General features: G+C 41.6%; 7 protein-coding genes across 9 annotated transcripts in view; 1 reads left to right on the top strand and 6 right to left on the bottom strand.

Annotated features, from left to right (window-relative positions):
• Window positions 1–9166: 9166 nt before the first annotated feature.
• On the bottom strand, window positions 9167–22086 carry ywhae1 (tyrosine 3-monooxygenase/tryptophan 5-monooxygenase activation protein, epsilon polypeptide 1). Of its 2 annotated transcripts, XM_030067517.1 has the most exons (7): window positions 21830–22086; window positions 18828–19027; window positions 17710–17816; window positions 17185–17391; window positions 13952–14088; window positions 12894–12945; window positions 9167–10564 (listed from the first exon to the last, which is right to left on the bottom strand). In XM_030067517.1, the coding sequence occupies exons 1-6, from the start codon at window positions 21891–21893 to the stop codon at window positions 12938–12940; spliced, it is 723 nt and encodes a 240-aa protein (XP_029923377.1). In that variant the 5' UTR covers window positions 21894–22086; the 3' UTR covers window positions 9167–10564; window positions 12894–12937. The 2 variants fall into 2 exon arrangements, with proteins under 2 accessions (XP_029923377.1, XP_029923376.1); XM_030067516.1 differs by lacking the exon at window positions 12894–12945 and having other exon boundaries at window positions 21830–22083.
• A 4175-nt stretch (window positions 22087–26261) lies between these two features.
• Window positions 26262–35422, bottom strand: crk (v-crk avian sarcoma virus CT10 oncogene homolog). The gene is made up of 3 exons (XM_030067515.1): window positions 34874–35422; window positions 33377–33975; window positions 26262–29693 (listed from the first exon to the last, which is right to left on the bottom strand). Exons 1-3 carry the CDS (start codon window positions 35091–35093, stop codon window positions 29550–29552), a joined length of 963 nt encoding a protein of 320 aa, XP_029923375.1. The 5' UTR covers window positions 35094–35422; the 3' UTR covers window positions 26262–29549.
• A 4793-nt stretch (window positions 35423–40215) lies between these two features.
• lrrc75a (leucine rich repeat containing 75A) lies at window positions 40216–101313 on the bottom strand. The gene is made up of 5 exons (XM_030067514.1): window positions 100142–101313; window positions 87186–87314; window positions 67111–67223; window positions 44267–44540; window positions 40216–43070 (listed from the first exon to the last, which is right to left on the bottom strand). Exons 1-5 carry the CDS (start codon window positions 100388–100390, stop codon window positions 42468–42470), a joined length of 1368 nt encoding a protein of 455 aa, XP_029923374.1. The 5' UTR covers window positions 100391–101313; the 3' UTR covers window positions 40216–42467.
• Window positions 101314–102967: 1654 nt separating this feature from the next.
• Window positions 102968–115781, bottom strand: poldip2 (polymerase (DNA-directed), delta interacting protein 2). Of its 2 annotated transcripts, none has more exons than XM_030066903.1 (11): window positions 115531–115781; window positions 111061–111142; window positions 110140–110237; window positions 109931–110030; window positions 108254–108329; window positions 107660–107767; window positions 106827–106963; window positions 106445–106471; window positions 106158–106283; window positions 105375–105454; window positions 102968–105161 (listed from the first exon to the last, which is right to left on the bottom strand). In XM_030066903.1, the coding sequence occupies exons 1-11, from the start codon at window positions 115722–115724 to the stop codon at window positions 105047–105049; spliced, it is 1143 nt and encodes a 380-aa protein (XP_029922763.1). In that variant the 5' UTR covers window positions 115725–115781; the 3' UTR covers window positions 102968–105046. The 2 variants fall into 2 exon arrangements, with proteins under 2 accessions (XP_029922763.1, XP_029922764.1); XM_030066904.1 differs by having other exon boundaries at window positions 111061–111136.
• Window positions 115782–116418: 637 nt separating this feature from the next.
• Window positions 116419–122189, top strand: vma12 (vacuolar ATPase assembly factor VMA12). The gene is made up of 6 exons (XM_030067603.1): window positions 116419–117142; window positions 117497–117570; window positions 118606–118695; window positions 119424–119466; window positions 120361–120473; window positions 121604–122189. The coding sequence occupies exons 1-6, from the start codon at window positions 116959–116961 to the stop codon at window positions 121697–121699; spliced, it is 600 nt and encodes a 199-aa protein (XP_029923463.1). The 5' UTR covers window positions 116419–116958; the 3' UTR covers window positions 121700–122189.
• A 2169-nt stretch (window positions 122190–124358) lies between these two features.
• On the bottom strand, window positions 124359–126534 carry sebox (SEBOX homeobox). Its single transcript, XM_030067602.1, has 3 exons — window positions 126435–126534; window positions 125665–125834; window positions 124359–125099 (listed from the first exon to the last, which is right to left on the bottom strand). The coding sequence occupies exons 1-3, from the start codon at window positions 126532–126534 to the stop codon at window positions 124359–124361; spliced, it is 1011 nt and encodes a 336-aa protein (XP_029923462.1).
• Window positions 126535–129714: 3180 nt separating this feature from the next.
• Window positions 129715–132500, bottom strand: part of smtnl (smoothelin, like) — a 30761-nt gene continuing 27975 nt past the window's right edge. Inside the window, exon 10 of the mRNA XM_030067601.1 lies at window positions 129715–130661. Coding sequence (XP_029923461.1) covers window positions 130535–130661 — 127 coding nt within the window. The 3' untranslated portion in view covers window positions 129715–130534. The remainder of the gene's footprint in view (window positions 130662–132500) is intronic.

The raw sequence follows: 132500 nt of genomic DNA, 5'->3' as shown, positions 1-132500 counted from the left end.
TATGGTGCTGTAAAGAACCATATGAAGGAAATATATATATTTCCTACATATATATATATATATATATATATATATATATATGTGTGTGTGTGTGTGTGTGTGTGTGTATGTATATATATATATATATATATATATATATATATATATATATATATATATATATTTTTTTTTTTTTTTTTTTTTTTTTTTCCTTTAATGACAACCAGCATCTCTCTGAAGATGACATTTGACCTCAAGTGTTTTTGGGGAATAGCTGATGTCAAAGATGTCAAAACAGCTCATATGAGCATATTAATGTGTAATTGCACTCTGACACACAAATTAAAAGGTGAGTGAGAAGCCTCAAAACACCGAGACCCCGAGCACCGTTCACAAGCAGTGTGCAGCATCAACACTGTCCTGCAAAGGCAAAAAGCAGAAACTTCAAAATGATTTATTGTCATTTATGGGAACAATAAATACCTGCTTTACGTTGTGGGCAAACATCCTGTGTCTAATTCTTTTTGGTTGTTTTCTTTGGAGTAAAATAGGTGCATGTATCTGCAGTAACTGTTAAAACTAAAAAGAGAAACTGAGGGAAAATGCAGTATAACTTCAGTCACAAATCAATATGACTGTGGAGCTAATGTAGTCTGCCTTTGATTTTCAGCTTCGATTGCGCCAAAATAAAGTTACGGTTTGCCAGCACCACTCCACTCCGTTTGAAATTTGAGTAATGTAAAAAAAAAAAAAAAAAGATCAATCAAATTATATAAATTTATATCAGTGTCCCCTTTTTATTTTCATAGTACAGTACGCACATTTGATTATAACACACTAAAACTCAGATACATCATCAACAACAGCATGTTTGATTGGAAAACATTAATTGCTGTTGTTATCTCTTTTTGGCCTCAAATTTACAATGCAGCAATGTTTTATCTTTATTAAATAACTTCTGTATTAAGATGAACAGGCAAGAGAGAAATCTTTTCCTTGTTATTTTGCAGACTGTGCAAAGGCAGCATGCAGTAACTTCCAAAAAAGTGTCAAATGTGAAAAGTCTGAGCCCAGGCTTAATATGTTGACAAAATTACTTCATAAAAAGACAAAAAAAAAAAAAAAAAAAAAAAAAAAAAAAAGCCATATTTCCAATGGCCTACCTAAATCACTCCTTAAAAATCTTTGAAGTAATATTTCTCATCTCTGCTCTCAGGAAAATTGCTTCCTTTTGCTTTGAAGGGCAGAATAAATCATTTCCAAATTCAATTAGGAAATTGGTATAATTCCTATAAATGCACCAGACCATCATCAGATATGCTTGGTTGCTTTACAGCACAGAGGGAAACTGTTTTATGGCACAAAACAGGAGGTGGGTACTGTTCTGGCACAAACAGAGCTAAGCTTTCAGAAATGCAAATGATGGAAAAAACTCAAAAGTAGACAGAAAAATCACTTCATATTTATCATATTTATCCTCACAGAGAGAACATTTCAGTGAGGGGATTGGGGAAGAAACAGATTTTTTTGTGACAGGAAGCAAAAGAAATGATCAGAAATATGATCTTAATTTGGGGAAACACAAACAATAACGCTGGAATGAGATGGAGCCTTGCAATCGTCTTCATCTCAGTTGTTTACAGTATAAAAAATATAATCTCTTGCATCCTACCTACCCTTCTCCTACTAAAGATAATCTGTGATGTACAGTTGATATATGAATAAAAACACATGGTTTGTAAGTGATATATGACCCACAGGTGGAACCTCCTGAATTTTCATTTTAAAACACCCAAAAACACACACTACACACACTACACCCGCACAACTCATAAACTGTGGAATGCCTGTCAACCCTGACATGGAAACCTCCCCCTGTTGCATGTGTCTGCTTTGACCTGCAGAGGGCGCTAGAGGAGCTGCTGCAGAGCCAGCCAGTCAGGCCAGAGGAGAGGGTGGAGAGTGTCGGCTCACAGCTGTACGTGAGGCAAAACGCTGCAGGCTTTTATTTACATGACTTCAAATGCCCTGTTTGGTAATGTCACTTGTCTCATTGCCTCAGAGCTTCAGCCTGCAGAGAGAACGTATCAGAGACTCCACTGAATAATCTGTTATTCAACTCCACATGAAGTCATGTCCCGTTCAGCTCATGATTATAAGGCATCAAAATCATCAATATGAGCAGTATAATATATTTGTGGGACTCAGTCAGAAAGGTAATATTTGAAATTTAAGGTCTGCAAGACTCCTAACTTGGACGGGAAAACTAAAAGAGGAAGCCATAGCAACTATAACCACTTTCACCATGATGATTCAGGCCCCTCCCAGTGAATGAATCACACCTGGGCTTGGTCCTCATTGGCTCCTGCACTAAAAAACACGACCGAAATCCATCCAATCACGTCACTTTGCAGCATTTAAACTGGAAAACCTCCAGTTTTCCGTCTCACAGTTACAGGAGCTGGTCAGGGTCCAGGACTGTGACGACTTCACATTCACCATTTATAATCTAAACATCAGGAAAAGCATCACTCCTATAGGTGCACTATGCAAAATTTCCCAATATTGTGTGAAGTGAAGATGTTTAAAGTCGACTGACAAAATGTGGAATGCTTTGTTTATATTTACAGTTCTCTCTGTCTCTTCCTCAAGGAAAACTTTAGGTTGGGGGTGGCAGGGGGTTGGATGGGGGAGAGGATTTGGATTAAAGTGGGTCAGGTATGTAGGATGTTTCATGTGTAAAGACGCAGAGATGTGGAATTTAGATAGTTTCATGGATTTCAGTGCACCAAAGCATTTATTTGTATAGGTGTGTGTATATTAATACGTAAGAAAGGATGTACAGATATGCCCTGGTCTGTATGTACAGATGTCTGGGTTTGTGTTTGTTAATTTGATTTCCTACTGAAAGCAGTTATGTGCCCACCAATAACTTATTGAAAATGAAAAAAAAAAAAAAAAAAAACAGGTCGGCAAAAGAAAAGAAGACAGAACAAAATGGAACAGACATGTAATTTGATTCTTGAGTCAACATGGTTCTCATCATTGTCCAGCTCACTGATAAATGTCATGTTTATTATATTTCCCAAATTGCTTGTTATTCAGTCTTTCAAATTCAGGTTTACCGTTTTTGTGGCGCCCCCCGGTGGAGTGACTGTAGTATGTGCACGGCCTTAGTCTACTTCATTTATCTACCAAATTTTATGCTAATCAGATGAATTTTAATTAAGTTGTAACCTTTTTTGTAATTGGCCATGCGCACTAGCAAATTCATTAGTCAGTAATTGCAGTTAGCAAAATTCTGTGAACAACTTGACGAGAGTCTGGTCCATCGATGGTTTGGATGGATCTAAATGACAGAAAACCCATCACAAAAGACTTTTGCTCCTTATCTGCAAATCTACTGAGCAAGATCAAATCAATTTAAGATCTTAATTAACCATAAAACTTTCAATTATATCACCACCATGTGGCCAGACTGAGTTATATCAGTTCTATTCTTAGGTTACAAGAGGCAAACCAGTTCCTATCACCGTGCCAAATGTCTTGGACCATCTGACAAGAAACAGCCCAGACATGTAAGGAGGAGAAGATTATCAGGAATAAAAATCAGCTCAAACACAATATGGGCTGGATTTTTTGTTCCTTTGAAAGGCTCCATCCGTGTGTCATTTCAATACAGATTACTGTGATTTGTACGGAAAACGGACCTCATAGAGATTCATGTCAAAGATTCGGAAGATGTAGAGGAAAATAGATATGGAAAAATCTATTTGTGCTTTGTGTTGTGACCCTCATTATCTCACATGTTCTGATATTTGTTGCTATGAAGAATCATCATCATGTGTGACAGCAGGAGTGTCAGCATAAATCATATTGAGCCATTCAAAATCTTCTCATCAGATCAAAGGAAACTGAAACTGTGTAGTAACCTTATATAATAAAAAAAAAACTCTGTTCCATAAATAAAGAGCGGTTAACTCCCTGATTCTTATCTAACAACAAAATATCCTCTACATTTCTCTGACTGCACCTAACAGCTGAGTGATGCCTCCTTCCCCAGTTTATCTTCTTGGATGTTTATCAGGCCAGTAAATCCTTTTGCCCGCTGTCACTTTCATGCTCAGTGCTTGGTGGTTGTCAAAAAAATACCTTTCCCTCCAGATTTTGACCTCCAGGAGCTGATGGTGGTGCAGATAGAGCTGGGAATGTCCTCTTTATCCCATTCTGTCACAGTGCAGTAAACACCGAGCAGTGGAGCAGAAGGTGTTTCCGTCCAACAACATCTGTCGCGCTGGAGCGGCCCCTGGATCCCAGCCTGCGAGAGAGGGGCTAGTCTCTCCCTGATCTTTATTTTGGAGAGGTAAAGCTCCTTGGTCAAGGGCAAGTGTTCATCGACTTTCCCCATCCAGGATTTTCTAAGATAGTTCACGGATTTAAACCAACAATCTGATTTTACAAGCTCTGTGCAACAACTGTAGAGCAGAGGAAGAGACAAGAAACAAATTCCTCTTTCTTGCATCGTTTTTCTCATCTCTCTATATATTCTCATCCCTGTTTTTATCTTGAAACCCTTCTAGCCCTCTCTCTCCAGTTTTGTGTAGGTTTTCCTTTAACCTGTCCTGTTAGTAGTAGAGGTTGTGGAATTAACCAAAAAAAGGCATCCTGGGTTTTAGTATGTCATAATGCTCTAAATGCTGTTTCAGAGCTTTTTTCCACCCTTAGAAGAGTAAAATTAAGGAGGAAAAAGTGACATTTTGGTGCATAAATGGCCAATTTAAAGGAATCTATCAGTGATCATCTTTCGAATAATATCTACATGTAGGGGAGAGTGGGGTAAATAGTGCCAATTTTTACTTAAAGTGCCTTTAAAGCAAGGGGATTACAGTAATGCCTCCAACTAAAATATGCACATATAGTTTAAGATGATGTGCATCCCTGGGAACAATCACTTTGGATCTTATATAAACTGTTTGAGAAATATAGCTTTTGAAAAAAAAAGTGGTTTTGTGGCACAACTTGCCCCCGGTGCGGGGTAAATTGTGCCATTAGAGAGAATACACTGGGGTAAATTGTGCCATTGATAATTGAAGTAAAACAGATCATTTTAATCTCACAAATGATAATGCTATATAAAAGCAAAACAAATTCAATACAAAATTATTTATTTAACATTTATTTATCATTTTAACAAGATCACAGGCCACTTTTCTATAACAAGGCCTAGCGCCACATGAACACATACCCAGAACAAAATAAAACTTCCAAAATGAGCACCTGAAAATCATCTTCATCTGAATCTGAATAGTTTTAGTGATCAAAGGTAAGAAAATAATGTACAATAACAATAAAATACAATATAATCACAAGTTGTGCCACTGGCACAAATTACCCCAAGGCCCTTTGGCACAAATTACCCCAAGCCCACCATTTTGAAAAAAATGCATCCCCCAGCTGTTTTGAGCTAACATCATGCTAACTGTATAGACTCATGGTGTAGCTTCCTAAAGTACTAAAACCTGTGTGAACTGTTTTCAAAATTTTCTATAATTGTTCAAACACAGCAATCAAAAAACCTTGATCATAGAAATTTTACTTTAGAGGGCAAAAAAATGTTTTTTGAACTTAAATGTGCTTACCTCTCAAGCCATGTGTCTCCCTTCTTTATAAGATGAGTGAAATGGATGCCTCTTCAAAAATATGTGGGCACATGACCAACTTCTTCTATGGTTTTCTAGATAACAGGGGTGGCACTACTTGCCCCTTGGCACAAATTACCCCACTCTCCCCTATAGACTTCAAGTTTCTGCTAATCTTTTCCCAAAGCAAGCAGTCATATTCTTGAACTCTGATATTATTTTTCCTCCCTATTATTCAGCTGTTGGTTTCCATTCATTCCGCTTCGATATGAAAATGACCTTTCAGAGACTTCAAACTTTCTTCAAACCATCACCATGATAAAGTCCTCCACATTAGTTTTCCTAAAGGCAGCAGCACTCCTGTGTTGTGATGATGTGAAATTGGCCAGAGTGAAACGCTCCCTCCGCCAGGGAAAATAGTCCCCACAGAAACTTTTGCTTTACACGCCAGTTGTCAGTTCTGTGGTTTATGAATGGTGACGACTTTGTTAGCTGCAGAAGCAGAACATTATAAGGTGGATGATTCAAACAAAACTTCTAATTTGAAAATGGAGGGATTTTGATTATGTTGTGAAATCTAGTACCCCTGCATGATTTTACATCACAACAGTTTGTTGCGATGTAAAACAATGAAGATCACTGGTATGGTCCTTTAAGATATCAAAAATAGACTCAAAAAAATATTGGCTCAGTTGCTTCAATCCAAAAAAACACGGGGATCTGTATCAGCCCTTATGACCCACATCAATCCGACCCCTACCTTTCCATTCTTGACTGGCATCAGAGGCTGAATTAATGGATTCATAAGCATTCCTCGTTCTTTGAGGCTGTTCCATCCGGCCTGTCTGACCCCCAGCTCCTGATCAGGGTCTGTCCTCAGCAGGAGGTGCAGGCTGCCATCAGTCAGCTGCATGTGGAGGAGGTGGATGCCAGGCAGCTGCAGCAGCGTCTCCTGCTGCTAATGGAGTCTGAGGAGAGGAGCCGGTTTGACTGTCCCTGTCCGAGAGGCTCGTCCACTCTCAACAAGCACGAGCCTACACGTGCATGCAGCTGAGGCTCTCATCCATAAAGACCTACGATAAGTGCAACAGTAAAATACGCTTCACATCCATGATGGCCACAATTTACAAGCAGCTAAAATGATATTGTTGAGACCACATTGTGTAAGAGCAAACACTAGGGAAAGAAATTGAATAAGAGCTAGATGGGATGTCTTGAACACACACACACACACACACACACACACTGGGCATGATCATCCCATTATCATATTAAACTCATCCATGATAAAACATGATGGTATCCAGGCCGAGCCCGCAGAGATGCATGGACCTCTGAAAAGGTCCCTCCCTAAATCTGCTTTATGTCTCGGTGGGGCTGTCGAGGCCAGTTTCCAGGTGCAAATGGCCCAACAAATGGGCCAGACGGGGCTAACCGAGGTCTGAGGCAGAGTGAAGGGCTTACCTGTCTTTGGGCAGGGAGATGAGTACAGTGAGGATGTCAGTGCAGCAGCTTGCTTTTGTAGCAGAAAAAGCAGAACAGACATTAGCTCTCTGCTCACTGTCTGGCCAGAGGACAATGTCCAAAGTCAAACTGACGGTGTTTGCTGAAATGAGGACGCTATGTGATATATAGTGAGCTGACAGTGGGGATCCAACACACAATGGGACAGGTCTGCCAAAAACTGAAAAAAACTGTGGTCTCAGTACAAGGCAGTTAAAACACACAGCACACGAAGTGGCGTCCAAAGGGAGAAAAACCTGCTCTATTCTGCAGTAGAAGGTTGGTGCTGCAGACTCGCTTCCTCCCTCCAACTCACCTGCATTTACACCAAGTCGGCGTGTAATGGTCAGGTTATAGGGCAAGACTGCAGGACTATCAGCACGACAGTGGAAACGAGAATGCTTTTTGTTCTCACGGATTGAGGCCACGGGCCCTGAGCACCGACTGGCTTGAAGATAGCCTGAGCTCGCAGTGGTACGACAGTGGAAAGCCGGTTATTGAGGGGTTAGGGTTAGGGTCAGGGCCGGGTGTCTGGCCTGGAGGTCAGGGAGTACCAGGAGAAACATTAAACATTTTTCATGTGATTTCTGCCCAGTGCTCTGAATGTCAATCAAAGTCAAGAAATTCACCAAAGTGCTTGTAAATGGCAGGAGTAACTGGGCCTCTCTTTTGCCTACTTTCAAACACCATATTTTCCCTTCTCACGATGGGTGGAAGAAAAGGTTTGCCTCCATGGGCCCCCCCTAGCAGCTGGACCCCAGATCAGTGATCATCTTTCGAATAATATCTACATGTATAGACTTCAAGTTTCTGCTAATCTTCTCCCAAAGCAAGCAGTCATATTCTTGAACTCTGATATTATTTTTCCTCCCTATTATTCAGCCGTTGGTTTCCATTCATTCCGCTTCGATATGAAAATGACCTTTGAGACTTCAAACTTTCTTCAAACCATCACCATGATAAAGTCCTCCACATTAGTTTTCCTAAAGGCAGCAGCACTCCTGTGTTGTGATTTCTGCCCAGTGCTCTGAATGTCAATCAAAGTCAAGAAATTCACCAAAGTGCTTGTAAATGGCAGGAGTAACTGGGCCTCTCTTTTGCCTACTTTCAAACACCATATTTTCCCTTCTCACGATGGGTGGAAGAAAAAGTTTGCCTCCATGGGCCCCCCCTAGCAGCTGGACCCCAGAAAGCTTCCCCCCTCATGGGCGGCCCGGGTGGTAACACAAAACAGGCTGAAATTAAGAGTCGTCATTCCCAACCACAGTGTTGGTAACTAACTGTGTGGCAGCACCTTTCACCAAACTGACCACCATCTCCATCAGCTGCCAACTGAGGAAACGCAGCATGCACTTTGCTGTGATAGCCGAGCCATAGCATTAAGGTTGCATTTGTCTCAGATGAAGCCCCCTATAAATAGAGCACATTAATTTATGATCATGTTCACAGTTGCTAACTAGGATTCCAGTAGCAACATCTGCCGTGGCTATGGCAACACCGTCTACTGGTATCGGGTTTTCAAGGCTAGTGCCGACTCTGGTGTTTATGGGATGGGAGCTGTTGATATTTTATGATGTTCTGCACAAGAATTCAGTTTTTGCACGACTTGTGTTGTTACCGCAGTGGAGAAGCCCCTTATGCAGCATTTAGACCATGGGATAATAAAACTTTCCCACAAATAAGCAGACATTTAAACTGCATCACATCCATCACAGTAGAGGTGGACCAGACTGGCTGATGAAACATTTCTAATTAAAAGCCAAAATTGTCAAACCACAGTATTAGTGAAAATTGCACCAATTTTTGGGGACGGGGGTGTTTGTGTGTTGCTGTCAAAATGATATAAATTCAAGCATTAAGCGCCTATAATGGCATAAGTAGTCACAGAAGTGCACTGAAACACTGGGAAAGGTGGGAAAATATAATTCTGGGGCTTGCTGACATTCATTTTTAAATAAACAGAAACCAATAAATTCTGCCAACAATCCGCCTCAGGACTATAAGTAACTACTTTGGTCTTCCCAAGACACAGTAGCAACAGATTGAACAGGACAGAGTTTTATTTTCAGTCATAACCTTGTTTGAACAAACAGTTCCATGGATTATATTCATTCACATTACACTGAACCAAGAAAATAAGCACCAAAATCAGTCTGTTGTGTTCTAAAGGCAGGGTCATTTGCTGAAATTAATAAGAGCAAACAAAGTCAGTCTGTAATGTTTAATTTAGATTGTTTAATGTTAATTCCATGCTGTGTTTCAGTAAGAATACAGATTCCCCGTCTGTGGCTCCAGTCAGATATCCAGTAGTACAAATCAGCTCCAAGTTACACATAATGAAGTGGAAAAAAAGAAAAAGAGAAAAAAACAAAACAAAACAAAACAAAGGAGACAACAAAAGAAACAACACCTCCGAACCCAAAAGCAAACCCTAAAAAACGAGGGGAGAAGCAGCAGAAAAGAATATTTGTCAACTCATGCAAGTGCTGACAATCTTATTTTAAAGAGCTCGTTGTCAAGAAAACGGGGCCTAATTGAGACTCCTCTTTTACACAAGTGACAGTACTCCCAATGTTTTTTTTTATTATTAAAACCACGAGTTAGCTATAAGTCAACCTCCTGAAATCAGCATGTGTGCACAGTTACAGTATTTCAGCACAAAGTACAGTCCAAGGACAACTACAAAAACATGACAACAGAATCACTATGGTGTAAAAGTTAAGCACTTCTTTGCCCCACGTGGATATCGCGAATTTTGCCAACTTCCTCTGAAAAACTAAGTTAACAAAAAGGGCACTTTCGTTTTTCAAATTGCCCGTAAAAAGGTAAAATGATTTGTATCTGACATTTCACTAAAAACAGAGATAAAACAGCTCCCATAACTAATAGTCAACATATCAGTAATAAAAGTTAATTTCTGTAATTACATTAAGAAAAAAATTCTCAATACATCCAGCAACTGATAAAAATATTGAGGAAAAAAAAAAAGCAAAAAACAAACAAAACAAAAAATACAATAGTGAAAACAAAGATAAGATTTCAGAACTGCTTGTACCAGGAACAAAAAGAAAAAAAAAATCCAGGGACTCTCTTTATCTTTGTCTTTCTAACATTATTTACTGTCTCAATTAAGTGGTATTTACTTGAAATGAATTAAAGGGCTAATAAAAGAAAAAAAATTAACCAAAGGGGGGAAAAAAAAAAAAAAAAAAAAAAAAAATTGTGTTAACTCCATGGACCTGGTGGGTCTTGAAGTTCCGGAGGTGAAAGAAAAGGAAAGGGGAGGTGGGAGAGAAGATTTGAGAGTAGAGCGGGGGAGGATGATGACTTTCAGGGAGTGTGAGGAGGTGAGGGGAGGGTCTCAAGTTGTTGGCTGTTGGTGGCATAGTCTCACTGGGCGTCATCTTCAGCGTCTTGCAGCGCCTCTTTGTTCTGTTCTTCACCTAGCGGGACGGCAAACAAAAAACAGTCTCAGTCCTTGCTGCCTTTTCCCTCAAAATAAGAGAGAGATCACCCATTTAAAAAAAATTATGTTTCAGTCAGGTTACCATCTTTTGCAGATGTTGATAACAAGAAACAAGAAAAGCTTATAAACAGTAACTTGAGCATTCTGTAGTCATTTGTGCAGTTGTGCATTAAGGCAGTTATTTCTAGTGTTAGCTGGGGGGAAGTCCATTTCAATGGCAGGAGGCTAACAGTTAGCATATCTGGAGCATCCAGCACTCAATAACACTGAGAGGAAAACAGCACCACTACTGTCCTAATGTAACAGCTGGAAGGAGGGGAGTGAAATAACAACACATTTTTCAAAATGGGTGAAATGTCCCTTTAAATAAAATAACTATAAAAACTGATGTTAAAAATCCTAAAAAGATGCTTTCTAAATCTGACAAAACCTTGCAACATACAGACAATATTTCCATTCAGGAACAGTGAGAGACACGGGGGTTTAGATTTGTGATCAAAGCCCATTTCACTCAAACAAATTTCAAAGACTGGTGGACATCAATTTGGAAATTGGAAATCTCGATTAGGCTGAGAATAATATATTAGTTTGCCAACATATTGTGCTGATACTGGCTTTTTATTAAAAACTGGGCATCAGCCAGTCAATGCCATCCACCTGCAATATGGTGCTGTCTGTTTGATTACATATATATTGTGCTACCACACATGCGCCTACACTGGCTGTCTATGGGAAACTTTCATCCTAAACTGAATGAGCAGAAATACATAAATATAGTTTCAGAGGCTCATCCAAACTTAAAACTACAGTTCTACTTACAAGTTCTACATTCTGGAAGAAACATTGAGCACCCTTAATTTTGTAGCACAATAATCTCCAAAACTGAAATGGCTGAATTTCAGCACAAAACATTGGCTCTGAGCAGGACTGATTGCGAGAGCATCTGTATGGGGGCTCAAAAATCCACATTTGTCCAAACAAGTCTAAGCCACTTTTCATGAAATTACATCCAGTGTTGTTGAGTGAACTGCAACGTCAAAGTGACTGATAACTCAGTTACAGTCAACTTGATCAAACATGGTGTTCAAAAAGTGAAAGTATAACAATACAGAGGTGAACAAGTGAGGGTGAAAACCTCAGTGAGAACCCTGTTTGAAAAGTACCAATCAGTTAACTACAACACAAAACTTTATGACTCATGCAGTCACACCTGAACCACATCAGCTTAGTGCTCTCAACTACGACGGGCTCAAAATCAGCCAGGGGGATTTCCACAAACAGGGATTAGAATGTTAACCTGATAATGGTGGAAAACATTCTGCTATATTCTGGTGATAGTGATTTGACTCTGGAAAACAGAGGCTGAAAGTTAGGTTTAGGATAATGATCCAGTCATCCCTGATGATGGTCACTAATAACAATATAAAAATATAAACAAAAAATAAAAGAAAAAATTAAAACTAAGTTTCAGACGATATTCAGTAACACTTAAAATGTCTGGCTAACTTGCTAATCTTGTTTCGTGGAACACCACCCTGGGTTTTGCCCTTTAGAGCCAAAATGGAGGCCACATTTTACAACACACTTCTGAACACAGTGTCAGTGTAGCATGCCAATATCATGACATAACCTGCTGCTCTTTTGTGTACATGCAGGTTTAACAGGCAACCAGGTGAACATCTAAACCTGACACAAACTAGGGCTGGGCGATATGAACAAAATCAAATATAACAATTTCTTTGACGGAGAAGCTTGAAATCGATATTGCGGCGATATTTAAGTGATGACTGCTGGTGATTTCGCAAGATATTTAAACACGAGATTCAGATTAACAATGAGCACTGATGTGGATCATATCCACGTTGGAATGGAACCAGTCAGATAACTGCATCCTTTTATGTTAATGGAGCCTTTAAAACCAGGAGAAGACATCGCTTGTGTCATATCACAAAATCCAAAATCCAAGACAATATCTAGTCTTACATCCCAATATCAATGTAATATTGATATATCGTCCAGCCCTAACACAGATCTATAACCTCAATTCTCAAGAACTCCTGTTTTCAACTGACTGCTGGTGAACGATCAAAGCTCATAGCCTGGTATCAATTCAAATACAAACTGTAAACAAAACACAACAAGACAAAACAATCCAGCCCAAGGATTGAGTGGTGAGTGATGAAGCAGGGAAAGAGAGGCTCAATTAAACCATGAGTGAATTAGTGTGGACAGGAAAAAGAGAGAAAAGAATGCAGTAACGCACACACACACTCACAGCAAGACTAGGGTGGGTGAGCAACACTTACAAAATACAGTTAACATGGGAAATGAACAGTCGGGTTTGTTTCCTTTAGGACTCTACAGCAGAGGGAATGAGAAAAAAAAGACGAGAGACAATGAATCACTGAGATATGAAGGTGGTGAAGGCAGAGAGGATGCTCTACAGCACAGCTAGTTTTGAAATGCAAACTGCTGGAGTGAATGGAGGGAAAAGAAGTGAGTAAAATGCTGCAAGATGGAAAAGCCAAAGATTTTGGTTAGATAGGACAGTTTTCACTTAAGCAGTGAAGAGCTGATTCCAGCTCGGCAATTTGTACGGCAGTAAACTGATTGAAATGCTTCAAGACACCAGCTGTTCGACCAGCCGTCCACACTGTGAGCAACACCATCAAGCAGAAGTCCTGTAACTTCCTATAAAGTGGGGCTACCGTGGAAACTTGGCCCGTGTGGAGACAGTAAACAAACTTGTCGACTGAGAAAAAAAGTTGGCCATGGCTGAACTTTTCATCATCATTTGCTGTCAACACCCAGACATCCAATTTCTGTGTGTCCTTGTTTTCCCAGCTGATATGATTTCATTCCATAAACATTGCTCCCTGGCAATGAAAAATGAAGTACAACTTTTATTTGAAAGTCTACAAGAATAAACATCTCAGAATCGATGCTTGGAGAATGGCTGCACGCATTGGACTGAGTTATCTCTTAAGTAATTTTCCCGATTTTTCTTGTTATTTTTACTGTATGCTATGTAAACTAAATCAAATTATAATGAAAGATGAAAACATTTGCGCAAATGTACAGCATTTTTTCTGTGTCATCAGTGCCTGTCACTCCGCAGACTCAGAAGAGAATGACATGTTAACAAAGTTACTCACAGTGTAATACACAGTAAGAGTTTTTTTGACAAGTTTTAGGCAGCTATCAGGAGAAGAGTGTTGAGTTAGTAAAACAGTGGCTATTCCTGGAACAAGATCATCTTCAAAGACCGGTAGCCACACTGTAGATATTAGCATGTCAACTGAGTACAATGTCTTACACTGACAGTAAATCATGAGTAATGGGACCTGTGAGAGAAGCATCTTACCGTCTCCCTGCATATCTGAAGTCCATAGTGTCAGGTTGTCACGTAACAACTGCATGATAAGTGTGGAGTCCTTGTAGCTTTCTTCACTGAGTGTGTCCAGTTCTGCAATGGCGTCGTCAAATGCAGCCTTCGCCAACCTGCGCAAACACATCAGCAGCTCTGTTGAAGTTATCATATACTTGATGATTAAGATTTCAATCTATTCTTCATTGCCAGTGCTGATGGTCATGAAAGGATTCAGTGGGGAAGAAAAAAAAATCAATGATGATAAGATGGAATTGTGAGGAACTTATACTTAATAGAAAAAATGCTGGCACAGCCACACTTAGTAAACCCTTGCAGAGATGATTTTTTTTTCTATATTACAGTTTTACTGATTGCCTTTAAAGCTACAATATGCAACATTTTTTCACAGTACAATATGGTAACATGATGTGCAATACATTTCCAATTTGCGTCTGTCTCTGACTGTATGTTTGCATGAGATCTTCAAAAAAGGTAGTAGTTGCAAGCATTTTTTTTAATTTAATGACTAAATAATTACTTTTACAAGATGAACATGAAGTGTCTAACTGACTTTCTCTGCCATCATCCCGAGACTAACTAGCAAAGTGGAGCAGCAATCAGCAGTAACAAACGTGACCCGGTGACCAACTCACACTGCAGCACTTCAACAGCTGAAACAAACTCTGAGGTCTACAAAATAATTTGGCGCTCAGTTTATTTCACCTCAAAAACCTGCACACACTCGGTGTCTTGGACGATGGCTTTCCCTGGAGCTAACGGTGCAGCAGAGAGGCTGCTCTCCCCTGCTGGCGACATAACAACAACACAGAGGAGCACACTGCCTCCCCTTCATTTTGTTAGTCTCATACTGCTTTAAAAATAATGTCTTCATTAATTAATGAAACCAATTTTTTGGCCATATCTCCCAGCTAGTAGGGCTGGCAGATAAAAAAATAATAAAATATTGATCCTTTTCAAAGATTTCACGATTTCAGTATGGACTTTTCTTGTTTTTTGCTGACTACTACTATAAACTGATGGGAATTTGGAGGCATTGTCACAGGACTGGTGGGTCGTTCAGGATTTTCTGGGCCTGCGGGTTCTGTGTACATGAGTGAATTGGGACTTATTTGGCAGAGTGCTCAGTGGCTATTATAATGTTATAACTTACGCTGACAAAATATCGATGTTACGACTGAGTTGTTTTTTGGTTTAATTTATTCATGTTGTATTTCAGTGGAATAAGGTCTATAGTGTATGATTTGGCACACAGTACACTGGAGCAAGAGATTGGAAACAGTGTCCCCTTTTCTCTTCATTCAATTGGGAATCAGTTTTGAATCGAAAATCGATTCTGAATCTAGTGCCCCTTTTCCATTAGTATCTACTCGGCTCGACTCTACTCGCCTCAACACGGTTTTGGTGGTTTTCCATTACAATTGTGTAGCACCTCGCCGTGGGTGGAGTCGTCATAGCAAGGCGGCGCACCGTCCAGCTCCCTCTGGATTCTTTGGGCCGCCACCAAGCTCAGAAAAGTCTCCACGTCTTTATTTGACCGGTAGCGGTTTGCTTGCCATTTTCCGACTTTGACAACTTCACTGATGATCAATGAGCACGGTCGCTGTTGCAGTCTTTTTTTTTTTTTTTTTTTAAATGTCGGGTTTTGTTTTCGTGCAGGAGTCGCGCTCATCACTCCCTGTCCAATCAGTTGCCTGCACGGCGTTTACGTCACATTTTCAGCTCGACTCAGCTCGCTTGGAACCCCAGCTGAGTAGGTGCTAAATGGGACCTGCTAGCAGGTACTACGACCTAATGGAAAAGCTCTTAAACCGAGTAGAGTCGAGCCGAGTCGAGCTGAGTACGTACTAGTGGAAAAGGGGCATAAGTGACACCCAAGAATTGGAATCAAATCGAATCCTGATGTATTCCATTAAGTATTTTACTAATCTATACAATCTGAAATTGGGCACGGCGCTACTCCGCACCAAAGATCTTAAAACATTGTCAAATGGATTTTTCATTGATGTTGGGATTGAGAGGTTTACCTTTTTCTCTGTATCTTGTGTGGGTGTGGCCAGTACAGAGCTGGCAGTGGCCAACAAGGTGAGGCCAGAGGAGGAAGTAATAAAAATAACGATGGAAGAAAGCAGTAACAAATTAAAGTACAGCAAAGCTAACTTAAAAAAAAACCCTGAGTATTAGTATTCATCTTTTTCCTTTTTTTTCTCTTTTAAATAATTTCAGAGAGGCTGTGTTTTTCGCCTGTTTCTTCAACACCTCTTGTTGCTTTACAGATGCTGGTTACCTTAGCCTCAGGCTAATTGTCCTTTCAAGATAGACAACTTGTCAGTGACAAGTGCTGGGGTGGGAACTTGTCCAACAAAGGGCAAGAAGGGCGGCCTCAAGGACAAGATTTAAAGCATGCATAGTGGCGGCTCCAAGGCATATCATTGTCTTTTTAACCTCATATGAGCCAGATCACAGCTTCTACCAAAGTCTTTTGAGGCAAGCGTCGAAACTTTTCTCATTTCAGACAAGAGAAAATGGAAAAAACAAAAAAGTTTCACATCAAAATCAAGCATGAGGCCGCTGAGTGGTGCTGGGAGTTGTAAGTTCAAGTAAGACTGAGCTAGCTATTGTTTTTGTTTACAGCATCAAACGCAGCTGATTACAACTTCTCCCTTTGCTAATAGGCAGACATGCTATCCTACTGCTACTTTTAACTAATTCCTGTCGGCACAACATGTGTCGAAGTTGTACCACAGTAGTTACATGTGTAGCATGTACAGAGTATAAAAACATTTGTCTTACTGAAATTTAAAGCTGCTGCAGTAAACAATGTACTCTATGCATGATGAGATTTCAAAATGCAAATGATTAATAGCCAGTCCAGCCACTCATAATATGGTATCCAGATTACAGTGGAGGAGAAATGAGGGAAAAAAAAAAAAAAAAAGACAGGAAAATTCCTCAGTGCCAAACTTATCTTGGTCTGACCTCCTAAAACAAGATTATAAACTAAGGTCCAAGGGCAGGTTCCGATTGGTTGTTTCAAAGTCTAGAATAAAAACAAGAAGTCCCTACAGGCTCTTTTATGGTCAAGATTAAAAACAAGGGTTATCTTTTTAAAAGTTACTCTTTTAATGTACTTGTAAATATACTTTGTGCTAGAAGGGCTACACAAGCCAGTGCTACAACTGAGAGGCTGTATTGCCAAAAACAGTGACCTGCAGGCGCGGTCGGGCGAGTTGAGGATCTCATAGTAGAAGACGGAGAAGTTGAGAGCGAGGCCGAGGCGGATGGGGTGTGTGGGTGGCAGCTCCGTCATGGCGATGTCACTAGCAGCTTTGTAGGCCACCAGGCTGTTCTCCGCTGCCTCCTTCCTGTCGTTGCCTGTAGCGAACTCAGCCAGGTACCTGTGGTAATCACCCTTCCTGGAATTGGGAAAACAATAGTAAATAAACCTGTTCAAAATCCATGAAAAGTCGGGGAATTCCATGACCCGTGAAGAACCCAGGGTCAGGAAGTGCTCTACAGGACAAAATAGGTCAAATTCTCCACCCTTTTCTTTAAATCATTCTAGGCACCAATGATCTGGCTGAAATCACCAACTGAACAAGGAGTTATCCACAGTATATGTCAAAATATCACAAAACTCAAAAAACTAAAAACCTTACATTCACTCATTATTGTTTGTGTCAGGACTCATTTCATTTATTCATTTATTAGCAATTAAACTTTGAAGCTCTTACATTTTGTAGTAGAAGACCTTGGACTCTCCCGTTTGAGCAGCAGGAATTAGGTGCTTGTCCAGTACATCCAGAATGTCGGTACAGATTGACTTCAACTCATTCTCCACCTGCCACCACACAAAAACAGGGACACAATGTTTCAATCTGTAACCAGATATTCTTGTCCTTTTGGAACAAATATCGCTGGGCAATTCAAAACAGTGGCGGTCAATTTAGAGCCCTTGAAGGTAGATGTGTGGATAATTTGTGAAGAATACTTATTCCATCTGTATGGGTTTTTGGCAATGCCAATATTTGGACTGATTTTGCCAACATTTAAATTGCCAGCATTTAATTTTAAATTTTCCTGTCAAAAAAAAAAAAAAAAAAGCTCCAAAAATATAAAGGAATTGGCGTTTTCTCAAGTAATTGTATCCTCTGCATGGTGAAAAAATATATTTTATTTAAATCATGTGACACTAAAGCACTTCATTAATTAAAACCAATGCTATCAAAACTCTTGTGTTGGTCAGCAGACTGTCAAGGCAGGGTGAGGTAGGTTTCACTGCAGATTTTATAAAATGACACACCCTGAGGCTGCTGAGGAAATTCATATCCATACCTCCATGATATTGGCACAGGACGACAATGACTGGCCAATATTCAATTTTTATTGTAAGGCCACTTTAGACTATGTGGAATGGGCGTCTGGAAAATGCTCGTTAGTTGCTGTAATTTTAGGAGCAATAGGTTCCCCAAGGGAGTCCAACAACGAGTCTAACGAAATGAGGATGCAACTGCGATATTACAAATCTCTGAATCCCATTAGGTCATTGACTGCAGTCCAATTGCCTCTCCCAGCTCTCTGACACACTCTGGCCTCTCCCAGAATGATAGTCAGCTCTTATTTCCCACCATAAAAGCAGGAGCGAGCACAGCAATAGCCAACTATGACTCAGATGCTCTCTGTCCGGTAGCAGTGAATACTGTGTATTATTAATATGAGCTTGCATATTGAGAAAAATATAAGCACAGAGGCTCCTCAAAGCTCACTCTACTTCTGCACCCCTCCTGACAGGTACCATTTAAATGAGTCCTGAGCTGCTATATGGGAATTCTTGCAATTTTGTCATCTTTACCGTTTCCCTGTATTCCCGGATCATCTTCAGTTTTTCATCTCCGCCCTTGCTCTCTTCCCTCTGTTCAATACTGCTTATTATCCTCCAGGACGCTCTCCGGGCTCCGATCACATTCTTGTAGGCCACTGATAGTAGGTTCCTCTCCTCCACTGTGAGCTCCACGTCCTTGCCTGCCACTTTCTTCATTGACTCTACCATCTCTGTTGAGGAGACAGGCAGGATATCAGATGTAAATGTGCACTAACACGTGTTCAACATCCAGAGGGAACCTTTCCTTCATTGTCATCATTAGCTCAAAGTAAATAGCATAGAACAAGAAGTGGTCCCTGCAAAATGCATACCAATAACTTGTCAGCAGACACAATTTTCATATTTGTCCACTTTCCCAAACCCTCTCCTGATTGGCTACAAAATCTGGCCATCCATTTGACAGTTTGTGATGAGAGGGGTCGAACCTCTGCCTTGTTTCTATTTATCTACTTTAAACAAAGAGGTGGTTTTGTTTAAAAGCTCAGCTACTATTCAGATAATTGTTCATCATCACCTAGCAGTTTTGACAAGTGCATACGACATGCAGAACTGCTCTTAATCGCCCCATTCGTTGGCTGACCAAATTACATGAATATTAAACTATGTCAGAATTTTACACATACAGTGGTATTTACTGATCTATGATAGTGTGATACATCCACCAAGTGTGGTTCATCAACTTTTTTCCCTGTCACGAGAACAGGTGCTTCACCGAGAGTGTAGTTCTCATAAATGAATGGAAAAACAGTTTTGAGGCATGCACAGCAATACACATTTACTTTGGTTTCATTTTCAGCACTACTGTAAGACCCCCGGTGTCCAAAATGGTGGAACTATTTTACGGCCCAAAACAGTTCCACGATTTTGGACACAAGGGGGCATTATCATCTTTTGTGATAAAATGACAAAATGAACAAAGATTAAGCTACTTGTTACACATAAAAAAGGTACATCTCAGGCTGGGTGTTGTGTAAATATTTAATTCATCGGGTCATGATTAGTTTTTAAAAGCTGATCTAATTAGCATTTTTAAAATTAACCTTTCGGGTGCACATCCTTTTGTAATACTTTTAGCACCAGGGTTGGGTGTAAACAACAACAACGATATAGCACAGTGTCACACTGTTTTCTGTGGCAATACAGTATTGACACATGGACTCCACAAATCGATTCAAGATTTATGGCATCGATTTGTTGTTCAGTCTGTCAGCCTGACAATCCCATTTTGCTACAATAAAGATGACTGAAGTGAGATGAACAGAATAAAAACTTTACTGTATTAGATGAAACAAGATGTCCACAAAGTTTTTCCCTTGTATGCATAATTTGTGGTTGAAAAAAGGTAATAAATTGCAATATATCGCAATACATGTAATTGCAATGCAAAGCATTTTGCAAAATGTTTAAAACTGTATTATTATTGTATCATGACTTAAGTATTGTGTTGATATCACATCGTGGGGCCTCTAGTGATTCCCACTCCTATTTACCACTGGTACAAAAAGATCTGAAATAAGAAAATGGGGTGGGCAAATGTTCTAATCTTTACTAACAATGTGATCAATTTGATGTAATTTTACTGACGTTAACATACAGTCAGTAAACCATATATTAGGGCTGCATGATATGGACCAAATTTCATACTTCGATATCTATACCAAATATCTCAATAGTGATACGATGTACGATATGACTATGGGTTCACGCTTCAAAATTTTAAGTGTAGCAACAGTGAAAATTAAGAATCCTTCAGAAAACAACACAATACCAAAGGGACATAGAAAACGCAGTTACTTTACAAAATATATTTTTGATGAGAACAGACCAATAAATGTCTTGGGCTAACCATAACCCGATATTTGATATCGTCCATATCGTTTCCTTTTGAGATATTAACATCTGGCGGGTTCGCACCTAGATAAAAACCTGTTATCGTTCAGCCCTACTAGGTAGCATTTTAAAAATTAACCTTTCAGGCAAAGATCCCTTTGTAATACTTTTACTGCTGGTACAAACAGATCTGCAAATAAGAAAATGGAGTAGGCAAAGGTCCCCTAATCTTCACTAACAATGCACTCTCCTTGAATTACTACAGTCTGATCAATTCGATTAGATTCTAGTGACGTTAACATACAGCCAGTAAACCATAAATCACTCCGTAAATACACCCTGTTCAAATCCCACGAATGAGTCATGAGCACAATCGCACAACGTTACTGGGCAACGTCTAACGCCCTGTAACACTAGTAATCACCGGTGGCAAGAACAGCAATCTAAAAACAGCCTCGGCCGGCAGGGCCAGCGATGGCATGACAGTCTGACACAAGTACAACGGAGACAAGAAGAGGGAGTCATTTTCACCGATCGATCCATACAGCCTGGCTGCAAGGGATCACCCCCAGAAAGTGAACAGCTGCCCTCCCACTCCCACACACAGCAGACTTTGCTCCTAATCAGCTAACGTTGAGGCACAATTAATACAGTTGGCACCTTGACACAACGCCTTAATAATTTTGTCGACGTTAATTAGACTAAATGAGAAGATATAATACTTAGGTGTTTTTTGGAGGGGGAGGGGGCAACATTCCTACAATTATTACTACAACTGCTAAGTTAGCTAAGTAGCTAGCTAGCGAGCCTGGTGCAGGGGAGGCAACTCTGACAGCTCACGCTCCAGTAATCCGCCATTTTGTTATAGCCCCTTCGCTAATGTTAGCCACTGTCAGACTTAGCCATAACGTTTCTCTAAGACACAGATACTTTCTAGTATGTTCTACTAATGACACATCGGATTAGTTTCTTGGAGCAAGGGGCGTTGGTAAAAATTAAGGACTTGCTGGGTACAAGACAAGCGGGCGCAAACCGGTTAGCTCTCAAGTTAGCCGACGCTACCGCTGGTTAGCGCACCGTTAGCTCGTTGAAAAAGCCCAGCGGCGAACATGTCCCGCACGGAGCAACCCACTGTGTCTTACCGTCATATCGCTCTGCCTGCTCGGCAAGTTTTGCATTATAAACTAAGTCCTCTCGGTCTCCCATTTTGTAACGGTCTACAGGCGATGTAGCGAGCTACTTCAAGTGGCAAATCTTGAGGAAAAAACACGACGGTGTGTCAGGTCTGTCGGCAGTTCCTAGAAACCAACTGGTTTGTTGAGTGGTGTTCCGCCCCACCGGCAGCACTGCACTGGGACTGAGGAAAGATGGCGACCAGCTCCATCCGGGTAGTGCACACACGCAGAGCACTCCCCAGCCCGCTGTGAGAGAACTGTGCCCCGAACTGCATTCAAAAATACTGGCAATTTAATAATTCCTTGCATGTCGGAAAAAATACACAGCTGGAATAATATGATGCAACATGGCTTCCTAAACAGTAAGCGCCACTCTTCAATTCGGCATACATCCCATACACAAATACTCAACAGTTAATCAAACTTAAAGAGTTACAATTAGTTGAGCTGTTAATTCACACACTGTTGTGCACCGTGTAGGGCGTCACGGATCAGTGTGGACCGGTTATGAAATGTGAAAGGTATGTTTAAAATTAAGTGTTTACATGCCGAATTTCCCTTAGGATCCCGTCGTTTAGTAAACACACCTTTTAAAAAAGTGAAGTGTTTTGCTCTCCAGAGAGAAAAGAGAACGGCACGTGTCGGCCAATAAATCACCACACACCACTCCCATAACATAGATTAAATGGTCAGAGAAATACATTTGGAGATCCTACACAGTACTACAGACACACACATATAAATACAGTAGCTGTGTGTGTGTGTGTGTGTGTGTGTGTGTGTGTGTGTGTGTGTGTGTCATCAAAATATGTATGCTCAATATTTTTGTGGAATTCTAATGTTCATTCATTCATCCATTTTTCAAGGCGCTTATCCTAATAAGGGTCACAGGGCAATTTTAATGTTATTTTAAGTAAAACTATCATATGCGCTTACCTGGTGGATTGACAAACCAGGGCAGCATTACTGACCAAGCACACAGGACTCAGGGCCCCAAATCACCAGAGGCCCCAACTGTTCATTGTGTGTTTATTTTTTGGTTGCATATGAATAATGCAGAGATGACTCACCATCTCTTAAATCTCTATCAATTCACAGGCCATGTCTACAAGTACTGTTGCTATGTAATGGAGGGCTACACACCAAATTGGAAAAATAGAAGTAAACACTAACAACTATAGCCTAACAACTGTGCAACTGTTTTACACTTTTCATGCTTTTTTTTTTTTTTAATCTTATGTTAAGCATCTACAAACAGGCATTATTTCATTTGTAAGGGAATGAAAATAGTGTGCATAGAAACCATAATATTTTTGCATGTATTATAGGAAGGAGGGACACAGAGAAACAGCCTCCTCAATTTCATTTCTTTTAGGGGGTGTTTTTGAGTTATTTATAAATATACAGAACCTGTCTAGTTTTCATTCTGTGTACATATTCATTGTTTCATTCAGTATGAGTGTGATGGAGGGGGGTCCACATGAAATTTGTGCCCCAGGGCCCCATTGTCCTAGGATTTTGTACATTTGTCTGGTATGTTTTTAAAAATCACATCCAAATGCTACATTTTGGCAAAACAGGATGAGAACACTGGCAATGTCACACAATGCTACTCCAAAAAATAGTGATATCCTTCATTGCCATTAATAATAACAATTAGTGCAGTAACAAGAATGTTGAAGTGAGTCTATAGCATCAATAGTGTGCACAGTGAAAATACCTGTTGAAGTGCATACCTACTGTGCAGTAAGCCAATGCAAATGCCATGATGGGGTGAATAGTTAACATACACTATACGGACAAAAGTATTGGGCCACTTCTTCATCACACCTACAGGAGGTTTTCTGACCTCCCATTCTAAAACCATAGGTATTAATATGGAGTTGGTCTCCCTTTGCAGCTACAGCAGCTTCCTCACTTCTGGGAAGGCTTTCTACAAGATTTTGCAGTGTGTCTGTGGGAGTTTTTGCCCGTTCATCCAGAGGAGCATTTACGAGTTCAGACACTGATGTTGGACCAGAGGGCCCAGCTCACAATCTCCGCTCTAGTTCATCCCAAAGGTGCTGGATGGGGTTGAGGTCGGGGTTCTGTGCAGGCCAGTCAAGTTCTTCCACACCAAACTCAGCCAGCCATGCCTTTATGGAGCTGCTTTGTGCACTGGGGCTCAGTCTGGCTGGAACAGAAAAGGACCTTCCCCAAACTGTTCCCACAAAGTTGGAAGCAGAGAATTGTCCAAAATGTTTTGGTGAGCTGAAGCATTAAGATTTCCCTTCACTGGAACTGAGGGGCTGAGGCCGAGCCCAGAAAAACCAGCCTATAGCATTATCCCTCCTCCAGCAAACTTTACAGTCGGCACAGTGCAGTCAGGCAGGGAATGTTCTCCAGGCGTTCACCAAACCCAGACTCGTCCGTCAGACCACCAGATAGAGAGGCGTGATTGGTTCACAGAACACGTTTTCACCGCTCCAGAGTCCAGTGGCGGTGTGCTTTACACCGCTCCATCTGACGCTTGGTGACGTGCTTGGTGATGTAAGGTTTGCATGCGGCTGCTCGGCCATGGAAACCCATGCCATGAAGCTGCCGGGGCTCAGTTTTTGTGCTGATGTTGATGCCAGAGGAGGTTTGGAGCTCTGCAGTTACTGAGTCAGCAGAGCGTTGGCCACTTGTACGCACTATGCACCCAGGGTTGCCAGATTGGGCGGGTTTCTGCCCAATTGGGCTATTTTTAATTGCGTTGGGTGGGGAAAAAAAGTCATGTTGGGTGGGTAGTTAAAAATTGGGCTGCTTTTGTCAACAATTGGCGGGTTATGCACTTTCAACTAGAGAAGAGAAGATGCTGATTCTGCGTCAAGGTAAGAAAAAAATTGTAGCCTATTTGTGTGACTGTGTGATTTAGGCTAGTTAATTGTATATTTTAAGTTATTTACTAATCAATTTGAAAACTACATTTTCGTGGCTCTCTCTTGCCCTCTCTTTTTCTGTGTGTGCGCGCGTCTATGACGAGTTGGTGTCTTATTCATTTAGTGCTGTGTGGACATAACCACCGCATGTCTTTGAGTATCACAGATGTGTTTAGAGCGGTGAGGAGAGAGAGAGAGAGAGACAGTGTTTATTTCGGTAATAATAGTACAGTATATTTCTGATGGAAGATATGTTCAAGGACCATTTTACCAAGGAAGGAGAAGGAAAAATCCTTTTGATTTTTGTGCCTTTTTGTTTGTGTTTTTTAATTGAATTTCAAATCACTATTGCATTTTCATTCCTTTACTTTCTGTTTCTGAAAACAAAAGAACAGTAACAGAGCTGCACTTTAGCAATAAGTTCATGCAAATCTATGGTCTTTACCCATAGTAGGCTAAATTTCACTTTTTTATGTGTGAGGAAGTGGAAGTGAGTGGAGGGGATCTAAAAAGTGTGGTCACCCAAGGGCACCACACTACTAATCTGGGCCTGATGTGTGCATGTGAGAAAGAGAGAGCCTACCAGATTTTTTGTTGCTCACATTTCTTGGCAGTATTTGATTACTTGATTGTGGTTATGCTACGATGCCAGAGGTGCGTTTTGCAGTTTGTGTATTTGGTTGTCTCAATGCACTCTTTATTTGGTTATTTGATGCAGATATGAAGCTTTGCATGCTTATGATGGGTTTTCTGTTGCGTATGTAATGGTTTTACGGTTATGCATGGGTTTCTGGGTTATGGGTTATGATTTGGGCTGGTTTTTATTGAATTGGGCGGGTTTTAAGTTGTGATTGGGCTGGAAACTGTCAGTCAGATCTGGCAACCCTGTATGCGCTTCAGCGCTCAGCGACCCCGCTCTGTAACTTTATGTGGTCTGAGATGCTGTGGTTCCTAAACTCTTCCACTTCACAATAATCCCACTTACTGTTGATCGTGGAACATCTAGGAGGGAAGAAATTTCACCAACTGACTTGGGGCAGCAGAGGCATCCTATTACATTACTATTACAGCAGCATGCTGGAAATCAGTGAGCTCTTTAGAACGAGCCATTCTTTCACAAATGTTTGTAAAGGCAGACTGCATGGCTAGCTGTTGGATTTTATACACCTGTGGCAATGGGACTGAATGAAACACCTGAATTCAGTGATAATGTGTCCCAATACTTTTGTCCATATAGTTTATCTTAAATGACAACAAATTCTGTAGCTAAGCAAATGGCATGTGCAGTGCAGTATGAATGATTAAGGTTACTAGTCATAAATATAGGCCTAAGACTGTAGCAAATGCCAACATTCAAACTAAATGGTTTGCTTCCTTATCCGGATCTTTAGAGTGACAAATAAAAGTGGCAATGAAAAAACAATAATTAGTTTTCTGGAATGAACACATCAGCAATTTATAGTTACAAAAAAAGCAAACAGATAAGGCCAACACATGAGTGGAATCATTTGTCATGATTTTGTCTTTATTTACTATCATGTATATTTTAACACATTACATGCTACAGAAAATAAAAAGGTAATTTCAATCATCTTGAAAGAATATAGTGTTATAATAAAATGGCACATTTTGATATTAACACAATTTCCATTGGTATTTTGCCACCCCTTCCTTTTTATAAAAAGAAATGAATGATTTTATGCATGGTTACTTAAAAAATACCTCATGGTGGTATGACTGGCAACACAAATTATAAGATAACTAATTCTGTAGCTAGGCACCTGCCATGTGCAGAGTGAATTAAGAAGAAACGTGATATTGATCATAACTATACAGGTAAAAACAGGTTGTGGCAAAAGCTGGCGCGGAAACACAAAGATTGATTTCCTGGATAAGATTTTTTTCCAAGATGTCTGCCAGTTGTTTTCAACAGTAAACCTGCATCATGGGTTTGGGTTATGGCCAAAGAATTGTAAAAAGAAATTTGAAAGCAGGGCAAACACACAATGTAAAAAGCACAGCTAAAAGGTCACGGAATATATGTGGGACATATTACAGATCACAGAAACCCCTCTAAAGTAAAACAAATCGTTACGAATACACGTCGGTGTAAGCAGGTTAAGTGCATCTGTTCAAATCTAATTTCATCTCCTTTAATGTCAGAAGGACTGGCATATTATTCTTTCCAGAGGAGCCTTGCTTCACTTGATGCTGTTGTAGTGCCATCTAAAGGTGAAATGGTGACATCCTCACACAATTGAGAGGAACCCCTCTCAGAAAGCACGACGCAAGGCCTCACAGATCAAATTCAAAGCGGGCCAGGTTTGGCCTAGCAGAAGTCTAAGCTGCACTTCGAACATGGCACAGCATAACGCAGGGCTGGGCAATCTGCTAAACCCAAACCAGTTTGCACTATGACAGGAGAGAAGAGATGATTGTCAGGTGTCAACAAGTGGATTGACTCAAACTCAGCAGAACAACCTCTGATCAGAAAAAAAAGAGACAGCCATCTGAACTACAAAAATGATCTGCTACTCTATTTGCCTGGCCTCTTGGCGTTAATTATCCGACTGGAGGGTACAATTATGTCTAGCGTTACATGGCGGGAGGATTTAATACAGAATGGGCAGAGGGGAGAGATAAACTAGTAAGAATCCATATTGGCATGTGTATTGTACATGGATAAGCCTTTAAATATACCAAAATAATAAAGAGGTCAATGTGAGGCTGAGCATGGAGGCACAAAGGAAAAGAAAGCTGATAGTCGAAGGTATGAAAGAACAAACTGGTGCAAGGAGGCAACAAGAATATTCAAGGTTTAAAAATAAAACAGAAAAGAAAAAGGGCAGGTAGCTAACGATACCATTTTCAGTTTTCTTGCACACATTTGACGAGATCTCGACAACGGAGAGCAGTCCATTTTGCTAAGGTATATTCAGTGAACAATGGAGAGCACTAACATGAGAAGACTGGACTAACTAACATGGTGGACAGCCTACATTCACTCTGTTCAACTTCATTCGTGTACATTAGACCCAGAACGAGAACGCACGTGGTCTGGCGAGAGCTGGAGGCGAAGAGATGTGGCTTTAAGTCACTTTATTCATCCTGCACCACGAAGCCTCCCCCTCACCCCCCCCGCCACCCCACAGTGCGGCAGATTAAGTGTACATCATAACGGTTTCCCCAGACAAAATTAGCTGAGTGACAAACCCATAGGAAGAAAACTTACAAAGATAACAGAAACAATATTTTAGCATGTAATGATAATCACATAATACATCATTTCATAACAATATGTTCTTTTTTTTTTTCCTTACAAAAGACTACTTGGTGTTACTTGGTCATAGGCGCTGGGTGGATGGTCGGGGTTGTAGTGGGGTGGCGAGGCTGAACGTAGTGTGTCTGCATCTCCGTCTCAATGACAGTCTCAAAGTCTCAGGTTCAGTACTTGGGTCTTGGTCTATGGGTGTGACGGTGTGACGGCGTGACGCCACTCCTAGCTGCTGGTCTCCACTGGGTTTCGCTTTCTCTGTTTAGGGCTGGTCCTTGGTCTGTTTCCTCAAGAATGGCTGCACGCCTGCGGGTGACTCTGTTGTCTTTCCTCTCTGACGTCACAAGGCTCCTTCCAGAGTCTTCCTGAAGATAAAACACCGCCGCTGCATTTCCAGCCTCGCTGCCTTCGCCCTTCAGTCTGTAGTGAATGTGTGGGTTGTGCTGATATAACGCTGCATTCAGGTCCTATGGGAATGACGGTAGATACAAGCTTTCCACTTAAAAAAAAAAACAAAACTACCAGTCACTTGAGCTTAAGGTGATAAATACTACTAGAAAATACATTCTACACAAGCTTATATGCAGGAACTACTACTCTGAACGCTGAATTCTCACAAATTTTTCAGATTTCTGGAATGCAGACATCACCAACAAGGAAATACGTGTAGTAAAAATGATTTTCATCACATAAGCCACTTCATGATCTCAACTCCTGAACTTCCATGACAAGACCCAAAAACTAGCTGTATATTTAGTGTGCTGGTTTACAGTGCAGTGTATGGTTGGCTGTAAAAGAGGAGCTCAAATCTATCAGAGTGTCCGTGCATATGTGTTAAATGTGAAAAGAGCTGATGACAAGAGCCAAAGTCTGCAGAGCACATCGATTGTGGCATCTTGACGGGTTCAAAGGACATACATCAGCATTTCCGAGTTGTTGCTCTTCATGCTTGTTCCTACGTTTTCTCCCATTTGACTTGAATGCAGCATGGGTATCCACACAGCGCTGTAATAGCAACGATGGATGAAGACGCAGATGAAAAATGACACAGCACAGAATGGTTATCTACTGGGCCCAACACAGGAAGAGGAAGTGGTCAAAGTCTGCAGCGGCAAAGGAGTGAGGGGCGCTGATGTGTCCACGGCAAGGACTCGACAAGGGAAGGTCTCAAGGGTGCGATCCACGGAACAGGAGATTCGGCTCTGCTCGAGTTCGTTCTCCATGTTCCACTACAGAGTACGGGACACACTTTTCGGGAGGTCTGTCAGTTTAGAGGAGGAAGCGAAGGAGGGGAGTCCCAATTATTCAGAGTGGAGGGAAGAGGAGGTAAAAGGTGGAAATGGAGGGTGTGTCCGTTGCAAGGGTTCAACTGGGGCCAATTTTGTTCTCACGGGAGTTCTGAAAATGTAGTAATGAAAAGGCTGGACCAGGTTTTTGGGGCTGGTAGGGCAAGGACAGGAGGGGTGAGGAAGGGTCTAATACTAGTGTCCAGGTTGCGCCCAGCTGTCCGATCTCAGCTGAGCTCATCCTCGGGGTTGGGGTTGTGCTGGTCAAGCAGTTTGACATGTGTGAAGGGGAAGTGACCGCGCTTGCCTTTGCATTCGCCCTCCCACTGGCCGTTGACGTTTATTTTGGTCACCTTAACCATGTCACCCACCTGTGGAGAGAGAGGGAGAGACAGACACAGTGGTGAAATCTGTATTGCACCAGCTAAGACCCAAACACACAAAAAGACAAGATCATGTCACCCCTGTTTAAGCATCTTTACATTTGATACCGTTTTTGTTTTATATTTGAGTTGTAGCTTATCCTGACCACTTGTAAGGCAGGGAGCGGTCTGGTACAAAGCACGATCACAGACCTTATAACTCCATATGAGCCAGATCCCAACCTGACCTCATGAGCAGCTCTGGATTGGCTATTCCTGATTTAAAAACAAGAGGATCTTGCTGGCTATTTTGAAGTCTAGATTGGAATTAAGGTGGTCTTTAGGTTTTCTTTACCAACAGGGCTCCTAGACTTTGAACCTAGACTTGCATCATAACCTCTTATTACCCTTTATGATATTTATTACCTTTTACTCTTTCTTTCTTCTGTTGCTGTTAGTTATTTTATTTACTTTTAGTTATTTAGTTATTTTATTTACTTAGTATTGTTCTGTTACTTGTTAAAGATTTTCTGTTTGCACTTCTGCTTCATTTGATTGTGACAGTAAAGAGAGATAGCAAAGGCAGGGGAGAGAGGGGGGTGACATGCAGCACAGGGCCCTGTCCCAAATCGAACTGTGACCGCTGTGGTCTCAGCTTTGATATGTGGTATGCGCTCTGCCAAATGAGCAACATGGATGCCCCTACTTTTCATTTATGGTTGTATTTTTCTATTCCTTTGTGAAGTATTTTGTATCAGTGTTTTCAAAGTTGTTACATGAACAAAAATGAAAATTATTATTGTTATTATTCAGCAGATATATGCTATCAAAAGTATTACTGTTTAGTGATATTAGCAACACTTATCAATATGTAGCATATGTACCACTGCAGGAACTGTCCAGGAAACACAGGAACTCTTTTAAGGACCCGGGATAACTGGGGGAACAAGTCTGTCCTTTTACCCTGTGGGCTGAGTTCCTGAGCCCTAGCACAGTCCCTGCAACCGAGGTAGTACAATCTGTGTTCCTGGGAACCACCAAGGTTGAGGCTTAGTCCCAAACATCCCTAATGACAAACGTTTGACAAAAACAGCTGTTTTGAAAAACAGGCCACATACAAATTGCCAAAAGATCGCCCTATCAAGAGACTGAGATAAACATGTTACAGCTGATCTCCAGCACTCCATGAAAAAGCAGTTTCCTCTTTTCAGTCTGTTTTGTAGCATCTGTATTTTCAACCTCCGCCCATCTCCAAAACCTAATGCAACATCACAGCAATCTAGTAGTAAATAATAATGAACATAATGAAAGCCTCTACATCAGTTGAATACACTATTATTAAAAATCTCCTCCTTATTTCAAGAGCTTAGGGTGCTCTCACTGCCCCTGGAAGCAGCCTTGATTGAGCTCCCCTATTTCCTTGAGTTTTGGGGTTTCAGTGTCCACTTCCACTCACCTTGTGGAGGATTATATATATATATACACGTTATATATTTCCTCAGGGAAAGCCTGAAGGCATAAAGACAAATGACTGACAAAATCTAGAGCTCTCAGAGAACCATTCAATCATGCTAAGGACAGAAACTTGTACAAATCCTTGGGACAATCTAAAAGCTGCGTTTTCCTGCTCAAATTCAGATGGACGCCTCGAGAGACCAATAACAGGATGGTGGGTGGATCTTAACTGTGCCCTTCCCTTTTCCACACTGACTGGGGACTTCTTCCATGCGTTTTCCTCTGTATGGAGTACAAAATCTGAGAAAGAGGTTACCCAGAACCCTCCTCCAAGAGCAAAACTCAGCAATTTTGGCCCTGGGACTTTTTTGGTGGAAAAAGGCATATAGCTGACCTGGACAGGGGTAGAGGTGTCTCATGTTGTCTCACTGAACTGAGCAAACAGGCAATTCTAAGGTTCAAGCCTTTATGAGTGAAGATTCAATGCCGTCAGTAGTCAAAAGATGTATAGGTTTGGTCAAGGCTTAGGCTTTTACACAAAATTTCATGTGCACAGAAATATATTACCTCATAATTAAATGAGGTTGTGCCAGTTATGATTTGCCTTCATCTTTATGGTAATATTCTACATAGTGAACAACATGCAAGCCCACTGCATAATAACCATCGTGCATCAGGTCACAGCCATTAACATCAAATGCAACCAAATATAATCTATTGATTAATATGTGGCCCAACAGTATGTGCAGCAATTGACATGACATCTGATCACACAGACTGTAACACAGACTTTTTGTGACACCACCATGATAACAGAGACCATAAGTTTGAGGATCACAGAAGTCACTGTCACTGATTCAAGATTAATTTTGTGATTTTCACCATTTTGTGCAATCATTTTATGTCTTTACTGTTGCATCTCAACAAGTTTGAGAAAAAACAACAACAACAGAGTTTTGGCATTATGGATTTGAAACTCCTACTGGGATGCAGTCTGACACCCGAGGGCCTGGATCCCTTAATGAGCCATGCAAAATATCATAAAACAGTAAATTACAGTGGATTAGTCTTATTTACTGAAGCTAAGAAGAGGTCTCACTCAGGTAGTGGGGTTTCTGAAGAGGACAAGAGAAGGAAACTCAAGCTAATTATTAACTGAAAGTGCTGCTTTGCTGAGTCATACTACTGGCCTACTGGTTTATAGTGGGGAAAGCAAACATCCTCACACAGGTCTGTGCCAGAAAATATCAGCACAGGTGGGAGTGGTTGTAACTAACTCATACAAATGATCCACCTCTCAGACACAGTAACTGAGACAACTTTTTTTTTCTTCCTTTTTAAATAAAACGTTGGAGATAGACAAAATAAGCAGCAGCAGGCTTGTTGATAAACTCCACCCAATTAGGAGGAGGATCCCGATTACAGGAAACAAAGAATGGATCTCTACTGTACTGGTATCCTTAGTAATGCTGTCCAAGAGGGCAGGAGAGACAGAGAGCGCACCGATTGGCTTTTCTCTTAGCCCCACTCCCGGCTCAGCTGGACTTCTGGCTTCACAGAGACCAGAGGAAATGGTCCTGTTCCCAAACACAAACTATTTCCTTCCCCCAACGACCTGCTCCGTGGGAGCCCCGCTCCCGCTTCCGGATAGTTTAACGGCCCAGCCACCGCGACCAGGGAGGAGAGCTTAATAGCAGTTCTCACAACTGGGTACCCTCTCTAACCTCACTTTACTCTTAGGTAAAAACTAAGGATGAAGAATAACTGTGCCAATAACAACTACAGAAATAGTTCAGCAAGTTGGAGGTAGTTAAACTGTAAACCTTCCAGTCTCACAATATGCAGGTCAAATCTGCAATGTGACTTTAATGGGCTGATTTTGGACTGCAAGAGAAAGACATCAAATGACCAGATTACCCAGAAAGGCTAGCAGTGGACTAACTGAGCACTCTCTGACCTTGATTCCTCCCCTCTCCGTCCCTGCTTAACAAACAGTGAAGAAGAAATAATCCAGTGCATTTCAAAAGCAGAAAGGGAGAGAAAGCAAAAGGATTTCTAGAAGGATTTCTGAGCCAAGTCTTAATAAACTTAATCATCCTCTTTCTCAAAAGGAATGGCCCTACATTCTTCCTCGCTAACCATCTCCTTGCCTCCAGTGCATGTTTGGAGAGAGAATGACGGAGAGGATGCAATACTTCATCATCGTTTCATTTAACAGCCTACACACTCATAGTTACCTCTAAGGCCAGGGCAGTCTTGTCATAGGCATTGGGCACCCTCTTCTGTATGGCCCTGGCATAGACTGGTCCGTTCTGGAGATTTGGGAGAGGGGTAGGCTGGGCATACTGGCTGGGGTCTCCTAGCAGGGGAGCGCCGGACTGGGCTGCAGTGCCATCAGAGTTCCCTAGCATCCCCATCCCTCCAGGTGGTCCCCCAGGAACACCAGGTCCTGCCACTGAACTGGGAGACGCCGGACGATACTTCTCCACATACGGCACTGGGATCATCCCGGCTCTGCCGTCAGAGTTCTGGGCATTCCACCACTGCTCCTCTGGCTTCTCGAGGACACGAAGAATATCGCCCTTTCTGAACGGCAGGTCCTCCTCGTCATTACCGGGGAAATCAAAAAGCGCTCGGACAAACTCATCTTCCAGGCGCTGCGGGGGCCCTCCGCCAGGGACGATGCTGTTGGTGCTGATAAAGGAGCTGTGTTTGGACTTGTTGATGGGTTCTATCAAAGTGGTAGTGTCCAAGTAGTGGATTTTATAGAACTCCAACAAAGCTGGGAGAGCCTCAAACTCCTGGTCACCAATACGGAACCTCGGAGGGGCCAAACCTGTGGAAAAGAGGGGAGGATGGAGGAGTGAGTGGGCAGCAAGAGAGATAAACCCATGTAATTATTGAGCCAAAAGCCAACCTGTTCTTGTATGTGGAATCTGAACCTGGGCTATTTATGAAACCAAGTGTGAAGAGGTGCTTTCCACAATAACCAGCAAGGTTGCTTCTTTCTCAGTTTTAGCCTAGATGGATCACTTATTTATGAAAGGGCAAGAGGGACTGCTTTGACTAATACTGCACAGTAATCCCCCCAAATAGGAAAATGATAGCCCCGATAGGCGCAAAGACAACATCACCCCAGACGCCATTCGAAAAATCTTGCAATTTAACGGCGCATCTTCATGCCTGCAAAAGTGCACAACTCTTAAAACATGACAGACTCGTTATGATTTATTAAGGTCTGCTGGTACATTCGGCATATGGAGGGTGCAGTAGGCACGTTACGTATCATTAAAATACTGCTTTTTAGAGCTGGTTCACACCGCCCACCACGGTGCATGCCAGTGGAGGGGAACGTAGGGATAATGTGCGCACCGATTCTCTAAGTTGAATTTTTACTGAAACAATAGGCTATAATAGTGCATTAAAGGTATGCCGAGTTGATGAGTGTCTCTTGGGTATTCGCAGAAGCTATGACGCCATTATCTCGTAGGTACGAGCGGCCGCCGATAACCGAGGCAATGTTTAATTGACAATTTTTTGAATGGTGTTTTGGCATTTGTGGCACGAAACGCATCGGGCTAGCTTGGAAAATGCACGTTATTGCGCATCTCCTCTGGTGCAAGTCATGCAAGAATGGTCACAGCAGCAGCACCATCTCCCGCTATTTCGTCTAGCGATGGACACCCAGACATGTCTAGACCCCGGAGAGGAGCCCCCTCCCCCGGATATCTTACCTGGACCGGACTGCCGGTTGTTGCTGATGCTGTTAATTATGTAATGGGAGACTTTGGAGTTCTCTGAAACCGAAAGCACGTAGTCGCCCGGGCTGGTGATGGAGTCCCGGACCAGAAACACCCCGTGTCTCTGCCCTTGCAACAGAGAGACAGCCTCTTGCCTGCTCAACCGGCCCCAGTACCAGCTGCCACGGTCTTCTGCGTCAAAATTTCCGGCCATGATCACCACTCCAAAGCCGAGGCTTCACCGGGCCTTCCCTTCTCTGCCTCCCCGTTATCCGCTAGCAAAGCCTTCAACTCATACAAAAACTTTAGCGCCTAGAACACGTTTAGTAAACAGGCGACATCCGCAGCTGGCCGTCTGCTCATTAATTTAACAACACGGAACCGTACCCGCGAGTAAAAAGGACTCTTATTCGCCTCTCGAGCGGATTCCGACAGCCTTAATCATACACTGTGTTTTTTTGGCGACAGAATTTCAGCTACAACCCAGCGACCGATGACAACTAACTTCAAAAACTGAAATGGCGGATACGGGAAAACAAAAAAGACCCCTCTTACCGGATGTGACGTGTTGAATAATTAGAGCGCATACCGGTTTAAAGTGTCCGCATTATAGAATTATAGTTCCGGTCATAATTTTCAAAATAAATTGCATTTAAATCACTCGTGTCCTTACATCGCGGTATATTTCACAAATATACCTGTTATGTCCACATTTCATCTTAACGAATTTGTGGAGTATTGTGATGCAGTTTTGCTGTTACATTTGCGTCAATTATGTTGATTTCCTAACAGCACAGAGATTTTACGCTTTTATTTTGGAGAGAAAGCCACCAAACTTCCCTTCTTGTTGCGGACAGATGTGCCGGACTTGACGCAGCTGGCGGCCACGACCCTCCATGTTGCCGAGCTGTTGTGAAGCCAATGTCTTCTGTCCTTATCGTGCCAGCACAACTTTTCTTGCATTATACCAACTTTCACCATACATTTTGTTCCGGTGTAGATGGACTGAAACTCGTTCTGGGAAATTAAATCTGGCGAGTTAGGGGTTTGAGTGTAGTTTAAAGTTTCTCCACTAGATGGCGGTAAGAGACTGTAGGAAGCATCTTCAGAGCGTCTCGTATTGCTTTCCTTAATACAGCTTTTCAGTAGCAGCCTACTTCATCTTCTCACCAAAAAAAACAATAAAACATAACTCATTAAAATAAATACATGCAAATAATAATAATAATAATAATAATAAAATAAATGCACCACAAATACAACCCTCCTCTCATCAGCTCCAACACACATGCACAGATCACAGCTGAATGAGCACTTACTAATATTTGCATTATACAGCTATTATTATCGCCTGCAGTGACACACATTATGTTGGTTTTTGTCAGTGTTAAGATCTAGCCTGCAGTATCCATGTATGGAGAAATGTCTAGGTGCTGTCAGAAAGGAAAAAAAAAATGCATTGAAATTTGGATCGGAGCAACATTCCTAAATATTGGAACGCTCGAGATGAAGGAATGAACAAGTCTGGATTTTGTCCATTACTGTCAGAATAGTCATGATTAAAACCCACACACACACAAGGGAAAAAGACCAAGTTTGCTTTCATATTATAGAATTTATTGTTAGCTGTCATGGCAAAACAACACTGTTTTTACAATTCATATGTAACTAATGCAGTGTCTTTTTTTTTTTTTTTTTAAAGGATCACCTTGATAGTGTGGAATGGAAATACAAGACCCATGTGAGAGGAAGGGAACGGAGAGGTGACAGATGAAGGTGTGAAGGAGGGAAGCATTGATGTGTTGAGATATACTGGATTGAGAATAAAAAACAGGCCGAGTCAAGAGAAAGAGGGCGATGGAAAGAGAGGAAACGTCCAGGGCTTACACCTTCAGATTCATATCTCTGTTTCTGTTTACATCTCAGTTGAGGCGCTCCATAACAGTGGACTTTCACAGAGCCCTGCACACTAAATGCATTTCACTCCCCATGACGCACTCGACATTAATTAACGAGGAAAGGAATACACAGCGTTTTAACATCCTCTGGTTGGTTTGTGCTAACGCAGGGGCCAAATGCTTTTCGCTGCTCCTCACAGTCACTAACTCTCACAAGAATTCAGATTCAGGGTGCCAAAGAGTTGCGACGAAGGATCAACTCATATGGGCTCCTGGAGGCTGGAGCCAATATTAAGTTATCTGTAAATTTGAGGATTTTCATATCATATGATTGAAAAATACATAAACAAAACCTGTATTTAGTGTTTGTAGCTTGGGTGGAGAAACCTCTGGAACTGAATTTAGACACTAAAACTCTCCATTAAAAAAAGAAAAAAAGAACAACACACACAAAACAGGATAATAATAAGAAGAAGAGGAAGAAGAATGACAACAACAACAACAACAACAACAATAATGATGCTGATAAACAATAAAAATAAACCATCTTTTCCTGTATGGGATCTGATCAAAATGTCACATTAGAATCATTTCAGGTTATAATGGCTTCCCACAGACAACCATCGTACAATAAATGTGCATTCAGTCAAACCCAAGTTACGGCCCCTATGAAGACTTTAACTCAGTTATAATACTTGATTTCATTATGGGATGCCTGAAATTGCTGTGATTCAATCAGCTCTGAACTTAAAGGCAGACTACACTGTTTCAAAGGAGGGAAGGAGGAGGAGGAGGAGGACGCCTCGCCTTGTCATGATGTGGTGAAGAATGATGACTGACACTCAATTCTCAAGAGAGGAACTTTTTACCCCATCATAACCTGAAATGTAAGAGAATTTTGTTCCTTTTTTATGTTTTTAGTGAACATGAGATTCAAGACAAGCATTTAAAAGTGTTCCATTTATTTTAAGGTTTATTATTATTGGGGTTTTACCCTTGCTCAGCTTTATCTTTAACATTAGTAAACAAAACGGTGTACCTGTCCATTTGAAACTGCATGGTCTGCCTTTAACAGAACTCACAATGTCTTGCAACAGACAAGCGCACTAATTCAGCACATCTACAAAAAGAAAAAAAAAGAAAAAAACATAATACTGAGCTCCACTGGACATTTGTCTCTGGAATATAAAGGAGTCATATTTCAGTACCGACCAGAAACCACAGTGAACCTGAGAACACATGATAGAAGCTTCCGGAGGTGTTCTTGGGGTCGAAGTCCCGTGTGCTAAGTTTATTTTGACCCTGAGACGAGGGTCCAAGCTGACCTGCGCCGGTTGGTCTCCACCCGTTACCATGCCGCAGACCTCATTAAAACCCCGCTCTACATCTGAGCCAACGACACAAGACTGACACCTCTCCACAAAATGGCTTTAACTGCTGAAAATTAATGTGGTTTTCAAGGGCAATCTCCATCTCCCTCTCTCTCTCTCTCTCTCTCTCTCATCATATTGACCGTTCATGGCTGATGATGCTCACAGCGATATAATGTGATGCACTCAAACTGAGCTGCACATTAATGCAGCATCAAAAGCCATCCAATCAGCCGGGCGCTCTGTTTAAAGGGTTTGAACAAAGTTAATCATAATGAGCTAAGTTCATTTTACAATGCAGTGAATGCAGCTTAAAGGGACGCATACCTCTTTAAAAACAGATTCAAGTGGAGAACTGCTGAATCTCATGCAGTCGTCTGGTTTGTGTTGGAGAACAGTAACTAGGGCGCTGTTTGCTAGAAGGCTCTCAGATGATGTAGCACAACCTCTGGCGGCCATGTTGGAGCTCTTGGACAACATCGTCTGGGAAGAGCTGCTTGTGATTCTACATGCATGTTTTGCCTGTTTCAATTCAATTACATAGGCCAGTGCTGTTTGAAAACTGACTGTGGTTTCCTATGGTTTTTATGTAGTTAACACAGTTTTACTAGGGTACTTTATGGTAATTACCATTTATATACTTTTAACCATGGCACTACCACAGTTTAACTAAGGTACTTCATGGTAATTATGGTTTCTATTCCTTAAACCGCTACAACAGTTTTACCATGGTACTTTAGGAAACTTATCATTTAAATACTTTAAACCATTGCACTACAACAGTATTACTATGGTACTTCATGGTAATTATGATTTATATACTTTTAACTGTGCTATTACCACAGTGCTTTGCTATGGTACTTCATAATAATTATGGTTTCTATACCTTTTTACTACCATGGTTTTACTATGGTACTTCATGGTAATTGTCATTTCTGTTCCTCAAACTGTTGTACTAAAACAGTTTTACCATGGCACTTTAGGGCAATTATGATTTATATACTTTAAACTGTGGTACTACCGCAGTTTTACTATGGTACTTTTGGGTAATTATCATCTCTATACTTTTAACCATGGTAATACCAGAATTTTACTTTGGTGCTTTAGGGTAATTATCATTTCAATACTTTAAACTGTGTACTACAGTAGTTTTACCATGCTACCATGGTAGTTAATGGTACTTACGGTTTATAGACTTTTAACCATGGTATTACCATGGTTTTACTATGGTACTTAATGGTAATTATGATTTACCGTATTTCACCAATTAATCACCGGGCCGCAAATAGCCGCCTGGTTCTTTTAAACGCCTGGGGACTTTGCGTATTAAACGCCCACCTGAATAACCGCCGGGGCGATTATTTGCATTATATTGCAGTAAAACCAAAATAAGGCTATTCACCTTATTTTTGCAGAAGTAAACAGTTAGCTGCACAATAACTGTGCGGCACTTCCGTTTTCTGTCAAAATAAGAGAGCTAGCTAACGTTAGAAAAAAAGGGTGTACCGTAATCTTAAATTGACCGACTAACTCTTATTTTGACAGAAAACGGAAATGTCAGAGGGAATGAGTTGCAGCGTGAGCGGTTTGCACTATGTTTGCATGTACAGATATGTTTACCTTATGCCTTACAGTACTTTTGTACTAAAAAATATGTTGGACAGTAACTATCATCACAATAATGGCCTGGTGCAGGTCTGTGTAAAAATAAATAAAGGCCTGCAGCGAATACACGCCTGGTTATTTTAAACGCCTGGGGTCCAAGTTGATTTTGCGTATTAAATGCCCGGGCTATTAATTGGTGAAATACGGTATATACATTTAACTGTGCTATTACTACAATTTTGCTATGGTACTTTGTAGTAATTATGGTTTCTATACCTTTAACTTTGGTACTACCATGGTTTTACTATGGTACTTAATGGTAATTGTCATTTCTATTCCTTAAACTGTTGTACTACAACAGTTTTACTATGGTACTTGAGGGCAATTATCATTTCTATACTTTTAACCATGGTACTACCACAGTTTTACTAGGGTGTTATGGTAACAATCCTAACTATAGTACTGCTGTGGGTTTTTAAGGTGTTTTAAGGTAAGTATGATTAATTGGTGGTAATACTGTAGAAAAGCAGTAGTTAGGCCAGTGTAAAAGCATTATTCAGAAACCGTGGTTTTACTTTCTGCCCCCCAAAAAACATAGTTACCATGAGTTACTTGCCATAAATGGTTAATTTTTGTTCATTGTGTTTGTAAAAGCTTGTTAGCTGGCTGATCTTAGTCCTTGGTCAGCTAACCATCGCTGTTTTGTTGTAGATCTGATTTGAACACTAGCTAATCTCTGTAGATAAAGTTAGTGTTAATCCTGGCCATTTACATTGGTTGTTTTCCTAAATCGCTAGCTTGTTAGCTGATGGTTTCTTCAGGTTAAAACAGACACAGCTAACGTTTGAAAACAAATGAACCCCACCAGACTATTCCTGTGACTCATTATGTTACCAAAAAGAACTTCACTCCACTATAAACTTTTTCTCTCCTGGTTTTTATAAAAGTTTTATTTATGTCTAGCCAGTTATCTGGTGGACCTCCATGCTGTGGTTCAAACGACTGCCAGCCCTTTATATTCCAACAAAAAGCCCTTCAGTTTTAATCCAATAGTGTCTGCTTTCTGCGTTGAGAGCGCCACAGGTCAAAGTAACAGCGCCCGGGGTAATTGTCTGGAGCAAAAGTGTATTTGCTTGTTTAAAACTGCTATAAAATAAGACTCCTTTCTCCACAAGCTAATATTCTGTGAGTCCACAAAGTCCACCAATCTTCTCTTTGTCAACAAAACTATTCCAGGCATTGCATTTCAGTAATATCTTAGAGTATTTGTTCCCTTTTTTCCCAGCTTTAGAGGGTTATTAATATTCACCAGTATTGCTTGGACTATTCTACGTAGACAATATGAATCCTTGACTTGAGTGGTAATCCTGTTTAATAGCAAATATAGAGCGACTGCCCCTTCTCAGACAGATAAAAACAATATGTGCTGTACATCAAAAATACAATTTAATCCTTAAAGCTTTGCATTGTATAATTGTATAATACACATGGGGGGAAAGCACTAGCCGTGTGAAGGAGCTACATATTTTGGTGAAACCCGGACACCGTACACGGGTGCGATGGGCTGCAAACGCCGTAGCAAAGCGATATAATATAGCACTGTAAGCATGTGATGCACACTTAGTGTACAGTACTGTAGAATGAAACATGACCTGGATTATGAGAGAAGGCTACTAAATATTTCAACTTGATACCCAGCACTTTGCTTGGAAAAACACGGCGATGAGACGAGCACATCTATCCACTGTACATGGACACCACGCGGAGCCCTTTTCCTTTCAACAGGGGCACTTTCTTTCCTCCGCCTTCTTCATGCAGCCTCCGTACAATCATTAGGCCTAAAGGGAGTAAATTAATCTTTCGCATTCAGTCGTACAACAACCATGGCTTGCTTCTTTTGGTTTCTGCTGACTGATTCCGTTCAGTGGCACTTAAATTGCTGCAAGTGTGATCCCTTCCCACCAGAGCATGGCGTATTTGTCCATTTGTTATTTGACTTTCTGTCTGTCTTCCTGTCACTCTGGCTTCCCGTCATTCTCTGAGGGAGGCTGACTTTTTATATATGTCTGGCTTTATTTTTGTCCAACACATTTTTAAATAAGTTAGGGCCCTGACAAATCTGTCTGTTCTTCTGTTTTTGTGTTTTTCACATACTCTCTCTGCCAGTAATGGGACATGTTACAGGCACGTGTAGGTATTTGTCCAATAGCAGGATAGGATTACCAGGAGGAAGGACCTGAATAGACACATTTCATACGTGTTAACACCCTTGCTTACACATAAAGCCTCTTTTGTTACTGCCTATAGCTTATCGATCTATTCTATGCATTAGATTCTTTAAGCTATTCATACTGAAAACAAGACCAGACGTTTTGACAGACAAATGTCCTATTCGGGATTGTCATCTCATCTTACAGTCAGTAGCCGATAACACAGAGTCACCTGGGCTCAGCTGACATTCTGCCATTATCCAAATGCTGTGGTGGCTGGTCACAAATCTTTTCAGTGGAGGGAGAGGCAAGTGGGATGTTCATATGTTCGTACATCCTTCCAACATTCAAACCGTTTTTGTTTTCAGCTTTTGAGCATTTCAAGTTATATGCACCCGCACAGCCTCCCCTGCAGGAGACAAATTCTTCTCTCACCTCCATCTAGACAAGACTCGACACAGGAGGGGGAAATACAAGCAGAGCAGAGCAGAGCGGGAGGCTACAATCAGGTCAGCTGGTCTGATTGGTCGGTTACCTCATCCAAGTCATCTTCCTCCACCCTCATCGGCTCGATGGCTCCAGAGGAGTGCTGCGACTGGCTGGAGCAGGACAGGCGCGAGGACTGGCTCTGCGTATCGTCGTCATGCTCCGCCCTCAACGCTTTCTTCCCAGGCTGCCCTTTCCTCTGCGCCTCATCCTCCCCTTCTTCCTCCTCCCTCCTCCTCCTCCCTTTCCTCTGCTCCTCCACGGTCCACATGCTTTCCTCCTCCAGCTCATCCTTTCCCTGCACCTCCCTGTCAAAGTCCAGCAGCTCTTCCATCATCTCCTCAATCTCCATCTCTCCATCCAGCTCTTCTTCTACCTCCGACCGGAGCTCACCCATGCTCTCAGTCCGGTTGGTGTCGTCAGTCTCCTCCTCTTCCCCGTCTCCTCTCAGCCTCTCGGGGGGGTCGCTGGCCTGGCTCTCCCCAAACTCCAGGATAGTGGGCAGGTTTCCCTGCTTGGGGCAGCGCTTCCTCAGGCTGACTAGGAAGGGCTGCGGCAGCGAGAAGATGTCAACGTTGTTGCCCAGGTCGATCCACGTCACGCTGGGAAAGCTGCCTGGGTCCTACGGTAGAACAAACACTTGTAATAACAATCATCATTAGTATTACTATACTGATCATAAACAAATAAGACCATCTTCAAGAGGAAAGGTAGCGTTTACCAGCTTCAACACCGTATTTTACATTGTGAACTACTCCGTCACTTCTGGTAGGGAATGTGACAAATTACTTTACAGCACAAGTTGTAGCCTGTCTCTTAAAAATCACTCATACAGCTAAACTGCATTCTCAATTAGGGGAATGTACTTGGTCATGGATTCCGTTTGTTTCTGATGTATCACAGGAATGTTTGTAATCACTTAGTCTGAAATCTGCACTAGGAGGAGGAGGGGGGTGGCAGATGGGTTAAACAACAGACTTTTTTTTTTTTTTTGGCATTTCTGCTTTATTTGACAGTCACAGTGGAGATAGACAGGAAAGGCAGGGGAGAGGGGATGAGATGCAGCAAAGGACCTGAGGTCGGATTTGAACCCTGGTTGCTGCGATCAGGACTAAGCCCCGGCACATGGTACGTGCTCTTAACTGGTGAGCTACCAGTGCGCCCCAAACAACAGACTTTGACCCAAGTGGTTTTTATACTTAAACCTAACCTTTCCCTAACCTTAACCAAGTACTTTTGGTGCATAAACCTAGCCATGTGACACTGATGTGCTATAAAAGCTAGAAATAAAGAAAACAGAATCAGAAAAAAGCAAATCAATAAATCAGAAACAAACGTAATCTGTGACAAAACATGTTTCCCCCTAAATGTAATTAAGAATGCACTTTACTTGTATGGGAATGCAATTTTTAGGAGACTGTGTTGGCACAAGAGTTCACAGTTTATGGCAATGGCAAGTGGCAGAAGCAGTGAAAGGCTGAAAATTCCCTTTAAACATGTTGACTCTCCTCAGTAAAGGAAAAGGCACCAGGGAGGGGAGAGGATTCAGAAAATAACAAGGTTTCTTGGAGGTGTGGTCTTGACACTGGTGATAACCACTGGCATGAAACAGAAGTCATTCTGAAGAAGGTCCATTGACTGAAATGTCAATTACACAACTTCTTCAAGTGCAGCAGTGTATTCTATGAAATAGATGCTACCAGCTGTCTCCACCGTGGTCTTGTATGGTTACAGTACTTACAGGAAAGTATTATGGCAGTTAATCTGACGATAACAGACTGATGTTTAAAAATGCTGCACCTTTAACAGTGTGATTACCTTGAGGGCGTCGGTCAGCTCCTTCAAAATAGCCCTGGTCAGCCTGTTGCCGTTGAGCGCCAGGGTCTCGAGGTGCGGCAGGGCGGCCAGGGTGGGCAGGAGGAGGAGGAAAGCCTCGTCAGTCAGCTCGGTGAAGCCCAGCTCCAAGCTGACCACGATGGCAGCATGGCGCTGCAGGTGGCCACAAAGACGCTCCATGTCCCGGACCGTTAGAGGGATGCCGGACAGGTCCAACGCCCCGCTGGGCGGAGGGGCCGAAAGCACGGCCTTCAGACTGGAGACAGAGGATGGGATGGAGACAAACACACAGTGAAATAAGACAGAGAGTCAGACTGGTATCAGTTTAGAAGTATACTGGACCTTGTGAATGCATTCAAAAAGCCCAGTTCTCCATAACATAATGCACAACCACAGTATTTAAAAATTAGAATAGAATAGAAGCCTTTATTGTCATTGTATGCCAGACACAATGAAATTGGAGGTGCTGCTCCTAATGGTGCACAACAACAATCTACATAATAAAAACACATCCACACACGTTCCACATTTAAAATCATAAAATAGACATGAGTCCAAAGTGCAATCTGCATCAAGCATAGACATAGAGTCCATAGAGCAATAATTAGTGCCAAAAATGCACAAATGTATATGCACTCTTTTTTTTTTTTATATATATATATCAAAATCCTGTTACTTTTGCTTCCAAGACTGGTTGTTTTCCAAGACTGGTTGTTTACACTGGTTGTTTTGCGGTGTACCAGAAAGTATACATAAAAATTCAGAGCAATAATTCCATCAGAGATTATTTAAATGACTTTCACTCCTTTCATCATATAAATCCTGAATTTTTACACCTTTTAAAGTGACAGAGTGGCAACATGGGATCGTTGTGAAAACCCTGTTTCCTTCTGCAAGGACAGCAGACTTGTCTCCCAGTGACTGAATTCATTCATTCTGAAGCATCCAGCATTAGTGAAGTGTTTCATAGTGGATTACTTCTCTAACGAGGATCCAATGGATGTAAGTGATTTTCTCTTTCCATGTCTGTTATGGTCCAACCTGCTCACTATTGTGCAGTCTCTCCCTGCGTTATGTCCCATCCCAGCATCCCATTGGACCACTAACACCTTGAAATATGGAAACAACAAACCACAAAAATGTGGTTTCCTTGGGACTTTAAAAATTAAATATTGGCACACCAGTGTCATTAATAACCTCACACTGCCTTAAAGAGCTGGTAACCCACCTAAAAGAATTTCATTAGTGCAGCTTTCAGTGGAGAGGTTTGTGTCCCATCATGGTCTAAATGCTATTTCACAGCATTCAGTGTTTCTCGTGAGTCCTTGCCATTCTTTTGAATTTCTGGGCAAATGGTCAAATATAAACATACTGAACTGAGCTGAATAAATTAGAAATAGTGGTTATCATCAGTTGTATTGGCCCTCAAAGCCCGTGTTGGTCTAAGCCTGTAGAGCTGGGATACCCCCTTTTTGGAGAATAAAAGGGGGACAGGGGTAAAACGAGCCATTACTGACTTCTTTCTGTTCAAAATGTATAATAAAAGAACTTTCTAAAAATGAAAAATAAAAAGGACTGAAGTGAATTTTGATCTCTCACAGCAACAGCACTACTATCCACCAGCTTCTGGGATTCACAGGGTTAAAGGGAAACTTTGGGACTGCAGTTATTCTGCACATATACTTTGGGATGTGACTGGCTTTTGGGGGGCATTGGGCGGGCACAATCAATGTCCTGGGGGGCCACATGTGGCCCACGGGCTGGACTTTGCCCATCTATGCTGTAGAGTAAGAAAAGAAAAATGAAAAACAAAGAGGGGATGAAAAAAGGCAGTCCACACACGATGAGGTAATTTGCACAGAAAATATTTACTGTGCTATGGAGGCTAATGGAAACTAAGCAAACAGGCCACTTGAGAATCCCCAAGAGCTCTGGGGACACACAGACAAAGAGAGAGACACCGGAGGGGGGGGATTGAGGACTTTAGCTACCAGAGTTCATGGAATGAAAAATGTCTGTTGAACAGTGAAACACTTTAAGCCATACTCTCCAAACACACAGCCTAAGCTAAAAATAAACGCAGCGGGTTGTCTGGATTTGGCAACAAATCAAGTGAGCCAAGCACAAAGGCCTGAACTGGGGTTCTAGTCCATAAAAAGGAAAACTGAGATCAGGAGTTGAATTTTTTCCAGCTTACAAAATGAAAACAATACTCACAATGCATGTTCGCCAGAGCTGACCCCAATTATCCCCCACACATCATATACACATTCATACAGCTTAGACACACACACACACACACACACACACACACACAGAAAGTACTTATTAAGGATTAACCGTACAGTAGTAAATCTGCTTCCCTATAGGCAGTACATTGGCAGAACATGTGCTGAGGCAGAGACCTACAGCGCCGGCAGGTTGAGGATCAAGCAGGAAACTTTAGGGATGAAAACCATACATCAGCTCGATAACTGATATAAAACCGTGGGATTGAGTCGAAGCTTTGAGAGCTCCAGTCAGTTCACAGTTAAGCGCTTCTTCGTTCACATTCAAGAATGACTCACGGACAGAATCTAGGCCAGAGCCACCCAAAGCAAGGATCACGGGTCAACGTTAGCCCTCCAAAAGTCTGCCTCACTCTCCTGTGGGACTCAATCTGTATTTTATTTTGATGATCATATTTGAGGGGAGATTTTGAGAAAACATCCTTAAAGTCACAGTGAAATGCACAAGGACTTTCTCATTTTCTTGGCTAATTCTTTATATCGTAACACAAATCTTTAAACAAAAGATAGCAAAACTTAATTATTATTTGCTTGCACTACATTAAATTAACACTTTTCCCTTTAGGAAACAGCTTTTTTTAGTCTCTACTTCATGGTGTACCAGTAGGTATTCTTAAAAATTCACACCGTCATGTCATGTTAAAAAAAAAATACTAAGTGGTGTGAAGACAGTGCCCTATTTATTAACAACAGTAAGACTAAGGAGCTGGTTATTGTGAGTCACCACAATGTCTGTCATTATTTTCCATGACAGGCACTTGTTTGTTTGTGCATGGTATGGGTACCTGGGAGCTAAGAAAAAATAAAAAAATAAAATAAAATAAACCGTCCAGAAAATGATTGGGAAAGAGCAGCGACAACTAAAAAGCAGGTGAGACAAAAAGCCGGGCAACTTGTCTCTGATCCTGTCCGTCCCTTAAAGAAGAAGAGAAACTGCACACAGGAAAAAATTTACAAAAGGTCCTTCGTACCAAATGCAATAACTGCATCAGCACCACTCACACTGGAACCATGTCCACTATTGCTGTCTGTGCTGTGCATGTTGCGCTTTTATTTTTGTAAGTATTGTGATTTTCTGTGATGTGTTTTAAGCGACCTGTGAAGCCAAAGGCAGATTTCCACATCTGTGCACAATAACCATGATCTTAGAAAGAAAAACAGTGACGTGTCAGATTTTTTCACAATCCACCCATCTTCCTGTCCCATCCCATATCCTGTTTCTTTGTCGAAAGACACCAGTGACTGATTTTTTTTTTTTTTTTTTTTAAATTTGAACAAACCAGAGTTTGTGAGGCTAAAAATTTTATGTAAAAACTGTGACATTTCATGTTTGTTTGGGTCCAGACTGCTTGTTTTCCAGCACTCCCTCCCCATGTCACGTTGTGTCCCTGCATCCTGTTACAGCTGGAAATATGTAAGCTGTGATTTTTTGTGTCTCTAGCAAACAAAATTATAACAGACACTTGTGCTTATTTGCTCCATGTGTAAGCAATCTGCATCCAGCTGTAGTTTTCAGTCGCTGGCCCAACACACATGAAACATTTCAAAGAATGTTATAAAAAAAAAAAGTTTTGGTGGCTTCAATCTGGTCTGATCATTTTGCATCAGTCTTGTGCTTGTCGGTCTGTTTTGGGGCATTTCTCGCTCTCTGCCATCTGAGATCAGAGCTTTGTGAGCCCCCACCCAATCCCCTCTGCCTCCTCACTGCGCCCCTCCCACCGCCTGAAACACTTGAGCATGTCGCTGCAATTTGTTTGAATGCACTTGGATCTAGACGCTGAATGTGACCAAACCTTGGAGGAAATCCAGGGTTTCCTGCAGAGCTTTCTGGTAACAGCAGGTCGGTTTAACAAAAGAGCATTCCTGCCTTGAGAGATGAATAAAAATCCATTCAAGAAAATATGTCATTTATGAGAGTGAATTTGCAGCGTCCAACCTCTGCACGCAAGTCAAAAGCACTGCTGTGATCGTATTACACGAGTCAGGTAATACAAGTGCACTGGTTTAACTTTAGCCGACATATCCATCGTCAAAAAAAAATGTATGTTTAAATAACCAGTCTGGTTATTTTCAGAATCTCCGGAAGGCAAAATATTAGCTAGGTTATTTTAATGTAGGACCTTACAAGACAGGGCAGACAGTCTACTATGATGCAAAATGATTTAAGCTGCTGTAGTATTAGTGGATAATGCATGCATGATGTAATTAACTCCTTTCAAAATACATGGTTTTGAAAAGTGAGGCCTGGATAGAAGAATATTATTTCGCTGTTAAAGGGAATATCCAGACACAGAAAACGTTTGGGAAGATGAGATACATGTAACATCTCTGATTGCTTCTGCCAAAAAGCCTCTTTGTCCACGCCTGTGTGTCCTGAGGCTACTTCCTGAGGAAACTATTCTGTCTAGCGCTAATATAAAAATGATCAGTCTTTGCTTCCTCAGGCCAAACATAATATTGCCATTCGGTGGAAAAAGATAGATGTACGAACCGTCAGGTCGATGGCTGAAACAAGTATTTCCAGCTGTCTGGCCAGGGAGGAACTGACATTTGCTATCAAAGGAAAGCCAGACAAATTTCTGCAAAAAGTCTGTCTATGGAAGTAAGCCACCAAGAATATTTCTGTGCATCACAATATATGTTTTGTACCACCACTTTCAAACAGCTAAAGACGTTTGCACTGAATGTTGTGATGATCGGGCTGTATTCAGTTCGGTCCAAAGGTCTGAGTGCACTCTCAAGAACTAACAGGTTTTACTCAGCTGATACTTTTTATGCAAAAAGTACATTATTTAGAGGTTTTAGATTGCTGAGTGTAAAACTGCAATATATGTAAACATTTTGAAAATTTTGCAGACTGAACAAGCTGTGATTAAAGAAAAACTGAAGTCTGGTAGAGTTCAGTATTTCTTTTTAGCACATGAATACAAACAAATATAATATAACTCAAATATACTCCCTGCTCCTGTTATCTCTCCACTTGAATTGGAAAGTAGATTCTGCAGGTGGCGTCTGCAGTACGACTGCACAATGAATCAAAATGGTATCGAAATGGCAATTCAGATAAGTGCAGTATCCACATCGCAGCAGCTGCAGTTTCTGGATACAGTTTAAATGTGACAGAGTACCATGACCAATACAAATCACATTCTCCAAACATTAAAAGACATGAAGCTTTAGTGCAGACTCCAGCAAAAAAATGACACCATCCTCACTTTACTAGTTTTTTCCCAGTTAAAATGGAAATTACGATGCAAAAATGACCACTCCCACTAAAATCACAAATACTGTCACAACTGCAATATCTGTCACTATATTTGCAATTTGATTTATTTACAAGATTGCGCAGCCCTAGTCTGTACTTTCACAAATAATTGTATTTAAATGAATAAAAATGGGCACTGGGACTTGTTGTTTGGCATAATCTGCTTTGCACGTTTGTTTATGTGCTGAAAGTGTTAAATTCCTGTGTTCATACCAAATATCTTGCAGAAATTGAGAAAGACTGGTGATGCACATGCTGTATATTTTTGATACTTCACAGTGCATGATCAGCGTCTTGTATTGGCCCCAGAGTTATAAAACTTTCTCCACCTTCTGGAGGGAATTTGAGCCATGAGTTACGTGAACATGTAACACCACGGCAACGTAAACACACAAGGTGACTGTATGTCACCGTCTCATATGAAACACCCAGCATATCCTTTTTTGAAAACATGTTGGGAGTTGCGCACAGATCTCAGCCCCGCCGTGCTATTGGTCACTCTCTAGCCGGGGTGAGTGACCTTGGTTTGGAGAGGAGGTGTGTCCCTCTCTCTCTCCACCGTGGGATTCTGGTCTGAGGCCAAACACATCATCAGCGGGCTGAACTCTCTCACCATCTCATCTGCTTTTTATTTGCACACTACTAGTTTTGCCTCTTTTTTGTTTGTTGCTTTAAAGCGAGCGGGGCGGTGTGGGGCTGGGAAGACGGGAAGAGTACGGAGCTGGGAAGAGTACGGAGAGACGGAGAGAGGGATCAGGCATGGGAAAAGGCCGAGAGACGAGTTCAGAAACATATCTTCATGTGATAACACATCAAACAAATGTTTTTTTGTTTTTTTTTTTTAAATGGTTTATTATAAGGTTATTAATTAGGATCATAAACAAGTTATAACACAAATTTTATAAACAGACACAGGCTCACTATTTGGCAATATCATGTAAAGTAATCTAAGCAACTAGCAAGATCTTAGAATTAACAGAATAACTGCAGTGCAGCAGTAACTTGATCTTGCCAAATAGTGAGCCTGTTATAACTTGTTTATGATCGTTTATTAATGATTTATGAAGCGTTTACAAGCTAATAACCTAATTATAAACCATTCATAAACCCTTTGTAAAGGGGAAGTGGTACTGTTTTTTGCTTTTTTTTTGTTTTCATCACAGCATCAATACATTACAGTGCACAGTGGAAAACACTCTCCACTTCAGTCCACTCACAGGTTCAGGTTTACATTCTGATCAATCACAGCAGCAGCTCTTTTAACTAATTAGCAAAAGCTCAATCAGAGAGATGCAGTTAATCAGAGCATACAGGGACCGGGCGGAGCAGCAGAAACAGCCTGAAGCTGCTGCTGCAATTCAACTGCACTCACTCCAAAGAAGTGACTTCCAGTACAGTGCCTTTACATTTACACATTTACACTCAGTTTTTTATTGTTCATGTCCAAGTCCAGCCCTGTGATGGACCGGCGACTTGTCCATGGTGTTTCCTCTGACTTCCACCCAGACAGGCTTCAACGTGTCTGGCGTGTCTGGCTGGATTACACACATGACGATTCTGGCAAACGTGCAGTTCATGCACATACAACATTGATTTAAGGAGGTTTTAGAATAATAATTTAGTCTAAAATTAAACTGATTTTTGTGTTGGGTTGATGTGTGTGTGTGTGTAGGGGGCGTGATAATATCAAATATCGCAGTATTTAAGCGGCACAATATGTCATGCCATGAAAATTATGTTTTGTTTTGTTAGGTTTTGTTCTTGTGTCTTGTCTCGTGACTTCCTGTTTTATTTTGATATCCCACTCTCCTCTTGTGTCAGGTCACTTGCCCTTCCCCTTGTGTGTTTCCCTCTAGTCTGATTGTCTGCCACGCCCTGATTGTTTCCACCTGTTCCCCATTACCTTGTGTGTATAGATAGTCCGTGTTTCCCTTTGTCCTGTGCGAGTTCGTCCTGCTTCGTCTTGTTTTGTCCTGCTTTATCACGTCACGTCCATGATCCTTGTCACGTCACGTCAAGTCTCAAGTCAGGTTTTGTATTTCCGTTGCTACTTTGTTTTGTCATTGTTTTGCTCTCTTGTTTCTTTGATACTTTTGCCTTGCCTTTGTTTGTTATTCCTCGTTAAGAGAGATTTTCCGTTGATACTTTTGTCATAGTATATTTCTGTTGTCACTTTGTATGGATATTTAAGTTGTTACTTTATTATTAAAAGTTTTTTCTTTAGAACTCTTGTTTGGAGTCGTGCGTTTGGGTTCTTAATTTTGTTCAGCCCTGACACAATATTGCGATATAAAATTTTAGATGCTTACTTTTACTTGCAAACAATTTAGAATTGCACAGGAAAAATTACACATAGAAAGAAACTCTTCTAAAAACGTAGTCCCTACGTTTTATTCTGAGTGCATAAATGAAAATGTCAGCAAGGTGAACTTTACCTCTAAGTCAGTACGATGACTTGGCCCTGCTCTCACCGTCACTTACATTTCCGATTTTCCCACAAGAAACGTGTTAGCCGGGGCTGCGGTGAGGCGATGGAATAGGATGGGAATAAGCTTACCTAAATAAAGAAAGTGGAAACCTTTATGTTTGTGTTTCTTTTCTCCTCAGCTGGGGGAGGAAAAAAAAAAAAGTCTAGCTCAGTTAGTTTTCACTGACTACCAGCGGTTACATGCAGAGAGACAAGGCAGCGCCAAGGTCACAGTTTGCCATGGCACGACTGAAATAATTTGAGACATTTACACAAATTATGTATTCACACAAATAAAGCCGACCTCCGGCTCCTCTCTCGCTCACCGCATCACATCTGTATCACCTTTCCCTCAGCTCTCCCTGCCTCCGCTTGACCCCAGATCACCTCGTCTCTCTCTCCGGCTCACATGTTTTTCTCCTCTTCCTCGCTTTATTAACGCTCCTCTTCATGGCTATCAACAGAGTGCGGCGTTTGATATTAGACTGTGGTGCTAAACGTCAAGCAAGAAATTTATTTGGACACCATAACTAAATAAAAACACAGGATTTGGACGATTGTTCCCTCCAAGCTGATTTTAATGTACCCCATTGAGCAGAGCATCGCATCAGTCATCAGTCACTTTTCCATTTAGCACTCATAAATCTACATCTATAAAGTGATCTCACACTCTCTTACAATATGTTCAGACAGGCAGTGAGCCAGCTCTTCACATATGTGACAGGTTCATTCTAAGGCCTGAAAAAAAGAGAAAGCACAGGGAATCTAGTCTTTTCAGGCCACATGTGATCTGAAGTGCGATTCACGTCACACCTCTGGCGCTGCAGCCTCTGCCTGAGCTCCTCGACAACGGCCTTAATTACATTTCACCTCCATCCACGTGCACTGTAACTGTCATCCTCCCTCGGTCTGTTCCCGGCTGCCTCTATTTTCATCTGTATGTGATTCACTCCTCGGTAAATATATGCAGATATCCACGTGTACCGTCTCTGCTTGTATCCTGGATCTCTGCCTCTGAAATATCTGGAACCACCCACTTGTCTCTTGAAATAGACGCGCGAGGTGAGTCCAGGTGAGAGCTGCGATCTTTCATTGATTTCAGCTCCATCTGCCTCAGCCGTGAAGGGGAATCTGGACATCAGCTGACGTGCACACCTTGCACACCTCCGCATGTTGTCCCTCTCTCTCATCTTCCTCTTCGGTCGCTCTCGCACATCAATTGACCGATCCTAAGCCCCGCCTCCCTTAGTTACTGTTGCTAGGTTGGACGAGGTTTATGTGTTCAGTCATGGAGGAAATGAGATACAGTGATTCAGCTACTCAACGTGTTTATTCACTGTTTTTAACAATCATGCACATGATATGTCTGTGTTTTCAACGTCTTCTGCAGAATCTAGCCATGCCAGGGTCGAAGCATGGACAAAGATTCACACTTTGATATTTATGCTGCATATCTCGATAGCGATACGATGTGACCATGGGCTCACACTTACTTGAAATTTTAAGTGTAGCAACAGTGAAAATTAAGCTTTCTTCATAAACAGCATAATAATACCAAATGCAGTTACTTCAAGCATTTTATTGATGTGTCTTATTGATGTGCATTCAAATTTTAATAAAAAGGCTGCAACCTCTGCTTCGACACAATGCTTCAACGGTATTTTAAGTGTAACAACAGAGAAAATTAAGCATTCTTCATCAAGCAACATAATAATTCAAATGGACATAGAAAATGTAGTTCCCGTCACAAAATATTTTTTGAGACTGTCTTAGGCTAACCCTAACTCTAAATTTGATATTGTTTATATTGTTGCCTTTTGAGATATTAATTTATTGCATGTTAATATATAGATAACAATATAATAACAATATATCATTCAGCTCTCGTAGCGATTTGGCCTCTACTTTTTCACTACGACATTCGAAAAGGCGGCTCTGCCCTGTCCAAGACGCACAAGCTTTAAACGGTTCTGTCTTTCTGTGTTCATTTCCACAGTTTCAATCAAACATGCAAAATGCTACATATCAAAATGTCCAGCGACAATTGCTAAATCTAAACATGGTCACGGTCAAAGCGACTGCTCTTCTTCTTTTTACGGTACGTCGTTTCATGAATTCAGCGCAATAACTCATCTTGAACCAAACACAGGTGTGCTTGTTAATCTTAATATTCATGTTTGTGGTGGGACACACAGGTGGGTCCAGGTGGGCACAACATTTCACCAAGGATTTTTTTTTTTTTTAAAGCAGCAGCATAAAACGTCTGAAAACACTTTTACATCTAGAGAAACGTCATTCATATCTATGGAGAGAGATGTTTTGGGCAACATTTACTAAGCAGTGATGGGCTGGTTTGTATTTTGGATTGGTAAATTTTCACCCTATCGGCTGGTGTGTGTGTGCACAGTTGACGTTAAGTCTCCTTATGCCTTGTCTTTCCTCCCTTCTTCCCTGTGACCGAGGCGAGAACCCCCCTCTCCTCCTCTGTTCCTGTGCAACCAGGTTTGCAGGAGCAGAGCGGAGGGAGCGAGAGGTGCGGCGGACTTCTGCTTCGTTAGCGCGGCTCACGTGCAGAGGAACGTCTCACCTCTGCCACCCAGGAAACATTATTCTCAGCTTCTCCTGCTTGAGTGGGCAATCGTCAAACGCCCATTTCAAAGGGACATGGCTGACTGGTGCAGGATTTTATCCCGACCCAAACACTACAGCAGCTGATTTCACTGATTTGCACACCTCCAAGCAGAGAGGGAGAGCTAATCAGTGAAAAGTGCTGGGCTGTTTTGTCGGGAACGGCACCTGCACGCACACGCCACGTGAGGACACTTATCTTGCCGGCATGACAGCGAATGCTGTTTTTTGCGGCTCAGGTGTCCCGTAAAAGCATTTTAGAGTTGATGTTTTTTCCTAGCAACATAACCAGCAGAAATTCAATCAGCGTACGCCTATATGAAAGTTTCACTTGTTGCCTGTCCACCGGCCATGGTGTTACTTTTGTCTGTTTTGACTGTTTTGGCTGTGTTAAGAAGACTAGAAACTACTGCTACTGAAAACTTCTGCATATGTAGCTCATTTAAAATGCCCTCAGGGTAAAAGTTACTGAATTAATTTTTAGAAACTTAAACTGAAAAAATGCTTTTCTCATGTTAATGTACCCTAAAATGTCTGATCTTGACTATACTGACTCAAAACGTGCACAAAAACTACTCCATTACAGCGACATGAATAAATGTAATTAGTTACTCTGATTCCTGGCTTTGAGATGGTAAGTTTGAAAGTTCACCAAATGTCACTGCAAAGTCTGTTTGCATCCATTATGCCTGACATTGTTTTGAGCTTCACTTCTCATCTTCTGGCTAAATGATGCGTGAAAATGAAGCAGAAACTGATTAGTGAAGCCACTGGCTTACAGTCATTCATTCATTTACAAAGAGCGATTGAGTGGAGCTCTGGATAAAGTGTCTTTATCCCTCTGAAGGCCAGCGAGGACAATGTGAATGAATGCACAGTGGGTGATATCATTATTCACACAACTACAAGAGGCTGCCAGTCCATTGGGCGTGAGCTTGGATTCCAGCTGATTCTCGTATCTCATGTCTCCTCATCATCTACAACACACTCTCTAGAAATGTACTTCGCATTGTTATTCCCGGTTTTTGGCGGTGTGATGTAAATACACAAATAAAGACAAGGTGATTGTAAAGCCAGCGACAGCCTTGGGGCGAAGCTGCTAGGCTGACTACACGGCCGTGCCCGTTAAAGGAGAGAGAGGCTAAGTGACAGGCGAGCGAGGGCAGAGAGTGTGATTCAGAAGAAGGGGTCGAGGAAGGAGAGAATAGATTTGGATTAAAGAGGGAATTGTGTGAAAAGAGAGAAAGAGCGAGAGAGAAATGGAGGAACCACGTGAGTCTGTTTGAAGTTTTTAGATAAGTTTCGCAGCCTCATTATCACAAAACTGTAAGTTTAAGTGTGCCTTTGTATTTAAGGACGGGAGAGGAAGAGCGAGTACGCAGTCAAGTCAAATAAATTCGATATCACGTTTTGTTGTGTGGATTCAACTGAGAGGAAAATAGAGATACTGCATTGAAAAGAGAGGGTGTTAGAGCCCCTGTGAAGAAGAGACGAGGGGAAAATCCTCATACAAACCAGCCGATGAATATTAATTCAGCTCGTTTTTTTTTCTTTTTTTACACACAATGATGCATCTGTCTCCTCTTCCTGCTTTGGGGAAACCAGTCAAGAGGGACGGGATAGATGGAGAGAAAAAGGTCACGCTCTAAAGAAAGCAGCTGTCGAACATATTAAACACCACAGGACGGCAGAATAAATCAAGTGGGAAATTGTAGGCAGAAGGAGCAATTTCCACAGGTACCAAGAGCGCAGCGAGGAAAAGGAGGCAGGAGGGAGACCGAGAGAAAGGGGGATGAGGAAGAAGAGAGGAAGATATCTGAGCAGATCGGCAGCGATGCTTACAGGGAATACACTTTAAGAGCTGATTAATCTTGTCCTTTTTAGTTTTATTTTTTTTGTTTGTGTGGATAAGTGGCCTTGAAGGCAGACATCATGATGTCATGTCATGATGAGGAGCTTTGTTGGAGTTTAATAGCAGCGCTTTTTTCTTGAGGGCGGGGGCGTTGGACTCATCAGGTGGTGGGCCGCATTCGTTCAGATGAGATCTCACAAGGGCTGGATTATTTTCTGCTAACATCAACATGACCCGAGTCATCACATGGACGTTTTAGGCTACTTTCTGATTTATTATTTTAAATCAATCAATTTGTAGCTGTCAAATCGATGACAAATAAAATAAAATAACACGTGATGTATAATAAAATAAAGCAGAAGAGAGAAATCCAACAAGTATATAACATACAAGTTTGTCATTTACCTCCCAGAAGAAAATAAAATATCTTTCTTTCTTTCTTGAAAAATTCTGCATTCCATGTCAATCTTAATTGAAAGGTCCCGGGACCCACAGGTGGTCATTTGAGCGGGTCTCCAATAACATTTGTGTTTTTGACAAACTGTAGTTTTAAACTCATGTTTGATGTTGTATTGTTGTAATTATGGTTAATTATGGTACATATTCATATATGTAGTGTATATGTTTCTGAAAATTAAACAAATAAAATCCCAAATCTGAAAACTGTACTCTATGAAACAGTGTCACATCATCATGACAAACTAACTACTAACTATCCAACTCACAATCTCCATTTATGTTTAGTTTTTCCACCTCTGGTTTAAACCGGTGGATCTCAAACTTTTTTCACTTCTATTTTGTAGCCAAGTAATCGCTGACCAGTGCAAAACACTGGTTGAAAAAACAAAACAAAACAAAAGCTGACATAAAAATATACAATCCAGCGTCATCAGTGTCTGAAACATCAGCCCGATACTGAGGATATTTTGCTTTTTTTTCCTCTTCTTTCTCCTTGTTTCGTCTTGTCTTCCCCGTCAAAGCGAACAAACATCTTCGCTCGACGACCACGGCAGCAGATTTAAACCACAAACACACACATTTGACCAACTTCTTATAGCATAGGCTTATTATTTTAGGAATTATGCACGACTTATATTTTTAGAATTAACATTTACAAAGATCTCATTTACCCCCTGCAGCACTCCAACGTACCCCCATTTGAGAACCACCAGTTTAGACTGACATGTTTTGCCTCTGAATGGAGAGTTTTAGAGTCCCATGATGCTCTAAATGCTGTTTCAGAGGCTTTTCCACCCTGACAACAATACAACTCTGATGGAAAGAGTGTTTCCTTCTTAGCATGCAATGGTAAAATTGAAAAACAGCATTTTTGATGCTGAATAGCAGCCTACATCAGCACTGAAAACCCATGTAAATGTAGACCTAAAAATAACAATAATAAAAAAAACATCCACAACTGTTCTGCATTACTTGAATATCTTTGATATCAGGTCAAACACCTTTCAGAACTGTTACTCATGAGTTTTTTCTCATACAATACGATATTATACAAATGGGGTGCTGGTTCAGGGTGACGCTGAACCGGCATGTCGTGCAAATAAAAGGGGCTGTACTTAGGGACAACAATTTTTTGAAAACAGCATTTTTATTTTACTGAAAACTCAGCACCAATTTCCTTTTGCAGTATGCACAGGTAAAACTGGCACAATTTGGTATTGCTGATGTCGCTGTGTGACTTTCGTTCTTTTCACACGCTCAGAGCGGATCAGCTTTAAAAAAAATCACCGGCATCGGCTTTCCAAAGACCCATGTTGCTCACACCCTATATTCCTTGGAACTGCATACCTGTCTCTTCCCTTCCCTCTCTTCTCTTTCCCACACAGTTATATATATATATATATATATATATATATATATATATATATATATATATATATATATATATATATCAGGCCAATATTTCCCCTGTTCGGCTTTGTCTGGTGGAGACACGAAGGAGATGAGAGGGCAAGAGAGAGAAGCACAGACATCCTGAGTCAACACTCAACTTCTCTCTCTGCTGCCTGTCAGAGCAAAGGTGGGAGGCAGCCAATAAATCTGTCTTTGCTGCCACAACAGCCAGCCAGCCAGCCGGACAGCCAGCCAGCCAGCCAGTAAGACAGCCGGACAACCAGCAGGAGGCAGACAGACAGACAGACACAAGATGCAGGCTGTTAGACAGAAAGACAAGCAAGCATGCAGGTAGGTGATGTCCTATTGTCTGATGTGACGTCTGTGTGTGTGTGAGTGTGTGTGTGTGAGTGTGTGTGTGTGTGTGTGTGTGTGTGTGTGTGCGCAAGAGTGAGTCACGAGTTTCCATGGCAGACGATATTAGAGTCAAGCAAGACCTCATTATTTCCCTCCCAGCATCATGAAAATTAAACGAGCCGCTTGGAAATGCTCGCGGATGACAGACAGAAAGCAGAGCGACCGGCAGAGACAGACAGAAAGGGAGTGAGCGAGACAGACTGGAGCAGAGACAGACAGAAAGGGAGTGAGCGAGACAGACTGGAGCAGAGACAGACAGGCGGTTGTTTATTAGCCGGCTGACAGTTGGCATCTGGCCTGGTGTGCTTCCAGCAGCACGGCGCTCCTCGACCTGTTTTGGCTCGCCGCTGCTGAAAAACAGTGGCTGCTGACTGTTGGGCCTGACACACTGAGTGACAGTTTTAATTTTCTCTTTAACTCGCCTGTAACATTATGAGGATGATGGGTCAAAATTATTAAGGCCACACTGCCTAAGGAGATACTGGTATGCCGGTGTCATATCGAGCTTAACAAATCTATTTTACAAGGTCCCGAAGCCTCACTTCGCTTTGCTTTATTCATACAGCGGCCATATCTGATTTGTATTTAATTTGGGGTGGGAGACCCGACCTGGGAGACAGCCGAGCAGATGTTAAGAGCTCGCTAATTTTAATTTTTTGCTAATTTGCTAAGAGGTTGCTAGTTTAGAGGTAGACACTGATGGCTGAAGTAACATTAACCAACATTTCTTGCTAACGAACCAGTGGGGTTTGCTGCAGAAAGTCTCTCCATTGGCATTTTTGCTGTTTGCAACGACGGCGTCACGTTGGCTCTCCGCCGACATTTTCTATACCGTCTGACTGGTCGGTAAGGAAGAAAAAAGTTCAGCTGAATCGATTTAAAGAACAGATTGGTGTTACACAAAACTAGACGACTTAAGGAATGCGTTGGTACCAAGTTGAATATCACTCCAAAGTTTGGCTAAATTTTGGCAAAACCGACCGAGAGAGGATACAACGTTGTTAGCTTATCATTAACACTGAACTCAACCTCAACTCATGTTTTTCCAGATAAATGCTGACTACATTAGTGTCTTGTGTGTGTAATTTGGCCTCTGTTCCAGTCTTATCTCTTGTATTAGACTTTATTAGAAGATAATTTTGGAGTACTTTTTTTAAAAGCTGACAGGTAGAGTTAGCCTCTGCGGCACGGTCCTCTCATGAGGTTTTGCCTCCCTGAGTCTGAGGTAAATCAAAAATGGCCACCAGATGAATAATTCCCTTTAGCAGGTACTGTCTTGTCCTGTTATCTTGCCCGGTGCACCGCCGTCCTTGGGATTACACACTTTCTCACCGCTGGAGTAATTTCACAGCTCTTGAGGCTCTTGGTGGGGGTTCAGGACCTCAGGTTGTAAACCGCAGAGGAACCGGGCCCGTTCGCCGCTCCAGTCAAGAGGACTGGCATTCAGCTGTCTGGCTGCAGCTGCCTCATTTAAAATCAGAGCCGACTTGTTGACTACATTGAAAGGAATTGTTGTTCGGCAGCCAGACAAGGAACAGTGAGCCCTTTTCTGTCTTGTTAATCTTGTTGTTTTTTTCCCCCGTCCACGACTTCTCTCCGTGAATAGAAAAGTAATAACAAATTACGACAGCCATTTGATTTGCATTTTGTATATGTGCCTACTTAAATCCTCTGAATCTAAAACAGTGTATACATTCATTTGACATCGTTCATGTGTTCTGCTTGTGTCCGGGTGCTCTGCGGCACCGTGGGCGTCGACGTGCTGCATCCATGATGAAGATGTTTTGTTCAGCCTTCATCTGCATCAGGGAAGTCCGGGCTGTTTCTTCATATTTTCACTTCTGCATCCCCACCTCACTCATCTATTTTTACATTACGAGTTAAGCACCTCCAGCTACTTTTTCATTTTGGATACTAAATCATGTCATATTGGCTGTTCAGCAGGTCCAGCAGCTCACGACTAGTTTTTTGTTGTTGTTTTCATGGGTTTTTGAAGGCCAGTGCCAATACTAAGACTGTTATTTTTGGATCAAAAGTACCAGTAGCTGATATTTTGTGCCAGTATTCAGTATCACAAAAATTCTCATTCATTTTCAGGACAAAAAATCAAGAACAAATGTTCAGGATCTTATTCTTGTCAGGTATAAAAGCCTCTGAGGCATCATTTAAAATATTGTGGGATACACTGTAGTAGACATATTGATTCATTTTGCAATAAAAATATAATCATTCAAACTGCTTCATTCATCATATCAGAGGTGGACAGCGCTGACTGGCTAATACTGTATCTGCTGTCCAATAAATCAGCAGCAGAATCAACTTATATTGGCAAACAAATTTGTTTGTCCAAACCTACTTACAACTATATTGCATGGCCCAGTGTCATGTATATCAAAAAGAGAGCACGGTCTTACACAAATTCATGAGGGATTTCCTTTCACCAGAGTGATGTGACCTTATGCCTGAAGTCCTCCCAGGGAGACTTTGTTGGTAAAATAAAAAAATAAAAAAAATTTAAACACGGCTTTGTTGGAATTCAAAAATACCTGCAAGAATTATACCAAGGCTGGGGTTCATATGCATAACGGGTGAAATGTCCCTTTAAATACAAGCATAAAGCACTAGAGTAGATCATCCCCGGGGTAAACCTGGTGTCACACAGCAGGAGGAGGGCAAGAGACAACCGCTGGGCAGATCACACACACACAAACACACACACACACACACACACACACACACACACACACACACACAACCACAGAGAGAGAAATAGAGATTGTATTTCATCAGGATTCATGTGTTTTACAAGATTTAAGGCTTTAAAAAAAATCAACTGAAATGATACAAAAACACTGAACAGATGCACACTCGGCTTAAAAACTATAAGAATGACCTTTCTGAGACTGAACTGCAACCTCTTGTGCACAATTTCAGTTTCAATTACACAGGGCTTAATTAAAAATCCTTCGTTAAGCTGTCTCTCGCCCATCATCTACATCTCCCTGTTGTGACTAATGTCCATCTAAAGGTTTTTTTTATTTAAGAATACCTTGTCTCTTCAGCATCAATCATGAAGTGGGGATGCAATATGTGAGACCCCACAGAGTCACTCTTTTTGCCCAATTTATATCCTAGTGTCTGTGACTGGCAGCGACAGGCAGGAAATTGTCCCCACAAATAGGAAGCGACAAATACAAAAGTGTCTCTTAAAGTGAAAATCCACCCTACAACAACGTTTGCCCCCGAAACAAGGCTATATATATATACACACTGTGGATGATGGGGATTGTTTTGAATGGGCTGGCAGCAGGGAGTATTATTTTTGTGAAGCTGTCTGTCCCTGGTTGTGGCTGATGTTGACCGGCCCGGTCGACAGGAGAAAATGTTGACATTTTACATTTCTGCAAGCAAAGGATACACGGAAATGTCACCTTTTTCTAGTTTCATGACGTAGTTTATTTAACTAACTGTGCAATAATTTATACCTCTAGGGCTTTACAATAATTCAACAGTGCAGTATACATCCGGTGTATATCGGTATACTCTGTGCATATGCTCAGTGATTTATTTCTGTATTTATTGTTGTAATATTTTTGAAAGATTAATGCACATATTTGTACATATCGCTTATACTTTTTTTACAACTAGGATTAATGCACAGATAGAAATAATGCATATATTTATCCAATAAAGGGGATCAATGAAGTAAGTAGGTCGGGTGGGCGGGGTGGTAGATGGCACAATGTGTTTGACAACTGTGTTTGTTTTTACATATTTATGTTTGCTAGCTAATATTAGTGAACATTTCATAATATTAACCAAAACCGTTTCCTAACCTTAACCATGACGGCGAACTCTTCCCTAATCTTAACCATGACCTTTTCCTAACCTTAACCAAGTAATTTTGGTGCCTAACGAAGCTAACAAAGTGAATTAAAGTAGCTAATGAGCTAATTTTAGCTGGCATTCACGTACACGTGAACTGTAACGGTCATGTGACGTGCACAGGCTCCACCATATTGACTATGTAAGTCTAAATGTTGATATGCAACATATTTTTGGCTCAGAAACGCTGACATTTCAATGTGTTTGTTGCTTTGCAGAAACATAAAATGGCAATATTTTATTGTGAAGACTACAAAAGAAAATGGGGTGTTGTGAGGCTGGTTCAGGCACAGGTTGGATTATTATTTTAAATGAGTGAGTGGTTTAGAGTAAGCTGGACAGACGAGCAACGTCTTCAGCACCTCCACCCCCGCTGCACACTAAAGCTGCCAGTATAGTAGGGATGAAATTTGGCATGTTCACAAAGCGGATGGTTTGTGACCAAAACAAAATGTAGCACTGGCTTCAATCGCTGCGGTGTGCAGGTGCCTCGCTCGCTGCCCACGATCTGCTATTGCTGGCAATTAGTCAAAAATGCCACATGATAGGTGCTGCTTTTTATGTTTGTCCTTTGGGCTGCGTGCTCTTTGTTTACACTGTGTCCTCTGCTCATTTTCCAGATGAATCAGAGGCCAGACGTGCTGAAGTTGAGAGAGGATTTGTGCGTTTGTGCAGAGGATCTGAGATCACAAAGACACGGAGCTGACAGCAAACTCCTGGACTCAAACAAATTGAGCATCAGCGGCCCCAATTTGTGCATGCCAGCATGGAAAAAGCTGCATGGCAAATTGGAGGTTCACCACTAGTAGGCTATTTAATTCCTGTTTCTTTGTGTTTGTTGTCACATAGTTAAAGCGACGTGGAAATTTAGTAAAAAATCTCCTTGTATATGTTTTTGAGCTTGATATAAGTGCTGCCACAAAGGTTCACCATAAACTCCAGTGGTTAGAAGTTGACTAGAAATGAACTAGACAGTAAGACCGTATAGAAAAAAAAATAGATCAGATCTACATTCTCATTCAAACAGTGATGAAACTTCAGCAGCCAGGCAGTCAAAACCTATTAGACCACGGCTTCCTTATTACTTCTTTATCACTCTTTGACTCAGGTTTCAAATGCATTCATATTTTAGTTAGAACTATGTTTTTGACAGACATTTTTTTCAATGCAATTTACATGAATGATAATGAAAGGATACAGACTTGCCTTGAGCTCTGAAACATATACAGACAAATGTTTTATTAAACTTCCACAAAGCTTTTTAAAGCTGCGTCATTAGGAGTAATGAAACCCCAAACGGCGGTGACGTCACCACCTTTTTTATTCTACAGAAGATCAAAGATCAGCCAATAGCAGATGGCAGTTTCAGTATCATGTTTTGTATGAACAGACGTCAGGATATACTTGGTAGGTTTGATGTTTAGTTCCTGTTTAAATGAACAGACCTCAGGGTGAAAAGTTAGGATGTGTTTCCTCAGGACATGAAATAACATGTGCAATGATGTGCGTGCTAATTGAGTAAATCAATGAAGGTGAAACAGTTTCTAAACTCTTTCCATCAGTAGGGAAGCCTTTTTCTTTGTATATGTTTGTGTGTGGATGCATGTGTGTGTGTGCGCGCGAGAGAGAATTAGTGAGTGACGTGTGTGTTCTGAGGGGGTTAATGGGGTTTGCTCTATGCAAAAGGATGATTCGGTCTCTCCTTCTTGCCCTGAGACGCGGCGTAAATGAGCCTTGTCTTTTTTGTGGCTAATCACTTTGACTGGAGTTGGTGCGCGCCTGGAGCAGCAGCTGCAGCGCTGCATTGATTAAGTGCCATCCAGCGTTCCAGAATTACTTGAGGCAATTATAAAACTTCATTTCAATTTTCATCTTCATTTAATTATCATTTAAGTCTGTTATATGCAAGGTGCTGCTTTAGGGGCATATATTTTAAAAATGACGATACTAAGTGACGATATTAAAAAAAAAAAAAAAAACAGCAATAAAAGAGTCACTCCTTTAAAAACAAAAATGTAGTCAGAGACAGAGACCCTTTACATTCATGAGTTTGCCTCTTGATCTGTAAACTTTCACATTTTCTCATGCTTAAAGTTCAGTAGGAGAGATTTTTTTCAATTTCTCCTGATTTCTCCCTTCCCCGCAGCAGTGAACGTCTCGCAGAATCGACCCACAAGGCAGTTTTTCTGCCATCTGTCACCACCAGGGTGCATTATGTGGCAGGTCTGGATGCTTCCAAGTTGGATTTGGGTTGAGCTGAACTGCGATGAGCCAGGCAGCTTCCCAGAGCGCTCAAGGTAAACTGAGGCAGAGGACAGGCACAAAAAAACAAACTTTCATCTAACCAGCATATTTCACACACATTTTTGCAATTACTTATTTTCATCTTGATTAATTAAAATTTGCTTATTTCTTTCATAAGACATGTTTATGTTTGTGATTTTTCCCAGTGGATAAAGTCAGAGAGGATTCCTCTGTTTCATTCCAATGTGTAACTAAATAGTTGGGAGTATTCACAAAAATATGCGTATGGCAAAACATTTTTGTTTTGGAGGAGTTTAAAAAGTTGCTCTGGCATTTAGAGAACACTATTTTGAAGAAATGGGTGTCCCTGTGTGTGTGTGCATGGGAGAGAGAGAGAGCGAGAGAGTGTGTGTGTTTGAATATGAAGTAATGTGAAGTATAATGACAACATGAAGGGTAAACGTGAAGACAGCTAATGTCACGACTTTTCAAAAAGATGTCTGGAGAACAAACACCAGTTCACCATAAATAATCATATCACTGAGCATAGTGTGAGTCCAACCTCACACACACTCCGACCATCCTCACACACACTCCGACCAACCTCATACACACTCTGACCATCCTCACACACACTCTGACCAACCTCATACACACTCTGACCATCCTCACACACACTCTGACCAACCTCACACACACTCTGACCATCCTCACACACACTCTGACCATGCTCACACACACTCTGACCAACCTCACACACACTCTGACCAACCTCATACACACTCTGACCAACCTCACACACACACTCCGACCATCCTCACACACACTCTGACCATCCTCACACACACTCTGACCAACCTCACACACACTCTGACCATCCTCACACACACTCTGACCATGCTCACACACACTCTGACCAACCTCACACACACTCTGACCAACCTCATACACACTCTGACCAACCTCACACACACACTCCGACCATCCTCACACACACTCTGACCAACCTCACACACACTCCGACCATCCTCACACCAACACTGCTTTCCAACCAGAGTAAACCAAATTATCAGGCAAGGTAAAGAAAACCATTTGAAACAACGGAGAGGGGAAACTAAAAGCCACAGCAGACTGAATGTTATCTGGCCCTGAGAGGAGATGATGAACCGTCAGAGTGTGTCTGTCCTCTCAGAAACAGAAAGCAGAGACAGATCCTGACCGAGTCCACCACCACCACCTGGCCACCGAAAAAGGACGACACCAGAAACCCTAGTTGGGGTCACTGTTGGACAGGTGAGACAGAGACGCACTTCCTCCTACAAAGTCAAATAAGCAAAAGTCACCTTGATGAGTTCAACTCTGTAATTTCAGATTTCAAAGAGCTGAATGACCTCTCAAAATTAAAAATACTTTGAGGAGAAGGGAACAGAGCACATCTTGCTGCCCAGTAATGATCATCATACCACAACCTGAAGGACAGTGAGGGACCTAGACACACACACAGCACATCCACACACACACACACACACACACACACACACACACACACACACACACACACACACACACACACACACACACACACATGTAGGATATACTGTATTCTTAATGTTGTTTTAATGTACTGTTATTGTGTCCTGTCTCAATATTTTAACAAATTGTACTTTGATGCTTTGGCAAGGTTGTTCTTGAAACTTTCATAACAATAAAGCCATTGAATTGAGAGGGGGAGAGAGAGAGAGAGAGAGAGAGAGAGAGAGAGAGAGAGAGATAGAAGACAGAAAGAGATCACTGGGTTTTTCCATGACATCCAAAGGGGCAGCAGATGATGACACACCGAGATAGTAACACATACACAGACTAATGCCTGCATGCGTACACATGCACACACACACACACACACACACACACACACACACACTCACTCACCAGGCCTGAGGCTTCCTCTTGAGCAGACCCTGCCTCCTCCAGCGGGAATGCGGGCTAAGATGGTAGGTCAGCTGGCGGCAGACCTTCTCCATGGCGCCCAAAGAGTCTCCCTCCTATTGGACAGACGGGACAGGAGAGCAAAAACCATCAGCTAAACCCCAGGTGACTGTCAAGTGACGAAACACACCTTCTGGCAGCCATACTGGAGGTCCACTCTTGGGCTGTGTCCCAGTTCAAGGGCCCCCTCGTTTGTACGACGTGGACTATGAAGGTGCCGTGACGACTAGACCCGCGTTCTGCTTACCAGCCACTAACCGGGACGGTCCACTGAGGAGTCCCCAGCGTCGCCTCACAGAGCAAATAGCTGTAACTCATTACTAATTAAATGATACTCCACAAGAAAGTATGTGAACGTATGTTAAATGGATCTAACCGAGACTGCAAAGCCTTTAATCCTTTCAAATCACCATTTTACTCTTAGTCATGCTAGTTAATTAGGTGATTAACAAAGCTGTGAAATGAGGCTCCAAATCCATTTTTTAATGTTGCCTTTATTCTAAATGAAAATGGTTAACATTATAAACAACTTATCTATATATATTTGAATTAGCTGCATTTGTATGAGATCTTCGGTTCACAAATTAGTGCCAAGTGTGTATACTTTGTTTGACAAAGTAGTGGAAGTGACAAAGTGGTAAGTGTCAGGGTTGTTGGTAATTCGTTAGACTCCGTTCACGTTTGATACTGCTGTTCTATATCACTTTATTTTATTTTATGTCAACGTGGCCGGCACTGTCATTGTGTCATTGACATTAGCTAGAGCAGGACTTTATACAGTTGCAGGATGGACAACCGGTGCACTGAGACCAAGAAATGAAGACGATGTCCAAAGGGGGAACCGGCCATTAGTCCATCGGCCCATTATCCTAAAACCCAACAGTCCGAAAAAAACGCCCACTGGACAGAGAGCCCATTAGTGTGACAGCACATTATCCTGAAAACAAACAGCCATCATTCTGAAACTCCAGTACCAAAAAGTGTCTCTGAAAAATGTCCACTCTGTAAATTTAGTGAAGTTTAGGCAGGGGCTTCCTCGGGTCAAGGTTAAACAGAGGAGGATGCATTTCTCAGCAGGGATGCAAAACCTGGAATAACACCAGCAGCCACTGAACTCCAGCAACTCCAGAGTGTGGATTTTTGGAGCAATGGGACCTTGTTTTTGGGATAATGGACCGTCGGGTTAATGTGCCTTCAGTCCAATGGGACATTTTGCCGTCTATTGGGGTTTCGGAACAATAGGCCATCAGACCAATTGCATGACACTATGCAAATTGGACAAAAAAACAAAACAAAACAAAAACAAAAACAAAACTCCAGTCTGCATTATTTGCTCCATAGTCGAATCTCTGCACGGCCAAAGCTCAAACAGCATACATAAATCAGAAACCGATTTATCTACTGGACTTTTCTATGCTCATTAATATTCAATATTAGTGGCAATATTAGTGGGGAAATGGTGCAGCAATATCACTTTCAAGTTCACAAGCAAGACCAGGCTCGATTGTAGCTTCTTTGGTGTTATTCTGTTGCGTAACGTATCATGAACATGTACGAGCACAGAAGTCAAACTTTGCCTCCCTCATCACAGATCCTGCAGTGGACACAGCATAAAATATGGCAAAGCATAACACTCGCATCAAAACTTTTAAGGAAAGTGACTGATTATAGAAAATACTGCAAAATGTAAAGTAAAAGCTTGTAATACTGTGACGCCATATGTCAAGCAGAGACTAAGAGGAACAGCGGCTGCAAGTCACAGTTCACTGACCGGAATAGACAGACACTCAAGAGAAGAACTGCTAAACAGCAAGTTTGGCATCAGTGAAAATTTGAAATGCTGTTACTATGATGTAATGTCCTTTTTTATGCTTATGTTTATGTTGCGGAAACATACAGCTTGTGTATATTGTGGTTTAATATTTAATTATGTGGCCAGTGTTGCTCTTTCAAATGCTAATGCCATCTTTGTTGATGTTTTTCAGATGTGCCTTTGAATGAGAAGGGTTTTCCAGAGATAGCTTGACCCTAAACACCACGTTAGATATTATTCACTGAACATTTTCTATCAGATTATGCTTTTTTTTTTTTTAATGTAACATAAATTATTCCTCTTATAATGTTGAGAAAATGGGATTGAGGGCTCATAGGCTTTTTCAGGTGTATGTTTGTATTCCTCAGCTGTTTAACATTCAGCCACTATTTGTCCCCATGCAGCCTCAACTCCAACACGATGGAGGCAGCAGGCGGTGGAAAATGTTGCATTAAGATGTGACACAACTGCAGAGCCTCCATTGAGAGACATCGAGCATGAACAATCACCTTAACAACAGATGATACCAGTGAGGCGTGTCAAATTCTAGCCCACATCATCTCCACATGCATTTCTCAGTGACCTGGTACAGCAGCAGCTCTCCATTTTCCAGTGATGAGCAGAGTGATGAATTCCCATTTCAATTTCAGCAGCAATATTAAAGCCACAAAGAAAAAAAGCAGTTAATTTTGTTATCACCTCTTCTACATATCAGATTGAATTTCAATTATCTGAACGCTATAGCCCACTCCACCCCCTCTTCATCTTCTTCATAATTAGTTGTTATCCCTTCACGCTGGCTGAGTTGGGTTGGATGACAAATGAAAAGTTTACTCTCTCCAGATGGAAGCGTTCCCACGTATATTTTATCGAGCACAATGATGAACTGCGCCATCGTGGCAAAAAAAATGAAACTCGCGATCATTTTGATAAATGCCGCGATCGCGTCGATTTATGAATATTTTGCTTTCTGGAGATAAAAAAATATTTTATGCTGCACTTTTGCAACTTATTCTGTCAGGTTTTTCAGTGCAGTGTTTCTCAAAGAGGCAGCAGCTACTTTCACTGCCTTATTCTTGGTGTGGTTCATACAAATTACATACAAATTTGAAATCAATAAATAACAATCGGGGGTGAAAAACACTGCACATCAACACAATTTTGTCCTCCAATCATTCACAGAGAATGACCTGGATTCTTCTGATTTTTGAAGGTGAAAGAATATACAAATTAATGAAATGAGTAAGAAGTAATAGGTGATCTATCACCTCTGGAGGAGAAACAAATCCCAAACAGCTGATAATATCCCTCGGCATTTGAAGTGGCGGTTTTATGCGCTGCATTAACAATTCTCCATCGAGTAAAAACACAGATCCTGCACATAAACAAGCGGTAGATACATGGCTTTGACATTTTCAGTCGATGGGCTGTTAATGGTTTTGCTTGCAGAATTGATGGGCTTATTAGAAACACACAAACACACACGGACTTATCAGAAATGGCGGGAATCTCCCCGGTGTTTGCATAATTGTGTCCGGAAATGCAACCACAAACGCACCATGGGACTGCACAGAACCTGGACTTTTTGTTTGTTTGTTTGTTTGTTTGTTTGTTGGCCTCGCATTGATCACTGGCTGCAGTCCACGGCTTGCACAGCTTTTCTCAGATGAATACAGGGTGGAGAACTTTGCGTGTTTCCTGCTGATGGAGCAGAGCGGCGCCTCCAAAAGATGGCCGGCTACCTGCAAAAATGTTCGGCAGCATTTAGCCGGTGGCTGCCGGTCGTGTGCCGCCCCGCCGTGTGCATTGTTGTAAAGAGAGAGGAGAGCAGAGCGAACAGGAGACGCCGAGCTGCATGTGAGATTAGCATCGAGAATAAACCAGACGGGTGAATGGAGTGTGGAGGCAACAGGCAGGAATAAGACACAAGGACATAATTGGAGGGTTTGAGGATCAGTGGAGCAAAGAATTAGCACAAACACCTCCCATCAGCGTCACGCTTGTTATGACAAGAGGACACACACATACACACACACACACTCAAATGCACACACATACACATACAACACACGCACTCATTATGATATGAGCATGTAAGAGAATCAGTACGCACAAAGGCGCATAAAACACACAAATGTGCACAAAAAGACAGAGATACATTTGAATAAACACACACACACACACACACACACACACACACACACACACACACACACACACACACACACACACAGGAGCTTGGGGACTGAACGCGCCATGGTGTGTTGATGGACAAGACAGCTTGTTACCGGCTCACCATTTCAACACTGCCCGTCAGCCTTAACATTAACCACAGCCCTCTGCTCTGCTGCGCTGCACTGTGTGTGTGTGTGTGTGTGTTTGTGCTTGTGTGTGAGAGAGAGAAGTATTCACGCATATTTAAATGTATTTATTCAGACGGTGAGTCAGATTTGCAGGTATTGAGTCTAAAACAGATGGCAACGAAAAGAAGAGATATGAACAAAAACATACAGTATTTCTTAATCCATGGGCTAGTACACTGTATTGTGCACATTAGTGTGTGTGTGTGTTCGTGAGTAAGCAAGTTAAGATAGGAAAAAAAAAAAAAAACGATTTCAAGCAGAAAAGCATTTTCAATGAAGTGGAATTGAGTTAAGTGGACTGATGCCCAGAGGAAAGTGTTGGAAAATGCCTTTCACTCCTCATGCCGTCAAATGAAATTTTTCTATTTGTGGATGTGGTACAGTGTGTGCTGTACACACTGTACCACATCTTGTGTATAAGATGTAAATACACATAGCTTCCATAGTCTCAAGGTTTCTTATTTGTCTTCATTTGGAATGTAGTCACATTTTCATCTGAATTTTTTTTCCTGCTTTCCATGTAGCACTGAATGCTCTGTCATTCTGCATACAGGTGCGTGCCGTAAATTACAATGATGATTGATTTTTAGCTCTGTAGTGTTACAAAACATGTTCAAGTGTTCGGGCTTCACTGTTTGATTCAAAAGACTGGTTTTATTACTTCTTCATTTGTTCCATCTCTACTTATATATCGGATTTATTCATTCAATTAGTTGTTTTTTCTGTATCCTATAAACCTGTTAATCTCACCCAGTGGACCCCAAAATTTTTTTTATGTCAAGAACCCTGAAAATACATGAGATGATTTTGTCCTGAGAATATTTTTATTGTTCAGTTTTGAGAAAACAAAAGTTGTAGCAGCCAAGTTGTGCTATAACCTTATTACATACAGATTTTTGTTCTATTTATATAATATAATATGTAATTCCTCCTTTTGCTGGGGACCACCTTGTAACCTTCTCACGGACCCCTGATGGTCCCAGGACCCCAGTTTGACATCCACAGCGGCACGGTTCTGTCCTTAACATCAGCAAAAACTATAACCAAATCAAAAAGTGGACAAAACGTCCTCTGAGCAAATGGTCTCTCCTGTATGGAAAACACACAGGACACACAGTTGGACCTCAAATCAGTGTGTGTCATGTGAAAACTTCATAACTCAGTTTTCACTGATTCACTTGAAGGACTGCAGGTTTCCTTTGTGCGTGTAGAAAATCCTCAGTAAAGCCGCGGTCTTGTGAAAAGATTTCAAAAGTTATTGGATGAACTCGAATACACGTGGAAGCTAAAAATATGACTGTTTTCCTTCGTTGGGTGACAGGCCGGCTTTTTGACTTAAAGGGCGTTTTGATGAGCTGGTTCTCAACCTTTCTGGTGTCAAGGAGCCCCAAACTGATCCCCATCAGGCCGTGGGTGTGTATTTGGTCAGATGTAGCCACAGGGCACCCTGTCTGATAAGATTTAGTTATTCCACAACTGTCTGGACTGTAGATTGGCAGATTAACAGTGACAAGTGAAACCTATAAGCACAACAGTCACTCTTACACATTCTGTCATTTGGGTTGACTTCTAGTCAATTAAATAATGATGAAATTAAAATACTCCTAATTTTTTGGGACCGTCTGGAACCCTCTCGAGGACCCCTGGGGATCCCTGGACCCCAGGTTGAGAACCGCAGCCCTTAATGCTGTGCAGCGTTGAATCAATACAGTAAGATTTAAGGCTTATACAGATATTTCCCCAAGAGCCTGTGCTTGAAGCTAATCATTTTAAACTGGACTTTGTGTGTGTGTGTGTGTGTGTGTGTTTGTGTGTGCTGGTGTTTTGCGCTGTTGCTTTGGTAATGCAAGAGTGATGTCATGGAGCCAATAAAGCTTCACGAATTGAACTGAGTCGACAGAGCGAAGGTCGATGAGACTTGCAGCATCTGGCCGGAGCCTCATGGGTTTTACCGTGGCATTTTGAACGTTTTATTACGGCTCCCTCCCTCTCTCGCTTTCTCTCTCTGTCTGTTCTATCACTCCCTTTATTTCTCTCTCTCTCTCATCCCCTCTCTCGCTTTATCTCCTGCTCTTCTCTTTTCTGCCTCTCCCATGTTCTCTGGCCTCCTCCTTCCCTCTCTCTTCCTCCCCCCTCTCTCTCTCTTTTACATTATTGATACAAGGCACATATATGAATCTCTGGTCTCTGGAGCACCTCTTCTCTCTCTTTCTCTCTCTCTCCATCTCCCTCCCTCGCTCTCTTATTTCTCTGTCTGCTCCCTCTCTATTCCCGTTCCCCGAGGCAGGCCTGCTGATACAGTTAGCCCACATAGCACAAATGGAGCCATAATGGGAGCCTTATTTTTCACTGCATGTCCGGCCGATGCACTGGCCAATTACTGCTGAGCGATTCCTCCGCTGTCAAGATGAGTTGTTTGGATAAGTTGAATCTTACTGCTCTCTCGGTGCAGCGAGGGATCTGGCAAACAGCTGACGGAGAGTTAGGGCTGTTCTTTATAATATCTGAGGGAGAATACACTTAATCAGCACTTGCCTGGTAATTGGATGGACGCAGATATAGGGGACTTGAGTAATTTCTCGCCAGCTGAGCGGAGGAACATGTTGTTCTCGCTCGTCCCCGTCACACTGGGAGCTCTGACATGACTGGAGGATTGTATATAGTTATATGTGCAGAAGTGTATACCCATTTGTGAACTGCACATGACTTAACATGGTTTGAATTGTTCACAAGTGTATGCGCTCATGGCAAACACAAGAAATGTGCTTATATCGGTGGGAGGCAGCACGCCTGGATCCTAAAAATTATGTTATGAACGACATTCTCAATTACATTTAGAGGGAAGTGTACCTGGTTGTGGATTACATTTGTTGCTCATGTATCACGAATACATTTCTAATCAACATATCGGGAAATGAATTCAGTGGAAAAAAACGTATCAACACAACATTTGATAGGAAAATATCTACAAAATGGTCTCACTTGGCAACAAAATCTAACATCAATTATGATCAAACACCGCCATGGCTTAACATGGGGACCACACTTGGGAGTGAAAGTCTGTAGACCTTCCTCCTGACGAGAATTTTGTACTGACCGATTACAAACATATTTATAATATGCCACAAACGAATGAAATCCGCGACAAAATCCGTTTCCCTTTATATTACATGAAACTGAGAATGCAGTTTAGCTGAATAGGAACGTCATTTTCAGGAGTCGGGGTGGCTGGATCAGTGCAGCCTGGGGTGTGACGATTCAGTCTCTGTCTTGATGAGCTGATTTTAAATTAGACTGATTTGAATGAATCAGCTGGCGAAAAGGAATTCATAGAATGAATTGTGCTAATGTTGGTCTGAATCAAACATGCTGGGAATCGATTTACTCTTGATTATTAGAAAAACACACCAAACTCGCATACAGTGAAAAGCACGAGGCACAAGTTTCCTGTCAGACCAGGCGCCGGGCGACGGCACAACAGCACAGCTGGCACAGACACTTCCAGCTGCGCCAAATCTAAAGTGTTCCCAAATTCTGGGAAAATTTCAGTTTCCAGAAGAAAAACAGCAACCTAGACAAAAGTCGTGCAGTGTGTAGGATTTGTTAAACAGAAACCCGACAGCCACAGCACCTATAGTGGCCAGCTGTTCAGTGAAAAGTGAATTCTGCAGATGTATGAAGACATTAAAAAGACGTGAGAGTAACGTACTCGCTCTGTGATGCCGCCTGATCGGCTTCACAGAGCGAGTACGTTATGATTACTGCGCATTTCATTTGTAAATAGTGGACCGTGCAAAATGTAGCTCTTCAAACGAGATCACTAAGTGAGGTGCACACTGGCGGAAATACATCAAATTAATTTCACTTGTTACTCAAATAAATGTTAAAATAATTCTGTCACCAGATGTTTTTCTTTGAATTAGAAAAAGGGTGTATTTGAAAAAAATTATTACATGTTTAATGGTAACCTAGGTTTCAGGTGAAAAAGTAACTGAGTACTGATCAAATCAAATCCAATCAACCAAAAAAATAAAAAATAAAAATGGTTCTAGTATTGAATCACCAAAGATTCACGTTTACTACTCCACATTTTGTTCTGTGGTTCATACAGATTCACACTATAACATTATAATATTTAAACCCTTTATCTCTTGTATTGCTTGTCTGTATTTTTGCATGTTGACTTGTAAATTTTGTACCTTTGCTGTATTTTTGTTTCTCTGTAAAGCACACTGGCTTGCTGTGCTGCATGAAATGTGCGATATAAATACAGCTGCTTTCCCTTGCCTATAAACAAGACATAGATTTCTTCATATCATCATGTGACTTCCTTCCTTCCTTCTCTTTGTGTGTTCTTTGTACATCAGTGACCGACCAAAAAACCCCCAGCAAATCTATTGAACAGTGCAGCAAAACAATGTGTGCAGTCTAACCGAGCGTAACAAAAAAAAAAAAAAAAACAGCTACCCCACAGATGGTAGCAGCAGCCCATTTTTCACTTATTTCACACTGATTTCCAGGCTCTATAGTGTGGTGCTAATTATTCAAGCTTCAGTATTTCCATTGGCCACCTCCAGTGAGATGCAGCTCCCATGCTGCAGCACAAAGTTAAGCGTTGCAGTGTTGCTCTTTGAAAACCAAATCCAGGCGAGCCGTAATGCAAACCACAGGGACGGAGCGCTGATGCTGGGCATTATCTTTCAAACTTGATTAAGTGGTTTATTTAGCGTTTTCATAATGACGACGCAGCGGCGTCTGAGAGATGACAGAACACACACACACAGAGGGATGACACTCCGTGTGTGTGTGTGTGTGATGAAGAGCACTGGTTAGAAAGCTATTGATTACTCATAAACCACCACTGCTCTGCTGCCAACATTCAGTGGACACATGGACACACACACACACACACACACACACACACACACAGAAGATAACTGCTACTACTTGTATTCATATTGTATAAGCACGGCCTGTGGTTCAGTTCAGTTCCAGTTCAGTTTAACCTGCACCTTGGAATCTATTCACCCAAAGCCTTCGAATCATCTCTGATGAATGGCATCTCTCACCTGGAACAGAAATTTCTCCGGTCTGTTGCAACTATTCACCTGGAACATGAGTTTAACCATTTTAAGTGGAAAGAGAGAGAGAGAGAGAGAGAGAGAGAGAGAGAGAGAGAGAGAGAGAGAGAGAGAGAGAGAGGGAGACCTTAACAGAAAAGGCAACAAAACACCATGTAAGATGTAAGTGCCATTTGTGGGATCCCTTCGATATTGCATATATCAGAGACATATGATATAGATAAAACCATAGTAAATCCAACATATTTCATTACAATCAAACATTCAGTGTCACTCTCGCCGCACAGAACATGGCTGTGAACTGAACGAGTGATTTCTTGCGATGTCGGCCGCTGACATTTGAAGATATTTGCCAGTTACACATTGACAAATTGCAGTCAAATGGAAGAGTGCACATGGAGGGTGTGAAATGCTCCTGGTTCTATATAATCAGATTTAGAGATGGTACTAATAAATGTCACTCTTCATCCTTCATAAAAATGTCTGGGTAGCGCGAACTCCATCCACATATTTCAATGTAAATTGTGACCTCTAATCAGAAAAACAGAATGGAAATGGCAAATTTGAACAACTTGTTCTCTGTTTCTTAATAAAGTTGTGACTTTTACTTGAAGCAGAAATGTTTTGTTATTGTTTATGCAATAAATAGTGATGGAAATGCTTTTGTTGAATAAGTAGCAATTTTAGTGGGGAACTCAATAAGCTTTGCATTTACATATTCGGCATAAAACTTACTTCAGCCTTCACACAGACTTCACATGGTTGTTTATTTAGTTGTTTCAACTAACTGTTTGGTATTATTTCTTGTCCCGATAATCATGTAATTCTTTTGTAAAAATGCATTGCTCAAACAATCCTTTCAGCCACTTATATCTAGCCCACATGACACGGACACTGGTCTTCTAATATGTTTTTCCAAAGGGGAAAATGCTAAATGTTGTCCACATCTGTATGATGTGCGTCACGACAGCAGGATGCAGCTGAGCCGCACTTGCTTTTCTGGGAAGATTTCCCACCCTGAGTGATCTAAACAGCCGCCGTGGGAATATTTAAGTCTACTCTTGAAAGACACTTTCCACAGGAAGCCTATCGATTTGTTTCAGCTCATCTGATGGAAATGCAACCGATTCACATTTAGATGTTTTCAATATTTCAAATTTTCATTTAACCCCCGGACTGCTGGTGGACTCAGCCGACACACTGTCTCCAGAGGTTCAGTTTTAAAGCTCAAGTGAAGAGACCGGTATCATATCAAACTACACGACCTATACTTACCAAACATGTCATGCTGTCATGTTGGCAAATGGGTTAAATATCACTTCAAAGTTGGGCTATACTTTGGTGAGGGAAAAACTGGTCCCTTGACCTCTGACCTCCAGCTCTCTGAATGAAAATGGGTTCTCTGGGCAGCCACGGCTCACCCCTTTGCAGCCTTGCCCACCTTACGCTGATCCCATGCAGTTTGGGCCACAAACCCTGCAGGACAAATGTGGTTTTATCTCCAGTGGTCAAAAATGGTTAAATGGTTAAACTTATGAGACATAACTGAGCATGGGAATGGCCATCACATGCTCCTATCATGATATTCTACATCTTATGGACTCTAAATAAATAAGTAAATAGGCGCCTAAGCAAAGCATAATGTTTATTTCAGATTTATGACCAGAATAACTTGACACACAGTGCTGAGCTGCATTTCATATCAATCTCATTCCCAGCTTTCAGATGATGAATACTACCTCTATTTGGCATCGACTGCTGACCTTTTATTTCCCCCTGAAAACGCCCTGCCCCCACTAAAGAAAGGGGAGGAATGGTGAGGGGCTAAAAAAATGACTTGACAGCTCGATAGAAAATTAGCAGGTGAAAAGGAAGAGAGGGAAGCATGACTGGAACCAGCAGAGACGCGGTGCTGTGGCGTGGAGAGCGGGGGAGGCTGTGTTGTTGGAGGACATATGGATGAGTGGGCAGGTATTTGTTAATGCCACCTGTTACTTCAGTGTTTTCTTCCAGGACTGGGAGCAGTGGTTGATCACAGAGAGACTGTTGGCATTTTGAATTTCAACTGGAAGACTGAATAAATCCTCATGCCTGCACTTACAAAATGCATAAAATGAAGCACGTTGTAGTTTAAGAGTCAAATTATGAGGTAACTGTGCAGACGTGGCTGAGAAAGTAATGGTTTTGAATGAGCTTTCGAATTATTGATGTTTTCAGAAGGCATTTTTTCCCCCCAAATGACAATAAACCTATCCAACGTGAATGTGTGTAATATTTTTATTACAAAAATGAATACAAACAATAACCATAAATGATCAGATATGCACATATATAATATACTTTGACCAATACGGGTTTTTACAATTTGGTAGATATTTTTGTTCATGTAGAAAAACATAGTGCTTTGATGGATTTTTTTTCACTTTCACTTTTTTGCCACAAATTTTTTTTTTTTTTTATCCAAAGATCACCCAATCTTGCAATCAACTCTAGAAACGAAGAAGCATTCCTGCCTCCATTCTGTTTTCTGACAATAGTTTTCACTGGAGCGGCTGATAGGTGACATTTTGTGCCTATACCCAGTATCTTTAATAACTACATGATGAAAAACCAACATATTCACACACACACACACACACACACACACACACACTGACAGAATCAAGATCCAAATGTCACATTCAGTTCAGGTTATGGGCAGTGCCATGGACCGAAGTATTGATCAGTTACACAACAAATTTGCAATCAAAGTGCATCACATCCATCATATCAAAAGTGGACGACACTGACTGGATAATATCCATTTTTAAATGGAAGGCCAACATCGAGCAAATGGGATGAGAGAAATTTGGGCGTCAATTTTTTGGTATTTTTGAGCGTCTGCAGCTCTGAGAGTCAAGTAAAGCCGATCAGCTGGGACAGAAAACAAAAAGGCACAGGTATGGATGGGAAAACAGAGACTAACGCTTTGAAAAGGTGAAAAGGGAGAGATAGAAGAGGTGTGAAAGAGAAGAATGAAAGAGGAAGGAGGAAGACAGAGAGAGTGGGAGTTGGAGACAGAAAGAGAGAGAGGGAGAGAGAGAGAGAGAGAGCAGTGCGAGCAGCTGGAGTGACAAAGCAGCGAAGCTTTCAGCTGGTGTAAGTATAGATTTACAAGCCGCCCTGCTTAGCTGGAGCCATGCAGCAATGAATAGAGCTTTCACACTGGCTTTCTATGGAAGCTGCTGTGTTGCTGTGTGTGTGTGTGTGTTTGTGTGTGTGTGTGTGTGTGTGTGTGTGTGTGATGGAGCGAGAGAGATAGGAGTGAATGTGCATGACAAAAAAGAGAAACTGTGAGTGCATTTGTGTTTGTGCATGTGTGTATGAATGTGCTTTTAGCAGCAGTGAGTATGTGTCAGTGTGTCTGTGTGTGTCTGTGTGTGTGTGTGTGTGTTGGAAAGAAACAAGGAGAAACTTTATTTGTGCATGTATATGAGCAGGAAAAGCTGTGTGTGCAAGTGCATGTGTGTTTGTGTGTGTGTGTGAGGGAGAGACGTGGTGTGTCTGTGTGCATGTGTTTAACAGCAGTAGGTGTGAATGTGTGTCTCTGTGTGTGCTTGTATAGTGTGTGTGTGTGTGTGTGTGTGTGTGTGTGTGTGTGTGTGTGCATTTGCATGCGTGTGTAGCAGCAGTGGGGCTAGGACGTCTGCCAGGTCTCCACCATCTCTGCGTGTGCGTGTGTGTGAATGTGTGTGAGTCTTCCCATGTGTCCATCTGTCAGTCTGTCTTTCTATCTGTCTTTCATCTCTCCGTCCTCTGTTCCACTCAGCACGACACGATGCAAAGCGAAAGCACACACTTCTCTGGGCCAGATCTCGACAAAAAACCAAAGACATTCGACGAGCACATGAGGAATAAAATAATCTGTTAGTAGGAATGCAGCAGCTGAAATGTTGCCTCAGTCTGCCAGCGAGGAAATCTGCTAAATTACATTTTAATGGCATAACATAGCAGTGCGCTCCAGGCCAGGTCCATCAGCTCTCTGACACCATGCTTTAATGAAAAGTAGAATATTTGTCAGTGTTATGTATCTCTAATATGATGGCTATGAGGCAGTTTGTCTGAATGCAAATTTACTGTAGAACTGATTAATACTAAACTGAGAAAAATCAAACTCTAATTGATGTTAATGAGACACTGATGTATTTAAGTGTGCGAGTAAAAACAAGCATCTATTAACCCTTTCACGTTCCAACAGCCCGGCCAACTGGCTGTCTCTCAGAGGCTGTAATTTGGACAAGATAAAAACTAGAGCTCCCTTGACCTCTGACCTCCAGGTTTCTGAATGAAAATGGGTTCTCTGGGCACCCATCGGTCTCCCCTTTGCAGACATGCCCACCTTATGCCGATCCCATGCACTTTGGGTCACAAACCATGCAGTCCAAATGTGCTCTTTTGGCCTGCTGTAAAATGGTGTCACTCAGTGTCACCGTATAAAATGACCTAAGGCATTCACAGGATGTCTAGTTTTCCATGTATATTGACAACAAGGGGACATTTCTGAGCAATAGCAATTGGTCTTACCAGGGGCAGACAATGTTTTTACCCTGCAAGAGGCATGAAAGAAAATGGAAAAAATAGAAAATGCAGACCCCAAAACTCCATTTTATTAGTTATAGACTTTTGGGAACTCTCACATCTTGGTGTCTGATGAAGATAGAACTAAAGAATAATATTAAATAAGAAAATCCACCTCTGACCCTTACCATGAATAAGCAGGTAAAAGAACAACTTAGCTGGTGATTCTTTCTGTTTATCGTTTCAACATCTCTCTTTTTCCTCTGTCAAGCACAGTTTCTCTCTCTCCGCCCATCTCGCTGAGTAATCCACACACTTACCTGCCGCAGAGAGAGAGAGCGGGATTACGTTTACAGTAATCAAAGATTACGTTTTCTGTCCGTGCATCACCACAATTTCCTCAATCTAATAATCCTCTCTCATCAACTAAACAGATTTCAGCCCTCTGATGGGGAGGGCTGATCATTTGGGGAGGTTTCCATTTTTATTCCCCGGCGGTTTTTAATTGTGTTTTATAAAGTACATTAGGCAGAGGCACAAAAACAGACACACATTAACCAGATAAACTAGTCAAGCTGTGACGAGGCTCAAGTCCACATAATCAATTCCCCACTCTCTGACTGGGAGAGCTGATGAAAGAACGAGTGAGATGTCAGCACAGTGAGAGGCAGACAGAGAGAGGGAGGGCAAAAGAGTGGAAGACAGAGGGGGGAGGAGGACAGAGGATGAGTCTCCCCTGGATATCACCGTATGTATCCTACATCTCAGTGTATTTCCATCTCAATGTCAACGGCAGGCCGGATGACCTCCGTGGGTCGCTGCTCTTATCTATTCACTTCACGTATTCTGGGTAACGGGAATGTGGGTCAGCTCGCCGCTTCTGTGTTTCCACTTCCGATGAGGGATAATACCTTTCAAGGTCGGTTAGCGCCCTCATCCCTAATTCATTTTCCTTTATGAATACCTCATTTACAATGAGACAGAGCTGGCAAAACACACCGTCTGCAGATTCACTTATTCACTTTGACTGTATTGAGGCATTAGGAGGGAGGTAAAAAAAACCGATAAAAATATAGCAGTGAAAAGAAGCAAAGGGATTAATACAAATGTTCCCAAGCATGGAAGCGACAAAAGCTCGGGAAAATCAGCCACCATCCCCGAGAATAAAATGCTTTAATCTGCAGAAACCAAAATCCTTTTGCCCTGAGATATGCGTGCATATGTTTGGCCTGCCAGTCAACACTGTCTCCGCTGGACTCGTTCTTCAAAATATTCAAAAAATGACTCACTAGATATTACTCATTTTAACCCCTTGAACTCCATTTTTTACTTACATTTCCACTGAAGTAGCTTTATGTTAGAAAAAAACTTTTTTTCCCATGTTGTACAACAGTGTCACATCCATAATGTGTCTCTGCTGGCTGCAGCTCCATTGAAGCTCTTACACTGAGTGTAAGAGCTCAGTGACACTTACACTGAGTGAAATCTTCAAAGCCAAGATGCCGTTGTTCTCTGGCTGCAGCATCACATCAAACAGACATTATCTCCATGTCTTGTGCATCATGTTATGCACATTTCCTTGTAATTCAGCGGGATGTTTGGTATCTTTGGAAACCTTTGGCTCTCCACAATAATTTACAACAAAGTTCTGTGTGTTTTAACAAATCTCGGCTGTGGCAACCCCACCTGTCGGAGCAGCAGACCAGATTGCATTTGGCTCATCTGATCTCTTGCTATTATTCCCCTGAAGGAATAGTATTGCACTAACTGCTATTTTACTTTTTCATTAAACCTCATGGTGACTTCAACCTCACTTATCTCTCCTGATCTGCAAAACAAACCCCACTGAGGCCGAGCGTTCATGTCATCCCTTTGCACGATAAAATCTCAGCTGTTCTACTGTTTCTCCACTAAACTCATTTAGTGCCGGTCGTTGACTTCTCAAGAGGAAAACGAATCAGAGGCATGGCGGTGCGATATTGTTTCTGAAACTGATCTTTACAGTGGGTGAACAAAACTAATGACTCATTTTTCATTGGCAGCTGCGGCGTTATTACTAAAACTGGAATGCCAATTTGTTATACCACTTGTTAATGGGAGAAGTGATTTTACTCAGCAACATGTTACCATGTAATGCAGCCAAGTGACTATGCAGGGAACATTCAGGCACAGCTGCTGCTGTTTGTGTGTGGATTTCTTTTCCTGCAAACACATCAAGATGAACCCTTACAAAAATGTGAAAATTTGAATTTCATACGTGAATTTAACCATTTTCACATGTGAAAAGAAAATAAAGTCGCATGTGAACTTTAACTTTTCCCATGTGATTTTCAGTTTTCACATGTGATATGAAGACAGTGTCACATATGCACTAGATATTTTCACATGTGATTTGCTGTTTTCACATGATTGGATTTTTTCCACATGTGAAAGGAAAATTGGTGACACAAAGTCATGTGGAATTAGCATTTTTACATTTTCACTTGGTTTCTGCACTAGAATTTCCACATGTGAATTTCACATTATCACGAGACTAACTGCTTCACATGTGCATGTTGCTTCACAAGTGAAAGCAACACATTTCACATGAAATCACACGTGAGATGTACACCTTCACATCAACTCGACACTTTCACATGTGACTGGATTCTTCTTCTGTGGGCTATAATTTTCATGTGAAAACACGTCACATGAAATCACTTGTGAAACAATAACTCACATGTGGTTGTAGATCACATCTGCTCCAAAACCTCATGTGGTTTGTTTCACATGTGATTTTTTCATGAGGGAATCTGTTGGCTTTATGATTTGGGAACTCCAGTTCAATCAGAGACCCTGAACATCTTTGGCGCCGAGCTCAGGAAGGTACAACACAACAGTGATCAAAGTGGGTTGAGCAGAAGAAGATAAAGCATGTGTCTGTCTCGCTCCTGCTGCACCTCTTGTTACTCTCCTCCTCCTGCGGCGCCTCTTTCATTTCTCCTCTCCTCCGCTCACCCTCTGTCTGTTCGCCTGCCAGCTACCCCTCGCAAAACTCCTCTTTTTTATTTATTTCGTCAGACATTTAGATGTTTACAGAGAGTCTCATCGATTTTTGCTAGAACTATTTCTTCCAAACGTCATTGTGCGCCTCAAAACACAAACACGGTTCATTTTATGATAAAAAAAAAAAATGAAAAAAGGTCTTTATAGAGCCAGAAAATGAAACCATGACTCTGTGAAAGTTGACGTTCATTTGTCACATGCAACAGGGCTCGATTTATATGAGTTTTTGAAGGTCAGTGCTAATACTTGTATTTTTCGACTGACCCTGCCAGTGGCTGACATTTTGCTGACATTTAATATTATTAAGGTTGATCATTACTCATGCCAAATAATCACTGATTAATCCTCTGAAACCTGAGCAACTTCACGTGAAAAATTAAAGCTAAAAACTAAGAACTAAAACTAAATAATTCGTAAAAATTTCAAGAAAAGTATGAGAAAATTAGTCAAAATATTAGCAAAAAAGCAAAAATAATATTAGCAAAAATTTTTAAATTACTCAAAAATGTGCAAAAAAATAGGAAAAAAAATACCTGAAACATATACAGTATTTATGATTAGAATTCCAAAATTAAAATAAAATTACATACATAAATAAAATTAAAATAAAAAAGTATTTAAATACTACCATAAAATACCTCAATATAATATAAAAAAAACACCACAAAATTACAAAAAAAAAATTTAATTAAATTAAAATTAAAGAAAATTAACAAAAACATAATAATAATAAAATGAAAATAAAATTAACAAAAAATCTGCCAAAAACATTATAATAAAAAGAAATAAAGTTGGGGGGGTTCAAAGTATTCAGAGTTTGCTCCAGAATTTTATTCCTGTCAGGACGAAAAAGCCTCAGAACCAGCATTTAGTCACTAAAACTCCAGTTATTCTTATTCATCTTATTATTTATTGCCTGAAATCCTAAATCACAAAAAGAAAACAAACCAAACCACAGCCTTCACATCAGAGGTGGAAAACACCTGGCACAAGTGAGTCTGATTTTTAATAAAGTTAAATATCAGTGTGATTAATAAGCTAATGCTGCGTTAATGGCTTGTAATAAATACAAGGTGCTGACGGCGGAGAAAAGCCACTCGTGTCAGCCCTGCGGTGCTAATTACAGGCACAATGCTGTTTCCTGGAGCTGTGATGTTTCCCACCTGGCGTCAGAGCACGCCGACACGACAGGAGCCAAAGGAGCTGATGTCAGCGGTCTGAGGCAGCAGAAATCACAGGCCGGTTACATTCACACTAATAACACGAACGGCAAAGAGCCACAAGAAAGGTCCTCATCCCAGTAATCCATTATCGGATAATTCCAGCCGTGGCCACTGCTAAGCCCATTTTCCAAGGTGACCCGTCTCCCACGTAAAATACCTGTCCTTTTTCACACACGTCCTGCATTTTGCTTTTTCCTCCGAAGAAACAAACTTTATTTTAATGCTGGCTTCAACTGATTTGTGTGTCTACATGTTGAGGATAAAAAATTTGCTCCCACAGCAGCTTCCACGTCCTGAAACATTTCGTGAGCACAACTTTCAGGAAGAAATGAGAATGAAAAAAAAAAAAGTAAGTACAAAGTGTGGAGGGAGATTCGAGTGGAAATGGCCTGGGCATGTTATGTTAGCACCGTGAACACTGAATGAAACTCCCTTATTTCTTTCAAAAATATCTGAAGGTCGGTGTTGATAGTATTCCTTGACTGAACCTGCCAGCGGCTGACATGAAGTTTGACCATTTTTCAGTCCAAATAATTTCGAATAAATCCTTTGAAACCTGAGCAAACTCACTTGGTTTTTCTCAAAAACACGGCAAAAGGCACAAAAGGCAAAAAATTATAGCCAGTAGAAAAAAAAAAGATGAAAATGAGCAAAATAATTAGCAAAGGATATGAGATTCGTATTGAAAAATCAGCCAAAACATTATCCAAAAAATTGCAAAAAAAATGTGTGCAAAAAAATACTTAAAATATTTAAATTTAAATTAATTTCTCATTAGTTTCAGACCAAAACACTTACATATATCTATATATCTATATATGTAGATATATGGTACTTTTGGAAGTTTTTATTTATTTTATTTTTGCCGTTTAAAATATTTTCTTTACTTTCTACGACTTACTATTTTTGTCACAGATTTTTTTCAGATGAACCTCTGTGCTTTCAAACAACAAAATTCATCTTCATGGGCCCAAGTAGTTTTAAAATATTTATTTAATATTTTTGAAGAGAACTACAGGACTACAACGTTTTCTGAACATCACCGACACGCCTCCTGTCGCCTCGCTCCTCCACTGAGGCTCTTCTGCACACACTGATTCACATAAATAAATAAAATAAATAAATAAAACTTGAATGGGAACGACTTTTCATTCACAAAACCAACATTTTCTTTAGCAGGCTTTACTCGGCGGGGCCTAGTGGGCCAACAGCGTTTCAATGGAGCGCCCGATTACAGATGCTGCAATTACAGATGAGGCCTTTTAATTCCTATCTTTACTTCCATCAGCCCTCCTTCCTCCCTTCATTCTTCATCCAGTATCTCTCTCTCTCTCTCTCTCTCTCTCTCTCTCTCTCTCTCTCTCTCTCTCTCTCTCTCTCTCTCCATCACCACACACACATGAATGAACAAACACAAGTAGCTGTGGTTTCCTCAAGGACGCACATTTCTCAAGGACACAATCACATTCAGAAGACATAGGGCCATTCAAGAGCTCACACACACACACACACACACACACACACACACGAGTGCACACGTACACACCATCAACGCACTCGGCACTGCACACACACACACTCACACACACAACCACTTAGAGCACTTCCGTAACCTAATAGTGTCAGACAAAATGAGTCAGAGGGAGATCATCTGATAGGACCAACGCAATGAATCAGATCAGCCTGCAAATGGCTACATGCATGTGTGTGTGCGTGAGTGTGCGTGAGTGTGTGTGTGTGTGCGTGGGTGTGCGTGAGTGTGTGTGTGTGTGTGTGTGTGTGTGTGTGCACGTGTGTGTGTTTACTGTAACAGACCATATTTATAAATTATTTCCCATTGTGCAGGATTTACACCCACATGCAGTAAGTGTGCAAGCTCCTGCTCCTGTGTGTGCATGCGTGTGTGTGTGTGTGTGTGTGTGTGTGTGTGTCGTACCGTCTTGGGGCAGTGGACGTATCGTGCCAGGCTGATAATCAGGTCGTGTGTGATTGGGTCCACCAGGTTTCTGAAGCTGGCGTAGCGGTACAACACGTCATCCAGAGATGTCGACTCCATGCCCAGGTCCTACACACACACACACACACACACACACACACACACACACACACATACACACACACACACACAGAGAAATGGTGATCAAATAGCACCTTTGTACACTAACTCTATTGGTAAATATAATTATACTTTCTAGATGTATGTGCAGACAAGGAATAAATTCAGGCATATTACACTCTGACTGGTGTACACACGTATACACACACACACACACACGTATACACACACACACACACACACGCACACTTTACTATTGGCAGTTATCCACCCGCGAACATCATAGGAGCCCTTTGACATTTCCTGTGCTGCTTTGTAAACCCTCTCACCCCTTCGAGCCTCAAACTGTTGCGTTGCTTGCTGTTGTCTGACTGACTGACTGACTGACTGACTGACTGCTGCTGCTCTGTTAGTAAAAATGAATATTTGTCACATGTCTTAAGCCGCATCAAAGCCAATGAAGCTTAAACCTGCTCGAAGGGCTGCACGCATGAACGGCAGTCTTTTAAACTTCATGTTAAAATGTCAGGCAGAATGACAACATGGCTTAAACAACACCACGGGCCTGCGCCAAAATGATGCCGACAAGCGAGCGCTTGTTCCAGGAGAAGATTAGACCAAAGTATTTAAAGCAGAAGAAAGGGATTAGGCTGTGGCAAGGCTCTTTTATTGGCTTTTTTTTAATGTCATGATCTCGCTGCGTCACTGGCTCCAAGCCGAAAGCGGCGGCCGGTGCGTGTCTGTCTCACTGAGTAACAGGTTTGGACCATTAGTTTGGGACATAAATAATTAAGATATAGCTCCTCCTTTAGATGTCTCCACTGGCAACCCAACTGCCAGGAGAAAATGTTGGTATGTCATGTCAAGCAAGAGCTGTGTTCATTTTGAGCTAACATTCACTAGTTTTATCTTAACCATGACAGTGAACATTTTCCTAACCTTAACCGTGACCTTTACCTGTCCTTAACCACATGGTTTTAGTGCCTACTGAAACTAATGAAGCAAACAAAAGTGGCTAAATTGGTGTTTGGCACAAGGTGTCGCGTTGCTGCCCAGATTTGGACACTTGATGGGCGGGGCCACTCCTGATGATTGACAGTTTTTCTCTCCTGTGACTGCGCAAAACACCGAGCTGCGCCTGATTGGACGAACACTTCACTGGTGGACCGCCCTCCCCTGGGTTTCAAACCGGACCAACGTGGCGGCTCTTTTGGGAACTTTCTTTGATATGATGATGATACTTAACTGTAATGTGTTTGTGAAAGCATGTGAGGTGAGACATAAACCCTGCAGCTGCCACAAGTGGCGAGTCATGCTGGGTGCTCCTAATTTGCATAAAGTAGCCTAGACCTCAACATTATGCAAATGAGGAGACGCCAATGTGACACACCATCTCTTGAAACACAACGCTACCATAATGCATTGCACAGTGCTTCCATAGACAATGAACGGCATGCATGGAAATGACTGATCCTGTGGACACGAACCATAACAGTCATGAGATGTTGACGCAGGCTCCACCACACTGACCATTAGCCTAAACTCTGATATGTAACTCTATAAACTCTATGTAATTCTGATTGTAGTTGTTGGTTTGCAGAAATGTAAAATGACATAACATTTTATTTTGGCGACTGGGTTGCCATTACAGGCAACATGAACCTTTTATGTGAGCAAAAAAATCAGAAAAAAAACAGATTATGAAGCCCAATTCCATCCATTTCTAACATGTGGCTCTTGGCACCAGATCTCGTTCAGCCTCTTTTGGCTCATGTGACAAAACCTGAGATAATGCATCTAATTACAGTTAAATTCAGAGATACATTAATGAGTCCAAAGCTGACACCACGTCGTTTGTTTTTTGGTTTGTTTCCATGTGTTGTCTGCAACATCAACGCTAGCATTCATAGGATTGTGAGGAAGCTCGTGAGGACGATGCACCTCATCAGTGTGTCCCTGTACTTTCAGATTTCAGCTGATTAGTGTGAAGGGGGCGCTACAGTTACAGGTCCAAACAAGGTGGTGTATCTGTCACTGATGAGCCATGAGGAAACTGCACTATTTGTAGAGGAGGACAGGTTTACTGTTTGCTTTTTAACCCCTTGAACTCTGAATTATGTACCTTCAACAATTTTTTCCATACTGTACAACAGTGTCACATCCATATCGTGTATCTGATGGTTGCAGCTTCACTGAAGCTCCATCACATTTATACTGACTGAAATATTCAAAGCCAAGACGCCATTGTTTTCTGGCTACAGCATCACACCGAACAGAAAATATCTCCATGTCTTGTGCATCATGTTACACACATTTCCCTGGAATTCAGCAGGACATGTTTGGTATTTTTGGAAACCTCGGGATTTTCACTTCAATTTTCAGAATTTAAAATGACATGTTTGGACAAAGCTCGGCCGCACAGCAGTGACAGACCCACCCACGGGAGCTGCCATGTTGAAGAGGTTAATTAAAGTTATCTAGTTCAAACTGTGTTCCTCTCTGTCCTGTTTGCACTGTCTGGGAAACTGTCACAGGAAAAACTCACAAATCGTGTTTTTTCATGTCTAGTGTAGCTTTCCTTCAAATGATGACATGATGGGTCCTGCAGGTTTTGGATTTATGAAATCTTCTCAAAAGCAACTAGATAAAATGAAAAACGCATAGAGGTCAAGCTAAAAATGACAAAAGCTGACATTTTTGGAGATGTGAGGTTTTGACTTGATAACATGAATATATACCAATTTTCTCTTTTTCCCCAATAAATAAATAAATAAATGAATGAATAATAACTTGGTAGCTTTTACTGTGCATTTTAAATGAGATTTTAAAATGCATACATAATTTCACTTTATGTCAAATGTCAGCAACATGGCAGGACTTCTACACTTTCCACCAGTCTGCTTTGGCAGAACAGCACTCTTAGACACAAATTATATTCTGGATCTGCCATTCCAACATCACTCCTGTTTCTATTTAGCCTGTTTCCAGAGCCATGACTCACAAGTTCACTTGAATAAAGCCCGGGCCAATCTGCAGTGTTGCCTGCACTGTTGACGTCATCAAGGCGTGCCAGAGCTTGAGAGAGATCACAGCATTTTGGCCAACACTGGCTCACACCAGAAAACAGATGATAGTCATAGACATTGCTTCTACCAACATTGTTTCAATCCTCCTGTTACCGTCAAATTTACTAATATTTTTTTATCAATTAGGTTCAAATTGACCCTGGCAATTTAAACTCCATAAACTCCATTAAAACTGTTACCCAAGTAGAGTTCTCATTGGGCCTGAAAATTAAGACCCTACCCTACCCGGGCCATACTGGGCCAGCCCGAGGCCCTACCCTACCCTACTAATTAGCTGAACTTTAGGCCCGACAGCCTGATAAAGCCCGAAAAAAAAGAAAGGAGAGGGGAAAAAAAAGATCGCCAAATTTGCCATTATTTAGCAGCGCTGGTGGCTCAAATTTAGTAGCAGTGAGAGAACGGACTTAATAGTTGGCGAAAGGCAGCTTCACCACAGAACCAGAACCCGAAGCCCTACCCTACCCGACCAATTCACGTACATTTTAGGCCCGACAGGTATGGTCGGATTCGGGCAGAATTTGAGAACTCTATACCCAAGTTTATATGCCAGGTACTAGATAAACAATGACACATTTCAAGACAAAAACAGAAAAATGTTTAAAAGACAAGTGCAGGAACTAATGCTGCGTTCCAACTCAGGACCTCGGACAAGATCCATGTAGATGAAATCGACCAAACTGAGGTCACAGCAGTATGGCGACACACAGTGAACAGTAAACAGAGTGAGCTGCTTGTCAGTTTTTACTTTCATTTAATGTTTGTGGTTATGGGATAATTAAGACTTAAGCATTTCTCCTCGCTGATGGTGCTGTACTAGCTGATGTAAGTCCTCAGTCCATGTTTCTAATGTTCAGAGCCTAGCCAAGCAAACACCAGTTTCCTGCGGGCATCCATGTTTTCCCGAGCTGATGCACCGGAACACATTAGATCGGATGTCGGAAAAAAACAACAACACAGAACTAGCATGTGCATTTATACGCAAGTTAAGAACATACACAACATAAGCAACAAACAAGAAAACACGGTCAGGTGCTGGGCAAAGCCATTTTATAGAGGCGAGTTTTAAGACGAGATTTAAAAGCAGCCATGGAGTCAGCCGACCTGATGAAGAAATCCCTCCTTCTGCAGAAATCAGCGGACACGGGGGCAAGTTCAGACTAAACAGAATGGACATTCAGTCTGATGATCATGTGAATTTCTGCTACTGATGCTATTGAAAATATCCAGTGGAAGAATGTACACGGTGTGTTTGTGCATGCTTGACTGTGTGTGTGTTTCACCATGTAAGCAGATGCACATTCATGTTAGTCTACAGATATGTGTGTATAGAGATGTATGTGTGTGTGTGTGTGTGTGTGTGTGTGTGTGTGTGTGTGTTTGGGTTTGGGTTTGTTTGTGCAGACAGTTGACAGCCTGTAACTGGCAACAGGGAAAGCCTGATTCTCAGAATAGAGCGAGAGAGGGAGAGAGTGAGAGTGAGAGAGAGAGAGAGAGAGAGAGATGGTGAGTCTCCTACAGAAAAGGTATGACTCACTGAGGCCGCCATGCTGCTTATTGTTCTGTGTGGGAGGGGTGGTAAATAATGACTGGAGCTTTGACAGAATGACAACAACACGCACACACACACACACACACACACACGCATTAATCATCCAGTGTATTTTCAGCTGAAAGCAACATTAATAGTGAGATGAGAGAAACCCATGATTTGTGTATCAACAGATGTGTCCTGTGTTCGTCCTCTGCTGGTGACCGGCCTATACAGATCCGCTCTGATGGAGGCTTTCCACTCATGAACGAACCGTCACACATGACACATTGTGGGTGCTTAACTAATCATGAAATCACGTCTGCGTGTGTATGTGTAAGGACAGTAATACAGTACAACTGAACTGGGTTGCACCAATACTGGGTAATGCTGATATTTTCATATGGACGCTGCAAGACAATCAATATTCACCTCCAAAAAATGCCGAGAAATTTATTCTTGCAATATTTTATCATGAAGCAGCATTTACACCGTCACAGGATGCTAAATCTCTCCACTGAAAGCCAGACCAATAAAATTGTTTTAAGGGTCGATTGTACAGACGGTTGAGTAAAATCCTCCCACACCACACTGGAATGATTCTTCTGATCAGACATCTGATATAATATAATAAAACATTATGCATGCTTCGGTGGAATCCGGCCAAAATGCCCTTTCAGAAGTAGGGTAAGATTGATATATCAATCTGTGCCAGCTGTGGTCAGGGAGGAGGTGGGCGACACTGATGGGCCGCTACCAGATTTTTCATAAAAGGCCCATATCAGACTCATACAGCAACAAACCAACACGCTGGTCTTTAACCCTTTAACTGGACCCCGGTGTGAAATGTGGAAATGTTTTGGTGTTGAGACTTCAACTTGCAAACCATGCCAAAATAATACTTTTCATGCTTCACTATGTTGAATGGAAGCTCATTTCATAGGTGAAACAGAACAAAAAACAAATCAGAGAAACGATTTTCAGATTTGCACTTCTAATTTTCTAAGCATAGTGAAGCCACATTTATTTTACGCCTATGATGGAAATATGCCCATAAGCCTGCTAGAGTACACCTGATTTTTCATTAGACTGCAATACTGTGACACTTCTCAATACCATTTGATTAGAATTTTTTGTTAAAAAAAGACCAATGTGAGTATTTTTTCAGTGTGTGCCTGTTTGTGTGTGTGTATATAGATATATAGATATATATATATATGTGTGTGTGTGTGTGTGTGTGTGTGTGTGTGTGTGTATGTGTGTGAGAGAGAGTGTTTAAGTGTGACAATGGGGTGAGTCAGAGAAGCACACAATGTCACTTCCCCTGTGCGGTGATAAAGATTTGAGCCACTATGCAAATAGATCAACTCTGAATGGAAATTAATCTTCCAGCTCGCTCTTATCTGAACCAAAACACCGGAAGGTTTAGGAACCTGCAATTAACAGATCCACCACAGTGCTGTGTGTGTGTGTGTGTGTGTGTGTGTGTGTGTGTGTGTGTGTGTGTGCTGTAAGGAGCATTAAACTGGTAAAAAGTAAGACCAATGTTAAACAAATGGAAACAATGGGCGACAGGAGGAAAGTAAAATATTTCACAAGGGCCATACGACCAGTATTCTCTTGCCTGGAAAGCCATACATTTTTAACAGCGGTCCACTATGAAATATAAATGGCTGCCACAAATAAAGACATATCGTCTACTTGTTTGATCTCTAAGGGGATGGTGTGTTCACTGAGCTCACACACACACACACACACACACACACACACACAAACCCATTTATGCCATCAGGAAAACAGTGTGGGCTTTTCTTTCATTAGAGAGCGCCACCCACACCAATTAGAATGAGCCGACATCAAAGCAGCGATCTGAATCCAACTAAATGTGGACAAAAGAGGAGCTGAAGATCGACTGTACAGGAAGATAAACAAAACGCCTCGAGTGCTGGCTCTTTGGTAAATAGGAGTAATTAAGAGATGGCAACAAGGGATAGAACGATGTAGACGGCCGATGTTGGTCTTTATTAAAAACTAGATGCCGGCAAGTCAATGTTATTGATTTCTGACATGATGGAGGTTCCTTTTATTAGTATCGTCATTATCATTATTTATTTTTGGGTATCACAAAACTCACTCCAGCATTATGTAGGCAAATATATTTTAACAGCTTCACAGGTGTAGTGGTAAGCTTTCAGACCTGCAATGCACTTTCATTAACTTAAAAATCTGAAATAATTCTTCAATTAAAGGCCTAATCTACCGCAGCAAATCCTCTACAAACTGAACAGCTGGGGTGTGTTACCCTGCATTAAAGAGTTGCATATGTGCTTATTTCCACCATGATGGTATACGTTTTATTTCGGAGGATTTCCTAACCTTAGCCAGCTGATTTCAAGAGTTCATTTTGACTCGCCAAATCATTGGACTGCACTCCGACTGAAGTACTACTGGAGGCCACAAAATCAGCATCCTTTGAGGAATTACAGGCGTGGCTTAGGTGATGAGGAAGACTGACTGTGCTAAACTGGAAAACAGAAACAGGACATCGATGTAGATTTTCCTAACAAAACCAAAAAAATCGCGTACCAACATACTAACAAAAAAGCAATATGTCTACCAATATGCTCGCTCACTTTCACCATCTCAGTTGCTGCTGTTTGTTTAGCCTCAGCACTCTTACATGAACATGGATCCATTCGTCTGATTGGATGAAGTAGCTAATGATAGACAGATCACTGATCCAATCACCTGCTATGTATTTTTGTAAATGTCTGTTGCTGCCGGCCTTTTTCCAAACGGTTTGAAGCCAACAGCCCAGACTGTTTCCTGAAGCGGACAACAGAAACAAAATCAGAGTAAGGCTGTGCCAGGCTGGAAGTGCCCATTCTGACAGCCTGAAACCTACAGGAAAACACTGCATTCTTGTAAGATGTAGGACTCTTCAGCAGCTTCGATTGAAAAATGTCAGCAGCGGACCTGAAAAGCTAAAGATAATTTAAGAAAGTGGCATCTGTTTACAAACTAACCCTTACTTGAAGCTGCACTAAGGACATGCACAGGGCCGATCTGTATTGAGGGTTACTGTTTAGCCAGCAGAGGTTTTCCACACAGGCCGATGGCTATAGTTCAACAATCAGCTTCGAGGCAACCCAAGGGGAAGTGATGAAGAGATGCTGGCTGTTGGATTCAAGTTAATTTAAGGGTGATGATAAAGATGCTGGGCTCCACATTAGCTCTTACCGGAGCTCCTGGTTTATTAATCAATGTCTATTTAGCCCAAGCTCTCCAGCCATCGCCATGGTTTCCGGGCAACGCAGAGGAGAACCTGGTAACCAGTGAGCAGCATCCCTCCAGCCTTTTAGGAAAAAAAGCTCTCTCTCTTACATTACTCTCTCTCTCTCTCTCTCTCTCTCTCTCTCTCTCTCTCTCTCTCTCTCTCCCTCCCTCTCTCTCTCTGTCTTCGATGTGTCTTCTCTTTCCCTTCTCTTTATTCTCAATAACTGTCTCATCCAATTATTTTGCTCAATCCATATCCCTGTGCGATCTATCCATCATGTACTGTTCTACCAGACCACAAATAAAGACTACGAAGACAAATGTGACTGGTGGTTGTGTCAGTGGGAGTCCTCTAATTCTGTCTCCATGACCCAACATGACCATGAAAACTTGGTAATACAACTGGGCGAGAGAGAGCGCTGTTATCTCAAACTTGTTGCTGTCAGCCTCCTCAATTCATCCTCCAGCCTCGCTTGGCCTCTGCGCTTCTAATTCCCCACTGATGAAAAAATAACAGCCACAAATGCATCCCACGGTCTGCAGCTATGGTGTTCTGGCATCACAAAATGGAAGCATCTCTGTTTGACACTGTATCTCTGCGTGTTAACTTTTACCCAGCTGGAGTGCATTGTGGCTGTGGACATTTGCTTTTTCCTAATCCCCACTTCCCACATGCCAGACCTTTGACTCAACAACAGCAAGGAAAAAATCCTTGAAAGGTCAGGTCAGGTTGACCTCGGGCCATGATCCACTGGATCAAAGCTAAGCCAGCGGATTGCTGTTTACACAATGGACTACCTCCTCTCCAACACCAACACTCTGCAACAACAAGAAAGGGCGGTTGGTACTAAAATTAAACTGTGCTTTATATCTTTCCAAGAGTAGACACGTTGATGACACATGGGTATATCTGAAGGTTATAAATCACATTAAATAGAACTTAGCAGTGATTATGCAGTGTGACTGATATTATGTTAAGTGCCAATAGAGGCTTGGCAGTCAGTCAAGTCATAAAACTCCTACTACACCAGATTTGTGGCATCATGAAGATCCAGTGGAAAATGTTTTGTATGAAAAAAGGCAAGGCAAGAAAAACAGAGACACCTGAAAGATTGTTCTTGCGTAAGCATAGGTCAGTTCAGTAGTAAGAGTAGTCTCATAAGATTTGTTTCTGAATTTAGGTTATTGTGACACAGTGAACTGTCTGGTCTAGCCCAAGTCTCTAGAGCCGGGATACTCACTGAGAATTTTAGGAGGTTTGGTTACTCACAGTTCCTCCCAACAAGGGTCCAAGCCATCATATCTAACTTTTCTTGTGATTTGTAGGCCTGGATGGATGTAATATAATGGGCCTGTATGTGTATAGGTATGTTTATAGAACTGTAAAATGTACTAAAGTACAACTGAATAAATAAGTACCTTTCCCAACCATTCTAACATTACATATGCTGTAAAATAAGAAAGAGATAAGCAAGGCCTAATCACAAATTCGAGTATCAAAATGAGTTTCCCTTAAAAATAGAAATGAAAATAAAATATTGCTCACTTCAGTCCTCATCTGAACAAGCCTGGGTCTTTATGCTGAGCATTTATCCTGAGAATTAAATAAGAAATCTGAGGCATGACTAAAATAACATAAAAACATAATTAGGCATAACAAAACTACAGCACTTTTACTGGATGAAAAACAAAGTGATTATTTTGATCAAATAAGAATTTATCCTTAACGCATCTTTGGCATTTTACTTTTGCTTTTGCTCCTACATTTGCTTCTCTCTCTCTCTGAAAACAAGCAGCATTGAACGGCACTTACTGCTGTTCAGGACCCTAGAAACATAGGACCCTGCGAACATAGGATCCTCAGAACATACAACCCTTTGTCGTGTTTGCATATTGTTGCCACATAAATCCAGAAACATACGACCTTGGGAACATAGGACCTCAGGAACATAGGATCCACATATGACTCTAGGAACATAGGACCCTGGGAACACAGGAGCCTAGGAATAAAGGATGTTGGGAACATAGGACCCTGCAAACACAGGATCCTGGGAATGTAGGACCTTGGGAACACAGGATCCTAGGAACATAGGACTCTAGGAACATAGGATCCTAGGAACATGGGATTCTAGGAACATAGGGCCTTGGGATCACAGGACCCTCAGAACATAGGGCATTGGGAACATAGGACCTTAATTGTCGATTCAATTCTTTTGAGATGGCCAAGTTTATTAAAGCATATTTTAAAATGCAGTCAGGTGTTCACAGTCACAGCTGTTCAAGAGCTGCAGACCTCCAGTATCTCTGCCACACGATGTGTCAACAAGACACTCTCTGTACTAAACAAAAACAATAACAAAGGTGTTACCTGGCCACAAGGTCAACTGCACCTCATCAGTCTCTTTCAAAATGTACCACTTTGAAACTTTACACTCAAACTACAGTTTCTCTGTGTTCCTGCTCAACCGTGTAAAGGACAAAGTGCAAGTCATACAGTGGTAATAACACAGTTGAGGCTGAGCTACACTGCAGGTGCTGAGCTAATTCTCACTTTAGACAGAGCTTTTTCACTTCTGTATGATTTGATTACCACTTCTGAGTGCACATTAGATACGGCTTGAAAAATACACCTCCCAGGATGCTTTTCATCTTAACGTACAAAGAAAAACAGGACAAAAAACTAAGAGAATCATACAATCATCAGTTAGCCATAAGGTCAGTTCTACAATTCCAACAAACTGCAAAGTGTTGTTGACATAAAATGCCTCACTAAATGTCACTATACATTGGTGCAAGAATGTCGCCCAAACACCAGTTTTCCACTGTCGTAGTAATGCAAAATTAAGAGTTTTATCATTAAATGACAGGCCTGATTATCACTGTTGGCATTATATTGAAGACAACAAATGTGTTTTTTTTTTTTTTTTTAACATGTAAAGGCTCCATGCTATAGTGTAATTTAGTGTGCAGGCCTATACAAAATTGATTTGTAACAAATGCTGCACTTAAAATATTTTGCACTTAAAATATTTTGGGAATGCTACCTGTCTCTTTCGGTATCCATTTATCTCAGTTATTTGTGTCCTTTGGCACTTAACGTTGGCACAGGGAGCTGGCACCAAAACTCTTAAACTGTTGTGTTGATTGACCTCAGATCAGATTAGTGCCTCTCACCTTTGCATGGATGGCGGCTGTATAGCAGGACAGCAGACTCTGCAGTTCACCTGTATTTAGCTGAAAGCAGACCTGACCTCTGCTGTCTTTTGTTTTTTTTCCAAATTTCAATGTATTGTTAAGAGATAAAAATAATGTAAGTATTGGAGGAAGATGTTGCTGATGTAAAGTAAACTGGCAGGTGAAAGAGTCTATCATATTCCTGTAAATTACAAGCAATTATTCTAAGTGCCCACACAATAATTAAGGTAACAATGATAGAATATGAGATAACTATAACATTGAGTTAAAATTTGTGTTTTTTAAATAAAATTCTGAAAGTGAATAAAATACATAACTGTTCAGCTTCAGAGTTTGTGGACTTTCATTACCACCAAGTGCCACCGTGCATTTCAACAGGCTTTTTTCATGTGTGAAACAGCATGCTATACAAATGGAGTATATCAGCAGCACTAGTAATAGTATTGTTATTATGAGATTAAGTGGAGATTTGTGACCATATGCCATGTCTTATGGTATGCAGTATTACCACAGAATTTGGTGTTCTGTGGTTTTCTTGAGATACTTCAGGTAGCACAGTGCATTTTCCCTAAAGAAATTTCTACTGTTGTGTTGTTGTGCCTTCACACTCGTGCCAGGAACTGTGAAACAGCACTGCCAAAATATTCTGGTACAGCATTTTCCTCTTTGTCTTGACTATCACAGCTTAATCAAGCAGTGGGAGTGATTGTAAACCCCTGGTCTTAGCGATGGCGGCTAGAGAGGTGTCCTTTATCTGTAAGCCTGTTTGCTTTGCTACACTATTTGACGTTGCTCCAAGGATTAACATTCTAAATGGGTTTGATCGGAAAACTGTAAATAGTAACATAAAGGAGCTGATGGAAATCTCCAAAGCCCTGACAATAAACAGTAAAGGCGGTGTGTGTGTGTGTGTTTGTGTGTGTTAAGCCCTAGGCAGTGTTCCCTGTGGTTGAGTCATTGGGGGATAAACACAGAGCACTGGCAGCATATGGATTCTGTGCTTGGCTGTCTCTAAGGACGAGAGCTTATAAACCTGTTTCTCCCTCCACTTTCATCTTTATCTTCCCTCCATTACCTCCATATCCCTATTATAAGAATCTATTCAGCTCGGTTTAACTTTTCACAATTTCACTCTATTACTATGAAATCCTTCTTTACCCAGTAGCCCCCTTTCACTACATGTCCCCACCCCTCCTGTTCAACTGGTGGCATTTCTGCCTTTCCATTTTCTCCTCCCCTTCTTCCTTTTGTTTGTCGCTACACAAGATTCTTCCACTGTGCTGCTGGTCCTTTCTGTCTCTCAGTAGCAGGCAGGCAAGCGCTGTGAATGTCTTTAAAGAAAGGCAGGCTATAAATCCAAGCAGTCCCCAGACTGTACCAGCACAGCAGGGCCAGTCAGCCAGCCAGGCGGCCAGGCAGGGAGGCAGTCAGTCCATCAGTCATGTGGGCAGTCATTCACTGAATCAGTTTAATCAACCAGCACATCAACAGTCAGCCAGGCAGCCATCGAGCCTGCTCTGGCTTCTATTTCAGCATTAGTGCTGACATCAACTGGCAGAGAAATATTGCACTCACACACAACGGCCAGAACGGGACGATGGAGAGCCAGTGGCAAGGTGAGATGGAAGGAAAACAAGTAAATCAGAGATAGAGTGGCCTTGTAATGTCTACATCAAGTAATCCTGTGAGCCCCTGGAGGCTTTTCTTATGTCACCAACACACACTCACACACACACACACACAGTGGCTACCTGTCGGAGTGTCTTGAGCATCTCAGTGGCCTCATCCTGTTTGCCCTGCTTGGCCATCAGCATCATCTCCTGGATCATGCCAATGCGGCGCTGGTAGGGCGGGGGCGTCCCGCCGCGGCTCAGCCGGTCCCCCGACTTCAGCATGAGGGAGGCCAAGATGTCTCCCCGCTCTTTCGTGGGGGTCCTCTTCCAGGTGTGCTGAGGACTGGCTCCTCCTGGCTCCTGACCCTTGGTTTGCTTGGCACCCATGGTTCAGTGCTAACGTGGGCTACAGTGACAACAGGACTCACCTGACCAAGCAGTCATGCAGAGGTGGGCTTGGGTAATGTTTGAGACACCTAGTAAATTCAAAAAAGCCTGTAGCTGATCACATCTTTCTGCAGCTCAATCAGGTCAGGACCATGATGTAGAGCATTCAGAGCAAAAAAAAAAGCAAAGTATTTCATTATTAAAGATAATGTTATTATTACACACAGATGAGTGAATGCTCCAAAACAGTACTGATGATAAGCCAGAAACACTAAGAAGCAGGAGGATCTATCTACCAAATAACTTTTTTGATTGGTGGGAACTTGTTCAGCTGAATCTCCTCCAGGTATGAAGTCAAGTCGGAACAGGTCGGAGGATGCTGCCTGCAGCATGGCCGCAAAACACGGAGGCAGCGGAGTCAGGATACACCTACTGCACCGACTCTGGCCCGCCGCAGCCTCTTATCCCGGACACAACTTCACCATGGCTTCAACATATTCACCAACGAAGTCGACGGTCTCTTTTGATCTCCTTCTTACTTTATCCACTACAATCAAGCCCTCTGCCGCCCTGAGCCAGCGGAGCAAGAAGCGATAGGGTTGTGGTTGTGATGTATGAAGCAGGGCATCGCAATGTTTACGTCTATTACCACTGACTGTGTGTTTCTCAGTCTGTCCTGTCCTTCCTCAGCAGCTGTAAGTCATGCATTACCTGCATCAAACAGTGCATGCGTCCTTCCCCAAGGTTGCTTCTCCATCCTCGGCGTGCTTGAGGAGGAGGCAGCCGCATCGGCGCTTTAGTCCATGAGCAGCGGGAGAGTCTTTTCACGGCTGCAGCTTCGCGGCTACAAAGCAAGGGAGAAACTGAGGTGTCCCCTAGTTGGGACTGAATTATGTATTGCACTCTCCGTTCAACTGATCGGAGGCGCGCCGCGGGTGCATGTGAGCACAGGTCCTCCCTCGTCACACGGTCGACGGGGTGGGGTGGGGTGGGATGGGGGCAAGCGGGGAGGGCTGGGATAGCAGAGGGCTGAGACACTAACTGAATTACCAAGTTTGCTATTGCCCAAGAAACAGGCCGAATCTAATTCAAAAACCCGGCAGTTTAATGTTGCCTTGCTTATCGACCATCGTGCACACTTGGTGAAAGATAACCAAGACATTTTACAGAATACCAATGTCTTCTGGTAAATTCGGCATGTACATGAGTCACGAAACAACACTTTATTTCATTAAAAATTCAACTTTTATAACAGATTTACGCTGCTCGCTACCGCCCTCAACAGCATGTTTGGGCGGAAGTAAATCATGGGAGGAACATCCAAGGCAATTCTCAAAATTGTGTTATTATTTTTTACCTTTAAGGGGTGTTATTTTGAGCATTGGATGTATGCCCAAATGTGGAGTACGATGTATTAACACACACTACGAGTTTTATTTATTTTCTGTTCGCAATTACCTCTGCAGAAATAGCAGGGAATATTAAAATGACAGATTTTTCAAAGGGGGTTTGGCATAGTGTTCTCTCCATATGAGAGCACGACGCAGCCTGCAAACTTGCAGTTTCCCGTATAATTCAATCAAAGGAGGAAGGGCATGGTTGAATTAGCAGACAGTTAAATGAATAGAGGTCTTTCCCTTCAGCTGGAATGGAAAGTCTGACAAATTAAAAAAAAAAAAAAATCTGTCAGTCGCGCGATCGAAAATATGTTGGAATATGGACACGTGGGAATCCTTTTTATATGATTACATAACATATAAATAACTCAATATAAAGTTTCCAGCATCCAGTTCAGTATATGATCACATGGTACACATCGCCAACTGTTCATGTAGCCTATAAAGTATTAGATGAGATGTGCTAGATAGTATGGCACTGACATCTGGTGGTGTCTATATAGAACTCACAAATAAATGAGTAGACAGTCTAATGTAGTATTAATCAGTAAAATTTCACTCACTAGATCTTTGCACGGTGATATAAAAAATACAATTTTGAGTATAGATTTTGTTGTCCACCACCAATATCCACTTTTAATACACTGACAGCCATTAAAGGATTTCATAATATTCATAATATTGACTGATTGTGAAATAAATGCCTGATGAGTATTTGCTAATGTATGGATCAGTGTGCATTTTGCCATGCGCTTGATAACAAATATCTGAAGAATTTCATCCACTTTGCACACAATTTACTGAAAGTTGAATTACTCAGACTGACTACAGTCTCAGTTTAACCTTAGGTTTGCCTTTGCATGGACACACTAACAGTTGGATTACTGTGGCAATATGACTGAATAAGGAAAAATGTTTTAAAAAGGTAGGAATCATACATAGCTATTAAGCACACCCTGTTATGCATATTGCAGTAAAAATGAGTGTTTAATAATTTAAGCTATATAGTTTTAAGGTGGATTCTCTGGTGTGTTGCACTATTCCCAAAATGTGCTATTAATATTCACAAATAAGTTCAGCTAAAAGTGTCCTTGTTCTGTTAAGCTCTGACTTACTTTGTAATGGCTCTCCATGGTTCAACATGCATATTATTGAAAACTGTAAGAGAAATGTCAAGATGTATTTTTCAAAAGGTATTTATTTGTTTTGCCTTTAATTACATCACTATTTACAGTAGAATATCAACCATCACAGTTGCTTCAAATCACTTATCAAAACAAAAAAAAGGTTACTTTCTTTCCTCAATTCACGAGAGATCGTGGGCTCAAGACGACAAATTAAAATCTTCTCTCCCTTCAGAGATTATGTGGGGCAGCAGAACTGTCAGCTGTATGGATACACATCCAACATGTCCAAGATGAGGGCTTAATTTGGGTTTTCATGGGTAACACTGACTGCAGAGATGAAGGTACACACTCCAAACACACCTGTCTTGTTAGCCACAATGCCAGCTGTCAACTGGTTGGTTTATTTACTTTAAGGTGTGTCTGATTCTTTACCTAAAGAACAGAACAAACCATCTTGTTCTTTCCACCAAGGTCGTTCTGATTCACTTTCAGCTTTTCCCATATAAGCCTCCCCAGAATTCATTATGCTTTTCCCTCTCATAGCCATCTCAGAGGTTTGACCTTTGTATACTGTGTTGACGAGGCAGTAGGGGTAAATCGATAATGCAATTCATCACGATACTTCCTCTTCTGATACATTATCGATACACTTGTGCCCAGTATGGATATTTTAGTCTGCAACTTTGTTTGCACAGATGCACATTTGAGTCACATCTTGTTCCCTGCCTTTAGTTGTTTGAACTGGAGCTGCTCTGTCATGTTCATGTTGCAGTCTGTGTGCAGATCATAACACTGAAAAACACTGGTCATTCCTGCTTATTTGAATTTTTTTTTATTTTTTTTTTTTTGCCTTTTTTCGGGGTATTTTTTTGTTCTTCAGTTACAGAAATGGTGATGTATCACAGCTGTTTATCTTACAATATTACTGCATATCACAGAATCGCCTGTATTGTGATTCCACTGTTACTGTGGGTAAAATATTGCGACAGTATTGTATCACCAGTTACCCTGTGATTCCCACCCCTACATGGCAGTATTTAAGTTGACTCAAACCAGTGAAACTTATTTCAAAGCACTAAACTAAAGCATTACTCTGGCCATTTTCATATGACCTCTTTGACCCTATTTTTTTCCCACTATTCCACCACTAGAGATGAACCACAATCTCATCAACTGCTTCATAATAAAGCAACTAACATCTTGTCTTCATACATTTGCTTTTAATTTATCTATGACCTGACAATTTTCATTCTTTACTTTCTAAACTGGAGCATATTGACAGGGAGATGCAGCCAGTCAACAAAAAGAGAACAAGGTTGCATCAAAATGGCACGCAAAAGGTAGGAATTGATCATTTTCAATTAATCCCCAGGATGGTTCATTGAAACGTGCGCAGTAAGTGTATTGAAAGAAAAGCAGGGCTGCTTTTGGGGCAACACATCAGCAGCTCTATATACAGTGCAGAAATTAATGAGATTTAGGTCAAAATCAATCCCTATGATGGAAAATGGGGTCCATGTCATAAACAGCCAGAGTTATACTTTCTCGGAAATCTCAGTGAGATTAATAAAAAGGAAGCGTTTTTTTCTCTGTAGGTTAAAAGATGGCTTGGCGTATTGACTTGAAGTATCCTACTGAAGCCACAATGCAAAGCCGAGCTGGACTTGCTGTTCTGTGTTGCTGCTGGACACCCACAGCTTGGTGTGCACACACCCAGTATGAACCCACCTTGTCCTCACCTCTGCTCAACCTGCTTGAGGCAAATCCAGCTCAGTTTAGCAACATGAAATCACCTCCCTATCTCCCAAACCTCGACCACTGGACTGCACACAGCTCTTGAAATGCAACATGGAATAAAGACGCACAGAAATGCTGAGCGTTTTGTCTATTCTATACTACGTCATTGATGACAGATAACAGATAGGTGCACTCTGACAGGGAAAAGGCTTAAGTGGGCCAACATTGGATTATCTAGAAAAGTTAAATCTTCCCGTTCCTTAACTTGACTCGCTCTATTCTTATGGTGGAGGCTGAGGCAATGACACGGGGGAAGGACAAGTCTAGACAAACCAGCCGAGGCCAAGAGTGACAGCGTGTCCAGGGCTTCATAGGTGGGAGGTGACTAATTGCAGTTATAAGGTGTAGCCTGCAGGGGGCGCTTTGTCATCTTTGTTGCTCTCCAGGGAGAAAGGAGGAATGCGAACGTCAAAGTGGGAACCGTCGGTCCTCTCGATGCGAAACGTCCCCCTGAACACAGACAACAGGGGACTGAGTGAGCGTACATGGTAACACAAGCAAAAAAATCAGAGGATAAATCACTTCAAATGACAACTGCAACGAATTAAGACCGTACTGCACATGATGTATGATGAAAAGTCTAACAAAATGTGTGAATGACAACATTAAAAATGCATTGAGTGTACAAATAACAGCAGAACTTGTAAGAATGAACAAACTCACCACATGTGCCCACTGGGGGCCTGTAGGGACACATGGCTGCTGTACTGGAAGGCTGGCTGCTCTTTAGACAACACCGGCTCCTGGAACAACACACAAAATCTTTGTGTGTTACAGATACCTCTCACACACAACAAAGCCTCTGTTCAATATTAGTGATTTGTTGTGTCTTCACAACCAGGTGGCAAGGTGGCTCTCTAAACGCTGAAACAACCTCACTGGGTGTCCTCATGCAGCAGTTCTACATTTCACATCCTCACCACTGAATAATTACTTCCATGCTCCACTGCCAACTAGTTTCACATCATATGTTCACATTTTTACAAGCAATGTTAGCCATATTTTACAGATTGTAGCTATTATCCCCACACCAAGTTGCTGATCAGCACAAGTGGACATTAGATCTCTACTGCTGTGACAAGTTGTGGAAAAATCGGCAGGGTGGTTATGTCTCAGCCAGAAAAGAGCTATCTTTGATCAATAATGGAAGGTTTGCCTCTTTTGTCTGCTGACAGGCACAGAGATTTTGACGGTACCTAAATCCCAGCAACCGTTTTATCTTTTTGTGAGAAGTCGTGCTGAATGCAGCCGCCCTCACTGACCTGAAAAAACCTGGTGAAAAAAGCAATCCGGTATTGCTGCACAAAGGCCAAGTTAATTGAAAATCTATTTGTATCATTTAGAGATAACTTACTCGCAAGAATTTTTTTTAGGGCCCCTTCTGGTCTGAGATATTGTACATTGTGTGTGTGTGTGTGTGTGTGTGTGTGTGTGTGTTGCACGTACTCTGCCTACGACACCTCGTCCTCGGACCGTCTCCAGGGTTCCTGAGAGGCTGAAGATCCTCCAGTGTCTCTCTCTCAGCTGAACAACCTCGTTGCCCATGTTCTCCAGACGAATACAGTACCGCCACTGCAGGAAGACAAACAAACACCAGCGGATGTAAGCCACAGGTTGGTTAGCTGTCAGTCTCCGTAATAAGCAAAATAACCTGTGAAGGCTAAAAGTTCGCCACATTGGTCTCACTGAATCGTTACATGGTTTTACCTGCAGAGAAACTAGCAGCTACTCACCCAGTAAACATGAGAGTTCTGGGCCTCCTGAGGAAGGAAGAGAGTTTGCCATCAGTCATTAGTATTTGAATAGACTAGAGAAATGCCTTCAAGCTCATTATCACAGCAGGAGAGAGTGGCACACCCAGAACATGATCACAACAAGCTGTGAGCTGGTGTACCTACAAGCTATACTTTAGGGAATGATTAACAAAAGCAGCATCTATTTATGATAAATTATGTAGGTTTATAATGCATAGATTTTTATGTATTGTGTTGCTGTTGTGTCCTTTTGTATTTTATCCGTGTTGGGTAACTGAGTGCTCAGAGAGGTGACGATGAACTAAATTGTATTATTATTGCTTATTTTCTTATGTATGTAAGAGTGGTGCTGTTGTGTTACCCTCATGCCCATGTAGAAGGGGATGACAGTAACTCGGATGTTCTCAGTGGTCTCCCTGTGGACGTCCGACAGCTCCAGCCAGGGGTGGTTCTTCTCCTGCCATGCCTTCAGGGTGTCTCTGGCCGTGAATGGAGGAGCTGCAGAGCCCAGAGGGAAACGAAAACACTCATTCTGCTGAACTGTGGCCAAGGCCAGAACATCCATGGACAGAACACACTATATCACGCAAACTCTTTTACCACTTACCTTTTCACCTCCAAAGCTAAGTGACATAAAACCATAAAAATTCGAAAGACTATCAAATTTCATGAATAGCGATGTGTTGCCATTCACACACAACTACTTACTCACTTTCCCAGAATCAAAGCTACATGAAGACACTGTCTACCCACCCAAGAGATAGGAGTACATTAAAAAAAAAAAAAAAAACAGTCCAGTGGGTGGTGATATTGACTTATAAGGAAAATGAGGACACTGCAAAACTATGTGTAAGCCTCCCTCTTCCATTTGAAACATTTTAAAGAAAAATTACAGATTAAGCCAAAACAAATATTCAGCTTACAAAAGACATGATGATTAACTGATGAGGAACTGGGGTGTTCCTTCAGGGTGAAATATATTCATTATTTAGTGTGAATTTTTGGTAGAATGAGAGTAAATCCTGTCAAGATTTGGCCTCACAAACATTATTTGGTACACCACTGGGGGTTTACTAATTTCTTTTAGTGATTACAGACAGAAACTGTGATGAGAGAAATGTATTAGATTGAGAAGTGTAATGATACTGCGTAGAAAACCATGTTGGAAGATGAATTAGGTACTGAAGTGTTTACATTTGGCAGGGTTGAACATGAGGAAGCGCTCAAACAGCTCATGCTGGATGGGAACCTGCTCTGTGGAGTTGTAGGGCAGGATGTCTTCATGGCTCACATAGTCTAGACCTGGACAAAGAGGAAGCACAGGAGGAATGAGAGACTGTCACATGGGCCTGAGACATGGAGCAAATTCAAATTCTCCAAATGAGACGTGTAAATATGATAATGGAGGCTCAGGCTACAGCAAATAATTCATGCCCTTTAACTTGTTTGAAGCTGTTGTAACACTGTGTCTCAAGTTTTCTTTGCCTTTTGACAATTAACACACATGCATCCGAGTTCATGTTTTAGGAAACCCAACATCACAATGTACTTACTTATCAACAGAAATGTGAGTGTTTTCAAGTGTTAACCTCACGTCTACCATTTTCCCATATTATTTAAATGCACCATCAAACAAAAGGTCAAAAATAGGACACACTGCTAACACTGACGATATTATTTGACCAACAGGTGAGTGACATGTGAGCAGAGCCGGTGCACTGGGGCTGGAGGCTGGACTACCAGTGTGAAAGGGTAAAATCTGGTACCGGTCTGCATGCGGCTGCATACCTGGGATGGCGTACAAGGCTCTGCTGTCATCATGGTTGGCCAGAAACGTCACTGCTTCTGTTTGGGACCTCTGGGACTGTCAACAGCACAAAACAGCAGTTACACAACAGGCGACCAAATACTGCTTAATGCTACAACAGCTGCTGCTTTGTATCAGGAGCCAAATCGCCCATGCAACACCATTGTACTGAATGTGAAGACAGCAAACAAATTCTCTAAGAGAACAGGAAACAAATTCTTTTAATGGTTTCATGTTTTATACACACTGAAATTCAACGTGGAATAAGTCTGAGAATGAAATCAGCTGTAGAAATATTAAAATGCAGGTCTGCGTGACTGGGCAGAAAACCAGACAAACCAACAGCAGTGTTTTTAAAGCTTAGGGGTTTGAGAAATACAATACTCTACTAAACCGTGACCTTTCTCTTTTTTATATATATTTTTATATTCTTTGGCATTTCTGCTTTACTTGACAGTCACAATAGAGAGAGACATGCAGAAAACGGCCTGGGCTCGGACCTGAATCCACGATGCCGCAACAAGGACAAGCAGCATGCGCTCTTAGCAGGCGAGCACCCGGGCGTCCCGTGTTTAAGACCTTTCAGTTTAGGTATTATGATTTTTAAGACATTTTCAGGACCCACAGACAAGCTAACTATTTTAGGAAAACATGTGGGTCTCGGTCTTAGTGAAATCATTCAAAATCTGGTGGTGAGCTATGCTTCTCTCTTGTTATCCATGGCATAGTAACACTTCATACATAGTAACACTTGCCAATTATTGGTTTAAAAAAAAAAAAAAATCATTTTCTGGTTCTTTGCTGGATACACCAGTAAAGGTCATATTGTTTTTGAGCCGGTAACTTTTGGATGTTTTTTACTTCCACCAGCGAAACTGGGTGGAGGTTATGTTTCCACCCCGTGACTGTCTAATAACATAGAAATGTCCAAAAAATAATCTTAAAAAGATGTAGTGAACATCCAACATGTGGAACTTTTTAGTATTGTTTTTAGTTTACGCAGGCAGGCCTGGCAGATGAACATGAGAAAGGGTACAAAATGACTTCTATAAGCTCCAGAGACAAATCTGTTCATTAGATTTTATTTGCATTTTGTTTTTAATTTTTCAATTCAGTTTAGTTTCAGTTAGTTTCCGAGACAGATTTGCTAGTTTCAGTTTAGTTTTTATTGTTTAAAAATGTTTAGTTTTAGTGTAGTTTCTATCTGTTCAGTATTAGTTTTGGTTATTTTATTATTATAATATGGGGGCGTGTTCAGAATAGGCATTACAATACAAACACAACACAACTGATTCTCAGTCATATAGGCGTCCTGGACTCAACATCAGCACCAACGCCTCCTCGTGGTTGTTGTGTTGATGAATTTGACAGAAAACACAAAGATGAAAACTAAAGACATGTTCAGTATATTTTTATTTTACTTTAGTTAGTTTTGTAAATTCACACTGTAGCTTCAGTTTGTTTTTTCTAAAGTCTAGTTTTTACTTTTATTTCAGTTAACTAAAATGTTTTTTCACATCTAGTTTTAATGTTTAATTTAATTTTAGTTAACTGTAATAACCTTGATTGAACCAGAGCTGTAAGTATAATGACCGTCAGCAGTCAGCGGCCTTGACTGGCTAGTAAACCACTTTAGTTGACTGTATGTATTGACTCACTATGTGAGGGCAGTCTCTGGTGTCGATCAGGACTTGGTAGTAGGTATGGGTCTTCCCCTTCACCTCCTTGGAGCCGTGGGCTCCTGGGGGCTCCGGTTTGCTGGGAAAGGAGAGCAGCAGAGACACCGGGATCTCAGTTATACAAATCTGACCCACAAACCAAACCGAGCACGGCCTGCTGGTGTGGCCTGCGCGAGCTGGGGGTTTACCTGTCAGACATGGGAGGGGTGATGTCTCTGTCGTACAGCCGGGCGTGCCAGGGAAACAAGACGATGCCTCTGTAGCCAAACACACTGTGGAGGAACAGCTGAGGGCAACACAACAAGGAGAAATGGGATCAGTCCCTGTAGGATTATATATGTTGGTTGTTCAACAGGGCACACAACATATACAAATGAGATTACAATAACATGAAATCACGCAAAGTGCTTTATTGTTTGAAATATGCTACAATAACAATACACAGGCTACCACTGATTATCAGAACTGAGAAAACAGACTAAAGTGGCAAACACGAGACAATACACTACAGCTGTATGAGGGGAAAAAAAACTTGTCGCTCAATGTCACCCAACATAAGACTAAAGCCCCTTTTCCATCAAAAGGTATCGACTCTACCTGCTTTTTTGTTTTCCATCAGACAAAGGTGACATGAAAACCTGCAGACCATTGATTGTTTAGAGAGAAATTGAACAGCGAAGCGCTGCTAGTCGCTGCTTACAACCATGAAATACCAAAGCAAGACTTCCAAAACTTGTGTCATACTTAATAATCTATCCATGTAAAAGAATATTTTAGCAGCAAATATCTATGTGAAGCAGCTATTTCCACTTGGTGGTGTTGATTTTTTTGTGTGGGACGTTGGTGGAGAAGGGAGAAACAACTAGTCAGGCTGGGCTTCATCGTGAGGAGGAGCTATCTGCAATGGAAACAAGATCCAGAGAAGTAAAGCAGGTAGAGCTGAGGTACTCAACTCAGCTCTACTTGCTTTACTTTTCTGTAGAGCCGAGTAGAGCGAGGGGAGCACCTCGGCTCTTCTGGCTTTACAGTTCGCGATACTGGATCCTACATTATGTGATGGAAAAGTGCCATAATATTGATCTAAATGAGTGAGCGTGTCAGCGTCTTACCTGTCCTGTTTCATATTTGCCATGTTGCTTCACAGCCTCAAACACTCCCACCGTCTCCAAAACCTTCCCTTCAGGCCTGTTCCTGCCAAATACAGGCAACACCATTATGAACGGGACCCTGCTGTGTGTGTTTGTGTGTGTGTGTTTACAACCAACTTTGGCTATCAACAACAACATGCACCGACAAAACACAAACACATTAGATTAATTTGGTTTCGTGCTTTTACTGCTTTATATAAACTACAGCAAGTGTGATGCACTTCAGCACAGGACTGTCCCTAAGGAGCTTTAACTAGAAACTCAACAATACAGAAATGTAAGCGTGTGAATCATGTGGATGTTAATCATCTCTATAGGAAGAAAATCTCATTGCCTGCCTGCCTGCAGCCTCCCTCCCTCCCTCCTTCTTTCTGGCAATAATCTCAATCACAAGTGTTAGACTATTTGACAAGATTGAATATAACACCTCCACTTGTCAGATGTCAACAAACAGAAATATCACTCAATCTAAACTCCATCTCTTCCCTTTCAGCTCCATCACAGCACACACACACACACACCACACACACACACACACACACACACACACACACACACACACACACACACACACACACACACACACACACACACACACACACACACACAGTACAGCACATACTGTAAGAGCAAAGCACTGACAACAACAGCTGGCTGACTTCTAATTCATAACACACATTCTTCTCTGCTCTCTGTTGAGCTAATCTTCACAACACAGATGAAGAGTGGGGGCTGGTGAGGGGGATGTATGGACAGGAGGATTTTAATATTGCGTAGTAGGTTTCAGATTATTTTCATATCGTGGGTGTACGGCACACAAGGATAATCACTGACCAGTAAACTGAGATTTACAACTCCTAGAGCCAATGGATTAGAATTTGAGAAATGTGGTTCAAAAACAAAAATCCTGAAGGTTTCATAAGTTTGGGAGCTGCAAGTTTGCGATAGGACTAAACACACGGGGCATTTATCTCAGTTCAAGCTTAACTGTATTCTGATGCTGTGTTCCACTCAAGGTTGGATGTCAGTATGTCTGCATGCAATTTTTTTTTCCATAGCAATTTTGGTTCTGGATCTCGTGTCGGGCTGAGTCACTTTGCCAGAGCAGAGTGCAATTTTAAAATGTCACCTGTTTTAATTCCATGTCACTTCGACCTCAAGAAACATTTTGACACCTACTGTATCAAATCTTTCTGTCATTCAGGCATTTGACATGTTGCAATTTTTTTTTTTTTTTTTTTTATAAAAATGTTTATAAGTTATTAATGGCTGATTTGGATAAGGTTGAGAACAGTTATTAAAGCATAAAGAGTCCAAAACAGCCACCAAAAGCCTCTTAAACCACTGAATGTTTAACAGTAACAATACAACTTCACTATTTCTGACAAGATGCATGGAGATCCATCACTCAAATTTAAAGCAGATAACTCCGGTTGAAGTTTGTGACAGCTATATTTTTCTGTAAACAGAATTAAATTTTCAAGCTGTGTTTTTACTGCTGTTGAATATTCAAATTGTGATTCTTTGTATGTTTATCATTACCTAGGCCAAAGTTTATCCAAACTAGTTATAATTTTGATATCACTGACAGTTAAAGGAACTAACGAAAATCAAATTGGTTCAGCTTGGGCCAAACCAATTAACTAATATCTATGCAATCAAAACATTAATATAAAACATGTGCCATGAATCCATCTTTGATCAGCCTGTAGGTTCTGAAATTGTAATCACAGAGTTGTTCTTGTACTTTTTTGAGTAACTATAAAAGCAAAGCACTTTATTCAAATATCGACCTGTGGAATTTGTAAAATCTTTTCTGTGAATTCAAATTTCTGACACTGGTTTGCAAATATTTGAGAGTTTAAGTTCCAAAACCCAAGCTCCCGGGTGTTTTGCTCCAACAATGCATTCACTAATCTTTCACATATCCCCAAACACAATGTGAGATTACATTTAGGACTTACAGATCCAAGCAGTGGAGGATCCTGTCTGCAGCACTTAGACTTACCACAGCAATATTTTCATTTAAGAGTAAACTTGACACCATTTAGTTCAGTATTGCTTATACAAAATATGGTGAGAATGACAATGTCTGTGTGTTGTACTGTGAGGCCAGGAAGGTGGTGGTGACAGGTTACTTTTTTATGTATAACACAGGGTTTGGCTTGGTTGTAAATGGGTTGGACAGAGCAGTGCAATTTGTGTATATTTTGGTCTACCCATTGTGATGCATTAAGTAAGGTTTTTTTTGTTGTTGTTGCTTTTTGGCTTTCGTTTTTCCTTTTTATTTTGTGAAGGCACTCTGCATTGGTAAAAATTTGTAAATGAGTAAACCTGAGTGTGTGAATGGTGTTGTGGTTAAGCAACACTAACTTGACGCCAGACGGTCCACCTCAGTGCGCCTATTGGCCTTACCATGTTTTCAGACAGCCACCTCTATTCTGTTTCTGGCTCTGTGACAGTCCGAGCAGTGTCAATAAACTGTGTGCACTGAGATAATCAGATCTAAATATAGGAAAGCCATTGCAAAACCAAGGACTAGCTTAAGCCAGAAGCAACCCTTGCTCAACAGTTTGCCTTGCCAATAAGCATACATGCGAACCAAGCAGCCTAAGTCATCTTGACCTGTTGGGATAAAGGAAGCTGTCATGTCACTGTGGCAAGAAAAAGTTGGGAAGAAACATCAACAGGACAGGACAGGAGAAGTGATTATATAATATAATGGTTATATAAACTTGCAGGCCAGCTGGTGCTGAATGGTGACTGCTACTACTCCTGCACAGGGTTCTGACTACAGCTGGGCGATATCAGAGATGTGTCACTATCACGATATGAGACTAGATATCATCTGGGATTTTGGATACTGTAGTATCGTGATATGGCACAAGTCTCATCTTGTCCTGTTTTTAAAAGCTGCATTACAGTAAAGGGAGGTAATAATCTGAACTTTTTAGGCTGTTCTACTTGTTCTATTATTTACCTGCACCTGTTCGATTATTAAATACACATTACTAAAAACTGACTATCCACAATCTTGCATGTAAATCTTATTAAAGGTATCATAGTAAACCCTACAATTTCAGTACTGAGGTGTTTGGTCAAAAATATAATGATATTTGATTTTGCACATATTATCCAGCCCTAGCACAAACCCATCAAAACTTTATCTCGTATTGGCTTCATTATTTAAGTATATTCTCCCTCTATCTGTGTGTGTGAGAAAAGGTCTGAGTGTTTTCTGTAAGCAGCTTGTTCTGACCGGCCAGACAGAGTTGGCTAGAGAAATAAGACCCAGTGGCTACTCTGGCCAATAGCCACCCTCCCTTTTTCCACTCTCACATGTCACCACTGCCAGTTTGGAAGCCAGGCAGAAAGCAGACTACAAATGTAGGCTAACTGACACACACTGCAGCACCTGCACCCGAGTGTTGATACAAAAACAAAGGAAATTCAAAAAAATCACTCCTTATTTTTTATGATCCAGAGCATTACACGTCACTGCTCCTATGGAAGTCCAAATTAAATCTCTGTTTATGTACTGAAACATCAACAGTACTCTCTCTGTGTTTCTAATGATAGTAGGCTAATAAGTCCTTAAGCTCTGATTACATGTTGGTGACGCAGAAAAAAAAAACTGCCTGGTCACTTTGTGCGTGTGTGTGATGCAGGCTTACATGTCTCACACACAGCCGCGCAAGTCACAGTTAGGCAACACTTGGACTGAGTCCCACCTGTCAGTGCGTGGAGACGTTTGGCTGTCCTGACAACCAAGAATACTTTACAAAATCCATTTTAACACACAAGTTGTCTGACCTCTTCTCCTCAAAAACCCCTATAAAGACACACTTTAAACCACAGACCTTCACATTGTTTTAACTAAGGAATCCATGTTGTTATTTACTCTTGAGCTGTGTTTATGAGTAGTGATTATGATTGATCAAATTCTTATGATTATTTTTGATTATGTTACACCACCACCTGAGGAGCCCTGGGGTTCCTGGTCCAAACCTTGAAAACCTTAAACATTCACAGGTTGCAGGTGGTACTTATCGAAAAAAAAATAATAATAATGATAATAAAAAGACAAATATTTTGATCTGTGCAAGACAGGGATGGCTTGTCTGGAGCAGCTGCATCAAAGGGGCCAAGTCAGATTTCATGTGGTACTGAGCAATCTGCTGGACATGTAAACTTGCTAGCTACAGGAGAGTACAACTCTGCTCCCCTTAATGCCACAAAAAGTGTCCCAGGTCCGCACGTCGGGCTCCAGGTGCGGGGCTCTCCCCTCCACACGCTCCACACTGCGGCCAATGTCGCTGAAGGACGGGACGTGGAGACGGTCGCCTGCTAGCACTTAGCCAGCGAGCTAAAGTCGTGGGTTAGCTTCCCTGGTTAGCATCTGGCAGAGAGGACAGTGGCAGCGCCCCTTACCGTGACGACATGAGCCTCGCCTGCTGGACGCTGCCGGAGAGCCCGCAGGCCAGGCACTGCAGCCGCGGCCTGAACGCCTCAAAGCCGCCGCCGCCACCGCCGCTGTCCAGGACACTCAGTACTCTCTGTGTGTGCTTCTTGTTGTATTTGCTGACAGTACTCAGTAGACCTCGGCGTAACGCGCAGGCGGCCATCTTTCCTCCTGCAGGCGTCTCGCAGCCGGCGCACGCGTGTGGCAGGACATAGGTGCTGCGTTCAAGTGCCGTAAGAAATACTGTAATTATGAAATCAACTGCGCTTGACTGCCCCAAAAATGAGTAGCCTACAGACGAGTGCTAACCAAAGTTGTTATAGTAAACAAGAGCTAAACTAAAAATGAAACGATTTTTGTATTTACAAAACGAAATAAAATAAAATATACAGAGAACGTCTTTAGTCTATCGGTTTGCTCAAATTTATCGACACAACAATCATGATGAGGCGTTGGGACTGATCTTTATTGAGACTGGGGCGCCTATATGAGTGTGAGTCAGTTGTGTTGTGTTTGTATTGTATTACCTGGTCTGAAATTCTTAAATATTGTTCCTAAGAAACACTCCCCATATTATACAAAAGTCAAACTACAACTAGTGCTAAAACTAATAAAAACTAAACCGAAAGGGACAAACCAATTCTATAAACTAACAGTGACTAAACTGAATTGAAAATAAAAATAAAAAATAAGAAAGAAAAAAAAATTACTCTAATGGGAACGTTTAATAATGGAGTATAATTAGTGGAAAATTGGAGTAGCTGGCTAAAGTTGGTATTTGTCACCCAATCTGCCCGGATTTCTACAAGAAAACAGTCGTATTTACCACTGAGTGTCGGAGTTACGAGCTCACGAGCCTGAGCTTGAACACAAGACAAAGGCTCACGTGGATCGACACACGCAAAGTTTTTTTCTTCACTTTGGATACCGAAAACAGTTTAGTCGTCTGTCCAGCTAAAAGACATTCGTGTCTTAGAAACATTTCGAGCAATGTCGCGATTATTTTAATTCGTATTTTACAAAGTGCGCAATTTGATCCGATTTTTTGGAACGGAAGCGGCCTCGTGAACCTGACGTCACCGTGTCATATGGTAAACAACATGGCCGCTCGCACAGTTTTCACCCTTAGCTGATGCTAGCCATGTAGCTGAATGTAAATAGATGATACTGGGAAGGCTGCAGACAGATCTCTGGCTTCTCTTCGCGATTGATAAGTAAAATATTAAGAAACGGGGTTTTAAAAGAGGTCTGACTCGGTGAGGTTAGCATCGACAGCCCGGCGTTGCTGCTGGTAGCTCTGCCTTATTGACAACAAGCCTGGTCTTCACAGACACACAGGCAGGTTATATTCAACCAGAGAGGCCAGATTCCTCAGCGTTTCCCATTCAAGTAAAGCGATGGCTTCCTCTTTCGTGGTCGGGGATAAATTTCGGACCCTGGTGGCAGAGCTGCTGGAGAAGTCTGACTCGTCTGTGCCACAGGAGCTGCGACAGGACCTGCAGCTGCTTCTCGAAAAGTCAGAGCCATCAACTCTGTCCTTCAGGCTGGCGAGGAAACTCAAGAAATACCTGCAGGATGAGGGTGGGTCTCAGGTGTAGTAAAACCACATGGCCCTGATGCCTGTCATGTCTGAGCACAGTGGTTCCCAAACCAGCCCTCAAGGCCTCCCTGTCCCATGTCCTGCAGGTTTTTGTTTCAGCTCTGCTCTTGCACACCTGACCCAGTTAACGCCCATGCACCTTCATACGTGCCCTGTTCAGGTCGATCTGTCTCAACCAGTCAGCATGAAGCCTTTACATGAATCAGGCGTGAAACAGTAGAGCTGAAACAAAAACCTGCAAGACAGGGGGGGCCCCGAGGACTGAGTTGGGGACCACCGTCTGAGCAGATGTTGCCACCGTGTGTGTTTGTTTCATGTCTGCTGTGTGTGTGCAGGACATCCCTTCTACCTGCACGAGCTGCTGGAGGACAGCTCACTGCACCTGCCTGAGGTCGTGAAGCCCCCTAGGGTGAGTGCGGCCACCTAAGTCCAAGTTCAAGTTTATTTAAAGGGCTCTAAGTATCTTAAGTGTTGCAGTTCAGTATTACAATTTATTGTGATTTTTGTTACATTGAATCATCCTCTAGTTTGTGGCTGTAAAGTTCCAAATGCTGTGATTATCTTAAGGTCACAGCTGGTCATTTTACACAGTGATGACAAGTTTCAGAAAAAGGTCTCACTACAATGAAATGGCTACTATGGGAGCTAATATCATCACACATGAATCAAATGTGCTCACTGAATACACAAGAGTCTCAGCTTTCCAGTCAAACCCAGTTTATGTAACTCCAAGACTGTTTAGGCCCCGGTCTGCACAAATACACCATTTTACAACAGGCCAAAAGAAGAATACATTTGGACTGCATGATTTGTGGCCCAACCTGAATGGGATTTGCATAAGGAGGGCATGTCTGCAAAGGGGAGAGCTGTGGCTGCCTAGAGAACCCATTTTCATTCAGAGATCTGGAGGTCAGAGGTCAAGGGGCCCTTTGAAAGTGTAACACAGCTATTGTATTTGTGTAGGGAATACGGTATTAATTCATATAAAGCAAAGAATTAATTTTATAAGGCATATTGTGATCACAGCACTGAACATGGTAAAATAGGACCCTGTGATTTGAAGGATTTTTCATTTGTCATCGACATGTGGGTGTTTGGTTTGCTGTAAAACATGATTTGAAAATTAGCACCGGGTAAGAGTATGTGTGTTAATTATGAAGAAAAAAAAATCAGATCAGGAGTACCCAAACTTCAGTCATATTATCTTTATGACCTCAAGTCGCTATTTTCAACCATCAGCTACTAGTTTTTGCAGTTAATTCCTTAATGGCCATTTTCTGCATGCCATCCCCTCTCTCTCCCCTGCCTTTCTTCTCTCTCTCTCTCTCTCTCTCTCTCTCTCTCTCTCTCTCTCTCTCTCTCTCCATACTGTGACTGGAAAATAAAGCAGAAATACAAAAAAAAAAAAATCTTTAAAACTGAGTGTGTGTCTCCCTTTCTGCAGAACCCTGAGCTGGTGGCGCGTCTGGAGAAGATCAAAGCTAAACTAGCCAATGAGGAATACAACAGGATCACACGTAATGTCAACACTCAGGTGAATTTTTGCTATTGCCTGACATTATAGGTGTTGTTATGGTCGGCTGTGTTAAGGCACAAGTGCTTTCATGCCTTATGTCTTATTGTATTTCATGGTAGAAATAGGCTACACACGGACTTCTTGACTTCTTTGGGTATAAAATAGTAAAAGCTCACATTGTATTGCAATTAGTTTACCATGGACTGTGAGACTTACTGCAGCCTTGAGAGGACAGGACCCATGAGGCAGCATTAATGGACTGGACACCAGCTGCCATGTTTCAGCTGAAATTATAGCAGTTCATCACACTGTTGAACAGAGTTCAGTCAGTAATTAGGGCGGAGGCTGACGCTGCTCTGTTTGTTGTTGTGGTGAGAGACGCTGGAGGCTGTTCGGTGGGGTCATCATGCTGCTGTGTCGTTGATATCATGATATGACACTTTTTTGTGTACAAAGTTATACCAGTATTATCATGAATGATATGATATGGCTCAGCCCAAAGAAACACTGGAGCTTTTGGTCTCCAATGAAAAGTCCAAGATCTCTTTCAGCCGCTTTGCAGTGAATCAATTTAACACTAACAGAGAGACTCCACTTACTGCCCACACCTTCCTCGTCATTCAGTGCCAGTTTCTCTGTCTCTGTTTATTTATGATGTCCCGTTATGTGCCTCATTGTTGCCAAGATGATCTATTAGATACAATAAAGCACTGAACCAGTAACAAGTGTCTTTCTTTTTCTTCAAGCAAATGAACCGGAATGGGACACTGGCGGATTTTGGAAGGCAAGGTTAGTACGGTATACATTTAATGATCAATTTCTTATAACGTGCTTATTGCCTGTAGCGCCAAATGGATTCTAAATGTGTGTTGAGATTCACTGTTTTAGTTATGATTGCAGCAGCACTAGAGTCAAGCACTATATTTACATATGGTGTCCCACAGGTAACAATACTTGGGCCTTTGTTGTTTCTGCTGCATCCTCATCGGCTGTCTGTTGTTTTTTGCTGGTAGTAACAAGATTTTGTCACGTAAAATCCTTTCAGCTCTTAAGCTGAGGCAAATGCCAGTCTGGAAAAATATCCCAAATGATTTCAACCAAATAGTTTACTCTGCCTAAAAGGAAAAATAATCATAATTCTCATAGCAAAGAATAAGAAAGCAGATTCCTGGGAGTCATGATTGATAAAACATTAAAACATTGAGCTAGACAGGCTATACTCAGTTTGTTTATCATAAGCTCACAGTGTCTCTTGGTATTGTTTACCAAAACAAACAGCCAGGCTAAGTAGAAATATGTTTGAACACACTACTCTATTAACAGGTTAAAATGACATCTACTAATGTATAACATGTTATTTCAAACAATAAATTTGTGGCAATATGTTGAATTTTCATCTTATAAATAATTTCAATAACAGTCAGCTGGAAACAGACTATGTTTGACAGTCAGTGTCTTGCTTACAGCGTTACCAAATTTAGTGAAAATAAATTTAAAGATGTTCTTATTTTTTTCAAGATGAATTATCATAATGCTATCTTAGGAATTAATATGCAGGCAATTAAATAAAACATTTACTTAAATTACTGTGCCAGTAAAGAAAAAATAAAATGTGGGCTAATGCATTGCATTGCACAGTAAGTCTAGTGTGTGTTTTCCCCCTCTGCCTCTGTCTCTCTGCAGTGCGATCCGTCAAAGCTGCTGTCATGACTGTATTTAACTTCCTGGTGACGGTGGTTGCCACATTCGCCTGTGCCTACATGGGCAGCCAGTACCTGTTCACTGAGACTACAGCGGTAAGAGAAGATGAAATCAAACGTGTGTCTACTCACTCCAGCATGTATGAGGCCTTGTTTATTAACACAAGTGATAATTAGAGGGCTAAAACTAGGGACACATTATACAACTGAACAGACTCTGAAATGACGGGACATCTCACCCTCAGTTGGAATTGGCAGAGTGTTTGTATTTTGTTTGGAGGCATATATGTTTCACAAGTTGGATTTGGGCGACACACACCTGACGACAAGGTAAAGGCAGGGATCGCTCGCTGCCCGACTTCTAGTGCCATGCAAACCCCCAAATCTCACATAAACATGAGGTCTTGTACTACCAAAACACTTGAGGTTTGAGTCATAGAGCAGTTCACACTACAGGATGACAAGAATCAGAACATAACAGATTTAAGTGCTGAAACTGCACGTATTGCAAGATCATCTGTGTGACTTACAAACTCGCACCAGCTCCCTCCAGTATTAAATCAGTTGTGATGTCAAATTGTGACTATAATCAGCTGTAGAGTCGTGTTGTGTGTCCCCAGAAACTCATGTTACTAATGTTAACAGACCATATCAGTGGCATGTTTAGTGTAATAGCTACAAAATGTATGTACTTGACGTTTTGGTTAATGTTTTCCCAAAGCAAGCAGTCATATTTTTCCATTCATTCCACTACGATATGAAAATGAACTTTCAGAGACGTCAGACTTTCTTGACACCAGTTTTCCATCACCATAACACCATCGTTCACATGAGTTTTCCTAAAAGCAGCAGCACTGTTGTGTTTTGATGACTAGAAATTGGGTGGGGTGGAATGGTCCCTTCGCCACATAAAATAGTCCGTAGCGACACATTTGATTTACAGAGTAAATTATCAGTTCTGTGGTTTATAAATGGTGACGACTTTGTTGGCCACAGAAGCGGAACATGATAAGGTGGGTGTGTCAACCAAAAATTCACATTTAAAAATTGAGAATTTTGATTGCAGTGTAAAATTCTACAATCATGTAATAAATCAAACATCATATCCATCATATGGGAGGTGGACTACACTGACTGGCTGGTATCTGATATTAGCTAAAAGGCCAAAAAACTCAATTATGTGTCCATAATTGAGTTGAGTTGAGACTTTGCCTCTTTGTTTCCAGAGAGTGATATCTGCTGTGATCGCTGCGTCTGTAGTCGGACTGGCTGAGCTTTACGTGCTGGTGCGGACCATGGAGGGAGAACTCGGGGAACCGTAGCACCGTGGAAAAGGAACAAGGGAAACACAGCAGCCATGGAAGAAGAACCAGGGAACTGCAGAACTTTGGGAAATACCATGGAAGCCTTCTCCGGTCTTCTTCATTAATATAAATCCCACTTTACCTGAATACTTTGTGGACTCTCTGCTTTCTACTTGAAAGAAACAACGCACACTTTCAGGGTCAGATTCAAGTTACTGAGGAGGCCGTTCAGCTCGGTGTTTGAAGCAAATGGAAGCTCGAACGCCATGAAGTGAAAACTGTTCTGTTTGTGTCATCCTGTCATTGTTCATTACTACGGCTTGATTAATTTTCACTTTGTTCGGTTTGTAATCAAAACGTTAAGTGATATTCTTATTTAATAACAGTTCTTTTACTTTTTGATTCACTTTTTGTCCAATAGAATTATTTCCGTCATGTATTCTCCTTTTTGTTTTTGTTTGGTAACGTCACGCTGTCCCGTGAAAATAAATCTAGAGGTTCAGATGGCTGTTTCCTCCTGATTCCTTCTTTTTATCCCGTCCCATAGTGAGATTTGTTTGTTCAAATAAAATCACCAGCCCTTACCAAGTGTAATTCATAAAGTTGATAATCCACCTACAGTCGTTGTCCTTCTTGCAGTATGTCTTCCCCTGCTCGAATTTAACTTGGATCTTAACTCTGATCATTCTCAGTCTTCTTGTATGTCTTCTTTATCATGCATTTTTTTTTACAATACATGTTTGTTCAAGAGAGATGTTTTTTCAAGGCACATTTTCCTCCCCTCAGATTGGCTGATTGAGTGTTGATTTGCTCTAGATTAGAAAGTCACGTAAATGTATGAGCAATGAGAAAGTGGTCAGTATTTTAAGCAAATATATTGTTATGTCAAACTGTATCTATACATTCTGAAACATTCTGAAAAAAAACTGGTTACTCTTCTTCTACAATTCAATTTGTTTCACTTTAGTTGCCCTTGTTTTGACTTTTACAAATAGCCTGCCAGCTGTGCCATCAGGTAGTAATACTGTTTACCGAATAGTTACTCAACTATTTTCCCATCATCTATCTCCACCTGACAGATGTGGCTGTGATTGCCTTTGACTCCTGATCTGCGCTTATCTGGTTTGAAGTGAATTAGATAGCTGGATGGGTTTTATAGCCAAAGCATCAAAAACAACCAATTAGGCCACTATACCGTTGGGGTAGCTGCGATACGAGGCTCAGCATCCTCTAAACAACACCACCATGCATGTTTTTGCTTCTCTGATCCTCCCTCGGGATACAGATTCATGTTTTTTGGAAAGTATCTCATCGTTCTCCTGTCTGTAAATAAACACAAGTCTCATCATATCAGCGGGAAGATTAAAAGATGTAACTACATCTGGAATACAAAAAAAAGTATCTCCCTAAGATCTGAGATTTGACACCCGGATTAAGGGTTTATTGAAAGATTATTTGGTATTAAAGATGATTATGATATGCAGAGATCGCTGTCCAGCAGAGGTCCCAGGCAGGCGAACAGTGAGCACTGCTGTCTGTCATATCTGTCCCTGTATTATACTTCTCATGTAATATTTCAGAACTTAAATCCAGGCTGAATTACAGAGCCTGTAAGCTGATAGACCCTGAGCTCTGGCTTTAATTTAGGTCTTATTATTCATTTTTTCCTTTCCTCCAAATACTTATGGAAAGGGAGATATAAAAAAATATATTTTGATTCAGAAAACAATTATTCCTGTCATGGTATCTTACCACAAGGAATCATTTTAATCAGGATGTTTTGAAAGATAATACACTCGGGGTTGCAGCATTAAACATGCCACAGCTCAGCTCTGAGCAGGAAAACAGGAATAGGCAAGAAACATCAATGTCTAGTACAAAAGTGAGTCCTCTGCAGAAACAAGTTGTTTGGATACTCATTCGATAAGCTGCGTACTGTTTGGCTCTGGAGGTATCAATGAAGGTTTCATTTTTACCTCAAATGCAACTGAAAACGTCCTGAACTGGCACCTTTGAAATCTTGAACTGACAAACCAACAGTGGGCTGAATGAAACCAATTTATTCCTGAAGTCATACAACATGTGACTGTTCAATACTAAGAAACAAGGGAAAAGACAAAACTTTGACAAGAAAACAAATCCATGTTACAGTTTGGTTGATGCACAACAGACATTGGGATCGCTTTGCTCGATTGGAAAAAAATAGTCTTTGATTTAGACACAGACACTGTAAATGAGAGGGAGCGGGGCAGAACTCAGGGCCATTCATGACAATAACCAACTATTTTATTAACCACAAAGAGTTGAATCAAGGGCAACTGGACTTGTTTGCAGGCTCTCAAAGATGTTTCACTTCTCATCCAAGAAGCGTCTTCAGTTCTGACAGACTGGTGGGGAGTTCCAGGTATTTGACCTGTGGGGATGTTATCCAGGACGTTGGCTCATTAGTGCTCCTCCCTGTTGGGTCAACCGTCTTCAGTGTCGATGGAGACTCCAGGAATCACAATCACTCCTGGACGCCCCACACAGGTTAAACACCTGGTACTCTCCACTAGTCTGTCAGAACTGAAGAAGCTTCTTGGATGAACTGCCTAGTCAAGAAAGTACCAACCAGGCCAGCTGCACTTGATTCAACTCTGTGTGGATAACCATGACATTTTCCACAGAAAGCTGCTGATCAGAATTCCAGGAAGTTGGTGACAATAGCAGCGTTGTAGATGAGGTCTGAGATGTAGCCCATGGAGGTCTGTGGTCCCAGCTGTGGATGATGGTGATGGTGGTGGTTGTGGTGGCCCTGTCCCTGGGTTACATCCCAGTACACTGGCTGGGGGTGGGAAGGGACCACCTGGTCAACAGAGGTGTGACCTCCACCTCCAGCGTTGCCTCCAAATCTGGCCTGGTAGGTCCCAGATGGAGCCAAGCTCTGGGGCTTGAAGTTCCTGAAGGCCTGGGGTCCCAAACTGATGTCCCGGTAGGAGTGGGAGGACGATGACGAGTGGTGAGGCTGCCGCATGATGGGCTGGGGAAGCGAGCCTGGCAGGAAGCCGGGCAGAGGTCCGATGTGTGACCGTGGCTGCTCCTCTTCCCAGAGCAGAGGCTCAGAGAGTTTCGGGGAGCTGGGCGCAGGCTGGTGCAGTAGAGATGATGGAGATGATGACGATACAGGGTTGCCATAGCGTTGGATCCAGTCTGAATACATCTGTGGCCCGTCCTCACAGGAGTAGCTCTGCTCCGGCCTGAATACGTCTGCTATGGTGGTCGGGGTGGGGAAGCAGGTGGAAGAGACAGGCCCAGGGGTGGGGACCCGGGTCCTGGGCTGGTAGGGCTCCTCAACCCCTCTACCTCCCAGGGCAGTCTTGGTGGACTTGGAGAGTCTCCCAGTTTTGATGCTTCTGGCTCTTCTGTTTTGGAACCATACCTTTGGAAAATGTAAGATAAAGGAATTTAAAGCACAAACACTCAAAAGAAGATTTCAGGACAGAGAAATATAAAAAAAATGGGATTGTCCTGTGTGATTTTTCTTACTTCTCACTGCCTATTTGGTTAACGTGGTTAATACTTAAAATATAGGCAAATGCTTTGAAAAAATGGCAGAGCTCAGGAGTCATGTTAAACCTGTGACCAATCAGACAAGTGAGCCAAAAAGACATGACTTCCATATTGTGGACCAAGAGCTGAGAAGGGCAAGATGTAGGGACACATCCTTTCTTTCAACCCCAAAAATCTATTGGAAACTTTGCTTAAAAAATAAAATCGAACTACAATATCAAGACCACTGTTCCCTCTAAGCTGATAATTTAGTGACCAGAGACTTGTAATTTTCCACACTGACCAAATTCTACTACTCTACTCTTCTGTCGTTGATCCACTGTACTCCTAAAAATTTATATTTGGAAAGGGGTTTTGGAGTTTTGTATTTTCTTAAAATATCACGCTTGATGCTTCAGAAAACTGGCAGCTGCTCCCCAACACATAGACCGGACCTGTATCTTGCTCTCAGGCAGGTGTGTGTGCGCGGCCAGCCTCTCCCGCAGGGTGATGTCCGGATACGGAGTCACAGCGAAGGCCTGCTCCAGCTCGGACAGCTGCGCTCGGCTGAAGATGGTCCTCTTCCTCTTCCTCTGCCCCTCCGTGACGGCAGCGCGCTCTGGCTCTGGAGAGGAGAGCGCACGCTCGCCCCTGCCATCTGTAGGGAGAATTTAAGAAAGAAAGAAAGAAAGAAAGAAAGAAAGAAAGAAACAAACAAACAAACAAACAAACAAACAAAGAAAAACTGAAATCAAACCAATAAAATAAAACAAGAAGAAGCATGACACACACCTAAATTAGGAAACCACTGATTTTAAATTCTGACTACAAGATAAATGTTTTTTCCCACACGAAATTTCTTTTTTGCTATAATGTTACATTTTGTTTCTTCGGCAAAAATTATATTTGTGAGAGTAGTTATGCATCTATCATTTAATTTAGGCCTATTCATTTTTAAAATTACTTGTATATATCTATGAATTACTAAACCAATTAAATTATTTATATATTTTGTGGATATCACTTTAATGGACAATTTAAAATATATGAAAACAAGTGACCGTGAAGGCATTGAAGGCAAAAAATGACAATAATAATAATAATAATAATAATAATAATAATAATAATAATAATAATAATAAACAGGACGATAACTTTTTTTTTTTTTTTTTTTTTTTGCATTCATCATATTTAACTTCTCCTTTTATTCTCAGCCCTGACTTACCTTTGCAGTGACCCCGCTCTCCAAATCCCACCTTAAACTCCAGGTCTTTGTGCTGATGCTGCCTGAGCAAAGGGAAGTCTGCGTCCACGAACAGAGACATGGCAGCTCCATAAAGATCCAGACCGGACAGTGAAGTGAGGATCCACCACCGGGTCCAGCACAGATGTGGAGAGCCGAGGAGGAGTCACAGAGGAGGAGTGGCACCTTCTCACGGCCAAACGGGACACCCCGCACCCACTCCACAGACTCAGGTGTTATTCCGGACTGTCCCTAATCCACAGCCTCTGCGCTGGGAGTGGAGAGCTCTGCCCAGTCCTTATGGAGGCCTGTGCAATGCCCGGTGGCAAGCTGTGGACCACCAACACTTTTCTCGCAAATCTTAAAGGTCCAGAAAACTAAGTTTATTTTATTTTATTTTATTTTTTATTTAAGGAGGTCTGGAATTCTGAAACTTTATTTTCTACATTCCAGTTTTTACGTAAAAATAACAATGAATATGAACGGATTGGCTTGTAGCCTTTGCTGAATCTGCACGTTTTAATTTCTTGTAATTTCTGTTTTCTTTGAGAAATAGGTCTGTCCCAACGAACCCATTATTGTCCTTTCATGATTTCATTTAGAGCACCAAAAGTACCAGCTGAGCGCAAATCAACTGAAATTCTTCAAATCAGTGAAACTATAATTTTTACTTAACATGCTTTTTTTGGGCGTTGGTTTTATGGGGTTGCTCAATTTAGCATTTTTCGCAAAAACTAGTGGAAAAGCAAGTTCCTATTATGAAAAGTAAAATAATAATAATAATAATAATAATAATGCACTTAATGACCAGATAGACTCAAGTAAGAATTAATTACACAAAGATTTCCCAACATGCATTTAGGGTGAAACGATGCTTAATGAGTTTAATGAGTGTTTTTGACCTTCAGGGAAACACACTAGACCTCAGACCTGGTAATCGGGGACACCTTGTCCAATTTGGAAAAAGCTGCTTTTTGGAATCAGTGTTTAAGGTTATGATTAGGTTAAGGTTAGGGTTAAGGTTAAGGTTAGGATTAGGGTTAGTGTTAGATATGTAATCCTTATGGTTTTGGTTATAGTAGGGCTTCAGGAAAGTCTATGTAATGTCCCCCAAAGTGACCTAAATGTGTGTGTGTGTGTGTGTGTGTGTGTGTGTGTGTGTGTGTGTGTGTGTGTGTGTGTGTGTGTGTGTACTGAACATCACTGAGGGAATCAGTCAATTTATTATATTGACTGAAATTAGAGATTATTCCATCTCTTTGTTGCTGGCCACACAGCAGCAGCACAGAGCTCCAAACTGCTGATGGAGGAATCATCGAGTTCTTCCCTTCTTGGTCTTCCTGATGTCTGATAAGTAAAAGTGTAAAGAGTAAAGTCAGAGCCTGAGCTCTTCTTCATGGAGGCTGCTGCCTGATAACTCGGATGCATCAGCGTGAGGAGCTCCTGCCTGCTGTGGTGTTGTAAGATCGCTCCAGCTCCTTCTCGGTGTCGGCCTGGCAGGAGGTCAGGTCTTCCTGCACAGCGGCAGCATCAGCAGAGGGCATCAGACGCACAACAACAGAGCTCACTTCTGTTGCTGTTGTCTCTCCTTCTGGTCCAGGCTCCTCAATCAAACCTCCATCAAGGGTGGTGGAGCCTTCACTGTGGCACTATGGGACGGTTCATCCAGTACCAACCAAGCAGTGTTGATTTTGGAAAATAAAAACATGTCTTTTTCTTTATAATTCCTGTGAGCTAATCTTTACAATGTAACTGCAATATAAGATGATCACATACCCTGATGGGCCTGTAGAGGGCCCCATCCTCCCCCTCAATTCAGTCAGTGGATATTCTTGTCCACTAAATGAAAACCACAAAGCCAACTAAACTATCAGAGCTTCTTCCTGTGTGTTCCTCAACTCCAGAGTAAAGTGAGGAACTGAGGAACAGCTGATTCCTGAAGCACAAATGACCCAGTGAAGTTTTCTGAGAGTTTCATGGGACACAGAGTGTTTTTGAGACATAGGCAGGAGAACTTGGCTCTTTAATACACGAAAAACCTGTTTGGTTCTGCTGTTCAGGCAAGAGAGGAAATGTCTGGGTAAATATTATGGGCAAGACAGCTCAGAGATTTGCTTTAGCGTTCTTGATTTAATCACACAGTGTATTTTATTTATTTATTTTTTTAATTTTTTATACAAGGAATTGTTTTCATTTTTATAGTTTTACGAGAAAACAGGAGGGCTCATAAGACGGGGAAATGACTCACATGCCATGTTATAATTACTGTAGAAAACGATATCCCCTGTATGATGAGTCTCAGTTGACAGAGTTAGTGTTAGTGTAGTGTCCACCTGAAATAAAAATTAAAAAATCTTCTAACCCTCAGCTAGTCTCATTCATGCTGTCATTTATCAGTATCATCATCTGTCATATGCCCAATACATTCCAGTTTTTTATTTATTCATCCATTTATTTACTTGCTTACTTATTTAGTGTTAAATCTGCCTCAGCTGGTAAATTCCTATAGTTCCCAGGATACCCATGTCCCTTTCTCAAAACACATATCTCACATCTTCTTGCTGCACTCTGGTCAGCTGAGACTGCTAATTTGATTAAAAAATAACTATAAAAAAAAAAAAAAAAAAAAAATCATCCACCCTAGCATCTTGTGGCTGTGGTCTTCCTGCAGGCTCTGGACTCTGATCAGCAGGTGCAAGTAACTGAACATGATTGCCCATATGCATATAATACAATGTGCAGGCTTTATTCCTTTATATAATTTGTTTCAGGTTTTTTTTGTTTTGTTTTGTTTTGTTTTGTTTTTCTTTTTTTGTCTTTGCACTGCTTCAGCATTTACACGCCTGACAGAAGGAGCCCCGCAGATGTAAACCTTATGCTTTGTCTCTGATTTAATACATTAAAAGAACATTAAAAGATTTTGTTAAGAAGCACACTGGGTTGTTTATTCTGATTAAATAGATTTTTTTTAGACTTTTTTGAGTCACCACCTTAACCACTGTCTCCTAAAAGAGCTCTTTTCCTGTGCATATACAAACCATTCAGAATGGGAATCACATCATTACTGTAAATGTATAGAAAGTTGCCTGAGTAACACTGATGCAAAAACATAAGTAACAGTAACACGCAAGCTGAAAATTACTTCAAAACATGCATTCTTATTTGTCAGTCCAAACAAATGTGATGCAGTGAGAATTTGTTTTCTTCAAGAGACAAATCCTAACAAATCCCATTAATGCACACATACAGCTGGACATGAAACAGTACAGTTTATTGATTTCAGTATCCATATCTTAACGTCACATTAATAACACAATGTCACAGCACTTGGATGTAAATGTTTTGCCATTCTGCAGCCGGTTGCATTTTTAAAAACACATCATTTTATTTTCTCTACAGTATTTCACTGATATTCTGCCCCAGCGTACATTCTGCTTCATGATAAAAGAATTCATAATCAAGTGTCTATCAAAAACAACTGTCTACATTTTAGTTCTTCCGTGAGACCTAAAATTTCATATCATAAAATTTGTGAAAAGCGCCTCCTCCCCATTTAGTTGGTGCAGTGTTAAATGGTATAATTGCCACACTTTCTCAAACAAGCATGGTGATAATAAAGAATTATACAACACTGCTATATTTCCACTCTTTCTAAAACACACACACACACACACACACACACACCAACACACCTCATACACAAAAATCTATAAACAAACCCTGACATCTGTGTTCAAATTCATCTTCATAACTGTGAACAAGTTAAAAAAAAAAAAAAAAGTACACACAAGCACAGTCTTCTCCCCGTGTGTTAATATCCATCGTGTACATGTGGACAGAGGCGCCTCACCCATGAGCAAGGCACTGTGGAGACACTCCTGCAGCCATGAGGAGGAAATGTTCTCTCTCTTTGTGCCACCAGGGGGCAGCCTAGTCCCTTCAAAGTGCACCCAAGCCAGCTGAGACTGAAGGATCCCTGCAGGCCTGACAGTGGAGAGGAGGCTGTGAAAGTGAAGTCGGCTGTGGAAGTGAGCGACAAGCAGGAGGACGCCGAGCGGAGATCCTCGTCCTCTGTGGGATCTTCACTCAAACTTGCGCAGGTGGTTGTAGAGGGACTGGACGTAGGTGAAGACGCACATGGGGTCCGGTTTACGGCCCATGATCATCATGTCGTCCACCTCGATCAGCCGGTCGCAGCCTGCCTTCACTCTGCAGACACACACACAGAGACACACATCAGGACTCTATACCTAACGCTGCGTGTTTGAAGTTTGACCAGTGTGGGATATGGGGAACTGGATTGTGTGTTCATGCAGATTAAGGGCTTCCCATAGATAACCAGTGTTGTATTAAAGGTACACAATTTTGCAAAACTGCAAGGATCAATTCTCATGCAGATTTTGTGTTTACTTCACATTTTTTGTCAGTTGAATCTACAGGTCTTCAATCAAAGGACCCGTATGTTTAGTATAATATCTACAAAATGTTCACGTTTCTGCTGATCTCCAACACAGAGTTGTATTCAGAACTACAACATCACATGTATGACCTTTAATCAAGCCACTGGTTTCAATTAATTTGCACCAGGATGTGAAAATGAACTTTCAGGTATTTCAACACTTTCTTCACACCAGTATTCCATCACCATAATAAAGTCCTCCATATTACTTTTCCTAAAAGCAGCAGCGCTGTTGCGTTTTGATGACTTGAAATTGGGTGAAACGGTCCCTCCACCGGGGAAAATAGTTTTTGGGGAAATATTGGCTTTACACAGCCAATTATCAGTCCCATTGTTTTATGAATGGTGACAACTTTGTTAGCCACAGAAGCAGAACTTTATGAAGATGGGTGTATCGACCAAAAATTAAAAAATCAAGGCATTTGATTATATGTTGAGAAATCTTAAGTATCCTTGCATGATTTGCAAAATCGTTTGGTGCAATGTGAAATGTGGGGAAGTTGTGGTAAATGGACCAAACGCACAAAATCACTGATTTGGTCCCTTGGCAATTGGCAATTTTACATAGTGCACTTTTAATCAGTTCCACAATCACAAATCAAACATCATATCCATCATATCAGACTGCCTGGTATCTGATATTTAATAAAAGGCCAGTATCAGCCACATGTATCTATATTTAAGTTCAGAATTCATCTTTGGTAGCTGGGATGAAAACAATAAATTTTTCTTGACCTTCCACCCTGCATGCCTTTAAATGACAGGGTTAAAGAAGGTTACAGTTCACATAACAGTCCAAATTTCCTGCTCTTGGCAAAGCAACCATCCTCAAAAGGTCAAATCCACAGCTTGCCCTGTGAATAGGGGATTGATTCCCTGGACCCACTGTGTGTTTTTACTCTGCAGCAGTGTGGGAGTGAAAGAATAACAAATTGTTAAATTGAGCGGTAGTCCTCTTTAAGCTCTGAGTGATGGGCCTGTCTGAGCTGCGGAGCGACATAATGCCTGAATATCCCCTATACGTATCTGTCTGTGGAAAGAATAAGCCAGGCAACACGATGCAGTCAGGCCAAAGGAATGCACACATTTCACCAGAGATGTGAAAGTATGGAAAGATAGGCGGAGGGAGGGGCTGATGTGTTGTGTGTGGTGTGTGCGTGTGCGTGTGTGTGTGTGTGTGTGTGTGTTGGGGGGGGGTTCATTCATAGGCATGTAAGGCCTGGATCTCTGTTCACAGACAGACACTGTGAAGCAGCGGTAGAGCGGAGGCTCTGTCACCAAATCCCTCATTCAGCGAGTTTAACACTCTACATCAGGGGTGCCAAACTGGTGTCATGGAGGGCCAAGAGGCTGCAGGTTTTCATTCCAACCAAAAACTCCTCCAGGTGATTTCACTAATTACCTCACCTTAAAGCAGAGGCGAGGGACTAATCAGTGAAATCACCTGGTGGAGGTTTTGGTTGAAATGAAAACCTGCAGCCTCTCGGCCCTCCATGGCACCAGTTTGACACCCCTGCTCTACATGGCGACTATTTAAGTTTTGGCACACATCGACCACGACTAGTGCTTCTATTAATAGTCTTGCTATT

The sequence above is a fragment of the Myripristis murdjan genome, chromosome 13 (assembly GCF_902150065.1).
Source record: "Myripristis murdjan chromosome 13, fMyrMur1.1, whole genome shotgun sequence".
Classification (NCBI taxonomy): Eukaryota; Metazoa; Chordata; class Actinopteri; order Holocentriformes; family Holocentridae; genus Myripristis; species Myripristis murdjan.
Note: the sequence above shows the minus strand (reverse complement) of the source record. Positions and strands in the feature narration are given on the sequence as shown.

What these genes read in the sequence shown, in the direction of transcription:
- ywhae1 (XM_030067516.1), bottom strand. Translation starts at nt 21,893, where the DNA reads ATGGGAGACCGAGAGGACTTAGTTTATAATGCAAAACTTGCCGAGCAG. An exon ending in GCAGGCAGAGCGATATGACG is followed by an intron (nt 19,028 to 21,829) that starts GTAAGACACAGT and finishes TCTCCTCAACAG; the next exon opens with AGATGGTAGAGTCAATGAAG. An exon ending in TCCGGGAATACAGGGAAACG is followed by an intron (nt 17,817 to 18,827) that starts GTAAAGATGACA and finishes GTGTGGTGGCAG; the next exon opens with GTGGAGAATGAGTTGAAGTC.
- crk (XM_030067515.1), bottom strand. Translation starts at nt 35,093, where the DNA reads ATGGCCGGAAATTTTGACGCAGAAGACCGTGGCAGCTGGTACTGGGGC. An exon ending in CAACCGGCAGTCCGGTCCAG is followed by an intron (nt 33,976 to 34,873) that starts GTAAGATATCCG and finishes TCTTTTCCACAG; the next exon opens with GTTTGGCCCCTCCGAGGTTC. An exon ending in AGACTGCCCTGGCCTTAGAG is followed by an intron (nt 29,694 to 33,376) that starts GTAACTATGAGT and finishes CTCTCTCCACAG; the next exon opens with GTGGGTGACATGGTTAAGGT.
- lrrc75a (XM_030067514.1), bottom strand. Translation starts at nt 100,390, where the DNA reads ATGGGTGCCAAGCAAACCAAGGGTCAGGAGCCAGGAGGAGCCAGTCCT. An exon ending in ACGTCCACTGCCCCAAGACG is followed by an intron (nt 67,224 to 87,185) that starts GTACGACACACA and finishes TCTGTCCAATAG; the next exon opens with GAGGGAGACTCTTTGGGCGC. An exon ending in AAGAGGAAGCCTCAGGCCTG is followed by an intron (nt 44,541 to 67,110) that starts GTGAGTGAGTGT and finishes CTCTGTCTCCAG; the next exon opens with TCTGAAGGCCGTGCTTTCGG.
- poldip2 (XM_030066903.1), bottom strand. Translation starts at nt 115,724, where the DNA reads ATGGCCGCCTGCGCGTTACGCCGAGGTCTACTGAGTACTGTCAGCAAA. An exon ending in CCTTCTACATGGGCATGAGG is followed by an intron (nt 106,472 to 106,826) that starts GTAACACAACAG and finishes TTCCTTCCTCAG; the next exon opens with GAGGCCCAGAACTCTCATGT. An exon ending in GACGAGGTGTCGTAGGCAGA is followed by an intron (nt 105,455 to 106,157) that starts GTACGTGCAACA and finishes GTGTTGTTCCAG; the next exon opens with GAGCCGGTGTTGTCTAAAGA.
- vma12 (XM_030067603.1), top strand. Translation starts at nt 116,959, where the DNA reads ATGGCTTCCTCTTTCGTGGTCGGGGATAAATTTCGGACCCTGGTGGCA. An exon ending in GGCGGATTTTGGAAGGCAAG is followed by an intron (nt 119,467 to 120,360) that starts GTTAGTACGGTA and finishes GTCTCTCTGCAG; the next exon opens with TGCGATCCGTCAAAGCTGCT. An exon ending in TGTTCACTGAGACTACAGCG is followed by an intron (nt 120,474 to 121,603) that starts GTAAGAGAAGAT and finishes CTTTGTTTCCAG; the next exon opens with AGAGTGATATCTGCTGTGAT.
- sebox (XM_030067602.1), bottom strand. Translation starts at nt 126,534, where the DNA reads ATGTCTCTGTTCGTGGACGCAGACTTCCCTTTGCTCAGGCAGCATCAG. An exon ending in AGAGCGGGGTCACTGCAAAG is followed by an intron (nt 125,835 to 126,434) that starts GTAAGTCAGGGC and finishes TCTCCTCTCCAG; the next exon opens with AGCCAGAGCGCGCTGCCGTC. An exon ending in TGCCTGAGAGCAAGATACAG is followed by an intron (nt 125,100 to 125,664) that starts GTCCGGTCTATG and finishes CATTTTCCAAAG; the next exon opens with GTATGGTTCCAAAACAGAAG.